General features: G+C 42.5%; 4 protein-coding genes and 3 long non-coding RNA genes across 16 annotated transcripts in view; 4 read left to right on the top strand and 3 right to left on the bottom strand.

Annotated features, from left to right (window-relative positions):
* The window catches only part of Alb (albumin), a 15,480-nt gene extending 4,352 nt beyond the window's left edge, over nucleotides 1-11,128 (top strand). Inside the window, exons 5-15 of one of the 2 annotated variants that reach the window (NM_134326.2) lie at nucleotides 293-425; nucleotides 1,329-1,426; nucleotides 2,946-3,075; nucleotides 4,062-4,276; nucleotides 5,023-5,155; nucleotides 6,226-6,323; nucleotides 7,469-7,607; nucleotides 7,935-8,158; nucleotides 9,159-9,291; nucleotides 9,866-9,927; nucleotides 10,990-11,128. In NM_134326.2, coding sequence (NP_599153.2) covers nucleotides 293-425; nucleotides 1,329-1,426; nucleotides 2,946-3,075; nucleotides 4,062-4,276; nucleotides 5,023-5,155; nucleotides 6,226-6,323; nucleotides 7,469-7,607; nucleotides 7,935-8,158; nucleotides 9,159-9,291; nucleotides 9,866-9,907 — 1,345 coding nt within the window. In that variant the 3' untranslated portion in view covers nucleotides 9,908-9,927; nucleotides 10,990-11,128. Of the gene's footprint in view, nucleotides 1-292; nucleotides 426-1,328; nucleotides 1,427-2,945; nucleotides 3,076-4,061; nucleotides 4,277-5,022; nucleotides 5,156-6,225; nucleotides 6,324-7,468; nucleotides 7,608-7,934; nucleotides 8,159-9,158; nucleotides 9,292-9,865; nucleotides 9,932-10,989 lie in introns of those variants that run through there. The other variant, XM_063272852.1, reaches the window with a different exon arrangement.
* A 15,918-nt stretch (nucleotides 11,129-27,046) lies between these two features.
* On the top strand, nucleotides 27,047-45,108 carry Afp (alpha-fetoprotein). 2 transcript variants are annotated; one of them, NM_012493.2, is made up of 15 exons: nucleotides 27,047-27,168; nucleotides 27,823-27,874; nucleotides 28,949-29,069; nucleotides 32,391-32,602; nucleotides 33,720-33,852; nucleotides 34,837-34,934; nucleotides 36,204-36,333; nucleotides 38,039-38,253; nucleotides 40,209-40,341; nucleotides 41,089-41,186; nucleotides 41,683-41,821; nucleotides 42,511-42,734; nucleotides 43,925-44,057; nucleotides 44,533-44,587; nucleotides 44,988-45,108. In NM_012493.2, exons 1-14 carry the CDS (start codon nucleotides 27,066-27,068, stop codon nucleotides 44,575-44,577), a joined length of 1,836 nt encoding a protein of 611 aa, NP_036625.2. In that variant the 5' UTR covers nucleotides 27,047-27,065; the 3' UTR covers nucleotides 44,578-44,587; nucleotides 44,988-45,108. The 2 variants fall into 2 exon arrangements, with proteins under 2 accessions (NP_036625.2, XP_038947542.1); XM_039091614.2 differs by lacking the exons at nucleotides 27,047-27,168; nucleotides 27,823-27,874; nucleotides 28,949-29,069; ... (2 more) ...; nucleotides 34,837-34,934; nucleotides 36,204-36,333 and adding an exon at nucleotides 37,625-37,873.
* Nucleotides 45,109-45,218: 110 nt separating this feature from the next.
* LOC134481728 (uncharacterized) lies at nucleotides 45,219-52,177 on the bottom strand. The gene is made up of 4 exons (XR_010057486.1): nucleotides 51,851-52,177; nucleotides 51,403-51,536; nucleotides 47,299-47,546; nucleotides 45,219-45,681 (listed from the first exon to the last, which is right to left on the bottom strand). It is a non-coding gene; the product is annotated as an uncharacterized LOC134481728 (long non-coding RNA).
* A 2,472-nt stretch (nucleotides 52,178-54,649) lies between these two features.
* Afm (afamin) lies at nucleotides 54,650-87,498 on the top strand. Of its 2 annotated transcripts, NM_172320.2 has the most exons (15): nucleotides 54,653-54,781; nucleotides 57,238-57,286; nucleotides 57,475-57,607; nucleotides 59,070-59,281; nucleotides 66,933-67,065; nucleotides 67,640-67,737; nucleotides 68,329-68,458; nucleotides 75,418-75,632; nucleotides 79,236-79,368; nucleotides 81,423-81,520; nucleotides 82,372-82,504; nucleotides 83,856-84,079; nucleotides 85,413-85,545; nucleotides 86,523-86,585; nucleotides 87,357-87,498. In NM_172320.2, exons 1-14 carry the CDS (start codon nucleotides 54,694-54,696, stop codon nucleotides 86,568-86,570), a joined length of 1,827 nt encoding a protein of 608 aa, NP_758823.2. In that variant the 5' UTR covers nucleotides 54,653-54,693; the 3' UTR covers nucleotides 86,571-86,585; nucleotides 87,357-87,498. The 2 variants fall into 2 exon arrangements, with proteins under 2 accessions (XP_038947572.1, NP_758823.2); XM_039091644.2 differs by lacking the exons at nucleotides 59,070-59,281; nucleotides 66,933-67,065; nucleotides 67,640-67,737; nucleotides 68,329-68,458 and having other exon boundaries at nucleotides 54,650-54,781; nucleotides 87,357-87,482.
* LOC134481727 (uncharacterized) lies at nucleotides 83,300-87,463 on the bottom strand. The gene is made up of 2 exons (XR_010057485.1): nucleotides 87,309-87,463; nucleotides 83,300-85,587 (listed from the first exon to the last, which is right to left on the bottom strand). It is a non-coding gene; the product is annotated as an uncharacterized LOC134481727 (long non-coding RNA).
* Nucleotides 87,499-88,616: 1,118 nt separating the features above from the next.
* Nucleotides 88,617-140,077, top strand: Albfm1 (albumin superfamily member 1). Of its 7 annotated transcripts, none has more exons than XM_006250759.5 (14): nucleotides 88,617-93,686; nucleotides 96,586-96,633; nucleotides 97,035-97,176; nucleotides 105,958-106,169; nucleotides 109,341-109,473; nucleotides 111,504-111,601; nucleotides 113,912-114,041; nucleotides 117,664-117,878; nucleotides 119,430-119,562; nucleotides 121,608-121,705; nucleotides 124,171-124,309; nucleotides 125,798-126,024; nucleotides 135,487-135,619; nucleotides 139,655-140,077. In XM_006250759.5, exons 1-14 carry the CDS (start codon nucleotides 93,652-93,654, stop codon nucleotides 139,721-139,723), a joined length of 1,812 nt encoding a protein of 603 aa, XP_006250821.1. In that variant the 5' UTR covers nucleotides 88,617-93,651; the 3' UTR covers nucleotides 139,724-140,077. The 7 variants fall into 7 exon arrangements, with proteins under 7 accessions (XP_006250821.1, XP_063129405.1, XP_063129406.1 ...); XM_063273335.1 differs by lacking the exon at nucleotides 139,655-140,077 and adding an exon at nucleotides 138,966-139,162 and having other exon boundaries at nucleotides 96,582-96,633; NM_001108356.2 differs by having other exon boundaries at nucleotides 93,471-93,686; nucleotides 96,582-96,633.
* LOC120096582 (uncharacterized) lies at nucleotides 93,356-135,492 on the bottom strand. Its single transcript, XR_005493191.2, has 3 exons — nucleotides 135,232-135,492; nucleotides 97,028-97,214; nucleotides 93,356-93,492 (listed from the first exon to the last, which is right to left on the bottom strand). It is a non-coding gene; the product is annotated as an uncharacterized LOC120096582 (long non-coding RNA).
* Nucleotides 140,078-143,572: the final 3,495 nt, after the last annotated feature.

The following is a 143,572-nucleotide window of genomic DNA, read 5'->3' as shown; positions in this document are numbered from 1 at the left end:
CACACACAGACACACACACAGACACACACAGACACACACAGATACAGACACACACAGACACAGATACACACACACACACACACACACACACACACAAACACACACCCCTCTCTTTTCTCACTTAACAAGAGACAAAGACCATCACTCCCGGGTAGCCACACTGAGTGAAACTGGCCAATTACAAATTCCACATATATGGGAAGGTATGGGTTGACTTTAATAATTTCCGTAGTGTTCTGTGCTGTGGGAAATGACTGCCTATGTTCTTCTTCTTCCTCTTCCCATAATTCAGCTATTTGCATGAAGTTGCCAGGAGACATCCTTATTTCTATGCCCCAGAACTCCTTTACTATGCTGAGAAATACAATGAGGTTCTGACCCAGTGCTGCACAGAGTCTGACAAAGCAGCCTGCCTGACACCGAAGGTAATCCCTGGAAAGACGCAAGAAATATCTGCCTCGTAGTCCAACCTCCAATCTTATGGCTAGATTCAGGAGACTCGACTTTCTGAATGAAACGTCTCTTCCCTCTTAAGTTACCAGTGGATTTTTGTTCTCATACCTTCCAAAATGTAGCAGTGGTCTGAGAGAGGGAATTCTTGTATATGTGTTCCTTGTCCTTTCATTCTTTATGGTAATGATGTGTGCAGTAGAATGTTCTTTGTCAAATTGTGCAGAGGTGTCTAGGGTTTTCTGTTTGCTTGTTTTGGCTTTTATCTTTTTGACTTTCTCTGAGACATTTTACTGGAGTTAAAATTCAAAGCAGAGAATTTTTACTGAGGCCAGAAGTTGAAATTCCTTCTTTCCTTCCATAAATATTTGTTACGCATCATTTGGTTTGTAGAGGCACTTACTGATTTTATGAAAGTTGATGGAGGAAGGACTGCAATGAATTAGTCACAAAATTAAAAAGTCAGTACAGGCATAGGTCCCAGGGCATCGCCTAGGACAGGGTAATCCTCCCTTGGCAATGTCTCCAAGGTGCTTTTCCTAGATGCTAAGAACAGATCGATTTTCTTTTCCTTTAGGTATCAAAATAATTATTTGCTAAAAGGGACTATTGTGAACTGAGATATAAATTACCTTTTTAAATTTTCACTTGAATGGAAGGTACAACTAATGGTAGAATTCTTACCTAGCATGCACACGATTTCAACTCCTCCCCACCCAAACCAATTGTTTTGGCACAGGGCTGTGGGGAACTTTGAAAGGGGCCTCTCTCTCTCTCTCTCTCTCTCTCTCTCTCTCTCTCTCTCTCTGTGTGTGTGTGTGTGTGTGTGTGTGTAAAAATAACCTTTCCAATTTTTTCAACTGGATTTCTTTTGGTAGCTTGATGCCGTGAAAGAGAAAGCACTGGTCGCAGCTGTCCGTCAGAGGATGAAGTGCTCCAGTATGCAGAGATTTGGAGAGAGAGCCTTCAAAGCCTGGTATATGAATTTTCTTTAATATCACAGTCCACATCTTTCTGATGATAGCTGTCCAATCCAAAAGGCTGTGCCTTTATAAGGCACTTTATGAAAAGACGATAGAGGTGAAATCGGATTAATAGTAGTAAGTTGACATTTTTGTCTCATGCTTTATTTTAAATTATCAAAGAATTTAGAAGACTTTTGTTTTTTTCCTAAAAGAAGACAGGTATTTAAAATCTCATTTGCTTATAAAGACTGGGACTCATTTTCAAAGCTTAAGGAATGTAGTCAAGGTGATTAATTTACTTAAGTTGTGTTCTCCCAGGCTAAAAGTGACTGTTTTATGTCCTGATAATTGAATTTAGCCATCAAAGAAGCTGGAGTTATTACTTTGAATTTTATTACAACTCCAACTGTGTTTTTTTTTTTTAACTTTTTTTTTTTTTTCTCTGAGCTAGGGACTGAACCCAGGGCCTTGCGCTTGCTGGGCAAGTGCTCTACCACTGAGCTAAATCCCCAACCCCCCAACTGTGTTCTTAATCTCATGTTTCTGTTTGATACTCTCTTTGCTTCTATATGCTGTAGCTGAGCCTGGGGTGTATTCTTTAATGTAGAAGGCAAGAAAGACATGCTTGCCTTTCTAGCGCCTCACCTGTTAGTCGTTAATGAATCAACGTAATAGAAAAGAACGAGGAGATGACGTCGTCGTGTGGGTTCTCTGGAAACCGTCAGCACAATTATCCTCACGAAGTCATTCCTACTATCCGAATTATCACAGCCAACCAAATCAACACACGAGGCAACTTCAGTATCAAACAATACACTGTTGTGCAGGCCGTGACTGGCTCTTGCAAAGGAGTCTCTTTATTGGAGTTAAGGAACTGAAAATGATCTTGGAATGAGAGTCTTGGCTTGTGCCATAGAACTTAGAGGCTGTCTGCCGGAACAGTTTCTTGGCGGGAGGATGCATGGTTAGAACTCTCTAAGCTCTCTGGAAGTTAAGAATTTTGTTTCCCCCATCAGGAACTTTAGAATTCAGAGAACTATGTCTTGTGAGGAAAGATGACGAATCTTCAGTTCCAGATGAGAAAATGCTTTCATGCCATTATGTAACTTAATCTCCCAGATCCTTTGATTCTGCCCGTTGTAACACTCTAAAAGCTAAGCAGGTTGCTGGTGGTCACAATGCTAAGACCGGGTCAAGCCAAAAAACGGAAGTCAGATAAGGCCTTAACACTTGGCTGATGCCCCTTTGGGGAAAATCTCTGTTTTTCATTTAATGAGGCCTTACCTTTCCATGGACCGTCCCCATTCTTTTAGTAGATAGATCCACTAAAGAAAACCATAACTATCATGCCAGGCTAGCATTGCAAGAACTAGTGGATTTTTATAATTTGATCACTTAAGTCGGGTTTTAACTTCAAAACCAGTTTATAACAAATTTCGAACTTGTTATAAGTGGCGCCTTTTTTACTGCTTTCCTCCAAATACACTATGATAATAATTCCTTGATGGGGTTTCTTTTTTCCTTTTTCAGGGCAGTAGCTCGTATGAGCCAGCGATTCCCCAATGCTGAGTTCGCAGAAATCACCAAATTGGCAACAGACCTCACCAAAATCAACAAGGAGTGCTGTCACGGCGACCTGTTGGAATGCGCGGATGACAGGGTAAAGAGGGGGATTGCAGGCTCAGTCAGTGAATGCAAGTGTTTGGCTTCACCCGAGATCACTGATGGCTGCTGGTGTGACCGTTAATCTGCCAAGCTCTCCTTGGTTGGTGCCACTTTCCAGAAAAAAACAAAAACAAAAACAAAAACAAAACAGAAAACAGAAACAACAGCAAAAGGTTTTCTGAATTATTAAATGATCCAAAACTCCTTTCTTCAGTCACACTTTGAGAAAGGTGTTAATGAACGGGAACTAGTCACAGATGTAGTTTTTTTTTCTTTTTTTTAAAGATGTTTAAGATTTTGGGAAGAGAAACGGGGCTAGGGATCTCACAGAGTGGAGAGGCTCTTAAAAATGTGTTTATCCTTCGGTAGTCTTTCCTCTAATTAACTGTGTACGTTAAGCACATAAAAAAATTCACTGTGATCTCATTTTCTCCCACCTCGTCCTGCTAGCTCCCTCCCCTCCCCTCTCCAAAGACTAAAAATATAACCAAACATCAGAATGCTTTTCTGCCATAGAACCTTCTGGAGAACTCAAGACAGATGTTTTGTGTGTTATGAGCAAGGCCTGTAATTGTGCTCATTACTGGTTGTTTAATTATACTTCATATTTTAATGAGTTATTTAGTTTCAAAATGACTACCCTTAACTTGGGAGGAATTTAAAAAAAAAAAAAAGCACTAACTTTTATAGAAAAAGTGACCTGATTTATCACAGTCTCTCTGACATAAACTTAATAAATAATTAAAACAAATTCATTTAACTAAATACATACCTTGTTTCTGAACAGTCATTCTCAAATCCCATTGGGATGTTCTGGTCATAGTACTGAAGCACTTCGTGGCTGAGAATGTGTTTCTAGAAGCCACTTTGGTTGCGAATGGCTCAGAGCAGGATGGATAGGCTATCCCCGCCCAACAGTGGTGCGGGGATAAAATGTAGCCAAGAGAATTTCTCTGAAACCTTTGCCTTCCGTTCTCACAGGCGGAACTTGCCAAGTACATGTGTGAGAACCAGGCCACTATCTCCAGCAAACTGCAGGCTTGCTGTGATAAGCCAGTGCTGCAGAAATCCCAGTGTCTCGCTGAGATAGAACATGACAACATTCCTGCCGATCTGCCCTCAATAGCTGCTGACTTTGTTGAGGATAAGGAAGTGTGTAAGAACTATGCTGAGGCCAAGGATGTCTTCCTGGGCACGTGAGTAGATGCCTTTCTCTTCGTGGCTTTGGCGAAGCTGTGCGGTGTAGGAGGCTACACCAGGCTCCTTGTCCAGGTGTTAGCAGGTGTTAGCCTTTAAAGTTTCCTTGAAAAGCATTTTAAGGAACTCAAAGCATTTTTTTTTAATGAAATCATAACGCATTCAGCATAAACTCAATGTTCTTTACTTCATAGGACTATTTCTGGAAATATTCTATGAGTATATAAATTGTATGTGCCACTTAATCATTCTTATGGGCATTTTTCTTGAAATTCTCATGTATAGGAATATATTACCTATGTATCTACTTACCTATCGAGCCATATCTATTCATTTCTGGGATGACAGCAAGGATATCTATCTATCCCTCTGTATGTATATATGCCCACATGACACTTAGTTCTTTCATACTTGGTTGAGAAGACCGGAATGTCACAGTGTGGCAAGGCACGATACAACGAATAACAAATGACAATATGTTTTCAGGAAGTGCAATCCTTATTTCCATCCTACTAACGGAGAGGTTGATGCACTCTGATAGTAAGTTGCCCAGGCAGAATACTAAAATAGCTTGCAGTGGTGGAGCTGAACCTGGGAAGGGTTCTCTCTGGGTCCCACGTCTTTGCTGCTTAGTCCTTGCTGCGAGCCAACACAGGGTGGCTGGGATGAGAATCTCTATTGAGATTGGTCAGGGACTCTATGACACGCCCCCTTATTCAGCTCAGCCTATGTTCGCCTCAATTAGGTTTTTGTATGAATATTCAAGAAGGCACCCCGATTACTCCGTGTCCCTGCTGCTGAGACTTGCTAAGAAATATGAAGCCACACTGGAGAAGTGCTGTGCTGAAGGCGATCCTCCTGCCTGCTACGGCACAGTGGTAGGTTTCCGCGAGCCAGGAACACTCACGGTGCTGGTGGGGCTTTCTGTCAGGAGAAAAGAAGAGATGAATTCATGATCATAGATACGTAGGTCAATCCTGATGTTTTCTTGAGATAGAGGCAAGTTCGAGCTCTTAAAGTTTCCTTCAACATTGCAGGATAAACTCTTTGGGTAAAATATAAGGAAACTAGAATGACCACTCTAGGGAAGGAAGGTTCAAAGAGAGGGAGGGATCTTTGCTTACATAAAACCTTTGTTGTAGCCTTCCCTTTTTCAGACGCCTGAGAATAAAATTAGAGAATAAGTTCAATTGCCAATTAAAAGTGATTGATTTAACTTAGGCTTGAAAAGACCATTAACCTGTCCCACCATACTGTCAACTATTAGAATTAATATCTCAAAGGAATTCGAGAACTCTACTTCTTTAAATGACATTTTGGAGAAGGTTTTGGAGTAGTATTATGAGAAGTTGTGTTTGCAGGTTTGTTGTGGGTGGGGATGTCGGGACTCCTGTCAGCACATATTGGTTTCTGAATCATCTGGGACCAGAAGGGAGTCAGACTTTACAAAGAAACTGCCCGAATACCAGACACCACTCTGTGATTTAGGCTGGGGTGGATGCTCATATCTCAGAGACCTCAAGATCCAACTGGAGAGATTGCTATAAGTGAAGGTCACCATCTAGGGGACTTCTGTGCACTAGGTGCTGTTTTGATTTCATCCACTTAGTGGGTTAAGAGACCAGTGCTGGTGCTGAGGACAGTTAGTGCTGTAGGGTTGTAGACAGGATCAGTCTGAAACTTGGATGTGGGAAGAAAAATCACACAACAAGAAAATACAGCAGGTGGCCTGCTTCAAACGCAGCCATTAAATCCCAGAGCCTGAGGATTCTCATTTGATTTGTGCCAAAAGACCTTGCAAATAAAAGGGACAATTTAAATGCAAGATGGGAAATGTGGCAAAAAGGTCTCCTGGCTTGTCTTTGTATAGAGGGACAGCAGTAGTACAAAGTGACCTACTTTGGGCTCTCAGGAAGGGGCCTGTAAACACAATTCTTTTATCTTGCAGCTTGCAGAATTTCAGCCTCTTGTAGAAGAACCTAAGAACTTGGTCAAAACTAACTGTGAGCTTTACGAGAAGCTTGGAGAGTATGGATTCCAAAACGCGTGAGTAGTTTTTTTCCTTGATCAACTTGTAATTATTTAAAACATTATATAGGCCATCCAGCATATGGATTTCACAATGAAAACACACTATATATAATCCATATCTATCAAAAAATTCTGGGAACTTCGTTGGAGGGATGAGGAGGACTGTATCCCTGTGTAATATAAACACTGGTCTCTTGGGAGTAGACGTTTTGAGGACTCAGCAAATCTTGATACATTGGAAGTGGAAGCGTCCTTCAAGGGTTAGGTGGAGTTTATGAGCAAACAGAACAATACTTAGTAGAAAAGGGAGAAGCATGCTTAGGCAGCAGAAACTCAAGAACTGATAGAAATGCTGAACACAAAAACATAACAAAAGATTTAGATAATATGGAAATATTACACGAATAAAGAGTTCATTTGGGAAAACATTGGAATTTGGGGGTTACATCTAAACCTATGTAGTTGTGTCCTTGTCTTCCTATGGAATTTCACTCCTAGAGATAGAGACTGAGTGGCCTTCCACAGTGGTATCCCAATTCCATAGGGCTTTATCTATGGAAGTAAAGTGAGCATGCTGGAAGAGACCCGTGATTCCTTGTTCATTTCATATACAGTATTAGCATTCTTTTAACTCTGGAGTTTGGAGAAGGCACTTCTATACCTGAATACGCTGACCTTTATTGCTGATGGTACACTGTTAAATGCAAGATGTTATCAATTGCTAGATAGCGTGTCAGGCAGAAATTATTTTCTTTCATTTAATTGGTGCATGCTTTCTATTAAATCATCTCTCTTTTCACCACTTCCTTTGAGCTTGTCACAATGCTGGTATGTGTACGTTTGTGACAGAGTCTATTTAAAGCAGCATGGAGTACATTAATACCATCGGGCTAGAGAAACAATACTTCCTTGTGATTCTAGTACAGATTTAAGACTAAGATCTTACGCTCCAAGTAGTTTTTGCATCTACTTGGTTTCTTAGGACAAGGTCTTCCTCCAGTACTATGCTATCACTCCAGAAGTAAAGATACTTTGATTAGTGGGGGAAAAAAATCTTAATTGGTTTGGGCGAATCTTCTTGAAATATATTACATCAGGCCAGTTTTCTGTCTGGATTAAACCATGTAAGTTATTGTAAGTAATAACTTTTTGTTACACAGCATTCTGGTTCGATACACCCAGAAAGCACCTCAGGTGTCGACCCCAACTCTCGTGGAGGCAGCAAGAAACCTGGGAAGAGTGGGCACCAAGTGTTGTACCCTTCCTGAAGCTCAGAGACTGCCCTGTGTGGAAGACTATGTGAGTCTTTTAAACAACATCAAAGTTAACAGGGGACAGGCTGTTGTCCTCAGACCTTGATAAATCTAACTTTCAGGAGCAAGGGGGTTCTAATATGTGCTTACGTGTGTATAGTATCCGGGTCATACCCTCTCTCCCATATCTAACTAAGATATTGAAACAGTTTTTAATAAGTCTCACATGTGCAGTTTCAAAGATATATAAATTACCAAACTGGGCAAGGCTCGCTTCATAGTGGCTAGTCCAACATGACAGTTTTTAGTGCACCGGAGAGCGGATGTTTGTGGAATGCTTGTGACCTTCCCTCTCCGCTTGTCTCTTCTTTAGCTGTCTGCCATCCTGAACCGTCTGTGTGTGCTGCATGAGAAGACCCCAGTGAGCGAGAAGGTCACCAAGTGCTGTAGTGGGTCCCTGGTGGAAAGACGGCCATGTTTCTCTGCTCTGACAGTTGACGAGACATATGTCCCCAAAGAGTTTAAAGCTGAGACCTTCACCTTCCACTCTGATATCTGCACACTCCCAGACAAGGAGAAGCAGATAAAGAAGCAAACGTGAGGATATATTCTTTCGCATCTCTCTGTTTTCATATTGCATATGTATTGACAGTGAGAACCGTCAACTGGACAATTTTTCTTTTTTGATGCCGTGGTTAGAGTCCTTCAAGAGAAGTGTTTAGATGCTGGCATCACTAAGTTGAAGAAGTGTCAAAGTTCTTTTGTCTACGTGAAAATTTTTTTGTATTAAAATCTTTCATTCAACTTATTTTTATCACCGTGGGTAGAAACCACAGTAGAATACAATTCTAGGGGAGGCACAATAGAAAAACCGAAACACTCGTTCATGGAAATAGGTAGAAATATGCTGGTCACGGAAACCATAGGAGTATTTATTTCAAGGTATGAGAAACTCACTGAAAATGTTCCACGAAGAAGCCACGCCAGAGGCTGGACAAGATCGTGGGTGTGACTTTTGAGAATAGAATAAGAAACAGCTGGAAATGCAATAGGGGGCTCGAACCCCACCAAAGGGAGAGGCTCCAATAGCACAGAATGTAGCAGGGTATTGTCATCACCTTTGGGGACGTGTCACCATGGTCCCCAGACAGAGTTACAGAACTCACCCCCTACACAGCTCTTTTTCCAGTAGTTTGTACCACAGATGTCAATCACGAGGAGCCAGCAATCTCCTTCTGCTTGCCTTGTCAGTTTCTACAGCCTCCCCATTACTACTTTCAAATGGGGCAAAAATTCATTTATTAAGTGCAAAGACGTAAGTTTACCTTGAGATTTCCTGAAACTACGTAAAACACAGCGTGACCGGCACTGATTATTCTATGTGATCTAGTCCTGGCAAAATGGCTAACAAAGCAGTAACTCGAATGCACCGTCAAGGAAGGTTCCTAAGGTTGGCACTGGCATCGCTCCTCAAAGCCAAAGTTACTTGGCTCCCAGATTTAGGACCTTAAACTGTGGCCTCGCCATCCTTCCCGTCTTATTTTCCTGCACCGGAGTGAATGTCTCCTTGCTGTCCTTGCTTTCTGTCCTGCTGCAGGGCTCTCGCTGAGCTGGTGAAACACAAGCCCAAGGCCACAGAAGATCAGCTGAAGACGGTGATGGGTGACTTCGCACAATTCGTGGACAAGTGTTGCAAGGCTGCCGACAAGGATAACTGCTTCGCCACTGAGGTAACAAATGTCTTCTCCATTTTGATTTGTGAGCCTTCCATTTTCTGTGCACTTGGTCAGGTTTAGAGCTCCGGAACTCACATACTGGTTAATGTGATCAATCCAGATTTTGTTTGCTACACAACTGTAGTAGAAACCGACTTACGTAGCTCTTAATTTTTATCTTCTACCACACTGCTGCATATTACATGGTTATTATCACTATTTGGTTTCAAATTTGTGACGCATACGAACATGGTTGGAAATACTTGTAAAGCCCAGAATCGCTAACTCATTTAAGCCTTGCCCTGAAATGCTACTTTTTGAACTGAGTTATTTTATACACTAATGGAGAACATTTACCATTCAATGTCTGAATCATTTCACATTCCCTCCGGTGCCCTAACAACAGTTTATCCTTTTATTTTGGACACAACAGATGTCAGAGAGCCTGTTTTAAGAATTCCAATGGAACTGTAATTAAGCAAGGCCAGGCACATGCATTTACCATGTATCATCACCGATGGCTATGGAAGTGCAAACCCTAATAGTCCTGCTAATATTTTTCTAACATCCACCATTTTTTCCTGGTCAGGGGCCAAACCTTGTTGCTAGAAGCAAAGAAGCCTTAGCCTAAACACATCACAACCATCTCAGGTAACTATACTCGGGAATTTTAAAACACAATCATAATCATTTTTCCTAAAACGATCAAGATCGATAAGCATTTGCCAAGAGCCACATGGATAAGCGCCAGCCGGCACTCTTAGGTCCTCTCGTATGGTCGTCAATTTGGGTTCCATTTGTAGATAAGAAACTGAACACATAAAGGTCTAGGTTAATGTACTTTACACAAGAGGCAACCAAACCAGGGAGAGAAGACACCAAAATTAAAAATTCAAAAGAGCCACAGAGTTGATCGTGGTTTTGCTCTGGCTTACAGCAACCACTATGTAGAGTCGCCCATGTTAGCCCAACCTAGAGTATCCTCTGAATGAAGCTGAAACCAGATGAATGAACATTTTTGGGTCAAAACATTTGTGTATCAATGATTCCATGTAGTTTGACCCAATAGTTCTGTGAACTCATTTCACCAGAAGATACAGTGGGTTCTGTTTCATAAGTGATCTGCTTTCAAATTTCTGATGTGCCACATGCTAAACTTTAACAGAATTTATCTTCTTATGACAAAGCAGCCTCCTTTGAACATATAGATGGCTACATGGCTATGTTGACCAATTCTGTTTGGAGTCTTTTGGAAGAGAATTTTAAGAATTGGGTGATAATGGAAGACTTTGGTAAAAAATTGTGTCTCCATATGAAAACAAAAACTTACTTTTTATTTAAGCAAAGAACCAATAGCTATAAGGCTATTTCAAAATCACTTCAGTTTTAGAAAGAATTGGGAGTTTTGCATCATTTTGAGAAGACAGCTTTCCTTTGTAATAAATTAAGTAATAAGCAGGTGCCCAGAAATGGTGAGACCTCTGACTTTGACACTTGAGGGGACCAGTGATGAAGAGGGGGGTGTCACAATAAATATCAGTGTGTCATCTGCCCACCAAGTCACGAATATCAGCTAAGACTAGGTCATGTGTAGTCTGTCTACGCCAGTAAACATTGCAAAAAGAACCTAAGACACTCAACATTCTAGAAACAGATTTGGAAAACATATTCCATTTTACCAAGAACACTTCCGTTTCTCTTTGTGTTTTCCAGGCTACCCTGAGAAAAAAAGACATGAAGACTCAGGACTCATCTCTTCTGTTGGTGTAAAACCAACACCCTAAGGAACACAAATTTCTTTGAACATTTGACTTCTTTTCTCTGTGCCGCAATTAATAAAAAATAGAAAGAATATACTCTGTGGTTCAGAAGTCTGTCTTCCAACAGCGCGTCTCACCCTAGCAGGCTCTAAGGCTGGGGGAAACCCTCAGTTTCCTCCCTTCATCTCAGCAGAGATACGAGCTCCATATGGGCAACACAATGGAAGTAAATGTTAATATTCTCCCAAGTTATGTGCAGTGAGCACAGAAACCAATGTTCCAACATCACGGGAATTCTGAACGAGAGCTTGCCTTTGTCGGTGGGAATGAGTTGGGGTTGGGGACAAAGGAGATAGGAATGGCTTTAAAGGTGACTAGTTGAACTGGTAAAGTAAGATGAGTTGAGGAAAAAAAATAATTCAAGATGAGAGGAGAAAGGCTTGAGAAGCCCTGCTGGAATCAGAAACTGGGTGATCTGGAGGGGTACTGAAGCACACTGGATTTGACGAACCCTAAGAGTCACACAGTCAAAGATTCGTGTTAAAATCTAGGTGCCACTTTCACTGCTAGGCTCTTTTGTTTGTTCCAGGCATCAGTTGCTCATATAGACTATGAATTTTATAGACTTATCCAACACTGGGTATGAGTTTACATACATAGTCATTTATAGCCATGTGAAATTTTTACTGTGTACGTGGCTTTAGCTTGTGCATATTATTCTACAACTGGCTCTTTTTTATTTATTTATTTATTTTTTTTATTATCTTGAGTATTTCTTATATACATTTCAAGTGTTATTCCCTTTCCTGGTTTCCGGACAGACATCACCCTCCCCCCTCCCCTTCCTTGTGGGTGTTCCCCTCCCAAACCTCCCCCCATTGCCACCCTCCCCGCATAGTCTAGTTCACTGGGGGTTCAGTCTTAGCAGGACCCAGGGCTTCCCCTTCCACTGGTGCTCTTACTAGGATATTCATTGCTACCTATGGGGACAGAGTCCAGGGTCAGTCCATGTATAGTCTTTAGGTAGTGGCTTAGTCCCTGGAAGCTCTGGTTGCTTGACATTGTTGTACTTTTGGGGTCTCGAGCACCTTCAAACTCTTCCAGTTCTTTCTCTGATTCCTTCAACAGGGGACCTATTCTCAGTTCAGTGGTTTGCTGCTGGCATTCGCCTCTGTATTTGCTGTATTCTGGCTGTGTCTCTCAGGAGCGATCTACATCCGGCTCCTGTCGGTCTGCACTTCTTTGCTTCATCCATCTTGTCTAATTGGGTGGCTGTATATGTATGGGCCACCTGTGGGGCAGGCTCTGAATGGGTGTTCCTTCAGTCTCTGTTTTAATCTTTGCCTCTCCCTTCCCTGCCAAGGGTATTCTTTTTCCTCATTTAAAGAAGGAGTGAAGCATTCACATTTTGATCATCCGTCTTGAGTTTCCTTTGTTCTAGGGATCTAGGGTAATTCAAGCATTTGGGCTAATAGCCACTTATCAATGAGTGCATACCATGTATGTCTTTCTGTGAGTGGGTTAGCTCACTCAGGATGATATTTTCCAGTTCCAACCATTTGCCTACGAATTTCATAAACTCGTTGTTTTTGATAGCTGAGTAATATTCCATTGTGTAGATGTACCACATTTTCTGTATCCATTCCTTTGTTGAAGGGCATCTGGGTTCTTTCCAGTTTCTGGCTATTATAAATAAGGCTGCGATGAACATAGTGGAGCACGTGTCTCTTTTATATGTTGAGGCATCTTTTGGGTATATGCCCAAGAGAGGTATGGCTGGATCCTCAGGCAGTTCAATGTCCAATTTTCTGAGGAACCTCCAGACTGATTTCCAGAATGGTTTTACCAGTCTGCAATCCCACCAACAATGGAGGAGTGTTCCTCTTTCTCCGCATCCTCGCCAGCATCTACTGTCACCTGAGTTTTTGATCTTAGCCATTCTCACTGGTGTGAGGTGAAATCTCAGGCTACAACTGGCTCTTAATCCTCCCTTACAGTTTCACTTTAAGCATAGTACTTGAAGCGGTCATGAGACCATGTGTAAAGAGAGGTCCTTTTCAATCCTCTTAAGCCTGCATCCTCCTTTCTCTCAACCTGAGCTTTGGCCTCCTGGTAAAAGTATCAAAGAGAGAAAAAGACTGGGAAAGGTGGAATGGAGATTGGGCCCTGACCTGATAGAAACCTGCTAATGGAGCTAATTTAGCCAGATAATTTGAATAAGGTGTTGCTATTCAACTGGTCCAATAATGGACCAGGCATGGAAGCACTATCTGGAGGGCACCGGCTCAGACCCACTCTGACATACCAAACGGGAACTTAAAACTTTGAGAGAATTATGCCTCCCAGTGCACTATTTCCTGAGCCAGTTCTGCTTTTTGTGGAGTCAACACACAGAACTAAAGAGCCCAGTGCACTCTGTTTTTGAGAGGGAATCCATGGGAAAATAATTTCTATCTGTCTGTCATCTGTCTGCTGGTCTCTGTATTTTCCCTCATGATCCAGAAGGCTGGGCTACTAGAACGCAGCAGGCTTACTGGGGTGTGTGTGTGTGTGTGTGTGTGTGTGTGTGTGTGTGTGTGTGTGTGTGTGTGTGTGCTAGAGCTGGTCTCATAGAACACTGGGAACATGGGGAACATGTTAAGCTGTCAGCATGATTTAATACAGGGTTTTAGGTTGATTTTTTATTTCGTTAAAGGCAGTGTTTGCCAAGTTTCTTCACCGTGAAGTTATTACTTTCCCCCTTGCATAGGCTTTCTGGGGGAAGCAAACCATTAAATACAGCTCTCCCCAATGTGAGACATGAAAAGCATTAAGCTTCTGGAAGGGGGAACGGTCCTGGTTCCTTTTATTAGAGAATGGTATTGCAAAGATCAGTGTACTGACTCTGCCCCTCTCTAGTGAGGACTCACTGTTTCTATAACTTTGCAGAATAGAACTAGGAAACCAAGTATGTAGACATACACACACATCCTCTATCTGCGTATATACCCATCTACTCATCTACCCATCTACCCATCTCCCCTTTTTCCCATTTACCCATCTATCCATCTACCCATCTAACCATCTACCTATTTACCCATCTACACATCTACCCTTCTACCCATCTACCCCTCTACCCCTCTACCCATCTACCCATCTACTCGTCTCCCCTTCTACCCGTCTCCCCTTCTACCCATCTACCCATCTCCCCTTCTACCCATCTCCCCTTCTACCCATCTCCCCTTCTACCCATCTCCCCTTCTACCCATCTACCCATCTACCCGTCTACCCTTCTACCCATCTACCCGTCTACCCTTCTACCCATCTACCCATCTATCCATTTCCCCTTCTACCCATTTCCTCTTCTACCCATCTACCCATCTCCCCTTCTACCTGTCTCCCCTTCTACCCATCTACCCATCTACCTGTCTACCCATCTACCCTTCTACCCGTCTCCCCTTCTACCCATCTACCCATCTATCTATCCATCCATCCACCTATCTATCTATCTATCTATCTATCTGTCTGTCTGTCTGTCTGTCTGTCTGTCTGTCTATCTGTCATCTATCTATCATCTATTTATCTATGCACATAAAAGTTTCAACTGATAATTCTGACTCTTTTCAGAGCCATGAGGCTCAGTCCAACTTTCTTCTTGCTGATCGATCTATAAGTCTCCTTTTGATAGTGAGGACTTGTCTCCCACTCTCTTCCCTCGACTTATGTATTTGTTTAAACCCTGGGCCCTTGCTAAGGAGCGTCAGGGTTATTGCTCGATACTTCCATAAGAACTATTAACAACTAGAATACAGATTTCTTACATGGGATTTCTTTTGTCTTTAACCTTATAGTTTTTAGGCAAAACATCGTTTTCCAAAGTTACTTGGGACAATTCTGTTATTTTCTCCATGTTCTTCAGTGAGGTTATGGGATGGTTTATTTTGAATCACATATGCATTGGATACAAGACAGATTTAGGCTCTGTCTTTTGACTGATTCTTTGGCTTGTATTGCACAGATAAGCCATTGTGTTTCCTATATTTCAGTAGAGAAGCCTCTGTTGATAGTATAGAAAGGTGGCAGAGACAATAGCAAGCATCCCTTTCCCAGTCCACTCTCTGCCAATGTTATCTAGGGCACTCGTTCCCATCTCTCCACAAATTCCACCTCAACTGTCTCTCAGTCACCAGGAGTGGCATGCCTACATCCTCCCAGGGCTTTGAAGACTATTTCTCTGTCACTCTTTTGGGCCTTTTTAGTGGGCCTTATCGGGCTTTCTTCAGTGTGTCTTGTTTCCTCAAGCTGGTGTTACACTTGCAGGAATATAACGACTTCCCTTACCTTATAGTTGGCCTTGTAACTTTTCTTTTGTGACTGTAAGACATAGGTGTAGTGACTAACAACACTGAACACAGAGAGAATGGACTAGGACTTTAGAAGTATAGAAGGTATAGAAGTCATATTACTAGATGTTTATGTTAAGGAAATTAAATAGAACACTCCCATGACCAGAGACTTGCACTGTGGTTTTCTTCGAAGCCATATAACAATAACATCTAAGTGAGTTAACAGAGGCCAGAATTCACAGTGACATCATCAGTGGCAGAGTATAAATAATGATGTTATGGACATTAAATTACATACTTAATAAAAAAGAAAATATAGTAACAAGAAGATTCATGTGAATCAATATTGATCCCTCAGAGCAAACGAATCATGAAACATAACATTCCTATATTTTTCATGAGGTTGAAGATAAAAAATTTAACAAGAATATGAAGCATTTGGAGGAAGACAGAACAGTCGTGTGCTACTTACCGTTTCTGGAGTTAAGGGAAGGGTGTGTATATAATGGTCTCACAAGATAAAAACAGCGTTGTAGCTGTCAGAGTGTTATGATATAATCACACAAGCTAAACATCACAGAATCCTGACTCACTCTGGACTCCCAAAATGGCCAATAGAGTAAACTGTGAATTTATATGAACTTGAGTCATGCAAACCTGCCCTTTATGAGAGTTAGAATTCATTTCATTTTAAAATGGGAAATAAGGATCATCCCCAAATTAGGTACATCACAAATGTCATATTCAGCAATGACAAACCTAGGCACTCCTTCATACGGTTGAGCCACTTGTGCCTCAATTTATTTGATCCAGGATTATCCGGCTTGCGTTTGTCATGTGACCAAATGATTATCAAATAGGTAAGTACTTATGTGATGCTAAAAGGGGGCATTAGTATTTTGAGAAATGTGGAAAAGGAAGAATTATTCTTTGATTGGTGGAAGACTTACCACAATATTACATTTCATGGTTGACGACTAGGTAGGGTAATAAATGTTTGATTTATTTTATTCACAGAAATCTTGTTTAATTTTATTCAATTCCGGACTGTAAACTTTAGGCTAGCCAGTAATTTAAAAGATCACATGCAAGTGATTATCATTTATTCACATTTGTTCTATACATTAACTCGGGTTACTTCTGTTTCCCTAAATATTTTTGACTGGTTCCTTATAAACCCAGTTTGAAGAATCTCTAGTGGAGACTCCTAGCAATGGGAGACCCAGAGTCTGAACCAACTGTCCTTTGTAACCAGGCAAGTGGAGAGATTGGGGCACCAAACCAGCCACAAAGCCTTTGACCTATTGTTTGTTCTGTCTGCAGAGTGTTCTGGTATAGAAGCCTAGCAGAATGGTCATCAGAGAGACCAGAGAGGCTTTGTCCATGGACTGACGGGAGTACATACAGAGTATCACAGCCAAACATTAGACATTAGGCAGAGCTTGGTGAGTCCTGTGGAGGGAGGGGAGGAAGGAGTGGAGGAACCAAAGGAGTCAGGGACACCATGAGAATGTGACCTACAGAATCATCAGCTTGTTATACCATGTTTGGTTGATGTCCCTGTGAGCTTTGCTGTCTTCTAAGGGGAGGCAGAGTGAAGGATCTGGGAAATGGGGGTAGGGTGAGGAAACTGCATTCAGGATATAATGCATGAGAGAATAAAGAAAAAGGAGACATTCAAGAGAGGCACTGAATTGAAGCAGTATCACTGGTGAATAAGGGCGTATGCCCTGGGTGTCATAAAGGATGGAGAAGAGTCCATTCTATTTGAGGAGGGCAAAATTCTCACTCATCTCTACTAGAGTAACTGGGCTTGTGGTTTATGAGAGTCACAAACCTTCAAGTGATTGAAGCAACGCCATGCAAAGAGTGGGTGAGTTTAGTCCACATCTTTGGAAAACTTTAAGAAATAAATCTCAGAGTTTTGCTGCAACAGCTGCCAAGAGTATTTCCTCAATGCTTCTGCACTGTGGCAAATATGATCGCTTCTTACGTTCTCCTCAAACACCACAGAGAACAAGCACCTGCTCAGAAGTCTCTTCTCATGACAGCCCATGTGTGTGTGTGTGTGGGGGGTCTGAATCACCAGCTTTGTTATGTGCTATGGGTATGCTTAAACATATATGTCCTTTCTAAATTCTTTTTTATGACATTTTTTATTGGATGTTTTTCTTTCTTTCTTTTTTTATTAAATTAAGTATTTCTTATTTACATTTCGAATGTTATTCCCTTTCCCGGTTTCTGGGCCAACATCCTCCTAACCCCCACCCCTCCCCTTCTTTATGGTTGTTCCCCTCCCCATCCTCCCCCCATTGCTGCCCTCCCCCCAACAATCGCGTTCACTGTGGGTTCAGTCTTAGCAGGACCCAGGGCTTCCCCTTCCACTGGTGATCTTACTAGGATATTCATTGCTACCTATGAGGTCAGAGTCCAGGGTCAGTCCATGTATAGTCTTTAGGTAGTGGCTTAGTCCCTGGAAGCTCTGGTTGCTTGGCATTGTTGTTCATGTGGGGTCTCAAGCCCCTTCAAGCTCTTCCAGTTCTTTCTCTGATTCCTTCAACTGGGGTCCCGTTCTCAATTCAGTGGTTTGCTGCTGGCATTCGCCTATGTATTTGCTGTATTCTGGCTGTGTCTCTCAGGACCTTTCTAAATTCTTATGTAGAGATCTAATTTCTGAGGTGACAATAATTGCTAAAGGCATTTGGTAAGTTATTAAGTCACTGGGACTCTGTTCTTTTTTTTAAATTAATTAATTAATTATGTTATTTATTTTCATTCCAAACATTGCCTCCCTTCCTGGTCCCCCCTTCCAGAGTTCTTCGCCCCATCTTCCCTCCTCTTTGCCTCTGAGAAGGTGACCCCCAGGCATTCCCTTTCCCTGTGGCATCGAGTCTCTACAGGATTAGGCATATCCTCTACCCCTGAGGCCAGACGAGACAGTGCTATGCATATGGTGTCTCTGGGAACTTCCAGGGGTCTGGGTTAGTTGACACTGTTGGTCTTCCTTTGGGGTTGGCATCCCCCTCAGTTCCTTCAATCCTGCCCCTAATGTTGGCTGTGAGTATCTGCATCTGGTTCAGTCAGCTGCTGGTAGAGCCTCTCAGAGGACAGCCATGCTAGTCTCTTGTCTGCAAGCACGACATTGCATCAATAATAGCGTTAGGGTTTGGTGCCTGCCCATGGGATGAATCCTAAGGAGGGCCAGTTACTTGTCAGCCATTCCTTTAGTCTCTGCTCCATTTTTGTCCCTACATTTTTTTTTTTAGACAGGAACAATTCCGGGTCAAAAATTTTGAAGCTGAGTTGATGACTCCATCACTGGGGGTGGTCTCTTCAGGTTCCATTTCCCCACTGTTGGGCATTTCTGGTAAGGCCACCTTCACTGAGTCCTGACAGCCTGTCATGTCCCAGTTCTCTGGAACTTTCTAGAGGTTCCCCCAACCCTTCACCCCCAGCTGCTGCACATTTCCATTCATTCTCCTGGCTCTCTGGGCTTCTCTCCTGTTTACCCACATACACGATCCTGTTTCCCTTTTCTCCTCCCCCTCCTCTCTCCTACCCTGGTCTCTTCCTCCTTCTGCCTCCCATGATTATTTTGTTTCTCCTTCTAAGTGGGCTTGAAGCATCCTCGCTTGGGCCTTCCTTCTTATTAAACTTCTTTATGGTCTGTGGGTTGTATCCCGGATATTCTGTAATTTTTGGCTAATATCCACTTATCAGTGAGTGTATACCATGCATGTCTTTTTTTGGGGGGAGGGGTCTTGGTAACCTCACTCAGGATGATATTTTCTAGTTCCATCCATTGGCCTGCAAAATTCATGATGTCCTTGTTTTTTTAACTGCTGAATAGTATTCCATTGTGTACATGAACCACATTTTCTATATTCATTCTTTGGCCGAGGAACATCAGGGTTCCTTCCAGTTTCTGGCTACTCTGAATAAGGCTGCTATGAACATAGTGGAGCATGTGTCCTTGTTGTATGTCGGAGCATCTTTTGAGTATATGCCCAGGAGTGGTATAGCTGGGTCTTCAGGTAGTACGATGTCCAATTTTCTGAGGAACCCCCAGACTGATTTCCAGAGTGGTTGTACCAGTCTGCAATCCCACCAACAATGGAGGAGTGTTCCTCTTTCTCCACATCCTCATCACCGTGTGCTGTTACCCGAGGTTTTGATTGTTACCTTAGTCCTTCTGATTGGTGTAAGGGGGAATCTCAGGGGGTCGTTGTGATTTGCATTTCCCTGATGGCTAAGGATGTTGAACATTTCTTCTTGTGTTTCTCGGTCATTGGAGATTCTGTTGAGAATTCTCTGTTTAGCTCCGTACCCCATTTTTTAAATTGGGTTATTTAGATTTTTGGAGACTAACTTCTTGAGTTCTTTATGTATTTCGGAACTAGCCCTTTGTCAGATATGGGGTTAGTGAAGCTCTAATCCTAATCTGTAGGTTGCTATTTTGTCCTATTGACAGTGTCCTTTGCCTTACTGAAACTTTTCAGTTTCATGAGGTCCCATTTTTATCAATAGTGGCTCTTTTCTTATAGATAGATTAGTACTTCTGTTTTGAGAACTGGTCTCAACATATAGCTCAGGTTGGCCTCAAACTTGTGGCAATCCTCCTGCCTCAGCCTACTGAGTTCTGGAGTCACAGGCATCTGCTGCTACAGCCAGGTGATTAGTATTCTCATGAAAGAGGTTAAGGGACTTTCCTATTATTGTTTGTGTTTCTATCCCTCCTGCCATTTATGACATCAGATTCGAGGAATAACCTAAGGCAGACATTGAGTCTATGGGGCCCTTGTGATCTGGACCTCCAAGTCTTCAGAATAGAAAAATAAATTTATATTAGCTGTAAAGTTTCCCATTCCTGGCATTTTTGTGAGAGCAGAGCAAAAATAAAAACATGTTGGAAAAGAAGTGTCCAGCAGGGAGTCTGGCAGAAGGCAGAGCATTTGTTTGATATTTCCTGCGTCTGGCCATTGCTATAGCAGCTGGGAGGAGGTGGGCTCCATTTGAAGAGGTCACTGCCAGACAAGTGTTTAGGAAGCATTTTTTCTGTACGTGTCATTGTTCTAGATGTAGTGTTTCCCCCAAGTGGTTTATAGTTTGACAGTGTGGACCAGCTTTCCATTTTAAGGACCCCTACCCCTACCCACCCTGTCCAAAGCAGCTAACCAAGAGAGGGAGAAATGCTGCAGGTAGAATGTACATTTCTGTGGAACTGGTTTTCTGTTGACCTCCCGCGGACACTGCTGTAACTCTCCTTGACCTATATCGATGTTCTAGTGTACCTTTATTGACTTTGACATATTTCTGTCCTTTTAAGTTCGGCGGGCAGCTCGGTTGCTCAATTCGTCTCTGGACTCTTTTACTTTGTTCCTGTGTGGGGGAAGAAAAAATATTTTCTCCTCTAAACACCAAAGATCCAAAGATAAAATTCCTTTGATGGAGGGAAAACAGCCCCCCTTCCCCCATTTTGATTTTCTTTTGAGCGAAACATGTTCACAGCCAACGGGGAGGGTAAAGGATTCCCCCCTGCCCAGATAGGCTCAAATTAAACAAAAGAGGGAGAGTTGACAGAAACCAACTAAGGGGAGGATTATGGTGACGTCTGGGGCTAGATGTGAAGAAATCAAGGAAGAAACCAGCAGAGAAGACATTGGTCAGGCTTGTCATGAGCAGTGTGATGGTGTTTATACATTTTCATGCTGGGCAGAAACATCTTTCCACATTTGACTTCTAGTTCCTTGATGTAATCATATGTTCGGGGTTCCCTGAGAAAGTGTGGGGAGAGTCTTCATATATTAGCTCAAGGAACATGTTTAGAATAGGTAGAGAGAATTTAGCAGCATTGGGGAACAGAAAAGAAATCGTCAAGGCAAACTGTGGGCTGCCCTCTCAATCCTTGAGTTCCCAGTAATTTAGAGACTACAACAGCCACGAGATTGTTCTCTGCTCACAGATAACAAGAGCATGGGGTAAGTGTAACAAAATCTTCAGAGTAAGGAGGGCCACAGTGGTCTGAAACACTCCTTATAGTTGGAGTGCGTCTGCTTTGCAGGGTTCATTTGAAAATCTGAAGATGACATCGGTTTCCTTGCAAGACGCTAGATTCCATACCATTCTCACATATGCTTTTGTGCCTGTGGAGTTCCAGCCCTAGATAAGAGAATGCTTGAATATTCCACTAACGTTCTGTTACCAGAAGAGCGTGAGAGGCGTGTGATTCATTTGTGGGCGTAAATTCTGACTACCATTTGATTCAATGACATTTGATTTCTGTTTGTAAAGATGATGCTGTGTTTCAGATGTTGTGCTAAGCACCATGGTAAATGCAAGAAGTTAATCATTTGGGAAGGGCCAGATGCCTCCCAGAAGACTGGGACTTAAGGGCACACATGAAGTTCCCTGAGAAGTCAATCTAGAGAGTGTTAGAAGTTGTCAGAGAGGGACCTTCTCTAGTGAGTGCTAAACACCCACAGACAATTATATGATCGATTCCTTGAGAACTGGTGGTAAGTTATTATAAGCATTGATGGGCAATGTAAGAACTATGCTTTCAGGAACACACACACAGACACACACACAGATACCCACATGCACACACACACACACATGCACGCACACAGACACACACACACACAGACACACGCACACACACAGACACATGCACACACACAGACACATGCACACATATGCACACATGCATGCACAGGGAGAGAGACATACACACAGAGACACATGCATGCACATGCACACATGCATGTACACACAGAGAGAGGCATACATACACACACGTGCACACACACAAACAGACACATGCACCCATAGGCACACATGCACACAGAGAAAGACATACACACACACACAAACACATACATGCACATGCACACATACATGCACACACACATACACACACATGTGTGCATACACAGACACATGTACCCACAGGCACACATGCACACACACAGACATACATACACACACAGACACATACACACATACATACATGCACACACAGAGAGACAAGCACACACAGAGAGAGTCATACACACACACACACAAACACACAAACACACAAACACACAAGCAGACACAAACAGACACAGCAAAAAGGATCCTGAAGGAGTGAAAGTCATTTTCTGCCAACTCACATGTGCAGTCTAACTGTGCATTCTAGAAGTGCCAGTCCTAAGAATGGTGATATTTACTCACACCTTTTTAGAAATATTTGTAGCTGTCCAGCATTTAGGACACACCACTCCGCCTCCACACATGAAAGTATACTTTCAGAGAAGTATTATTTTGTGAGATGAATCATAAGACTCAGAATCAGTCATGTTAAATTATTCACCGAATGTCATAGGACTGATAACTGGCACACACACGATTAGCATCTTTCTGATGGCGGGGTTCAGTTTACCGGGTCATGCTGCACCGGGGAAGATTCGAGGATTTATGGAAAAAGTCAACAGAGCAAGAATTGGAGCAGCCGGAAAGTATTTGCTGTGAACTCTGTACTTAGGACTCAGCTTTGAGCAATAGCCCCGAAAGGTTTTAGCACTGTTTGCGGTCAGCACACAAACCGTGGTTCAAAGCTCCTCCTTATCTCTTCCTGTGGCATTTGCCGTCTCTGGTTCTGCACACGGTTTCTCACCCGCTCCCACACCTACACTAAGCCCTGTAAGCTGGAGCTATTCCAGTATCCATCCCCTCTGTGTGGTTCTGGAGATAGGAAGCAATACACCAGTGCCTGTCAACTTCTTCGATCTGCAAATCAGGGTGTTTGGCCCACAACATTCCTGGGAGTAAAAAGCAAGCTTGGATTACATTAACTCACCACATACTAAACCAGAACCAGTAGGGTAAACCAGTCTCTGTCTCTCTGTCTCTCTGTCTCTCTCCCTCACTCCCTCTCGCTTTCTCTCTAGGAGTCAGTATGTGTGAACTTAGCTTTTAAAGCATTTTTTTTTCTTTAATTTTACTTCATCCACATTACGGAATTTTATGTGGATTTCTCACTTCCTGTCAGCGATGCCTTCACCCACGTGGCTTTGTTAGATTACACATTGCAGTAGTTTAATTGGTCTCATCTCTTTTTGACAGCAGCAGAGACATTTTCAAAGGACAGAGATGATTTTTTTTTTTTTACCAGCTCCTCTTTGAGGTCCTTCATGAAGCGGGAACACGAGGTCCTTAAGAGACAGCCTGTGCCAGCCTCATCAAAAACACTGCCCCCCATTAGGTTGCCAGTAGGTAAAGCCCTTAGCATCATAGGCTCAGCAACCTGAGTTCCATCTCTGGAGCTCTCAGAAGAGCAGAGAGAGAGATCAGAGTCTACAGGGTTGCCTCGGACTGCCACTGAGGGTCTGCCAACTTTTTGTGTCATGGGGAGTTGAACCCAGAGCCTCACACAAACTGGGCGAGCCACGATCCGCTGAGTCCTGCCATTTCTGAACACTGTGTCTCACATATTGCCTTTCTTCTCATTCCTGAACTATGCTGTTCTCTCCATTAATGGGTCTCTCGCTGCCTTTTACAATTCCTCGAGGTAAAAGGCAAGCCTTGCTATTCGGCCTACCTACCAACTTTTCTTTGGGTCTCTTGGAAATGTGACTTCCTCTAAAAATACCTCACCGGTAGAAAGACACTAGGAGCTGTTTTCCTTCCACATAGCAGGACATCCATCAGAGAACTTGGATACAGTGGATGCAGTCATTTTTCCACCCGATGAGATGTGGTCTCAGTCAGTAATGCTGACACTCATTGCTGACACTTCCCTTCAGTGAACAACATCTCATATGCAGACTTCACACTTTTTGTTGAATGAATCATAGAACCCCCAACTGTTGAGTTCTACTTGGTGGCAGGCCCTATTCTGAGTGACCCTCTTACTAGTTTATCTAACCCTCATTTATTAAAAAGGATATTAATTTTCATAACGTTATATGTTGGGAGTAAAACCGTTTTGAGTGTTTTGTCCAATGTCACCTGACCGACAGTTTGAATAGTCGGGGGTAGAGCCTTTCGTATACTAAAGTCCAGTTTGTTTAACCATATTGCTTCAGTGGGGTTTCATGGGCTCAGGAAGTAACGAATAGAACCAGACATAGAGCTATGAAAGGTATGTGGTGCGAGCTCAGCCCTTGCGACAAAGCTTTGAGCAACAGCCCGCGTGGGCTTAGGGTTGTTTGCAGTTGGTGTTAGAGACCTCACACAAAGTCATGTGGCAGATAACCCGGAGGGCAAAATTCAAACCCAGTCGCCATATGCTCATGTTTAACGGTGACCCTGTGCACCGTTCTGATCACATGCTTTGGAATTGCAAAGATCTCCCCACAAGGCAGAGTGCAGAGAGAATTAAGGATGACATAAACCCTGCAGGCCTGGGCTGATCTGGGCTGCTCCTCCTGGCTTAGGTGTAGAAGCATAGCAGTGAATTGGTGACTGATATAATGTGTACTTATTATCTATAGTTGTGTGTGTGTGTGTGTGTGTGTGTGTGTGTGTGTGTGTGTATGATCATATTTACACATGATTCATCTAGCCTTTATGAAAGGATGATGAAACCAGACATTTAGCCTTGCAGGTTACATGCATACTAGCAAGAAACTCGAAATAGGATCTTTAAAGGTAGGAAGATCTCAGAGTGGTCAAGGAGAGGTGTAGCACACCTGTAATCCAGGACCCAGGAGATAGGAAAATCAGGAACTCAAAGCCAACTGCTCACAAACCGACCATGCAAACGATTGACCAAACTAAAATGGAAACTCTTATTTCACTTTAAACCCTTGTCACTGGATAAATACATTCATTATCTACTCAGCAAGTATTGGGTCCCGTCTCAACACTTGACGTGCTATGCATAGTGTAAAACGTACTCAGTGTACTTAGATCATTTATTGTTATTTTATCCAATGAGTAGGGATGAGAGGAGAGGGAGAGAGAGACAGAGACAGAGACAGAGAGAGACATAGAGAGACAGAGAGAGGGAGAGAGAGAGAGGACAGAGAGAGACAGAGAGAAAGAGACAAATAGACAGACACAGAGAGAGAGAGAGAGAGAGAGAGAGAGAGACAGAGACAGAGACAGAGACAGAGGGGAGAGAGAGAGAGGGAGAGGGAGAGAGAGAGAGGACAGAGAGAGACAGAGAGAGAGACAGATAGACACACAGAGAGAGAAAGAGAGGGAGAGAGAGAGACAGAGAGAGAGAGGTAGACAGACAGACAGACACACACATACACACAGAGAGACAGACAGACAGACAGACACACACACACACAGAGAGAGAGACAGAGAGAGAGAGAGAGAGAGAGAGAGAGAGAGAGAGAGAGAGAGAGAGAGAGAGAGGGAGGTCTGATTTCCCTTGCAATCTAGAAAGCTAACGTTAAACTCTGGCCTGTCATTGCTTTGTTCTATTTTGAGGACAGGAAGAAGTGCAGGTATGGTCTGAAAATAAGGCCTTACTGTGTGTGTTTCCTGGTTTCTATTACTAATATGTTATGAAAATCTTTCCATTACATCAACTATTAATCTACAAATCTATTGGTTTGATAGTGGCTTTGCTCTCCATTTAATGAATACACTATATTTATTTCTGGCGTAAGTCATTTTGTTTTTATAATCACATCTTTAAAATAGCTGCTCACAGGCTATGCAGATGGCTCAGCTGTTAAGGGCCCTTTCTGCTCTTCTAGAGGCCCTGGGTTCAATTCCCAGTGCCCACAGCGCAGCTCATAACCACCTGTGACTCCAGTTCCAGGGGACCCAATGCCCTCTTCTGACCTCTGCAGGAAACAGGAATGCACATATGCAACCAAAACTCTGAAGCACATAAAAGAAAAGTCCGAGTTATAGTTTAGATGCGCACTGGGAATTTTTCTTTACAAGTTTTCCATTCTCTCTGATGTGTAGAGAACTTAAAGAAACTGTCACAGACTCCGGGACACCGAGGGTGAAGGTATGAGATGAAGCCTGCCCAGGGTCAGAGTATATCAGTGCTCGTTAGTTAGTGTTAGCATCATCATCCCAAGGGCCTGAGAGGGTGCTGTAGCTAACCCATGCATCTGTGACATACATGCAGAATAGCCTTTGGCACACGACATTAGAATGGGAACTCGTTCATCAGGCTTTGTGCTGTAAGTTTTCTATGTTAAACCAGACACGAAACACAAAATTAAATACACCCCCTTGACCAATGGTTTTGAGCTAAATAACAACTGGATAATTAAGAAATACACCCACTGATGAAGAGTCTGAATGACTCAGACATACGTTCAGCGCCTAGCATGCAACATGCATTTTACTATTTTTTTTAAAAAAAGAATTAATGCATTTGGAGCTACATAGTAAGCCTGCTATATTTTCTTTATGGCTGTATCAATGTTTTACATTGAAATAAATAAATCTTTCTTCAGCTTAGGAGATACTTTCTATTGGAAGAGTTTAGTTGGCAGAGAACATTTGCAGCATTTGCAAGGTTTTGTTTTTTTTTTTCCACTCTGAAGTGGTCTTTGTCCTTGAACATAAGATAGAAGTGACCCCTGTGCTGTTAATTATTGGCAAATTGCCTAACTTCAACATAAGGAAAAAAAGTAACATGTTTGCCCACTGAAGGTTACTAGTTAACAGACATCACTTAAAAAGGATATAAAAGAACTTCAGCGCTACTGCTCACAGTATCCGGCTTCTACCACTGTCTGGGATGAAGCAGCCAGCAACCATGAAGTGGAGCGCATCCATTTCCTTCCTTCTCCTGCTAAATTTTGCTGAACCCAGAGTACTGCACACAAATGAGTTTGGAATAGGTAAGATGCTTTGTGACTCGGGAACTGGCTTTCTCTAACAAAATTCTTAAAAATTCTCCTCTTTGCACCTCCAGGTATCTTGACTTAGGCGCGAGAGTTACTGTTGTGGACAAGGAGTATATTTAACTGGTAGATATGTTTAGATGAAGGATAAGTGTAATTTAATGTCAGAGGCTTAGAAAATAACAGCAGTGTTTAACACAATCAATTTTTGCATGCTTATTTCTTTTGGTATTATTTCTTTAGCGGGGCCACATGTCTGTTTCCTTCAGATTGACAAAAATAACATTTTTATTCTCAATTTTTTTTTAAAGCGCTAATTGTTTGACTCTCTGGAAAGCCTAAATATGAATGGGCCGACTGTAGCATAATTATGTCCAAAGGCTACTAAATTAAACCAGTTTGAATGTTATACTCTTAGGGAGCCAAGTAAGGGAACCTGAGATATGAGTATTAGTGCTAAGTCTGCAACTGACCATTCTGGTTAACTTGGTTCCTTAATGTTTTAGTTGTCCCAAGAGTAAAATTAAGATATCTGGTCAGGTGGTTCCTAACAACTTCGCAGTTCTGAAATCTATGGTTTGGGTTTGGAGTCAACAATGATTGCTTTCCCAGTTGGAATCATCACTTGTCAAAATCTGTTCTCTTTTCCAGAATCCACATTAGACTCTTCCCAGTGCCCGACAGAGAAAAATATGTTTAACGTGTAAGTTTTGCTTCCATAAACGTGCTACAGAAATGGCATGCAAAGATAAGTCTAGATAACTGAATATATGTTCTTAAATTATGGGGGCAAATTGGGCAATTTTCAGGCTTCGCTTATGCTGAATATCAAACGGATACGCAAAATGCTTAACTTTGGTCAGTGCTTTAGAGCTTAGTCAGCCTTTGCATTGCCGGGAATTCCACGAAGGGAGGCAAATGAGGTTGTCAAACCTGAAGATCAATGTCTCTGCAGTCAGGAACAGCTCTGTATGGGCCCAGGAGTGTGTCTTATGGGAACCAATGGGAAGACATTGCAGCATTCTCTATTTTGTGAACTCCTTAGTATCAAGTCATAGGACGTCAATGTTTTTGTTTTTGTTATTGGTGGAGAATGTTTTATTCCTTTAAATACTGTCCCGTTTCTACCTGTTTGGAATTGACAGTATGGAATTTAAACGTGTGCGTTACTGGTGATGTCTACGTGCAGAAAGCTGGACACATGTCACTTTGAGTCAATCTGGGACTAACCCAACCTAGGATTGGGGTTCAGTCACGCTGGGAGCAAATACAATTGAAGGTCCAATGACTTCATCTTTGCTTAGATTTAGTAAGAAAAACAGTGTGAAGAATATAGGCCTTCTCAGGTATACTCAGTGAGCAGCGGTCGAAAAAAGAGGAAGTACATTTTGGGGAAATCCTTTTATTTTGACTAAGAGTTGCATCTGTTTTTATGGGCGAAGAGGACAGAAAGAAGGCTGACACTTCCCTCGTTAGCCAAGGGCGCCTTCTAAACAGATCAGAACGGAAAGCCACCAATAGACATAGCTGTACTTGAAAGACACGTGTGACTGGGTCTAGTCCTTAAGATTATATATATACATATATACACACACATATATATAATATATATTATACATACATTAAATGTTACATACTATATTATATATTATCTATGGAGACATATTACATAATATATATCATATGATATATTGCACATTATATATTAACAATCCATTTTATTATATAGTTACAATTTTATATAATATTTATATAATATAATATGGTCTCCTTTCAGAGCTACCATTGTCGTTGCCCAGTTTGTTCAGGATGCCACAAAGGCCGAAGTAAACAAAATGAGTAGCGATGCGTTGGCTGCAATGAAGGAAAACACTGGCGATGGGTGTTTAGAAAACCAGGTAAGTGAATAGAGAGAAAGCCACATTGACACTTAACCAAAATTTAGGCTGCAGGAGAGAAGATGCCAGCAGGATGTGTGTTTAGTTATTTGAAAACTGTTTTCTGAAAGTGGGTTCAATTAGTTCTGGAGTCCTGACCAGCACAGTTGCAGAGCAAGTGGCTGCCAAAAGGAGCTGAGATCAGCAAGAGACTCACAGTTAAGGTTCCAGAGTAATTACCTGAGTGATCACGGACACATTCTCTTCTTTGAGCTTTCATACCTGCAATTACAGAGTGACATTAGATCCATTCAGAGCTGCCTTGGGAGTTTATGTTGATGACGAATGGTGGTATACTGTGTTACCTCTTAGGCAGACAGTGTGCCCGACAGCATTCTAGGGATCACTGAAAACACATTGATAATCCAAACGCTGTGTGGAAGGTGATGTCCACAGAATGTTTGTCCAGTCAACTAAGAGAACTTGGCTGCATCTTATCACCAGAATCCTTATTTCATTTATGAATGTTAATTTATCAAATTATATTATAATATCTATATATTATACATACATTACATGTTACATACTCTATTATATATTATCTATGGAGACACATTCCATAATATATGGCATAACTATATATTACATATTATATGTTATCAAGCCATATTTATAATATAGTTATAATTTTATATAATATTATATCATCATATTATACAATAATAATTTTATTAATTGATTAATTAAATCTCTATGGTAATCCTGCAAGGTTGAGGATAATTTTCCCATGGAGGAAACTTAGGCACAGGGAAATCACTCCTTTGGAGAACTACAGTTTGGTAGAAGTGAGGGTCAAATGAAGTCTTCTGGCTCCAGAAACTAGGTCCTTAGCCAGGTGGGCACAGCCCGGTGATTGTGAGGCTGGCAGCAGGTTATTGGGGTCGTTGGATAGAGTATATACACAGACAGAAGCATCGATGTCTGCTATCCAGGTAAGTCAGAACTTCAGAAAAACAATCAGGTTTAAGCACCCAGTTGTCCCAGTATAGAAACTCATTTCAAAATAGTTAATATTCTTTAGTTTACTCCTGTATAGAAATGAACTTTATACTTGTTGGAGTTACTTAAGTATGGAACAAATACACAGGAGCTGTGTCACAATGGAGTCAAAGTAGCCAAAATGTTATTTATGTGTCTGGTCACTGTGGGGAAGATCTTCTTTTAAGAGAATGGTAAAATGTATTCTTTGAGACTTTCATAAAAGTATTTTAATCTTGACCACCTCCCCAGCCCTTTCCAACTCCCCGAGACTGCCCCTACTGTTATTGCAGTCTCTGGATCTTTTTAAGCTTATGCTGTCTGGTTACTGCTTGCAATGTGTGCATGGGTACAGGGCCTTCCAGTGGTGCATGTGCCAAGGGCCGCACCCTAAAGAAATCCCACTCTTTCTCTTGCAACCGCCAGTCACTCCTCTGCAAGGGCTGGGGCTCAGTGAGCCCCTCGCTGTCCATGCTGGCGTTTTGACTATCTTGATTTTATGAAGGTCGTGTGCAGACAACCACCGCCATTGATATTTCGTGTGAGCGATTGCCCTGCAGTGTATGAAAACAGTTTTTGCTGCCGTCTTCCTGAAGTCTCTGGTTCTTAAACTCTTTTCTCCCTCCTCTCTGACGGACCCTGATTTTTGAGGGGAGAGAGCCTCTCCTCTCTGTAGATGTCCTGTTTGGGGCTGAGCACACCACAGGTGCTGATCTTCCGTATTTTGGCCAGTTGTGAATCACTGTATCCATCACCATCCTCTGCAAATAGAGGCTTCTGGGATGAAGACTGGGTTCTACACAAAGCTCTGCTCTCTGTGTTTAAAAGGCAACCTGGTACTATGTCCATTCAGTAAAATAAATAGAAATTGGTTTGCTCTTAGGGGCCTATATCATACTCAGCCATGGATTCTTGGCCCAGTTTACAGTGCCAAGGCCCGAGTGTCACCCTGTCAGCGGGCACTGTTCACCACTCCCATGAATTTATGCCACTGTTGTATCAGTGGATATATCTTAGCTAGATTAATTGTTATGGTAGCTCACAGGGTTTGCAGCTGGGGGAGCCTGCAGATTTTATGACTTTTCTCCCCCAGCAGCCTGCAAAGCTCCCCCTGGAATTATGAAATCTAGCCAGTAAGAAGGCATCTTCGGTTGCTTCCAACTCTAAAATTTGTGAGTTAATAAGGCTCTCTGGTTCCTATCTTAGTTTTTGTCATTCTCCGTCAGTCAGCTAAGAAAAAGGTGTGCATAAATTATTCCCAAAGCCCTTCTTATTCGGCTTTTGGTATTCAGTTAGTGTTCAGGGTAATGTTGCAAATGGGGTGATTTATCACTACTAATTCAATAGGTTTCTTTTAAAACGGTTGACTGAAACGAACACAGTGGCACACCTCGATGATCTCAGGGCTTGGGAGGCTGAGGCAAGTGGATCTGAATTTGGGGCCATTCTAGTTTCCCTAGTGAGTTTTAGGCTAGCTGTGACAGCATCAGGAAGAGAAACTACCTCAACCAACTGGAGAACGTCACAAGCCAAAAGTAAATATTGAGAACTAGAGTCTAAAGTAAGACTGTCAAGGCTTTTGAAAATATTAGCAGTTGTGGTAGTTATGAAGATTTTCCTAAGGTGGGTGACTTCCTTCAAAATTCTGGTCTTGTCCAATCTCAGTGAATTTATTTAGGTGCTAAGGAAGAAAGCATTTTAAAATGTTGCAGCTAAATCGGAAATTATGGTTAAAGAAGGGTGGTTCTAAATTAAGTCCATCCTGAAGTCCCTTTTATTTTTTTATTTTTTTATTTTTCTCGGAGCTGGGGACCGAACCCAGGGCCTTGTGCTTGCTAGGCAAGCGCTCTACCACTGAGCTAAATCCCCAACCCCCCTTTTATTTTTAACTAAGAATAGTATTCAGTTTTTGAGTATTGTCATGTCGTTAGAAGGACAAAAGGAATGAGTATCTATAAACAATGATTATGTAAAAAGAAGAAAGTTTGTATTATCTTGGGGCCAAACTTTTCATGAAATAAAAGAGTGAAATTCACTTAACTTAAAACAAGACAGGAATGACCCCTTTCACCTTCAAAATAATTACATCTTACCCACAGAATGTGTGCTACCCAAAGATATGCTTAAAGCCCTTCACCCTAAAAGAAAGTCCTCACCTCAGACTGAGGGAATGTGCTGACTGTGTGTATGGGGATTTTTCTTAATCTACTGGCCTCATTTTGGACATTGCAAAACTTGACACCCTTGTTCCAGTGGAGTTGGATGACCGCCTTTCACTAACACTAAAAGATTTTCTTTTCCCAGCTATCTGTGTTTCTGGATGAAATTTGCCACGAGACGGAACTCTCTAACAAGTATGGATTCTCAGGTTGCTGCAACCAAAGCGGGGTGGAAAGACACCAGTGTCTGCTGGCTCGCAAGAAGACCGCTCCAGACTCTGTCCCACCCTTCCACTTTCCAGAAACTGCCGAGAGTTGCCCAGCATATGAAGAAAACAGGGCGATGTCCATAAACACGTAAGGACCATCCAGTGGGCAGTCGGTGTTTCTGTAGTCTACACCGTGTGCTTTAAAGTGTATACAAGTAGGAAACAGAACCAGAGCATGTCTGCTGGAGTCTATGCACAGAATACCTCCGGGGCTCCTGTCAGGCACAGACTGTGTGCTGTAGGACAGACCACATGCAGATTCAGCCTCTGATCCTTCAACCTCCAGAAACATAGCTCTTTCTCACCTTTAACGTTTTGATTTTGCTTCTCACAAAAGTACGTCAGGATTGCAAAGAATGAGTCCCGAGAGCCAGGTGTTGCTGTACACTTATGAAACTGATAATTGAGACTGTGGAGTCAGGTGTGGTCGGCACAAATGGTTGGATAAATGCTCACGAGCTTTGACGTCACCCTCTAGCCTTCCTTTTTTCCTTTAAAGATATTTCATTTTACTTTTGAAACAGGGTCTCAGGAAAGTCAGGTTGGTCTTGAAGTCAGTGTGGAGTATAGGATAGGTTTGAGCTTTTTATCCTCTTTCTCTATCTTACAGGTGCTAGAGAGACAGGCATATACATACATAATACATAAATATATACATACACACATACAATACATACAACATATATTTAAATGTCTGTCTATACTGATCTACACATGCATATATATGTATATATATATATATATAGAGAGAGAGAGAGACAGAGACAGAGACAGACAGACAGACAGAGACAGAAAGAGACAGAGAGACGGAGACAGAAACAGAGACAGAGAGGACTCCCTAGACTGACCCCTCTGCTCTTCACTGATAAGAGATTTAAGCTGTCTTACTCAGAAGTTGGCCCAGCTGATTAGCAGACTCACTGGAAAGAGACATTTCAGTAAGAATCATAGCACCTTTGTTTTCATAAAAGACTCCAGAACAATGTATCGGATCTTCTCTTTTTCTCCTGAGATTGACCTGTAGGAACTTTTGGACAGCGTCTGAATAAAAGGATACACATTTCCCCATGACAGCCCCTAAAGAAGAAGTCCATTGGTTGCCTTTATCCGGATCTTTAAATAAATTCCAGAGCTCAGTTCAGGGCAGACACAGTCCATTCATCTTTGGTGTGTTTGCAAATCTCCAAGTGCTGTCCATTCCACAGGTTCATCTACGATGTGTCGAAGAGGAACCCCTTCCTGTATGCTCCCACCATTCTTTACTTAGCCGCTCAGTATGACAAGGCAGTTCCAGCATGCTGCAAAGCTGACAACATGGAGGAATGCTTCCAGACAAAGGTGCTATCTTTGTGAAGCCATCTGAAATGAAATGGTCTGGCTATGGCTCAGGGTGGGGACAGAACTAAAGGTGGAAATGTGCCTTGCATGGAGAATGTCATCTTCAGAAAAGAGTGCAATTCTTTCTTATCCTAAACGGAAGTTCTTTTTACTTAATCTTTCTAATTATCAGTGAAATTTCATTTTCTATTTATAGTTCGAAGCGATGCCCATAATAGTAAGGCACAACTTTAGGCTGAAGTAAAAATGTGCCTATTTTGTGTTGTCCTGAATCAGCATTTACTGGATCTTTAAAGAGAGCAGAGGTAACAGCAATGTATGGACCTGGAAGAGGTGATTTAGTAGCTATAAGCGGGTTAGGGCGATGGGATTGTGCCTCTCTTCTGTAGAGTAGAAAACAATGCTGATACAGAGTAACCAGCCCTACGGGTAATTGACCGTTGGAGAGTTCGCTACAAGTTCAACCAGAGCCAAGGAAGCTGGGAACTGGTGGGGTTGTTCATGTGTCGGCAAAATGGAGCACATTTCAGCTTCTGGCTTTTGTTTCCTCATTTTACTTTGCCTTTTGAGACAGAGCCTTGTTATAAACCCAACCGGGCCCAGGCTCCTAAGAATCACGACAATAGCGCACGTTTTCTTTTTCTTTCTTTTTGAACAGAGCAGCAGTCAAAAGGCTTTAGTTTGCCTGTAGGCTGGACAGGCCAAGTTGTCCACGTGGTCCCAGTATCAAAATGATGATGTATTGTTTGAAGAATTTTAAAGACATCACGGCATATATTAATTAATATAATATAATTAATTAATTAATTAACATAAGAATTCATCTAAAAGTCACAAACAGAATAATATGCTTAAGCGTCCTGAGTTCTAAGTTCAGTAACTGCTGTTTTATCCTCCTGTGTCCTCTGTGCTGAGCTTTCCGAGTTCTTAGACCTTAGAGAGAATGAATGGGTTTCCTTAACACTTCACTTCTTCTGTCCCTAGAGAGCATCAATGGCAAAGGAATTAAGAGAAGGAAGCATGCTCAATGAGCATGTGTGTGCAGTAATAAGAAAGTTTGGATCCCGGAACCTCCAGGCTGTGTGAGTACAAGCTCCTAAGAGGCAATCTGATAGGCTCACTTGCGGAAGTCACTCCGCCGGAGTAAAGTCCCCTTGGCGGAGGTAGATAGACCCTGATTAGTCGTGAGAGCTCAGGGGAGGCCATTCGGAGAGAGTTCTAAGGTTTGTCTGTCCTAGACGCTTCAGTTTCTGTCTGCACTCAGACCGTCCCCCTCCCCCCTCCCCCACCCTGCTCTTTTACAAGGTAGATCAACCTTCACGAAGAGGCATCTCAGACTTGTAGCCTAACAAACTCATCTTGCTAACCAAGCTTCCTAATCAACCCCGTTGTGTTAATTATTGCTTCTCAGTAAACTATCCCTTTGGGGCAACAACTTTAGAAGCCAGTGGCAGGAGAGCAGACAGTTCTAAGTACCGTGAGGCCCAGGCATTGTGCGTAGCCAAGACCCCAATACGTATATTCAGCCCTGCAGTCCTTCTAAAGACTGGCTGGGCGTTCCTCCTGGAGGAGGTCAGACTTACCCTACACTCAACTCCCCATTCTACTAGAAAGTTAGTCATCAATTCATAAAGCTTTAAAAACCTGTCTTAACAGTACAATAGAAATGAAGACACAATTAAAGCAAATGTTTCTATCAGCGAGTAAAGCCACACGCTCCACAGTTACCCCAAGCTTTTAGTAGCAAAGACTCAGCCATTTATTCAAGGAAGCAGGGTCTTTGCACAGACACCCCTTCCCATGAACTCTGGTAGCTCTGTTTTATACTTGCTCCTGCCTCGGTCTCTGATGCCAACTTGGTCTACTTTCACTCCGTTGATTCTGGCATTTGTACTTTCCCTGATTTCTCCCACGTATTTATTTCTATGAGATGAGAAGCAAGTACTACTCTCAAAGAATATCCCCGCTTCTTAATCCTTTATTTCTTAATAAAAAAAATACACGTTTTGTTCTCTTTGAGGCAGAATCTGGTAGTTCAGGCTGGACTTGAGCTCTTGATTCTCCCGCCTCCCTCCACTTCTGGTCTGCTGGAATTAGAGACAAGTACCTCAGAGTCTGCAACAGAGATCCCAAATGCTCAGAGTCAGGGATGAACAAGCAAGGACAGCATTTATCTTGAGTTCCTAGAAAGTCTTCAGGAAGCTACAAATCACTCCCAAATTATTTGAGTTCCCAGTCCCAAATCTATAGAGCTTGTGCCTTTTGGGGGCAGAAGCTGCCCAGATATTCTATAAATAATTCGATTTCATCCTGATAAACAAGTTGATTTTTTTTTAACCTTTCTCTCCCAGACTCATCATTAAACTAAGTCAAAAGTTTCCCAAAGCAAATATTACTGAGATTCGGAAGCTGGCCCTGGACGTGGCCCACATCCACGAGCAGTGCTGCCACGGCAACGCGATGGAGTGCCTACAGGATGGGGTAGGAGTCTCAGACCCTCTCTCCTTTCTCGCTTTGTCTCACTCTTACTATTTCACCGTGCCTGGCCTAGTGAACTTTTCTGAGGGTAAACTTTAAGCTACGCCATGTTTGCTTTTGGGTCTCACCTCACGCATTAGCAATACCTCCCCCTTTCCACGAGACCAAGGCTCATTTAGCTTTTCATCTGACTGAAATACAGTGAATCTCTCCCGCCCTCTACCTGGCCGCAGGTTTACAGCGAGTGCCGCTTGTCAGGAAAACTTATAAATTGACATCAAAGAATGTATAGTTTAACCAGAGAGATAAGACAACGGCCTTCTTGAAGTTATAGACTGTCTTTTGTTTACCATTGGCTCTAAAGGACAATGTCTGGCCCATTGAAGGATTCTGTCATAGTTTAATGACGGACTTACAAGTAAAAATAATGCAAGAAACTGTTGCATGAGGGGGGAAGTGTCTATTTATGGTAGGCAGAGATGTGAGGAAAGGGATCTAAAAGAATTAAACCCTCAAGCTTTTAGCAACAGATTATAAAAGAACTGGTAATATACACGACTTGGTGAATTTGGCCTTACCCTGGGCTTTCTAGACATTGACCCAGAGGTCTGTATATACCAAACTACTCCTTCCATCCCTGTGACACCAAGAACTACTAAACAAACAAAAACAAACAAACAAACAAAAAAACCCCTCTGTTGTTTGAGGTTTGAATGATTTTGGAAACAGGGGCAGGAAAGACTCACTTCATCAATACTCCAGGGACATTCTTTGTAGAGGTAGTCAGGGAAGTCAGCAAGTGGCAGGGGCTCCCAGGGAACAGAGTAGGACCAGCATTAGGACAACAGGCCCCACCCCTGCGGTGAGGAGTGGATGAATCCTGAAGCATTTGATTATTTATTTTGGATTCGATTATTCTTTTTCTCATGCACATTAGGGATTCATCAGCCCCTAAGGAATACTGGTAAAAATTATTTTGTTTTTCTTTGAGGTCAGCTTTCTTGGTTTGTTATTGACAATTTTATTGTTTTGTCTTTATCGTTAAAAAATTAGCTTTTATCTTTTGGAGTTCGTAGCTACGTTTTCATTAAGAGTGGAAAAATAATTTCAGTACTTTACAGGAAGGCTTTAACCTCACTGAATAATAGGTTTCAAGGGTCACTGTTAAGAATGCACGTTCCTGAGCAGGGACAAAGTTGTCTACAGGATTTTGCACAGCCAGTTCGTCTTCTAGATTGCCCTCTGGAGGGCAGAGCGGGTCACTGCAGATCCTTCTGATCAAGATGCAGGGGAAAGCTAGCAATGTTAGCACGCCAGCCGCGAATATTGCACATTGGAAAGTTTCAGTAACAATAAAAAGCTGCTGTCCGGTTTAAGGAACACATTTCCTTATTTTCTTGAAGACTTTTACTAAAATAGACGGTAGGTCTTTAGATGAAAACTGTGCAAAGCGGACTCGAACAAGTCGGAAAGCAATGAGGAAAAGCAAGGATGAGCAAAATAGAAAGAGAAAGATAGGTAAAAGCAGCAAAGGAGAGATGAGGTGAGACCTCTTCGACCCCGATCTTTTCATTTCTCCATTCGTTTCTTCCTCCGCTTCCTTTTTGGGCTCTAAGTTCCCACCTTAAAGGATAAAGCTTTGAGATTTATTTATTTATTTATTTATTTATTTATTTATTTATTTATTTATTTATTTTACTCATTACAGGAAAGCGTCATGACACATATATGTTCTCAACAAGAAATTCTGTCGAGCAAAACAGCAGAGTGCTGCAAACTACCCACCATCGAGCTCGGCTATTGCATAATTCATGCCGAAAATGGCGACAAACCGGAAGGTTTAACTCTGAACCCAAGCGAGTTTTTGGGAGACAGAAATTTTGCCCAGTTTTCTTCAGAGGAAAAACTCCTGTTTATGGCAAGGTAACAATTTCCTGCAAATGTACATTTACAGTGATAAAGACGATTATGTGATTGGGGGGGTAGTTTTTTTGTTATTTATTTATTTATTTTTTTATCGCAACTGAGGCTGTCTAGATGCTGTGACACCTAGGAGCTGTAAGCATAGAACTCATACCTGGAGAGTGAGATCTCTCGTAGTGTGATGGCGATCCCACAATTACCACTATTTAATTGGCTTGCTTATAAATCTATATTTTGTTTTATATTTTTTTCTCTGAAACGAGGCATGCCATTCTGTTTAAATATCTCATATGAAAACCACCATGAACTTTGAAAGATAATTTATATCTGTGAGTAATAAGGAGGCTGCCCAGTCAGCTCAGTCAGTGGGTAAACGCCACACAAGCGTTGATTGTGCTTGCCTGGGTTGGTTCAACTCAAGGAAACTGACATCGAGTGGTTGAACAGATTTCTAAAAGTGTTCCTTGACAACACATGCGTGCTGTGCCAAACATGTTCCCCCAAATAGTAATGGATAAATAAAATTAAATTTAAAAACAAGAAGTGCTCAAGATCGTGAATATAATGACTTGCAACACATGCTTAAAAACAAACATTCCCCTAAATAGAACTCCATAGACCCAGATAACAGTTTTCATTGAGACGGTTGGCTTGATATTTATAGAACTTTTAAGAAATGAAAGCCTCCATTTGTACAATGGTAGTTTTCTGCAGTGTAGTCAATAGTCATGTATTCATTCTACTTGCCTTTAAGGGAAGCCTACGGTCAAGTTAATACCTTTTCCTTTCCTGTATGTTTCTATGGGCTCTATTAGAAGAGGGATTTGTGCAGCATTTTGGACATCATGTTTAATGGTTTCCAAGGGCCTTCCCTAATCTAAAAGTCTGAGGCTAATGCAGCAATGAAAGTAATGGCCCGGGGTTGGGGATTTACCAGAGTGGGCCCTGGGTTCGGTCCCAGCTCTGAAAAAAAAAAAAGAAAAGAAAAGAAAAAAAAAAGAAAGAAAGAAAAGGAAAAAAAAAAGAAAGTAATGGCTCAATTTTCTCGCCAGTATTCCTGAAAGACCTGGCTCTTTTGCTGCATTAAAATCAGGTATTCACACATCGTTTGTACTGCTAAATAAAGTTCTGTGAGCTAAGACAAAGACCAGGGAAAGCAGGAGACACATCCAAGCGCTTTATTGCTGGTAGAAGTAAATATTACCGTATCTATAGCCCTAGAGCACAATTGATATTAAAGAACGATCTCTACGTTCGCAAATGCGAACACAGGTAAGGGGGCTAATAGTTTGCTTCGTAGAAACAGGCCTTCAGTGGAAAGAACGTTTGCAGTCGACATTTTTCCCAGCTGAGAATGGTCTTCCTCCAACCCATTTAAGCTTGCGTCTGCCTCCTTACAAAACGTGCCTTGGGATGGGGAGGTATTTTCTCTTCCATGGCATTAGGTCTTCACTGTTTAAGGTGATTTTTTTTTTAAGCATACCGTAGACTCTGAAAACATATTTGTTGGATCAATGGATGAAAGTCTTGCAACTGAAAAGCCAAAGGGAGACACAAAATAAAGTGGTCCCTTTGTATCATTTTTCTTTAATTAAAAATAATTTCACATACATGCTCATATAAATTTATACCTAGGTTCTGTATTTGAGAGAAAACACGCAGAGCTTGTCTGAGCCTGGCTTGCTCAATGATTTCCAGTTCCATCTATTTTCTAGCAAATATCATGATTTCACAAAAGGACATTTTACCCAATGTTTCCAGGGACTATATATATATAGCCTGCCTTAATAGTTTTGCTGCTCATAGAATTCAAATTATGTTTGTTTTTCTGCTTCATTTGCTCTTTGATTTTTTAATGTCCATATGCCCAGACTGTTATACAGGAATGGTTAGGGAGTTGATAGTGTAATTTTGTCTTAGTTCTAACAATGTGATATCTTTCTTACGTATTTAAGCTTTCTTCATGAATATTCAAGAAATCACCCCAACCTTCCTGTCTCAGTCATTCTAAAAACTGCTAAGTCATACCAGGAAATTTTGGAGAAGTGCTCCCAGTCTGAAACGCCATCGAAATGCCAGGACAATATGGTAGGTTGCACTAGAATTTGGGGACAATCCGTAAAGCAGCATTGAGAGGAGAAGCCTTTGACAATACTGTTTGTAGGCCAGAGAGTTTGAAGGTAAAGACACTGTTGTGTGGGCCTGGGGACCTATGCCCTTGGGTACCCTGTAAAGGTAGAGGAAAAAGAACTCCACTCCACAAAGTTGGAGTGGCACCCACACATGCCCTTTGGTCATGCTCTTTACCCAATAATGAAAAAAAATTAAAAAAAATACTAGTTGACTAGTAATTAGCTAGTTATACTTATGAACTAGTAATCTAGAAATTAATTAGCTATTCTAACCAGCAGCCAATGGCTTATGTAAGAAATAAAATGTTGGTTAAAAGCTCTATGGTGAATAGAATAGAAATAATATTCATCTTTGGCAGCTTCAGGAAGGCAAAACCTTCTGTCCAACGGTTATATCCTCAAGAGTTCCCATGTTGTAATTGTTAAAAGTCATGCTTTATCGTCTTCAGTATTTTTTTTTTCTTTTCTTTTTTTCGGAGCTGGGGACCGAACCCAGGGCCTTAGCGCTTGCTAGGCAAGCGCTCTACCACTGAGCTAAATCCCCAACCCCTTCTTCAGTGTTTCATAAAGACTTCTAAGATTGGCTTTATAATATAGTAAGATACTGGCATAAAGAAAACTGTGTGTCTGGGAAGAGAGAAAAATGCATGTAATAATGTCTGTTTTTTTTGTTTTTGGTTTTTTTTTTTTTGTTTTGTTTTAGGAAGAAGAATTGCAAAAACACATCCAGGAGAGCCAGGCACTGGCCAAACAAAGTTGTGATCTCTACCAGAAGTTAGGACCCTACTACTTACAAAATCTGTAAGCTTTTTGAAATGTTTTCAGTCACTTAAAATTCTCAATATGAAGGAAACATACATTTAAAGTCTCAGGTCGCTTCTACTCTTACTTCCATCCCCAATTGGATCAAAGTCAGTATAAATGTGATGATATGATTTCTCCCCAGTCATTCCCCGTTAAATATTATCAAGAACAGCCCATGAAGTCTGATCTTTTAAACTGACTTCGGGTTCTCCAAGCCCTGTAGATTTTTGCAAAAGAGATATCCATTCTGCTCTTGGTCTGTCAAGGTTCCGACACCCAAAGTTCACAGGTGAAATCAAGGAAGTGCTAAGGATGGGAGGAAACCAGTCACATGGGGAAGATGGGGGCGGGGGTATGTGGAGTGATTGACAGAATTAAAAACTTCTCAGGTGTGGGGACCACATGCCTCCTGTCTTCTGACACTAAAAGTAGGTCCTAGAGAGGGAGGAAGGGCTAAACCCTCATGATGACGTGGTAAAAATGCTTCTTCAAGGTTCCTCATTGGCTACACGCGGAAGGCTCCTCAGCTGACCTCAGCAGAGCTGATAGACCTGACAGGGAAGATGGTGAGCATTGCCTCAATGTGCTGCCAGCTCAGTGAGGAGAAACGGTCCGCCTGCGGTGAGGGACTGGTGAGTGTCATCCCTCATTCCTATTCTGTTTGACTTGAAGCTGTTTCATATCTCCACCTCGGAGAACTAGTGGAAACCCGTGTGGAGGTGGCGTTCTTGGTTTCCTTAGTAAGGTTGTTTAGACAGTTAAACACACGTGCCACTCTTGTTGAGGACCCAAGCTTGTTCCTTAGCGCCCAGTGAAAATGGCTCTCAAACACCTTTAACTCCAGTTCCATAAAGAGTTGATGTCTCTGGCTTCCACAGGTTCCACACTCGCCTGCCCACACTGCCCCCTAGTTACATGTAATTTAAAATAAAGTAAACATTAAACAAAGCGAAACTCAACCAGATACACACAGAAAACAAGCTACTCTACTGATTTCTACTCATAAAGATGGAGATACTTTTCCATTTTGAAAGTTTGCCTACAATTAGAAGTGTATTTCAAGTAGCTAAAGGTTCTTTCTCAACCCCAAGTGTGCTGACATCTGTCACTGCATGCTAAGTTTTATCCCAAGCCGATGGGTAAATGGCCAAGTCCAGAACATGTTGTCACCAAGGCGATAATACTGCCTAGAAACATTTTCTGTAGTATTAGTGACAAGTTCCTAGACTTTGGGGTCCCTGCATGAGAGTCCTGGAAATGTAAGCCAACTTGGTAGCTAATTTTGTCTCCCTGTTTTCTTCTTTTCCATTCTTTCAACCAGGCCGACATTTACATTGGACACTTGTGTTTAAGACATGAGGCAAACCCTGTGAACTCCGGTATCAACCACTGCTGCAGTTCCTCGTATTCCAACAGGAGGCTCTGCATCACCAGCTTTCTGAGGGACGAAACCTACGTCCCTCCACCATTCTCTGAAGACAAATTCATCTTCCACAAGGATCTGTGCCAAGCTCAGGGCCGAGCCCTACAGACCATGAAACAAGAGTAAGACACTGTTATTGTCTACCATGCAGAAGACCAACACAGAGGGAGGAGCTGAGAATCCTGCCTTACATGTCAAGGACTACTGGGTTCGCTAGAACATTGCTGCCCTTGAGAGACTTACAGCCTCTTTTAAAATAGCTCTGTTTCAGTTTTTATACAGCCTTATGGGGGAAGTTAGTTTGAAAAAAAAATCCACTGAGGCAGACAATTTTCTGGCTACGAAAAATTGTCTCTCTCATAGCAATTGCAGTATATTTGTGAGTAGAGGGAAAATGGGTGATATATTTTGAAAAATTAGGAGAGATCTCTGTCGTGAGTCTGGGCACTTTTTTTTTTTTTTTGGTTCTTTTTTTTCGGAGCTGGGGACCGAACCCAGGGCCTTGCACTTCTTAGGAAAGCGCTCTACCACTGAGCTAAATCCCCAACCCCGAGTCTGGGCACTTCTAACTAGGAAATTCGGGATCGAATCTATAAGCACTATAATTACATGTTGTTTTTTAAAAAGGAAATAAACATGCCACTCATGATGAGACATTCTGGAATGGTAATGGGGTGAAGCCAGGGAACTCATGTTCTTAAATACCCATGTATTTTAATATTCGCCGGCTTTGTACATGAGCTTCCTATGTTGGGAGACCCATTCTCCCATTTTTTCTCACCCCAGTCAGAGGCGTGTTTCAAGAGATAGTAAGAAAAGCGCTTCCTTTCCAGTTTTCTTATGGCCTTGCCAACTTCAACTCTGACACACAATGGACACTAAGAGTACTATAGGCAGCCGACGCTCTCCAAGTTACAATATGATGATGTCAGGTGTCAGCATCTGGACGTGTGGGCTTGTGTGCACAGATAGCCAACATTGTGGAAAGAGCAAAGAGGCAAGGATAACGTAGGAAACAAGTCAGAGACCTCAGTTCACTCTTTATTAAAAACTCATAGAATCCTGACATAGTGTCTCCTCGGTAACCTACACCAGGGCAGGCCAGCGGCCTCATCCCCAAGTCTTGGTGTGGCATGTGTCCAATCTTGTTCTTTCTCATGAAAAGTGTGAGGGCTAACGTTGGCAATGAGTGGAAGGAGAGATGGCTGAGGATAGCTGTTAGAGCTCTGAGAATCTTCTACTAAAAATGGTTTGGGAAAGTGCCGTTTGCGTGGCTGACTCGCCTGTATTTTCTTTTGTTTTTAAACCACAGGCTTCTCATTAACCTGGTGAAACAAAAGCCTGAAATGACAGAGGAGCAGCACGCGGCTGTCACTGCTGATTTCTCTGGCCTCTTGGAGAAGTGCTGCAAAGACCAGGATCAGGAAGCCTGTTTCGCAAAAGAGGTGCGTACAAGTCACTGCCCCCCCCCTCAAGTCTTGGTGTGGCATATACTGCAGTAAAGAACAGAAATACTATCCTACAATCCATAACTTAAAATAATGACAAAATTAAATATATTTTTTTTAAAATCTTATGGGGTTTAAAAATAATAACAATTTTTTCTAAGTATTAGGGAGAATTAAAAATTTATTCTGTATTAAGAGAACCAGCAATTTTGATTTCTCAATAGAGAGAATGATTAAATATATCAATAATTGATGATAACATAAAGTTAATCGATTTTCATGAAGTGGGCCAAAGGAATTCACTAGTTAGCATATACATTAAATGACCAAAATCTTGGGAGAACATTGTAGGAAGTACTCCTGATCTCACTGAGGAGCGAGCGCTCCCCTGCACGCCCACAGTGGAGATAAGGAACAGCTTGAGTTCCTCTGTCTCTTCAGCTCGGCATCTGTATTTGTTCTTGACTTCCAGGGTCCAAAGTTGATTTCCAAAACTCGTGAGGCTTTGGGGGTTTAAACATCTCCAGGTAAGGAAAAATGCAGACCAGGCTAAATAATGTTGATTCTCTCTCTCTCTCTCTCTCTCTCTCTCTCTCTCTCTCTCTCTCTCTCTTTCTCTCTCTCTCTCTATCAATCCATATAGTGACGATTCTAAGAGATATCATTAACTTTCTTTAAAATGAATATAATGTAATAAAAGAAGGTTTCTTTTTAAAACACTAAAAAGTTTGGAAGATTCCAAAGGCTTCAGAAAATGCCATCAGAAGGTTTTCCTATGTTCCTATTAACAAAAATAAATGAATGAATGAATGGATAAATAAGTAAATAAATGCCTCTCTTTCTACTTAATTAATAATATGAACTACTTTGTTTTTTTTTTGTTTTTTGTTTTTTTTTTTTTTGAACTACTTTGTTTTTATATTGCAGGAGGAAGAAAGGACAAAAAAATGTGTCGACGCTTTGGTGTGAGCTTTTCGGTTTGATGGTAACTGGTGGAGACTTCCATGTGGGATTTCTATGCCTTAGGAATAAAGACTTTTCAACTGTTTCTCTTCTCCTTATGTGGCTTATTTATAAAAAAAAAAATAAGTTTTTTCCACTTATTTTTATTCACCTTCCATCCAGATCACAGTCCCCACCAGTCCCTAACTTATACCGCTCCTCCCCCCGTCCCCCACACTCCCTTCCACTTCTCCTGTGAGAAGGAGGAGGCCCCCGTGGGTACCAACCACCCTAGTACGTCAAGTTACTGCAAGGACTTGGGCCTAGGCCAGACAAAGCAGCCCAGTTAAAGGAACAGGATCCACAGGCAGGCAACGGAGTCAGGGATGGGGCCTGCATGGAGACCAATCTGCACATCCACTACATATGTGCAGGGACCCTAGGTCCAGCCCATGTATGCTCTTTGGTTGGTGGTTCATTCTCTGGGAGCTCCCAAAGGTTAGTTGACTCTGTTGTCTTCCTGGGCAGTTCCTATCCACTCCAGGTCCCTCAATCCTTCACCCCAACTCTTCTACAAGACTCCCTGAGCTCCATCTAAAATTTGACTGTGGGTCTCTGCATCTGTTTTGATCAACTGCTTGGTGGAGTCTCTCAGAGGACAGTTCTGTTATGCTCCTGTCTGAAAAAAAAAAAACAAAAAGAAGTATCATTAATAGTGTCAGGGATTGGCGCTTGCCCAATGGAATGGGTCTCAAGTATGGCCAGTCATTGGTTGGAATGGAATGGTATGACCAGTCATTGGTTGGAATGAAATGGTATGGCCAGTCATTGGTTGGAATGAAATGGTATGGCCAGTCATTGGTTGGAATGGAATGGTATGGCCAGTCATTGGTTGGAATGGAATGGTATGGCCAGTCATTGGTTGGAATGGAATGGTATGGCCAGTCATTGGTTGGAATGGAATGGTATGACCAGTCATTGGTTGGAATGGAATGGTATGGCCAGTCATTGGTTGGAATGGAATGGTATGGCCAGTCATTGGTTGGCCATTCCCTCAGACTCTGTTCCTATCTTGGTCCCTGTGCTTCTTGTAGGCAGGGCAACTTTTGGGTTGAAGGTTTTGTGGGTGGGTTGGTGTCCTTATCTCTCCACTGGAAGTCCTGCCTGGCTGCAGGAGGTGTCCACTTCAGCTTCTATATCCCCACTGCTAGGAGTCTTGGCTAGAGTCACCCTTGTGGACTCCCTGGAGCCTCCCCCATCCCAGGTCTCTGGCACATTCTAGGGATCACGCCCCCATTCCACCCCTGCACCATGCAAGAGTTTTACACACTATTGCCTACACAGAATCTTTTAAAAATCAGGAGTAGCAGTCGGTGTAGAAGAGGAAAGCCTCCCATAATGGATCTACCACAGTGGAAGTGGGATGCCTCGGTGACCTGAGGAAACATTCTCAAGATAAGCCCTATTAGGTTCTGCCTGGTCCTCTTGCTCCTTGTATGCCTACTTTAAGTGACTATGAGAAATATAACATGAGGAGACATGAAGTGGCCATGTTTACACAGGATACACGAAAATCTCCATGAATTGCACTCTCTGGCTGGCAGGCCCTGTCCAGGGAATAGTCACTCTATGGTCACTGATTCCCAGTTGCCTTGGGAGAGAGTGAGAGAGAGAATCACCAGGCTGTGAACTTACAGAGGTGAGAATAAATTTCTGAGAGAACAAGAGAGCAGGTGAGATCAGTTTGGCGAAAGAAATTGCTACCATTGTTGAGGAAGACTCTCAGAGATGAGCTGGTGTCCCTCTGTTCCAATCCGGGGAGAGAGAAACCCAGCAAAGGGACTGGGACTTCCTGTGGGGCATGGACACTTCCTGAGCACCTCTGTTACACTTAGAAGCAGGTACTGTAAAATGTGTGAACAGGCCGTCTGCAAAAGCTACAAATAGTTTTGAGAATGATTAAAGGGGACATTTAAAGGCAGTGCGGTCTAAATTGCCTGGAGGCCGCGGAAGATGAAATATCAATCCTTTGAAGTTAGATTTAATGCAATCCCAGTCAAGATCCCAGGAATTTATTTTGAAATTGACAGGCTGATTGCACAAGTCAGACAGAGACAGGAGTGATGTATCATAACTCAAATAACCCCTCAAAGGGAAGAAAATATCAGGGCCAATATTACTTTGTATTTTAATGATGTTTTTAAAAATAAATCTACAGTAATAAAGACGGAATATTCGTCTAAATATAGATATATGGGTCAGTGTGACAGAATTAAGTGGTCAGAAATGAACTCACCCAAATTTGACAACTGATCTTCAGGCAATATGGCAGGGCAAACCTCCGGCAAGGGAAGAGCTTTTCTAACAAGCGGTTCTGAGGCAAGTGGAACCCTGAGTGTCTGGAGAGCTGGAGGCCATGCTTTGTCCCACACATGCTGAGCCAAAGCGGATCATAACGTGAGAGCCAAAGTTATAAAACTCACAGAGAAAATACTTTGGTTTGACAGGTAGGCGCATCCTTAAATACCATGTCCAAAGCATAATCTGTAAAGAAATAAATGCAAAATGTTATTCAACCCTAGAAGACACCATCAACAGAAGGACAAAGATGAATCCAAGATTGGGGGCAGTACTTTTACAAAGCATAGGCAGTCAGGGCATGTGTGACAAGAGCTTACTCATGTCCAGACGACATCAGCCAACCCTCGAGGCCCAACAATGGGAAAGTAAGCAACACAATAAAAAAAGAAAAAAGAACCAACCGACCTCCTCATCCAAGAGGGAATAATGGTAAGACCAACCAAATAAACGAACAAAACACAAAAATGCATCAGACACCACTAACTAAAAGCAAAATGAAACACTTATTAGAATGGTTGAAATTAAAACACCATCTACATCGATTGTCAAAAGGCTTAGAATTCACGCCATTGCTAAGGGGATGTGGAATGGCTCATCTGTCTGTGAGACAATTTGGTCCTCATGAACAAACACACAGACATTATATACAGACATTCTCTTCCTAGATATGCACCCCGAAGAAGATGTTCATGTTCATATGAAGAAACGCTTCATCTGAAACGACTTAAAACTGACAGCAACAGAATAGCACAATGGGCAAGCCGACCCGTAGGATATTGGCATTTGTCTAATGAGATGCTACTTAGTAAAGAAGGGTAACTGATTATCCGATAGCATGACTACAACTCCCTAGTACTACTAATAAAGAGTTAGGTGATGGAGTGCAATTTTATTATTCCATTCATAAAAAACATAGAGAATATAGATCATCGTATAGCCATAGGGTGCAGATGGCGGTTTGTTTGGGGGAGGAAGAAACGGTGAGGCTGGAGGGAGAGATTACAAAAGGCCCTGGGTGCTTTTGGAGATGTCGGCTACATTTCCCACCATCTTGATTGTGAGGATAGTTTTACATAAACCCTCATCACTTTAAATATGTGCGGCTTAACTACGTGTCAACTACATGTCGTTTCAGCCTCACTAAGTCCGCTTGAAATATTGCCGAGTTTAAAGGCATTTTTTATTATCTCTTATAGCCTGAACATTATATCACTAAAAGAGAGAATCCCAACCTGGCTGAAGCAGCTCTGGCACCTGGCCCTAGGTCACATCCCAGTGTCCCCTGTATGAATTGCTACAGAGCATGGGGTATTACCATACCCAACCTAGAAACAGAAAAACCAACTTTAACCCAGTTTCACAGGTCAGCCCAGGGCATGGAAGCGAGCTATAGATATGACTTCTACGGACAGCAGTTTCTGTTCGTCATAAGCAACAACTCTGACTGATATGGAGGACAGATTTCAACCCCCCCTAAAGGACAGAGTACAGACAACCATCCCACCTGGCTTGGCATAGGAGTTCCCGCTCTGGCAGAACACCCGGCAGAAGCAACGGGAGGGAGGGTTTGCTTTGGCTCACGGAACCAGGGCTCAGAGTTTATCCCGGTGGAGAAAGCATGGCCAAAGGTTCAGTCTCTGAGGCAGGAGTGATAACAGCTACATGTTGCATGACGTTGACCAGAAATCAAAACTAAAAACCTAGAAGATTGACCAAGCTACCACCTCTCTAGTGGCCTACTCTCTTTTTTTTTCTTTTCTTTTTTTTTTTTTTATTAACTTGAGTGTTTCTTATTCACATTTTGAATGTTATTCCCTTTTCCAGTTTCCGGGCCAACACCCCCTAGCCCCTTCCCCTCCCCCTCCCCTTCTATCTGGGTGTTCCCTTCCCCATCCTCTCCCCATTACTACCCTCCCCCCCAACAATCATGTTCACTGGGGGTTCAGTCTTAGCAGGACCAAGGGTTTCCCCTTCCACTGGTGACCTTACTAGGATATTCATTGCTACCTATGAGGTTAGAGTCCAGGGTCAGCCCATGTATAGTCTTTGGGTAGTGGCTTAGTCCCTGGAAGCTCTGGTTGGTTGGCATTGTTGTTCATATGGGGTCTCGAGCCCCTTCAAGCTCTTCCAGTCCTTTCTCTGATTCCTTCAACGGGGGTCCTGTTCTCAGTTCAGTGGTTTGCTGCTGGTATTTGCCTCTGTATTTGCTGTATTCTGGCTGTGTCTCTTAGGAGAGATCTACATCTGGCTCCTGTCTGCCTGCACTTCTTTGCTTCATCCATCTTGTCTAATTGGGTGGCTGTATATGTATGGGATACATGTGGGGTAGGCTCTGAATGGGTGTTCCTTCTGCCTCTGTTTTAATCTTTGCCTCCCTATTCCCTTCCAAGGGTATTCTTGTTCCCCTTTTGAAGAAGGAGTGAAGCATTCGCATTTTGATCATCCGTCTTGAGTTTCATGTGTTCTGTGCATCTAGGGTAATTCAAGCATTTGGGCTAATAGTCTAGTGGCCTATACTCTTAATGACCCATCTTCCAAAGGCTTCGCAGCACGCATACACCACACACACACACACACACACACACACACACACACACACACACACACACACACTGATGCTAAGAGCTAGAGACCAACTGCTCAAACCTGTGATCCTGTGGGGAATAGAGCCTGCGGTCTGCTAGAGTAGAGAGAATTGCAGTAGCCAGACAGCAGCAAATCTGCTTGACTTCAGAGTTCACCCAGGATCTCACTAAACAGTGGGGCTCAACCATCCGCCCTACCTGCTCCTACAACCAAGGTTACAGTAGCCTGACCTCACTAGAGAACCTGACAGCGAACACTGCTGGCTGAAGAAATTGCCAGATGTCTTATCCCCAGCCCTGATACACCCAGGCTATAACATCAGAGCTGAAGCTCTATTCCTGTCCAAGGGTACTCAAGAGTCTAGGATGGTGACTTCTTCCCTGAATGCACAGGAACGGTTTGGAAGAAGGAATGATTACATCACTGTAAAAGTAACCTTTATTCTCCTGAAATAATTGTTGTCTCTGAGGCCTACTGCCTCAGCCTGCTAACCTAGGTCTTGTCCCAGAAGCTTCTAGCCTCTCTGTATAATCTAATCTAGAATGGTCTAGAATTTTTTCGGCCTCTGGGACTTACTGCTGAAAAAGCTCACCCTTTCTAGTTCTTTCTGAGCTATGGCTGGTTGGTTCAACTCAGCCGTTCTGGCTCTAATCTGACTGACTCAATCTGACTTCTCTCTCTGAGCCTCTCCTGAACTGCTCTGCTTGACCTCATACTAACTCTGGCAATCTGTTCTGATCTTTTGGCTCCTTCTCATTCCCTGGCTCATTCTGTCTTCACCTGTGTCTAGCTTGTTCTCTCTTCAACCTCTCTCTATAAAACTATCCCGGTAAAACTTCTTCCTTCCTCTCCTCTCCCCTCTCCCCTCTCTTCTTCACTCTTCCTCTTCTCTGCCTCACCCCCTTCTCTATCTTTTCCGCAATGCTCTCTTTAATGGCTTCCCCCTCTCTCTTCTCACGAGAGTTGGGCATATCTTCAGTCAAGTCTTTCTCTGATTCGTCGCTTTCTGTGCCACTCAATTAGATATCACATCCAAACATGGGTGCTTCCTTCTCCACACTAACCTCACCTTCATTGTTGGGGATTAAACGTGTGTACTAAGAACACGTCTGCATTCCATCCAGAGGGATTAAAGGTATGTGCTGAGGGTTGAGCCAGGCCACAACTGGAAACAGGGTTTTTTTCCCCAGTAAATAACACAATCTCGGCATGCACAGTGTGAACGGATATCCCGAAACGCATCGCCAGAGAGATTCAATTACTATTGTATATCCTTAAAGAGAAGAAGATCACAAAACCAGAACCTTTCATGCAGTCACAAAAGCTAAAACAGATTTTTAAAAAACAGCATTTCAGAAAGCCATCCATCTGCAAACGAAGAAAAGCAAAGAAGGAAGAAAGCACTCACAATCCCACCAGCGAACTGAATGAAACCGCAGTAGCGTGTTCTTACCTTTGAATAATTACCTCGAATGTAAATGGATTAAATTCAATTAAAAAAAAACACAGACTGGCTGCCTGGATTTCAAGAGGAGCCGACGATGTGCTGTTTATGAGATTCGCTTCCCGTATGAGAGCACACACAGCCTGAGAACGAAGGGATGAGAACAGATAATCCACACAAATGGAACCATGAGAGCGCGGGGGCAGCAACGCGGGGACAAACAGGCTCTAAGTCAAAAGCAGAACAAGAGAGGGCAACCGGACAACGAGCAAAGAGCAAAGCGCCAAGTGTTGTGTTCATTCTTCGGGGGAGACAGGAACAAACGGCTCACCCCAGGGAGGGCACCGGTGACAAATCTAAGAGTCTAGGCTTACAAGGCATGGGAGAAAAGTTATCTACTGGAAATGGCAGACCCCAAACAGCTACCTCACTACACACCCCCGTTTTGGATGATGACCTGTGGAAGCCGCATCCCAGTGTCCTCTCTGAGAGTCCTCTCCGCAGTTATCGCTCCACTTCCTGTCTAGTGGAGCATCTCCAGAGAGTTCTTGCAACTGGGAGAAAGCGGAAAGGAGAGCTGGGCAGAGCATAGGTGAGAATCCTGCAATCCTTCCTTCCTCCTTCTGCTCAGGAATATTGATTGACAGTTCCACCACCATTACCCTAGGTCTACTATCTTTCTATTGTTCTCTTATTTCATTGCCATAGCTTCCCGACTAAGTGAATCTAGACTCCAAAATGACCCTGCAGTTCTTATGTATCCCTAGAGGAAAGGCCATATTACATGTAATTATGACGTTATGCAATTATAAACATATCATAGCAAATCAACTGGCCTGAGAGGAGAGGTGAACTTCAATTTCCCACCTCCAGACAGAAAGGAATCATTGAAATTTTAGATTTAAATTACATGTCAGACTAAACAAACTTAAGAGGAATAACAGGGTTAGGACAGCTGTTGGGCATCTACACAGCTGGATTCTACCCCAAAGAAGTGCCAATCATTCTCAGATTCCCACAAAATCCAACCAGGGTGAAGACATTTCTAAAGGGAAGCTCCCAGGAAAGAAATCACCCGAGTTAAGGAAACTACAAGGCTGATTTAGGATCAGAACCATGATTGTGAGCTGGAATGGTGCAGGTCCACAGCAAAATCACCCCGGGCTGTCTCTACATGCTGCACTAGGTTTTAAAATCCCCGTGCATCCTACCTAACACTGCTGGGATTGTCTGGTAACATTCTCTGGGGAGTAGGCAAGCAGAATCCTTACCTCTACTACGTCAAAAGCGAAGTATTTCATCAGATAACATCTGAGGCTCATCTAAGAGACTTCGACATTTTACGGTAACATGCCCACTCGCTGTTTCCACCATAAATTTCACAAAATAACCTTGATTTATGACTTTCTTTGTTCTGGTACAATGAAAACTTCATAAAGTCACTGTCACATTGGAATGTGGTGCTTAGGGTAACACAAATCTATGTCCTCTGCTCATTTTCACTCATATTAGGTCTGGAATCAATCATCTCTGATTCCCCTTGGGATGTAAGCTATTTTATTATCTATCTATTTATCTGCCTGCCTGCCTGCCTATCTCTATCTATCTATCTATCTATCTATCTATCTATCTATCTATCTACCTACCTACCTATGTCTATCTGCCTGTCTGCCTGCCTATCTATCTATCTATCCATCCATCTTTTTCTGTCTTTCATTAACTCGTGTGTGTGTGTGTGTGTGTGTGTGTGTGTGTGTGCACTTAGAAACTCATTTTATTTTGCTAATATAGGGTCTGTAGCTCTGGCTGGCCAGAACCCACAGAGAACCTATCTGCCTCCCAAGTTTGGCTATTTATCTTTTATTTTTTATAAGGCTCACATTAACCCTGTACCAAAGCCATTGAAGGACACTGAGAGAAAGAAAATTACGGTCTGGCAATCATGCGAGGAAGAATCCTCAGCAAGGTTCCCAAGGACATGGATTTCCACCGCATGTCAGAAGGATCAGTTGCCATGAGCAAGTGAGGTTTTCTTTAGCGGCAAAGACTGTCTGAACACATACACAGTGATAAAGATGACACGCTGCTTTACGAAATAAAGAACACAGCCCATGTGATCCTCTCAAAGGGTCCAGGAAAAGGCTTGACAAGTTTAGACATCCGTTCCTGATCAGACGTTCAGATCATATGTGAAAAGGATTCACCACATCACACGAAGGCCAGACATGACAAGACCACAGATAATACCATGCACTGGAAAAGATTTCAGCGTGCACAATCGAGATCTCAGTACAGTCCCAGAACTCAAGGGATTGCTTCAATTAGCATGGGTATTTAAGATTATCCACCCTTACTAAAAGCTTCTTTTCTAAATCTTTGGTTACATGGTCACTGATTTTTCTATATACTTCAGAAGTCCATGTTTCCACTGTTGTCTTTGTCCTATTCCTATACACTTGGAGAACTTATTTTCTTTGATTACAAGAAAAATTACTGTGCTTTGTGAGTTTGTGCAGGTGTGCCTGTTTGTGTGCATGTGCACATCTGTGCACCTGTACATAATGTGTATTCTTGTGGAAGCCAGAGGACAACTTCTAGTTCTGTTTCTCTGTTGTCCTCTCTCTCTGTCTCTCTCTCTGTCTCTCTGTCTCTGTCTCTCTGTCTCTCTGTCTCTCTGTCTCTCTGTCTCTCTCTCTCTTTCTGTGTGTGTGTGTGTGTGTGTGTGTGTGTGTGTGCGTGCGCGCGCGCCTTAGAGTCTCTTAGACTGGCTGGCCTGAGAGTCACAGGGAACTACCTAGCTACACTTCTCAGTACTGGGATGAGAGGTGTGCATTAGAATGCCTGCGTTTTACACGAGCTCTGGAGACTAAACTCAAGTCTTCCTACTTGCCAGGCAAGCAGTTAATGTCATTATACTGCATTTCCATTTTGATGTGTTAGCTAGTCATTTCTCTTTTAACATTTGGAGTATTTTTACAACTTTGGAGGTAGGGCTATTCTTACCCTGTGAACTGCTTTTCCTCTCTCTCTCTCTCTCTCTCTCTCTCTCTCTCTCTCTCTCTTTCTCTCTCTCTTTCAAGTCAAGAGATTCCCCCCTCCGCAGTGAAACACAGCATAATTTTCCCCTAGTTAATAATTACCAAGAAATTTGCACCAAGACCAAAAAAAGCCTATGTATTTCAGAAATAGATTAACTAGGTTACTTTTTAACAAAGCTTAGGTCAAAGAATACTATAAAACGTTGGTTTTTGCCCCAGTCACATTACTCTCTTGAATGTGGCCTCTTTTTTAAATTTAAACATGAGACACTTAAAACTTACAGGTTTTATTTTTTTCCTGTTGTCTTTGACTGAATCCCTAGCCCTACCCACAAAGCCTCAGGATGTAGGTAAGAAATTTACTTGTGTATTACCAGGGACAACTAAGTGAAGGAAATTACTTTCCTTTAGCCTTTTAAAACTTTGATTACTCCAGTGGTTTTATTTTTCTCTCTCTTCTCTTGGTATATGTATACTGGTCAGTAGTTTCAAAGGACCCACTACAGATTTTCATATTATCTATTCTGTAGGATGCTTGCCTTTAGAAACGGCCAACAATCTGGATCATGTTGACTTGAGATGTAATTTGGACTTCAAAATATTAGAATTTTGTGACAGATATAGATATATAAATATATGTATAGTCCAACAGAAGAGCATAGATACAGTATATACATATTCATACATATACATACATACACACATATGTACACACTCACACACAAACACATGTATAAACATTTATATACAATCTTTAAAAAATATTTTTTAAATATTTTTGGTTGTCCAATATGTCTTCCAGCTAGATGATAAATACCGTCAGGGTATATGAGATCCTGCTTTCTCCTTCAGCTGGCGTTACACACCTGCAACAGACTACGCCAAGAGCAAAGCGTGTCAACCGGGTGCAAAAGGCAATTTTTACATTTTACCAAATGAGGAAACTTTGAAATTTTCTTTGAAAGAAAAGAAAATTTTCTTTGAAAGTTCTTTTTAAATACCTCTGGCCAGAAAGGCACATTTTTTTTTTACAGGAATGTAGTTTCCTTAATATCATCCCAGAGAACATATACTCAAGTGATATTATACAGACTGATAAGGTTGTATCTATGTATCAGAGAATGTAAAAATTTATAATATATATAACATCAATCAATCAATTAATGAAAAAGAGGCCATGCATTTGAAAGAGAGCGAGGAGGGGTTAACAGGAGAACAGGCAGGGGGATGAAGAGTGATGTCATGATGCTATAATCATAAAAAATAAATTAGTAAATGATTATAATTTGCACAAGAGTATTCAGCATATCTCAGAGGTCCTGACCTGTGTTGTATCCTACACACAACCGGTTCGATATGGCTGTGCTTGAGGTTTTCCTCTGCTTTCCTCGTGTAAGAGCCCATTTCAGACCTGGACACTCTTTGTCTGTGTTATGTGCTTTGTGACTGCTTTCTTTCCTTTGTATTACTCCCTGCAAAACTCAGATCCCACCGAGTTTGCTTTTTCAATAGAACGATTGCTAGGGTCCCCTAATGACCTTCCAACTCTATCCCATCTGATTGTCCTTCTTTTTACCTGAGGAATAGTTCCTATGGCTTTCCATTTCTTAGGCACCGAGGGTGGGCTCAGCACATAGGATGCTTCATTGCCTGGCATTCCCTGTTGTGTAAACACGGCCATATTACCCCCCTATGCAGGTCCCAATGGCTTCCAACTGAAGCCCACACTTCTTGGTTTTATATGCAAGATCCTCATAATCCAAACTGAAAAGAGGCCTCATTCTTCTTATGAAACAGATTGCACCTCCCCAAATTTGTCTCAAGGTTTCTTGCCTTTGTGTTCTTTTATTTTACATATTTTCTCTACACATAAGACTGGGCATCTTACTCTCTTGCTAATTTTTGAAATATTTTTCTTTCTTTAGTATTTTTTTTTTTTTTGGTTCTTTTTTTCGGAGCTGGGGACCGAACCCAGGGCCTTGCGCTTCCTAGGTAAGCGCTCTACCACTGAGCTAAATCCCCAGCCCCTCTTTCTTTAGTATTAATTTATATGGTGCTTCCGCTAAATCTTTTCTGGTTCTTACCTAGCGGTTACGAAGCATTCATAATGAATATTTAACTTTATTCTAAATTGGATTATATTCCTACTATTCACGTGTACATAATCCATTCCTACTATGAGAGTGCTCAGGAAACCAAGGTTCATGGAAGGTGGCTCTGTCAATAATTGTCGATTATTCCATGGCACCCAGATCAATAGTTCATAAAAAAATAATAAAATGCAGTCTATGTGAACAAATAAATCTTCTATGACCTAAGAAAGGATCTGTGATTTTGGATGAATCTGGAGATCACATGACTAGCATTAAAGGCTATGCTGACTGCCACCTTGCATGGATGTACAGTATCAGTCAGAGGGCCTTGCCTTGAAGACATTACCTATCAGTTAATCTTCATGTGGCTTCTCCTGTCATAAATGACATACCTGTGACACAGAAATGGCACACTGTCACCAGAAAAGCTGCTTCATTTTAGATAAATTCACATAAATGAAATTATAACTTCTAACTACACACTCAACTCTGATTAGGACCCACATTTGGTGTGTGTGTGTGTGTGTGTGTGTGTGTGTGTGTGAGAGAGAGAGAGAGAGAGAGAGAGACTTTCACATTCTTTATTAAATGTGTTAAAATGTTTCCACCGTAAGCCTTTTATAGTTTCATACTTGAATGTCACGAAAAGTTACTTATTAGGAAAATGTATAAGTCTAAAGATACCTAATAACCCAAATATCCTTGATTTTCAGATCATTTCAATGCTACTCAGAAATTCATAAATGAGAACGTTGCATACCTGTGAGTTGTTCTGGATTCCCTCTGTTGATAACACTTATTGTATTGTTATCCGATATATGGTAGGAAGGCAAATGCTCCACGAAGATAATTTAATTAAACAGCAGCATTAACCGTTTCCATGGATTAATTTTAGACGTAAATAGAAATTCTGCATAAGATCACTGTGTCCCCTCCATGAACCCTTGCAGGACCATCATTGCATCTGCCCAGTATGTTCAGGAAGCATCCTTTGAGGAGGTGGAAATGCTGGTGAAGGTCATGCTGGATTACAAGGATAGGTGCTTGGCTGACAGCACACTTCCGGAGTGTTCAAAGATAGCTGTAAGTAAACTGCTTGTGGTTCTCATCTGAACAAGACCTAAGAATGGCACTCTAGACACATAGGGTTTGGTATTTAATTGTGTGTGTGTGTGTGTGTGTGTGTGTGTGTGTGTGTGTGTGTGTGTGTGAAGAGGCTGTCCATTCCCTGAAGCCTCAGTTACAGGCAGTTGTGAGCTGATAGCGTGGGTGCTGGGAAGCACATGTGGGTCCTCTACAAGAACACTATGCACCCCAAACAGCTGAGCCATCTCTCCAGCCTGGGCACATAATTATTTTGCTTAGTTTCAGTATTTAGGATAAGGTGCTTTTCTCAAGGGAAATACAGTTCTGTCTTATGACACATAGGAAGATGGAGTTATGCATGCTCGATCTCTATGTCTTTGACTTATTGACACTCAGTCATACCGGCACAGAAAGGGGTGACATTCCAAGATACACACACAGGGTTAGGGCTCTTAATTGCTTCTCTTACTGCCTCATGCTCTGCTCTCACATTTCCCTCTTCTGGGCTGATTCCAAATGCAATCCCAATTTAAAAAAAATGTTGAACACCATAGGCAAAGCCACAGAGAGTTTTCGACTTTGGGAGATAAGAAGAAAACCCACCGAGGAAGTTGTTTGGTACTTAGACTAATTGATAATGGCTACTTTCAGTTTCAAAGGAGAGGGTTTACTAAGAACGTAGTGAGCCAAAGTAAAAAGAAACAAACAAACAAAACAAGTAGCAAAGAGAAGCAGCATATAGATGGCAAAACATCAAACCAGGCATTTACAGCATCTAGGAAACATGACTGGAACCACCCAGTTGGAGAGAACAAAGTTAACACCAGACTGGACACTTAAACTACTCAACAGACGTGGCTGGAAAGGTGCTTCAAAAAAAATGCTTTGTTGGAGTTCCCAGCAGAAGTTTATCAGGACATCAGCATGTTCTCTCAGGGAAGGAGTATGTAGCTTTTCATCCCGTAACAGACGTTTTTATATCACAGGGCAAACAATTAGTAAGCTCTATTAGAAGGAGCATGGTGTTGTGAATACTTTTAGCTGTTTGCTGGTCTCTCTCCCTGTCATGGAATTAGATGACCAGCCTGCCCCAGACAGAGACTTTTTAGAAGACACTTAAAATAAATGCCCTGGAGTCTGAGACAAGGGAGAGCCTCCTCATTCCTAGAATCCATTTTCAACGAGCTTGAAGAGCATGTGACAATTTACTGACACAATGTCTATTACAGAACTGCAAAGTAGGCATTGCAGAAATAGTAACAGGTGAAGGAGGCTTGCTGTGAGATGATGTATCTCAATGTGGGGATGCTCTCCCAAGGCTTTAGGTAAAGGCACCTGTGTGGAAACTGTAACCTTTCCCCTAAAGGTGACACTATCCTTCATGTGTCCGTCAGACCTTCCCAGTGGATAGAAGAGACTTTGATCATGACAGAACATTGTCTTCTTCTCTGTTGTTCAGAATGATGCTATCCAGGACATGCTCTGTGATATGAAGGGGCTGCCACAGAAGCATAACTTCTCCCATTGCTGTAGGCAAGCCGGCTTTCAAAGAAGACTCTGCTTCTTCTACAACAAGAAAGCTAATGTAGGATTTCTGCCCCCTTTCCCTACTCTGGATCCAGAAGAGAAATGCCAAGCTTATAAAAATAACAGTGAATCTTTTCTCAACCTGTAAGTTTAATTTTGGTATCAAACGGATTTGAGGTATTGTTCTCATTGGGCTAAAAGAAATCTATTCTTCCTTTTTGAGCTTCAAAATTTTATTTCCAAACAGCTTCAGATTTTCTTTATCTTTGCTGGCTGGGGTTTATTGGTGAATCGGCTGATTCATAAATTCATTCCATGTTTATTGGGTCAGGACCTATGCTCAGCGAGGCTGTAGCTGTGGACCCTGCTTTTTTTTTTTTTTTTTTTTGGTTTATAAAAGTTATACTCTTTAAAATCTTAAAGTAAACATAGAAAATCTTGTAACACTTGATTAGACAAAATTTCCCAGATACAACAGCAGAATCAGTCTTCATAGGAGACTGGCCAAATAGACTCAAGTGACATTTCGTTTTGTATACAGGTGCTTTGTCTGCAGGGATATTTGTGCACAACTTGCATGTCAGGTACCAGAAGAGTTACAGAGAGTTGTGATGGTGCTTTGAATTGAACCTAGAAAGGAGCAAATGCTTTTTTTTTTCAGTGCAAATTCAAATTTAATTAGTTACCATATTGGATATTAACAAATATCCTTGATCCACTTATCTGGTGAGCTTTCAGGTATAAGTTTTTTTTTTTTTATTAACTTGAGTATTTCTTATATACATTTCGAGTGTTATTCCCTTTCCCGGTATCCGGGCAAACATCCCCCTCCCCCCTCCCCTTCCTTATGGGTGTTCCCCTCCCAACCCTCCCCCCATTGCCGCCCTCCCCCCACCAGACTAGTTCACTGGGGGTTCAGTCTTAGCAGGACCCAGGGCTTCCCCTTCCACTGGTGCTCTTACTAGGATATTCATTGCTACCTATGAGGTCAGAGTCCAGGGTCAGTCCATGTATAGTCTTTGGGTAGTGGCTTAGTCCCTGGAAGCTCTGGTTGCTTGGCATTGTTGTACATATGGGGTCTCGAGCCCCTTCAAGCTCTTCCAGTTCTTTCTTTGATTCCTTCAACGGGGGTCCTATTCTCAGTTCAGTGGTTTGCTGCTGGCATTCGCCTCTGTATTTGCTGTATTCTGGCTGTGTCTCTCAGGAGCGATCTACATCCGGCTCCTGTCGGTCTGCACTTCTTTGCTTCATCCATCTTGTCTAATTGGGTGGCTGTATATGTATGGGCCACATGTGGGGCAGACTCTGAATGGTAGTTCCTTCAGTCTCTGTTTTAATCTTTGCCTCTCTCTTCCCTGCCAAGGGTATTCTTGTTCCCCTTTTAAAGAAGGAGTGAAGCATTCACATTTTGATCATCCATCTTGAGTTTCATTTGTTCTAGGCATCTAGGGTAATTCAAGCATTTGGGCTAATACCACTTATCAATGAAAGCATACCATATATGTCTTTCTGTGATTGGGTTAGCTCACTCGGGATGATATTTTTCAGTTCCAACCATTTGCCCACGAATTTCATAAAGTCGTTGTTTTTGATAGCTGAGTAATATTCCATTGTGTAGATGTACCACATTTTCTGTATCCATTCCTCTGTTGAAGGGCATCTGGGTTCTTTCCAGCTTCTGGCTATTATAAATAAGGCTGCAATGAACATAGTGGAGCACGTGTCTTTTTTATATGTTGGGGCATCTTTTGGGTATATGCCCAAGAGAGGTATAGCTGGATCCTCAGGCAGTTCAATGTCCAATTTTCTGAGGATCCTCCAGACTGATTTCCAGAATGGTTGTACCAGTTTGCAATCCCACCAACAATGGAGGAGTGTTCCTCTTCCTCCACATCCTCGCCAGCATCTGTTGTCCCCTGAGTTTTTGATCTTAGCCATTCTCACTGGTGTGAGGTGAAATCTCAGGGTTGTTTTGATTTGCATTTCCCTTATGACTAAAGATGTTGAACATTTCTTTAGGTGTTTCTCAGCCATTCGGCATTCCTCAGCTGTGAATTCTTTGTTTAGCTCTGAACCCCATTTTTTAATAGGGTTATTTGTTTCCCTGCGGTCTAACTTCTTGAGTTCTTTGTATATTTTGGATATAAGGCCTCTATCTGTTGTAGGATTGGTAAAGATCTTTTCCCAATCTGTTGGTTGCCGTTTTGTCCTAACCACAGTGTCCTTTGCCTTACAGAAGCTTTGCAGTTTTATGAGATCCCATTTTTCGATTCTTGATCTTAGAGCGTAAGCCATTGGTGTTTTGTTTAGGAAATTTTTTCCAGTGCCCATGTGTTCCAGATGCTTCCCTAGTTTTTCTTCTATTAGTTTGAGTGTGTCTGGTTTGATGTGGAGGTCCTTGATCAACTTGGACTTAAGCTTTGTACAGGGTGATAAGCATGGATCGATCTGCATTCTTCTACATGTGGACCTCCAGTTGAACCAGCACCATTTGCTGAAAATGCTATCTTTTTTCCATTGGATGGTTTTGGCTCCTTTGTCAAAAATCAAGTGCCCATAGGTGTGTGGGTTCATTTCTGGGTCTTCAATTCTATTCCATTGGTCTATCTGTCTGTCTCTGTACCAATACCATGCAGTTTTTATCACTATTGCTCTGTAATACTGCTTGAGTTCAGGGATAGTGATTCCCCTGAAGTCCTTTTATTGTTGAGGATAGCTTTAGCTATCCTGGGTTTTTTGTTATTCCAGATGAATTTGCAAATTGTTCTGTCTAACTCTTTGAAGAATTGGATTGGTATTTTGATGGGGATTGCATTGAATCTGTAGATTGCTTTTGGTAAAATGGCCATTTTTACTATATTAATCCTGCCAATCCATGAGCATGGGAGATCTTTCCATCTTCTGAGGTCTTCTTCAATTTCCTTCTTCAGTGTCTTGAAGTTCTTATTGTACAGATCTTTTACTTGCTTGGTTAAAGTCACACCGAGGTACTTTATATTATTTGGGTCTATTATGAAGGGTGTCATAATAGACCCTAATTTCTTTCTCGGCTTGTTTCTCTTTTGTGTAGAGGAAGGCTACTGATTTATTTGAGTTAATTTTATACCCAGCCACTTTGCTGAAGTTGTTTATCAGCTTTAGTAGTTCTCTGGTGGAACTTTTGGGATCACTTAAATATACTATCATATCATCTGCAAATAGTGATATTTTGACTTCTTCTTTTCCGATCTGTATCCCCTTGATCTCCTTTTGTTGTCTGATTGCTCTGGCTAGAACATCAAGAACTATATTGAATAAGTAGGGAGAGAGTGGGCAGCCTTGTCTAGTCCCTGATTTTAGTGGGATTGCTTCAAGTTTCTCTCCATTTAGTTTAATGTTAGCAACTGGTTTGCTGTATATGGCTTTTACTATGTTCAGGTATGGGCCTTGAATTCCTATTCTTTCCAGGACTTTTATCATGAAGGGGTGTTGAATTTTGTCAAATGCTTTCTCAGCGTCTAATGAAATGATCATGTGGTTTTGTTCTTTCAGTTTGTTTATATAATGGATCACGTTGATGGTTTTCCGTATATTAAACCATCCCTGCATGCCTGGGATGAAGCCTACTTGGTCATGGTGGATGATTGTTTTGATGTGCTCTTGGATTCGGTTTGCCAGAATTTTGTTGAGTATTTTTGCGTCGATATTCATAAGGGAAATTGGTCTGAAGTTCTCTTTCTTTGTTGGGTCTTTGTGTGGTTTAGGTATAAGAGTAATTGTGGCTTCGTAGAAGGTATTCGGTAGTGATCCATCTGTTTCAATTTTGTGGAATAGTTTGTATAATATTGGTATGAGGTCTTCTATGAAGGTTTGATAGAATTCTGCACTAAACCCGTCTGGACCTGGGCTCTTTTTGGTTGGAAGACCTTTAATGACTGCTTCTATTTCCTTAGGAGTTATGGGGTTGTTTAACTGGTTTATCTGTTCCTGATTTAACTTCGATACCTGGTATCTGTCTAGGAAATTGTCCATTTCCTGAAGATTTTCAAATTTTGTTGAATATAGGTTTTTATAGTAAGATCTGATGATTTTTTGAATTTCCTCTGAATCTGTAGTTATGTCTCCCTTTTCATTTCTAATTTTGTTAATTTGGACGCACTCTCTGTGTCCTCTCGTTAGTCTGGCTAAGGGTTTATCTATCTTGTTGATTTTCTCAAAGAACCAACTTTTGGTTCTGTTGATTCTTTCTATGGTCCTTTTTGTTTCTACTTGGCTGATTTCAGCTCTGAGTTTGATTATTTCCTGCCTTCTACTCCTCCTGGGTGTATTTGCTTCTTTTTGTTCTAGAGCTTTTAGGTGTGCTGTCAAGCTGCTGACATATGCTCTTTCCTGTTTCTTTCTGCAGGCACTCAGCGCTATGAGTTTTCCTCTTAGCACAGCTTTCATTGTGTCCCATAAGTTTGGGTATGTTGTACCTTCATTTTCATTAAATTCTAAAAAGTTTTTAATTTCTTTCTTTATTTCTTCCTTGACCAGGCTATCATTGAGTAGAGCATTGTTCAATTTCCAAGTATATGTGAGCATTCTTCCTTGATTGTTATTGAAGACCAGTTTTAGGCCGTGGTGGTCCGATAGCACGCATGGGATTATTTCTATCTTTCTGTACCTGTTGAGGCCCGTTTTTTGACCAATTATATGGTCAATTTTGGAGAAAGTACCATGAGGAGCTGAGAAGAAGGTATATCCTTTTGCTTTAGGATAGAATGTTCTATAAATATCCGTTAAGTCCATTTGGCTCATGACTTCTCTTAGTCTGTCTACATCATTGTTTAATTTCTGTTTCCATGATCTGTCCATTGATGAGAGTGGGGTGTTGAAATCTCCCACTATTATTGTGTGAGGTGCAATGTGTGTTTTGAGCTTTAGTAAGGTTTCTTTTACATATGTAGGTGCCCTTGTATTTGGGGCATAGATATTTAGGATTGAGAGTTCATCTTGGTGGATTTTTCCTTTGATGAATATGAAGTGTCCTTCCTTATCTTTTTTGATGACTTTTAATTGAAAATTGATTTTATTTGATATTAGAATGGCTACTCCAGCTTGCTTCTTCTGACCATTTGCTTGGAAAATTGTTTTCCAGCCTTTCACTCTGAGGTAACGTCTGTCTTTGTCTCTGAGGTGTGTTTCCTGTAGGCAGCAGAATGCAGGGTCCTCGTTGCGTATCCAGTTTGTTAATCTATGTCTTTTTATTGGGGAGTTGAGGCCATTGATATTGAGAGATATTAAGGAATAGTGATTATTGCTTCCCGTTATATTCATATTTGGATGTGAGGTTATGTTTGTGTGCTTTCATTCTCTTTGTTTTGTTGCCAAGACGATTAGTTTCTTGCTTCTTCTAGGGTATAGCTTGCCTCCTTATGTTGGGCTTTACCATTTATAATCCTTTGTAGTGCTGGATTTGTAGAAAGATATTGTGTAAATTTGGTTTTGTCATGGAATATCTTGGTTTCTCCATCTATGTTGATTGAGAGTTTTGAAGGATACAGTAACCTGGGCTGGCATTTGTGTTCTCTTAGGGTCTGTATGACATCAGTCCAGGATCTTCTGGCCTTCATAGTTTCTGGCGAGAAGTCTGGTGTGATTCTGATAGGTCTGCCTTTATATGTTACTTGACCTTTTTCCCTTACTGCTTTTAATATTCTTTCTTTATTTTGTGCGTTTGGTGTTTTGACTACTATGTGACGGGAGGTGTTTCTTTTCTGGTCCAATCTATTTGGAGTTCTGTAGGCTTCTTGTATGCCTATGGGTATCTCTTTGTTTAGATTAGGGAAGTTTTCTTCTATGATTTTGTTGAAGATATTTACTGGTCCTTTGAGCTGGGAGTCTTCACTCTCTTCTATACCTATTATCCTTAGGTTTGATCTTCTCATTGAGTCCTGGATTTCCTGTATGTTTTGGACCAGTAGCTTTTTCTGCTTTACATTATCTTTGACAGTTGAGTCAATGATTTCTATGGAATCTTCTGCTCCTGAGATTCTCTCTTCCATCTCTTGTATTCTGTTCGTGAAGCTTGTATCTACAGCTCCTTGTCTCTTCTTTTGGTTTTCTATATCCAGGTTTGTTTCCATGTGTTCTTTCTTGATTGCTTCCATTTCCGTTTTTAATTCCTTCACCTGTTTGATTGTGTTTTCCTGGAATTCTTTCAGGGATTTTTGCGATTCCTCTCTGTAGGCTTCTACTTGTTTATTAATGTTTTCCTGTGTTTCCCTAAGGGAGTTCTTCACGTCTTTCTTGAAGTCCTCCAGCATCATGATCAAATATGATTTTGAAACTAGATCTTGCTTTTCTGGTGTGTTTGGATATTCCATGTTTGTTTTGGTGGGAGAATTGGGCTCCGATGATGCCATGTAGTCTTGGTTTCTGTTGCTTGGGTTCCTGCACTTGCCTCTCGCCATCAGATTATCTCTAGTGTTACTTTGTTCTGCTATTTCTGACAGTGGCTAGACTGTCCTATAAGCCTGTGTGTCAGGAGTGCTGTAGACCTGTTTTCCTCTCTTTCAGTCAGTTATGGGGACAGAGTGTTCTGCTTTCGGGCGTGTAGTTTTTCCTCTCTACAGGTCTTCAGCTGTTCCTGTGGGCCTGTGTCTTGAGTTCACCAGGCAGCTTTCTTGCAGCAGAAAATTTGGTCTTACCTGTGGTCCTGAGGCTCAGGTTTGCTCGTGGGGTGCTGCCCAGGGGCTCTCTGCAGTGGCAGCAACCAGGAAGACCTGTGCCGCCCCTTCCGGGAGCTTCAGTGCACCAGGGTTCCAGATGGTCTTTGGCTTTTTCCTCTGGCGTCCGAGATGTGTGTGCAGGGAGCAGTCTCTTCTGGTTTCCCAGGCTTGTCTGCCTCTCTGAAGGTTTAGCTCTCCCTCCCACGGGATTTGGGTGCAGAGAACTGTTTATCCGGTCTGTTTCCTTCAGGTTCCGGCGGTGTCTCAGGCAGGGGTCCTGCCGCTCCTGGGCCCTCCCCCACGGGAGCCCAGAGGCCTTATACAGTTTCCTCTTGGGCCAGGGATGTGGGCAGGGGTGGGCAGTGTTGGTGGTCTCTTCCGCTCTGCAGCCTCAGGAGTGCCCACCTGACCAGGCGGTGAGGTCTCTTTCCCACTGGGTCTGGGAGCAGAGAGCTCGACCGTGCTTTTAAGACTCCTACATTAGTGCTGTGTGTCTTCTCATGTGATAATCTGCAGGGCAGAGATGTGTGCCTGACATTGAATAGCTAGGCAGTAAAGGGATGGGAGTATTTTCTTCCCAAGGGAGGTTGCAAGTTTTATCTTGGGAAGACTTAAATTATTGAACATGTAGTCTCCAATTTCTTTGCAATGGTAGTGCATGCTGAAGGAAAGTTTTTTCCACTCACACCACCTCTGGAAGGCTATTGTACTTTGAAACAATCTCAAGTTTGCTTGGACTTAAGGATGTTCTTGAATCTTGGATATGATGTGCTTAGATGACTTTTCTTTGATATGATGGGGAGAGGGAGACAGGCTTCCTCTGTCACAGAAAGGGAAGGAAGAATACACACGGTGTTCAGGATGAGCACTGCCCACGTCATCCTCAATTTGGAGTTAGCAGCTCTAAATTGAACAGCTGGAAATGACTGGTTCGGCTTCTCAACGGAGGTTGCTGCAGTGGAAATCCTTTCTTTCCTTTTCCCTTCGTCTTTATAACTTCCTTTCCTTGCCATCTTCTCCCCCCTCCCCACCCCCTGTCAACCATCCTTCTCCCTCTCCCTTCCCCATCTCCTCTCTTTTGAAAAACACTTAATGTTTTACAGCTATATGTATGAGGTGGCCAGAAGGAACCCCTTTGCCTTCGCCCCAGTTCTTCTGAACGTTGCCGCTAGGTTTGAGGAGGCGGCGACCACGTGCTGTGAACAGCAACAGAAAGCCACCTGCTTTCAAGACAAGGTGGGTACCACGCTTACCTCATCAAGAGGACAAGGAATCGACCAATGCCAGGGCTCTGGAGCTTCACTTAAAATTAAACATCACACGAAGCCTGTCTGTCACACGCAGTATCATATCAGTGCGCTCCCTGACAGGAATGCACTGTGCACCAGAAATACCTTGAAAGAGATTCACTAACTACCAAGTTCTCTCTCTGGGGCAAGAAAGCCCAAGTGTGCAAATTATCCAGGGTAAATATTGAACTGATGTTTTCTGTCTGTGACGAACTCTCTTTTGGCATTCATAGAAAGCTGGAGCACACCAGTCGTGACAGCCGTGTTCAGGGGACATGCTGCCACAAGCCCTGTCCTGATAAACACAATGCTGTCATGAGGAATACTGGCTCAACCCTTGGAATGTGCCAAGGATACAGGTTTTTCTCAACATGCAAACTTACTAAGAGAAAGACCCCATGTATTTTCGGCAGCTAGAAAATTTCAGAGTAGTTGATATTACAGGTCGCTAAAAACTAAGGAAAGAGTGAGATGTTGGCCTTTTTTTTTTTTCCTCAACAGAATTGTTCCTTTTCTTTCAGGCAGCCCCCATCACACAGTATTTAAAAGCGTTATCTTCTTATCAAAGAAATGTTTGTGGAGCCCTTTTAAAATTTGGACCCAAGACCTTAAACTCTATGTGAGTTTTGTGTTGTGTTTCTTGTGTCTTTTCTTGCTCGTGACACACACATTTTTTTTCTTCTTGCTTTTTCTGTTCAATAGCTGGTGGCGTTATTTGTGGTTTTCCTGAGGCTTAAGGACATAGGGTGCCAAGGGAAAGGAGACTGTACACTCCAAAGTACATGTGATGCTTTTTTCTACAACTGAAATCAGCTCACATGGCATGCTGTAGTAATTATGGTGGACAGAGCCCCTATCAGGTCATTTCTACTTGGAAGCCAGAATTGGAGGTGGCGGCACAGTAAATATCTCTATTTATATCATGATTCGCAGCCATAGCAGATATGTACAGTTATGAAGTAGGAATGAAAATAATTTAGGGCTCATCGCCACCTGAAGAACTGTATTAGAGGGTTGCAGCATCAGGAAGGTTGAGCATCACTGATACAGATCACGTAACAACCCTGTCAGCTACTTGATAGGAACTCTGTGTAAAACTCATGATATCTGCTGCCCTTGATCCTTCTACAACGTGCGTAACGTAAGTAAAGACCCTCTTTGTCTGTTGCCTATTTAAATTATTTTAGTGGTCTATCAATGATCTTTCCAGAAACATCGCCGTGTTTAGTAAGAAGTTCCCCAAGATTGGATTTGAAGACCTTACGTCCCTCTTAGAAGATGTTTCTTCCATGTATGACGGGTGCTGTGAAGGGGACGTCGTGCAGTGCATCCGGAGCCAGGTGCCTCTTCTTTAAAGGATTTACCTTAAAAAAAAAAAAAGAAACGCGTGACAAAAGCAAAACCCAGTGATTTTTTTTTAATTTTATTTTATTTATTTTTTTTTTTTATTAACTTGAGTATTTCTTATATACATTTCGAGTGTTATTCCCTTTGCCGGTTTCCGGGCAAACATCCCCCTCCCCCCTCCCCTTCCTTATGGGTGTTCCCCTCCCAACCCTCCCCCCATTGCCGCCCTCCCCCCACAGTCTAGTTCACGGGGGGTTCAGTCTTAGCAGGACCCAGGGCTTCCCCTTTCACTGGTGCTCTTACTAGGATATTCATTGCTACCTATGAGGTCAGAGTCCAGGGTCAGTCCATGTATAGTCTTTAGGTAGTGGCTTAGTCCCTGGAAGCTCTGGTTGCTTGACATTGTTGTACTTTTGGGGTCTCGAGCCCCTTCAAGCTCTTCCAGTTCTTTCTCTGATTCCTTCAATGGGGGACCTATTCTCAGTTCAGTGGTTTGCTGCTGGCATTCGCCTCTGTATTTGCTGTATTCTGGCTGTGTCTCTCAGGAGCGATCTACATCCGGCTCCTGTCGGTCTGCACTTCTTTGCTTCATCCATCTTGTCTAATTGGGTGGCTGTATATGTATGGGCCACATGTGGGGCAGGCTCTGAATGGGTGTTCCTTCGGTCTCTGTTTTAATCTTTGCCTCTCCCTTCCCTGCCAAGGGTATTCTTTTTCCTCATTTAAAGAAGGAGTGAAGCATTCACATTTTGATCATCCGTCTTGAGTTTCCTTTGTTCTAGGGATCTAGGGTAATTCAAGCATTTGGGCTAATAGCCACTTATCAATGAGTGCATACCATGTATGTCTTTCTGTGAGTGGGTTAGCTCACTCAGGATGATATTTTCCAGTTCCAACCATTTGCCTACGAATTTCATAAACTCGTTGTTTTTGATAGCTGAGTAATATTCCATTGTGTAGATGTACCACATTTTCTGTATCCATTCCTCTGTTGAAGGGCATCTGGGTTCTTTCCAGTTTCTGGCTATTATAAATAAGGCTGCGATGAACATAGTGGAGCACGTGTCTCTTTTATATGTTGAGGCATCTTTTGAAAACCCAGTGATTTTTAATACTTGCTTTTAGCTTTCGCAATGATCACGTAGAGTCCTCGTAGTTAGGGGATTGGGTACAATATTGTGATGCGCTCATGTGCGCAGTGTATACTGATCAGCTTAGGTATGCTCAGTCTATCACTTTTTGTTTAGGAGCTTTAAGGCTCCTCTCTTCTGGCCTCTTCATAAAGCCATGGGTAACTGTGAACAGAGACCTTACTGGACGACAACTCCGTTATCTATCATCCCTGTCTCTTCCTGTCCGTTAGCAGTTATTTTCCCTTACATCAGAAGCCCTCGGGAAACCTCACAAAATGAAATTATTATTAAGTTTTTAAAAAGATGCTCTCTTTGATATTCAATTTTCTAAGGTCTTTTCAAATAATTTCAAGCTGTTATTTCTTTTCTCCTCTCTTCCATTCTCTCTCTCTCTCTCTCTCTCTCTCTCTCTCTCTCTCTCTCTCTCCCTATCTCTCTCTCTCTTCCTCCTTCCCTCCCTCCCTATCTCTCTTCCTCTTTTTTTCTAATTGTCTAATTCTATATAAATATTTATATATGTGTGTGTGTACATTGATGGCATGAAGCATGATATTTTAACATGTGTACATTGTAGTATGACTAAATCAAATGACTTAATGTGGATTTCTATATTATTCTCACATACGTTTTTGTGATAAGAGTACTTTCAATTTACTTCCCTAACAATTTTCAAATTATATGACATGCTCTTATTATCTGTAGTCACCATGATCCTGAAATTATTTCTCCTATAGATCTGATATTTTGTCTTGGACCAACATCTTCCCACTTCTTGCTCCTACCCCAGCATCTGATAACCCTAAAGGCATTTTTTAAAGCACTATACCAGTAAACATATTGTTTTTAAAGGAGTACGGCAGTAAACATATTGCTTTTAAAGGAATATACCAGCAAACATATTGTTTTTAAAGGAATACACCAGTAAACATATTGTTGCAAAGTCAAAATTGTTCGGGCACTTTAAAGTCAATACGATTTCATTAAAAAATACACAGATTTCTTCTTGGTTAAAATTAAGCTTTATGGTGATGGTTTTAAGTTTGTTTTACTTACAGTAAAGACAGTATATTACTTAAATGACTTGGATATTAAGTATTGGGAATATCTGCTTTAAAATAAGCAGTGGACAGAAGATGTCCTCCTAAATTATTTTATGCTCAAATGTAACCCAGTAAAAGGGATGCCACTCATAATTTTTTGTAGTATTTGGTTGTTTATGGGAATGTGGGTTTAATAAAGTTAAATTGAATTTACTAAACTAGTATAATTTAAATTTTCTATGGCTTGGAGCTGAAACTAAGGGGTCATATTATATTTCAAATTTCCTCCTTTTAATGTCTTCATGGAGAAATGCAAGAAATCCAATTGTCATTAACTGAAAATAGGAAAGAATTCTCAGGAAATTAAAAAGTGCTGGGCCTAGACCAATGCTGTTTTCAGATGAGCTATGAACGCTGGAAACGTGGTACCAATTCATATCGCCTGTCTCACCTTAGCCTTGGTCTCATCCCGTGTCTCACCCTCAGGATCCATCAGAGGATTACATAGTGGGAGTGCATTGGGTTAAGTTAGGGAGGCCTGCAGTACCCAGAGAGTGTGGGACAGGGTAGGGTGAAAAGGTGCAGAAGAAACTGGAGCGGAGACTGAGAGTTGGATCTGATTTCAAAATTCACACTGTGTGAATAAGATAACCCTTGTTCCCTTGTCCCCAAGCTTCGATAAACAGTGAGAAAGCAGGGCAGGGGTTTCTCTCTTATACACTGCATAAATGAATAAGAAAGCTTCTTCTATCTGGGAAGTCTTCACTAGCAACTTCTGTAGTGGTTAATTTCCTAATCAGTCGTTGGTTCTTTCTTTATTGACATTTTTTCCCCCTACAATATACTTTGATCACATTCTTTCCCCTCCCCTAACCACATCCTCCCCATCTCCCTACCCATTCAACTTTATGTCCTTTACTCCTCTCGGGAAAATAAAACTAAAAATAAACAAAACAAACCAATCCAAATGCAATAACAAAACAAAGCAGAAAGGACACACACAAGGACACACACACACACATACACACACACACAAGGACACATACACACATACACACACACGAACACACACACACAAGGACACACACACATACACACATACACACATATACACATATACACGAACACACACACACAAGGACACACACATACACACATACACACACACAAGGACACACACACATACACACATACACACACACGCACATACACACACAAGGACACACACACATACACACATACACACAGGGACACACACACACAAGGACACACACATACACACGCACACACACACACAAGGACACACACATACACACTTACACACACACGCACATACACACACAAGGGCACACACACATACACACATACACACAGGGACACACACACACACAAGGACACACACACATACACACATACACACACAGGGACACACACACATGCACACATACACATACACACAAGGACACACACACACATATATACACACACAGGGACACACACACATACACACACACAAGGACACACACACACATACACACATTCACACACAGGGACACACACACATGCACACATACACACACAAGGACACACACATACACACACACAGGGACACACACACATACACACACATACACACACAACGCACACACACACATACACACACACAGGGACACACACACTTGCACACATACACACACAAGGACACACACATACACAGGGACACACACACATACACACATATACACACACAACGCACACACACACATACACACACAGGGATACACATACTTGCACACATACACACACAAGGACACACACACATACACACACAGGGACACACACACATACACATACAACGCACACACACATACACACACAGGGACACACAATTGCACACATATACACAAACACACAAGGGCACACACACATACACACACACAAGGACACACACACATACACACATTCACACACAGGGACACACACACATACACACATACACACACAAGGACACACATACACACACAGGGACACACACTTGCACACACATACACACACAGGGACACACACACGTGCACACACATACACAAACACACAAGGACACACACACACACACACACACACACTAATAGAGTACATTTTGTGGTGGCTAACAACTGCTCCTGAGCATGGAGCATGGTTGATAGAGCCAGTATCGTCCCGCTGGAGAAAACCCATTTGCCCTCTCCCAACAGGTGTGGATTGTAAACAGCTTCTCGGTTAGGGCTGGAACTGTGTCCACTTTCCTCTGTTGTATCTGGAAGAAGCTGTTCTCTCAGAAACGTTTACCACCTCTGGCTCTTAGAGTCTTTCTGCTCCTCTTGCGGATAGATCCATGATCTTCAGGGGGAAGGGTTTAATAAAAATGCCCCATTCGGGAACCAGCGTGCTCCAAAGCCTCGCGCTCTCTGCACGTGGTCCAGTTGTGGGTCTCTGTTATTTACTGCAAGAAGAAGGTTCTCTGGTGAGGGGTGAGCACCACACTGATTTATGGGTAGTTGGAGGCTCCCCCTAGGCCCATGTCCTATCTAGTCCCCATCTCTAGGCCACTTTAGTAGTGTCAGGTATGGGTTCCGTCTCCTGGAGTGGGACTTAAATCCAGTCAAAATCAATAAATCAAGAGTGGCTGATTCTTCCCATAACATTGGTATATCTTACAGGCAGGTTGGTCCCACAGATCAGAGGGTCTGTAACTCGGTGATACTGATGGGTACTTTTCTCCCTGGATAACATGCACAGCATCTTCCTGCACTATAAATGCCAGTCAGTAGTGGGAAAGCTTCTAGTTGGGCACTATTTAGATTTCTCCATGTTCAGTGGCATAAATAACTGGTGTCTTCAGCAGTAGGGACCTTACAAACTGGCTGGGGAGGTGACTCATAGAACTGCAATAGGCTGTCTTTTGGGGGAGGTCGTTGGGACACCTTTGGCCAGCAACTCAACAAGATGTAACCCATTTACATAACCAGGGGTCTTGTTAGTTTAAGATTCCTAGTTGGGGCATTTTCTCCCTTGTTATACAGCAACTCCATTTAAATTCCTTTCATAGCTGTATATATATTTAGGGAGCTCCTGCAGAGGTAGAACTCACATGGCTTTTCAAGGGCCCTTATGTGAATCATCCTTCCCCACATTCCTTCCTTTCTCTGTTCTGCTCTCTCACCCTCCTCATTTAAGCCTCTGATTCTAGTTTCTCCTTTGTCCCTTTATTAACACTGTCTATTTCCCCTTCCTTGGAGGATTCCCCTCCTTTCTTTACAAAAGAGATTTTATACACACACACACACACACACACACACACACGTTTCTGCACCACATCTGTGTGCTTACAGAATATTCTGGAACAGGAATTACGGGCACCCATGATCCAGTATGTGGGTCCCTGGGTCCTCTGCAAGATCAGTCAGTGTTTATAACTTTGACCCATCCCTCTATCCCCCTAACCAATTTTTCATTCACTAATCAAATATTAGTTGTTTTTCCGTGTGCTCGGAAAGACAGTTCTAGTTCACAGGGGATCTGGATTAGCAGAGATGTGGTACTTCACTTTCAGTAGTCACCTCAGAAAGCAAAGCCAGCTCTCACATGTGTAATGACATTAGAAAATAAGGGGACAGTGACACCAGAGAGATGGCTCAGTGGGTAAGACATTTTCAAGGCCGAGGGCCTGGGTTTGGTTCTCAGGACCCTTATGGTGGAAAGAACCAACTCTTGCAAGTAATCCTCTGACTGCTGCATATGCGCTACGGCAGATGTGTGTGTCCACTTCCCTAAAACTCGAGGGATAAATACAGTAATTTTTTAAAATGTAAAGTTATCAATGTACTGGAGGAGTGGGGGGTGGGAGGGGTAATTTAAAATCTAATATTTAACAATGGATGTAAGGCTTATTTTCACAGTTATATGAGCTAAAATCCTGAGCGGGAGAAAACAGCTGCACTAATATGAAACTTCGTGAATATTAAGTCACTATGAAATTTAAATGAATATTTTTCTATCTAATGAGATGATGGGTGGGTGCTGACGTTACATTCACGATTCTTTTAGGACAGTGAGGCCACTCCTTGTAGGATGATGTCATTATGCAGGTGAAGGCAGGTACAAGATAGAATGAGGCCTGTCATTGGACGAGAAGGAAGGATGGGCGGGAGAAAAGTTTTACAGAGGGGAGGAGACTGGAACAGGGGACCGAGGGAGAAGCAGCAGAGAGGACGTGGAGGCGGATGTTAAGATTCCTCTCTGCACATTTACAGGTTGTTATGAATATTCTTAAGGGATGGGTGTGTACAGGGCTTCGTATGTCTAGATGAGCAAATTATGTCTTCTCAATTGGATCTGAGGTTATTGTGTTGTGTGTTCTTTCACGTGGCGATTTAAGTTTAAGAGAGTGTGTGGTGGCTGGAGACAGGCTAGCCCGCCATGAAATTGGGATGTGTATGTCTGACATGGTGGCAACCTGCCTTGAGAACTAGATGGGTAGAGAGATTGCTGCCAGGCTCAGAGAGAAGCCATCAGCAGTGTGATATGGGATAGAGCAGAGTGGGTGAGACGCTGTGCTGACTGAGATGAAGATGTCCACCGGATATCTTGGGGCACTACGGTGCTGGGCCTAGTGCGGGATAAAAGACAGTGTTTTTTTGGTTTTTTTTTTTTTGTTTGTTTGTTTTTTCTATTTAGTTTTACAGCAACAGCTCCTGACATATATCTAAAAGTCACAGCTTTTCTTGTTCTTGTTTGACGCAGAGCCAGGTTATGCACCATATTTGTTCAAAACAAGACTCCATCTCAAGTAAGATCAAAGCGTGCTGTGAGAAGAAACCGCCAGAGCGCGCAGACTGCATAATCAACGCAAACAAGGATGACAGACCAGAAGACTTATCTCTGAGAACACCCAAATTTACCGACAGTGAAAATGTGTGCCAAGAGCGAGATTCCGAGCAGGACAAGTTCTTTGCTGAGTACTATAACTCTTCATTACAAGTTTAGAAGGCCAATAGAAAATAAGACATTCCCATGCTGGCTAATTTGTGTGGAAGGATAAGGCATTGTAATTCTCCAGCTATAAAGATCGCGGCCTGTACACGAGCGATCTCGTACACTCGAAGTAAAAACAACCATGGGTTATAATGATGGCCATATTTGCTGAATACCTTACACGTGCCAGGAAATAGTCTGAATACATTATTCAGATTATCCATTTTAATTCTAAAACCAAATATTTTGAATGAGCAAATGACTTGTTCAGCATTCACAGGTAAAAATGGCAGAGGAAGGAACTGATGCAGGGGTTCTGCTCTTAAGAAGTCTTGACAATCCAGCTGTGCCCAAGGGAAAGATTAATGGACTGGAAGCCACAGGACGAAATCTGAATCCTAGTTGTCAGCTTTATTATTTTTAATGTCAGTGCAAAGCAATGGGATTCATTATGATATTTTCACATTTGTACACCTCTGGATTTTGTTCTTTCTCACCCCATTGTCCCATTGCCTTCCCCTATTCCGTCTGCCTTCCGTTTTTCACCCAGCTTCTTCCTCCACAATTTTTCTCCATCCGCTTTTAAGTCATGTGGAGTTCACTGCCCTTTATTTTCCCTCCTTTCTCTTAAGATCTTTTACATAACTGCATCTGGTTTTAACACACACACACACACACACACACACACACACATGCACGCACACATGCACATACATGTGCAGACATGCATATACACACACTTGCACACACACTTGCACACACAGGCATGCATGCATATACATACTTGCATACATACACATGCATGTACACACACACACACTTGCACACACAGGCATGCATGCATATACATACTTGCATACATACACATGCATGTACACACACACACACACACACACACACACACACACGAAAATACTTTGATTTAGATTTTTAATACAGTCAACCAGTCTGTGTGTCTTTAGAGGTGAGCTTACAGTTAGGATTATAGTTGATGTTTTTTATTCCCCAATTCTTGTAATTTTTGTAGGCTGTTTTTTTTTTTTTATAATTTGTCCTTGCCTTTCTCTCCTAATAGTTTGGAGGATTTGCTGATTCACAGAGTTGACCATGGCAGATTCTTTCCAGCTTTGTTCACCCAGTCTTGTGAATTTACTCCTTCCTTGTCCTTTTGTGCTTGAGGGTGACTTTCCTCTTCCTACATGGGTAGTGCTCCTTTAGATATGAACTGCATTTACCCTGAAATGTCCTTTCCCCCCATCAATTTTAAAAGATCAATTTTAAAACTTTCCCGTGTAAAGCTATCTCGTTTGTCAGTCACCTACTTTCATGATTCGGAGATCACCCCACGTTCTCCTGGCTTTTAAGATTTCTGATGAGTTTGTATTCATGAGTGGGACTTTTTCTTTGTATTTTTTGACATCTTGACTATACTGTGTCATCAAGGTTCTTCTCCCATCATGTCTATCTGGGGTTCTAACTGCCTCTTGTGCTTGAATGTCTATTTCTTTCTCTAGACTTGGGGGATCGGAAGGTTGCCTCCGCTCTTTCTTTTACCCTGTAGTTTCTTGATCATTTACCCATGTGCTTGGACATTGTGGTTATGGTTTTTGTTTGTCTTGTGTGATGTTGGAGTGTTATATTTTGTCACCCTTGTCCCCATCACAAGCATACTGTCGTCTACTTTGCTAACTCTATTGATGGTGCTTTCCAGTTTTTTTTCTTTTAATTTGATTGGCAGTTGTGTTTTTTTGTTTTGTTTTGTTTTTTCATTTCCAACACTCTTTTTACTCGTTTGCTTCCTCCTGAATGCATCTTCCATTCTGCCATCCTCCCACCCACCTCGCTAATGGTCTTATCTGTCTTGCTGGCTTTTGCATATCTTTTTCTAATTTCCCTTTCAGATCCTGGGCAAAAGTCATCTGTTTGTGCTTAACTTTTTCCTTTTCAGGCCATTGATTGATCGTACCAGAGAACTTTCGAAACCTGCAACTGACATTTTATGTCATCCGGCGTCTTTGGGTCATTAGTTGAGAGGTTATGATCTTTTGGAGGGTCACATTTCTCTGCCTCTCCTGTTCTTCTGTTTCTGGGTTGTGATTTGGGCATCTGTCTGTTTGGATTTGCCTACTCTTGACGTCCTGATCCCTAGCGGCACTCAGCAAGGAGAAACAAACTGCTTTTGGACCGCAGCTTCTCCTCAGCAGTGTTTTCAGGCAGCCGTGTGGCTGTGCTTACTTTTATTTTTAAGCCATGTGCATCCATGTGTGTCTGTGTGTGGGTATGTGCACACGGGAAGTCAGGTGTCCATAGAGGCCAGAGGTCATCGGATCCCTGATGACTGCAGGCATCTGTGAGCTAGCCAACATGGGTGCTGGGAATTTGACTAAGGCAAGAGAAGTGCATGCTCTTAATCACTGAGCCATCTTTCCAGCCCAGTTGCCTAAGTCTTATCAGTGGTTGGTCCATCGCTTTCTCTGGTCAGGTGACTTTTCATTTCCTTTGTAGGCTCCTGATGCTCTAGCTCACTTCCGGTCTTTGGAGTACCATGAGTTCTCTATCGTTTTGCTCCTGGCAACTCATATAAAGATGATGTCTACCCACCGTCTTCCTCAAACATCTCTTGAGTGTTTTTCTTTTTTTAATTTCAGATTTAAACAAAATCTGAGATATTTACATTTACGTAATGAGACATGTTAGGATGGGACCCTAGTTTAAACATCAAACTCATTTATCTTCCATATACTTCTTGTGTGTATAAATTGAATTAAATAAAAATGTATAGCTGATTTTTAGTACAGGTACATTTTGGCCGTAGCCTGTCACCTGAGTTTAGATGTAGACATTTTCACTTATAATATCATATTGGCATTCAAAAAGTTTTGAATTCTGAGGCATTTTGGCATTCAGATTCCAGAAATAGGGAAATTTAATCTGTATTACTGTGCATACCCAACTTAGGGCTTAGTGCCTCCAGATTCAAGGTAATGTTTATCTTAAAGACCAAGTGAATCTGACTGATGTTTGATCTGGTGTACAACACCTACTATGACTTCATTAATATCCCTCCGTTCCTCTCCCTTCCCCTCTGCCCATCATGTCCTGCACACCCGCACATCCTTGGAACTTTTCTCTGAGGCCATGGAAACCGCAGCCTATAATTTGGAATCAAGGAACTCCCATATTTGGCAAGTGACAGGAGGGAGCAATTGGCAAAGCCACCCCATGTCTCACCAGGCATGCTCTGGGAACAAGGGCCTGCGTTCTCACCACTGCAAGTCAGAAGTCTGGAGGCGTTTCCCAAGCACAGTCAGCATCATGTGGTGCCTACAGTGCTTCATATGTCACCCATTCTCAGGATTGTTCCTAAGTAATTCTAACAATTTGATGAGGAAAGTCTAGTAGTCTGAAGTATGACACAGGAAAGGTGTTTTAAAAAGTGTTGTAAAGTGTTCTATGAACAGACTGAATCCCACATTTAGCTTTGACAATAGACACAGCGTTAGGTCTCACTAGATTCAGTGAAAGTGGAGTTGGGTGTTTTCTCCTTTGTATGAATTCTAACAGCATACCTCTTTGGCACACCTCAGGTTTCTTTATGATTACTCCAGAAGACATACTGAACTGTCTACACCAGAGCTCCTAAGAATTACTAAAGTGTATAAGGATCTCCTGGAAGATTGCTGCAACAGAAAAAACCCGTTAAGCTGTTACCGCCATGCGGTAAGTCCCATCAACATAGATTCAGAAAACAATAATCAGTCTTTATTAAAGCTTTCTGATTATAACATGATATAATAATAAATATTATAACATATTATGTATATTTATTGTAATGTTATATTGACTCTTTTCTTTCATATTTCTTTATGTTTGCATATGTCTTAAAAATAAGACTGAAGAAGTGTGTTCCTTAGGAAATGTTTGGATCGTCTATTACTTAGCATAATGGGAAGCTAGGTTTTGTGTTGAATGGTGCTATATTTGTTTCCTTCACAACCACAAAGTTCCTGACGTAAAAAAACAGAGATTTATTCTCTCCATATTTCACATCAGTGTATGAAATGAACCGTACAGGGGCTCAACTTAAAGTGGTAAAAAGGCTGTGTTCCCCCCCACAGGCTCTAGGGAACATCTGACTCCTGGCTTCTAACATAGAAAGCTTTCACATTCGTGAGCTTGGTGCTCTCTCAGAATGTGAAGTAATTTACTTACGTGCTCTCCTACGACGTGTGGACACTGAGTGTGTTGGTTATGTGTTTATAATTTTGAGTGTGACTCATAGATGGGAATCTTATTCTACACATTTTTTTTTCTTTAGTATTTGTAGTGTTTTTCTCAGGACAGATAATTGGGGGGGACAGGTGACGGGGTCAGAATATACAGACTTTGAAAAACATTTGACACAAACTGCTAAGTTAACTTCTGGGGGAAAAATGCCAGGGCAAATGGGCACACTTGTCTCAAGGTCACCTTTGGCAACACTTCTCGTGCAAATTAGGCCTAATAGATGTAAGTGTAGGCTATAAAAATTCAGCTGTGTTTTAAGTATGGGCTTGATTTCTAAAATTACATTAAAAATTTCCTATACAAAAGGGTGGATATGAAATAAAATTGTATGAATTCGCTAAGAACTAATACAAAATTCTCACACAAGTTCTGATATATTGTTTTGCATTTTCTATAAAAATATGTTTGTTTTCATGTTCAAATTAACAGCTTTTTATATCTCTTTATATACTTAATAAAATATAACTTCATGCATTATGGGAGTATTTGACAATTTTTCACAATTCCTTTCTTATATACTGCTTTTGTTTTTACTTTTTTCTTTTAAATATTATAAAAATAGGTTTATAGTCATGCAAATTTAGACAATGCAATAAGAAACCTGATGTTTTCCATTTATACTCTGTCGCTGTCCTTAACAAGCCACTGTGTTCCTCAGTCTTGGATGAATGATGGTTCTAGGAAATTCTCTTTTATCATGGAGACACATTTGTGCTCCCATGTCTATGTGTTGCAGACTGGTTCTCTCTCATAACTTCAGGAAAATGTCCAATTTATGTTCTGGCAAAAAATTCCATCAAATAATTGAAGATAATTCTGGGAGGTTTTAAGTTGCAAACCTAAATGATGGGAAAAGATACAAATAAAGATAAACACACCTACACTATTGGACAGCAATATTTGTTAGCTGGGTCACCCTGAGAACATTGCTTAAATTCATGAGGCTATGTTTTTTTACTAGTTTCTCTGGCTACTTCTAAATAAGAATCAAGTACACATATTGTCAAGATAAAATTCAAATTATACCTTGCAAGGGCTAATGCTCTAAAAAATTATGAGATATTTGAATTGTTGATCTGTAATTAAATAATTCAAATTCTTGCACATACATATAAAGCCATGCTTAATTTGGAGAAAACTATGTAGTGATTAGCATTTGGACATAATCTGTAAAGAAAAACAGATACTCAGCAAGCTGAGTGTGGCCTCATTCAGTTTTAGATAAAATGCTTGTAGTCATGGGTTTCTTTCACTTATTATGAAAGTCAGCTTCTAATCATTCGAGTTTAGGTAATGCAATATGAAACCTGCTCTCCTGCCCCCATTCATGTCTTGTTACTGCCTTTAACAAGCCATTAAGTAAGTTTCTCATCTGTGGATCAATCAGAGTACTACAAAATTCTTGTTTTTCATGCCTATGTCCCGCCATGTCTATGCATTGCAGTGTGGTTCTCTCCCTTAGCCCCATGATTGGTTTTAATTTCCAGGAGGATAAGTTCAACGAGACAACAGAGCGAAGCCTTGCGATGGTCCAGCAAGAGTGCAAACAGTTCCAGGAATTGGGGAAGGACGCTCTACAACGCCAGTAGGTTGTCTGCATAGCTAAGGATCAAATAATTTCTCAAATATAGACTATTGTCATGTTATTGTAGGCCAGTCTTTCAGTTACACCAGTTCAACTCTGGGAAGCAACAAAGTCATAAGAGTCAAGAATTCACACTGAGTCTTTCCATGACTCTGTGACCAGAAAGGTGGCCACAAATGGAAAGAAATATGGGAATCTAGATGCCGTTCCTGTAAGGTTTTAGTGTCTGTGACGTTGAGCTCCTGGCCTCAACAATCAGGACTCTTGTGTTCTTTCCTGTGTAAGGAGAATGGAGAGAACTTCGGGTGTCGACTATTTCCTGAGAAACCGATGGGTAGCTCAGGAGTTAAGTCAGCAAAAATTACAGAATTACCAATGGACCTGCTTAACACTGTAGTATTTATTCTTTCGGTGCTCTTATGAGAATTTAAGAGTAGCGAGCAGCTAATTTAAATGTATAAATAGTGATCATTCTAGTGCTGGGTTTATTAAAGCTCAAACCGTCTTCCATTCAAACGGAACACAGTTTAAAACATGATTTCGTTATTCCTGCAATGTTGCTGTTAGCTGTAATGTCAACCTCAGGCAATGCATTCCCTCTAAGGATTTTAGTTTTCCTCATCGTATTCCTACCATGCCTGTCAAGTGTTCCTTTTGAACAATTCAGCATCAACACACAACGTTTCAAGAACGTTACTGACTGGACATTTCTGCCAAGGATGTTCTATCATGTCATGAGGGTCACCGTGGCCACATTAATATTCCTATGTCTCATGGGTTTGGTAGTCATTGTTTGCGGGACAATGGGTATCTGCCTTCATCCAGGGTCAAATAGATGTGTGTTCTCTCAGTTTCCTTGTCAAGTTCACCAAGGCAGCCCCTCAACTCCCCATGGAAGAACTGGTCTCCCTTAGTAAGGAAATGGTGGCGGCTTTGGCAACCTGCTGCACTCTCAGTGACGAGTTCGCCTGTGTGGACAACTTGGTGAGTATGGCCTATGGGCCTGCAAGCCTTTGTTTGCTTTAATTGGCAATCTTATTAAATTATAATGATATCATTACCCCTCACTCCCTCTCGAATTCATGACCTCTCTTTCTGTGTTTATTATTGTTAAACACAGACATATACAGATAAATATGTAAAGCCTCATGAGTCAGTTCAGTGTTTCTCGTATGTAGTACTTTTAGGCCCGGCCATTTGGTCTTGGTAGCTAAGTAGCGGGCTCATCCCTGGGGAAGACTAATGCATCCTTTCTCAGTAGTTGTCAGTAGCTGGAGAGGTGGGGCAGATGAGAGCTCCCTGGTCCACATTGTCTGTCAGAGTTCTGTCTGTCATCTGTTGCTGCTGTGTTTGAGACTATTTTTTTTTCTCGGAGCTAAGGATCGAACCCAGGGCCTTGCGCTTGCTAGGCAAGCACTCTACCGCTGAGCTAAATCCCCAAAGTCTGAGACTATCTTTTTGTACAGTCCTAGTTGGCCTAGAACTGACCATGTAGGTCAGACTAGTTCCAAGTTATGGTGATCCTCCTGTCTCCACCTCTGGGATTACAGACCTGGTATTTGCCTTTTAATTTATACTAATTATCTACTTTCCTCTGTTGTTTTCAACATTGTCCAAGCAAGAATTATTATTTTATTTTTGGCTCATCATATACATCCTTGAAAACCAGAAGAGAATGTGTCGAGTCATGTTCAAGGATTCTTCAAGTTTTAATCTTTTTAAATTACACCAGAGGTGATTGGTTAGGGCAAATGATTTAAGAATCAGTTTTGTTCCAGAATGGCCTCAGAAGACTTATTCATTTATTTTGTAGGTCTTACACATGGTGGGAAGGCTTCTACATCCCAGACTACAAAGCCGACCATTTTAAATAGTGTTACAAATTTTGCCTTTTGTCCCCAAAGGAAGAGTTTGGAAGAGAAATGCTACTTTCTGCCCAGTCTTTTAGGAATGGGATCGAGAGCATGGGGGAAGGGGTGTGCCCAGAGACCCATGTTCAATTGTTACTTTGAGGTCACAAGTCTCTGTATACGATAGAAACTTTGTGTATATAACATGAAAACTTAATCCATAGGCATCTACTGACGATTGAATTTTCGCAATATTGTTAGTTAGCCTTTATAATTCCTGCCACACAGCACAGTAGCATGGATACCTTGTGTTTTCCTAAGCAAGGTTGCTGGTGATCTCACAACTAGCTATTCATCTAATTACATCTATCTATCTATCTATCTATCTATCTATCTATCTATCTATCTATCTATCTAGATATAGATAGATATAATGTCCTTGGCATTTTAAAATCATACCAGCGTTCCACTTCTCGTTGGTATAGGCAGATTTAGTTCTTGGAGAATTATGTGGAATAAATAAGAATCGAACTATCAATCCCACTGTGGATCACTGCTGCAGAGCTGACTTTGCCTTCAGGAGACCCTGCTTTGAGCACCTGAAAGCCGACACCACCTATGCACTCCCATCAGTCTCTGCACTTGTATCTGCTTTGCGTGCAGACTGGTGTCAGCCTCTCAAGGAGGACCTTCAGAATAAGAGACACAGGTACGAAGCCCAAAGGCACATCTGTCTCTGAAAATTTACTGTATCGGCTGACACGATTTGGTTAGTTCAACAACATTGCTTACTTACTGCTGTTGTTTACGAGCAAACATCTAGGCCATGTCTTTCCCCTTATTTGCAGAGTCTGTTGTGAACAGACTGTGGTTTGGAAGGATGGGTCAGGCAGATAGCCAAAGTCCTGCTGGGCAGGTGCAAATCAGCCGGATTTTTTTGAGACAGAGACAGAGACAGAGACAGAGACAGGGACAGGGAGAGGGAGAGGGAGAGGGGGAGGGGGAGGGGGAGAGGGAGGTGGAGAGGGAGAGAGAGAGAGAGAATATAATATGGACATGTAAAATATTATTGTATTTATTTATTTGTGTGTATAAGTGTATGTATGTGTAAGTGTATGTATGTGTGTATAAGTGTATGTGTGTGTGTATAAGTGTATGTATGTGTGTGTAAGTGTATGTATGTGTGTGTATAAGTGTATGTATGTGTGTAAGTGTATATATGTGTGTGTAAGTGTATGTATGTGTGTAAGTGTATGTATGTGTGTGTAAGTGTATGTATGTGTGTAAGTGTATGTATGTGTGTGTAAGTGTATGTATGTGTGTATAAGTGTATGTGTGTGTGTAAGTGTATCTATGTGTGTGCACATGCCATGACACCCATCATGTATGTGATTTGAGAGGTTGGATGATAACATTTGACAGTTGTTTTTTGTTTTTTTTGTTTTTTTTTCCTGCCGTCCTGTGAGTCCTGGGAATGGAGCTCTGGTCACCAAGCTTGGTGGCAAGCACCTTCATCCACTGAGCCGTCTCACCATCTCCAAAGATACAGATTTTTGCCTTGAGACTTCAGTGTTTTAAAGCAGGAAAGATCCAAAGTGGCAGGGATTTTACTTGTATTTTCTAGTGTAGCGTTTCAAATGTCAAGCATAAGACCCATGATTTTGGATTTAGACCCTTGTCTGTACCAAGTGTAATGGAAACAGCTTTTAGCCACTGAGGGAAGAGAGCTGATCTGGGAAACAAGTCTTTTAAAAGACCTACTATGTTCAATAGGGTACATTTTTGTCTGTGGCTATATAGTCCTCAAAAAGTCCACCTAGTGAATTAGAAAGTTTTGTAAGACCCTTGCAGAAGAGGAACATTTAAACGTTTTGCACTCACCAAATCTGAAACCTAGGATGTGTTTGTGTAACAAACATGTGAAAGAAGAGGGGCTGTAGGGGGGAGGGCTGCAGGGGGGAGGGCTTCAGGGGGGAGGGCTGCAGGGGGGAGGGCTGCAGGGGTAGTCATTCACCGATTCTGTTGGGTGTCTACGAGCACAGGTTTCTGGTCAACTTAGTGAAGTGGATGCCAGAGATCACAGATGAGGAACGTCTGTGTTTGTTCACAAAGTTCACGGCTGCTGGGGAGGAGTGTGGCAACATACAGAAGCCTGAGGCCTGTTTCAGTCCAGAGGTAGTTATTTCTTGTTTTTCCACGGAAATTCTACTGTTGTCTCTGGAAATAAGAACACAATAGAGTTTGCTATGAGATCTTCCTCTTCTCTCCATGTCCAGTAGTCCTGTGTCTGAGAGCTCAAAGCTAATAGACTTTAGACATCCACAATAGAAACTTTTCTGGGTAAGAAAATCCGTCTAGCAAATGCTGTTCTAACCTTGGTGTCTTGTCAGTGTAGTTTTAACAAGATTTCATCCGTCGTCTGTAAATGAATGATGGGAATAACTATGGAATTTCATCATTGCTCCTAAGTCCTTGACTCTGACTCTCTTGTCATATTAATGAAAGGGGGTTGAGGTCACTTTCCAAGGAGATCACAGTCAGCTGACAGGGGAGAAGGGTGGGAAGGAGGCTAGGAAGGAAGACTTTTAAGATGGCCGTTTCATCCTCCGGGGTCTTCCCAAGGTCACTCAGAGGACATAACATGAGGGGGATGAGGGTAAGGGAGAAGGTAGGGGTAGAGCTGTCATTGTTTCCCTTACTCCTGTGGCATCTGTAGTAAACTGTCCTGTGTGACCCTGGACCCTGTGAGGGTCAGCCCCCGTGGATGGCTGTGACAGAGGGCATGATGAAGTCACACTCATGCATATCCGCGGACACACAACAACTCACACAATTTCCCCCTGCTGGAGAATTCTCTATTTTGCTGAGTGATTTAGTCTTTGGAAATACTGTGATGAAATTCTTAGTTTGCTAAAATATACTTACTTTAATTAGAAGACATCAACCCCCATCTACCCTTTGTTCGAGTGTGTTCATAAAAAGACTTCAGTGTCTTTTCTCAAGGCTGTTCTCTCTCTCTCTCTCTCTCTCTCTCTCTCTCTCTCTCTCTCTCTCGATTTATATCTTCATCCAATATTCAGATGAGCATGTTTCCCTAAACTTAAACATGGGCATCTCAACCATTTCTTCCTCTGATTTTTTTTTTCTTCCAGAGTTCAAAAACCGGTGATGTGAGTCAAGATGCAGAGAAACAAAGGTGAACGGAATGACCAGAGGTGAATAAACATTTCTCTCAATCAAATGTCCAAACTTCATGTGGATGTCTGGCCTCCGTGGCTTTTTCCTTCTCATGTGTCAGATGTCTGTTTCTGATTTAGCCATTCACCTAGGAGCTCCCTCCGAGTTCCCAGCTCAGACCCCAATGTGCTCTTCTGGATGTGAGTCATTATAAGCAGGGCAGGAAGGCTACATTTGTGCCACAAAGGGACCCATGTCCCTCTGCCTTTCTTTGTTCTTTTGTCTGAATCAGAAAAGAGAGATAATTTCATCTCTGGAGAGGTAAACATGGTGTGTAGTTCATTTCTGAAACCACAGCCTTTGGGGTACTGGAACAGGAAGAAGGTGCAATTCAAGGCCAGTCTGGGCTACATATTGAGTTCCAGGGCAGCCAGGACTATGGAGTACCTCAGAGAGCTAAGGTGGCGGAGGGGGAAAGAGGTGCTGAGTTCTCAGGGAGGACCAGACAGACAGACTACCTCAGGAGTGTTCTTCTAAAAGTCTCTTTTGAGAGTGTCATTGAAAAATCACTGTACTGAGCTATAGTTGACATATGAATAAAGAACCTGGTACACAAAAGTATAATTGTAATTTCAAAAATATTCATAGAGGATGCCCAGGGTCAGGAGAGAGAGACGTGGACCCAGGAGAGGGCTCATCTGCAACTCCATGTACAACTCACAGTAAAGCTAGTAATGCCTTATTAAATATATGATTACTACCTGACTTCAGATTCTTTCAGTGCAGGAAATATTTTTTTTTCTTTTCAGCCAGTACCAGCTCACAGGATCGTCCTGTGGAGAAGTTCAGCTCTTAAGAAGACTGGAATAGAAGGTCCTTCTGTAACCCTTTCTTGAATCATGTTCCTACAAAAGGCAATAAAAAGGGAGGATAAAGTTTCTCGCCGACTAACGCCGTCTACCAACATGATCACAAAATTGACCAATCGAGGTGCAGTTGGCAAAGTGTTTGCTGTGTGCCCTCGTTTGGTTTCCATTGCCGTGGCAGATGCCGTGGTCAAAAGTGACTTGGGAAAGAAAAGGCTTGTTTTACCTGATGGGTTCTAGTCCTTCACTGAGGGAAGCCAAGCAAGAACTAAAGACAGGAACCTGGAGGCAGGAAGGAAAGAGACCATGCAGGGCACTCCTTATTGTCTTGCTCCTGGGCTCACATTCAGCTGCCGGGTTGTGGTAGCACCTGCAACGTACCAGGTCCTCCTATGTTAGTTATCCATCGAGAAATTGCCTAACACACGTGTCCAGAAGCCAATTTGATGGGGGACAATTTCTCAACTGAGTGCTCCTCTTCCCAGGTGTGTCAACTTGACAACCAACATAAGCCATCAAACTGGGTATCACGGGAACCTGAGTTTAATTCCCAGGACCCACATAAAAAGTCAGGCAAGTTGGCATACACTTTTAATCCCAATCCTGGGAGGCAACAGAAATAGGCAGCTTCCTTGAGCTCCCTGGTTAGTCAACCTTCCTTGAAGAATAATGTGGACAGAGCCTGAGGAATGGTACCCAATGGAATTGACATCTGGCCTCCACATGCTTAAGCACACAGGTGGAGCTATGCTTTCATATGTATGTACACATGCACACACACACACACACACACACACACACACACCACAGAGACACAACACACACACACATACACACCACACAGACACAACACACACACATACACACACACACCACAGACACAACACCCACACCCACACACCACATAGACACAACACACACACACACATATACACACCACACAGACACAACACACACACCACAGACACAACACATACACACACAAACACCACACAGACACAACACACACACATACAGACACACCACACAGACACAACACACACACATACACACACACCACAAGACACAACACACACACATACACACACACCACAAGACACAACACACACATACACACACATACACACACACCACAAGACACAACACACACACATACACACACACCACAAGACACAACACACACATACACACACATACACACACACACCATACACATACACACACCACAAGACACAACACACACACATACACACACATACACACACACACACCATACACACACACAACACAAGGCACAACACACACACCCACACACCACATAGACACAATACACACACACATATACACACCACACAGACACAACACACACACCACAGACACAACACATACACACACAAACACCACACAGACACAACACACACACATACAGACACACCACACAGACACAACACACACACATACACACACACCACAAGACACAACACACACATACACACATACACACACACCATACACACACACACACACACACACACACACACACACACACACACACATGACTAAACAGTCATGATTCAGTTATCTCCTCAGAATCTTTTTTTTTTTTTTTTGGTTCTTTTTTTTTTTCCGGAGCTGGGGACTGAACCCAGGGCCTTGCGCTTCCTAGGCAAGCGCTCTACCACTGAGCTAAATCCCCAACCCCAGAATCTTTTTCGTACTGTTGAACCTGCCTTACTCTCAGGAGGTCAGAACTCTGAATATTCCTGTGTGGGAAGAATGTTTCTGGGTCCCCTTGTTGTCACTGAGAGAAGGAACCAGGGAATCGAGTGCTTGAACCTATGTTTGCACACCATGGGTTACACTCACAGCCAACTTCTATGGGTTGTTTCAAACCGTGTTTCCAGTGCTTTATACAAATCTCCCCATTTGGTTCTAACAATTCCCTGAGTATATACTTTTAATCTCACTTTACAGAGACTCAAGGTTTGAGGAAGGAAACTAGTTCTGGGCAGTGGTACACTACTAGTCATTGGAAAAAAAATGGAGACTTTTGTAAGGCAGGAATACCATTTCTTAGGTTCATCCATGTGGTGTACATTAAAAATCTTCTATTCAGGGAATGAAAGATGACTCAGTGGATAAAAATATAATGAGTTCAACACTGGGACCCAGATGCTGGAAGGAGAGAACACCCGCAAGTTGTCCTCTGACCTCCACACTTGTGCCTATGCATACAGACACACACACAAAATAAAATGCACTTTGAACATTTTTTTTAGTAATCTTTTATGCAGAGGTCTGAAGAACGTTTGTGTCAGCAGTAGCAGGAGGGTTTGCTCTGTGTTCTACACCAAAACTCCTGCTCTGCCAGAGCTGTAAATGCTTAGCGGAAACGTCAGGAAATGAAGACAGGTTCTGAGCCTAGCGGTCCTGACTTTACTGACTTGAAAGCTTCATGTCTGCACTCAGAGGTGATGACCATCTCGTGAGGAAGCCAGGGTGATGTTTGCAAAGTTATTCTGGTATAGTGCGTCAGAAATAGACTTTCTGAATCTCACTCCTTTGTTCAAAAGTAGCTGTTAGATTCTTGATGTGAGTCAGACATAGTAGATGTGAATGTCGGTCAGATGTGTGCAGCTCCTGTGTCTTTCTGAAGTGTGTATGGGGGAGAGCAGGCCAGTAGGAGGTGGGGCCATAATAGAGGAAGGGGATGAGAAAAGACCCTCACCATCTTCCATAGCACTGCGATGGTCCAGAATGTGTGTGTGGTCCTTCAGAGTTCTACTGATGAATTTGATGTAGGGCCTCAGACTCTTTAGCTCGCTCTCTCTCTCTCTCTCTCTCTCTCTCTCTCTCTCTGTGTATTTTTGTATATTTTGAGGTTTTTTCTGGTGTGGTTTTTTGCCATACAAAAAATATTTAATTGTGTGCTAACATTAAAAATTAATTTTTAAAAATGGGAAAAAGGATGTTTATTGTGAGTAATAGTACAAGTGTTCTGAGTGACAGTGGAAGAACAGTATTTGGTTCTTACAGGAATCAAAACATTACAAGTGGCTTCCTTAGCCCCACAAGATTGGTAAACCTGAGTTAGGTGACAATTTAATTCATGTAAGTCCCATAGCAGTGTTTATAGTGCCATACAATAGAATATACATGTTATCTGGTGTGGTTTTTGTATGATGTACTACTACCATATTAAAATAAATCTACATTACTATATTAACTTGCCAAGTACAAGGGCCACCGGATATAGCACTGAATTTATAAATGCATTCATAAAGCTTTTTTGTTCTTTGATTATTTACCAATGGCATAATAAAATGGTTTATTTAACAATAGGTTGTAGATTGTAAACAGGAAGGAAACAGACACAATTGGCTAGTTCAACTCTATTCCTAATATTGGAGCTGCTTTGAACTCGAGACTGCCGTGGTCAGCACATATAAAACTCGAGTTCTGGAAGCTGCTGCCACCGTGAAGACTTTTGTCACAAAGAATGTTGCCACACCAATGGAGAGCACAGAGAACACACCAAGAAAAACATGTGACCAGTGGGATGTTAGCAGAGGAGGGAGGCGAGTATTAGAGAGTAGTAGTTTCCCTTTGCACAGAGGAGACTTGGAGTGAGGGAGCTTCAAACTTCCTGTGTGTGTCGCACAGGACTTGCATCAATGAGTAGGGCACACTGGGGCTTGATGCAGAAAGATCTGTACAGCTTGTAAATACCTCATGGTAAATCATACTCCCTAGGAATGAATGGGCAGTGATGGCTGGGGGTGGCATGACCTCCAGCCCCAGTCTTTGTCCTTTTGAACTCTGTTTCTACAATGTGAACAAGAATCAGGTTATCCTGTTGGCTGGGGAAACAGTATTTATGGAGAAGTTGTGAGTGGGGGGCACTGTAGAGACATCTGTACTACCGGCACTCACTCAGAAATCTGAGGCCAGAAGACTGAGTCTCAAGACAGACTGTTGGACAGGACACCCTGTCTCCAGCAAGCATGCAAACAAAATCCCAAGTCAGCATTTAGCTTCACATTCGGATGCCTTTCTTTTCCTTAATCTCGGAGGCCAGCATAGAAACATTGTTTAAATGTTTTGTTTCATAAAAAATTATATAGAATGAATGACATTATAAATCCCATTCCATGGCCACTGTTTAGATAATCCTCACCACTTGTGCTTCCTGTGGTCTGGATTCTTTTTGCATTTACAAACATCTCTTACTAATATTCAAATATCTATGAGAGGAGGACTCCTCTGGAGACTAAAATGTGGGTGTTTTTTTAAAAGGCAGATGTAGTTTAGCACTGGTTCCCAACCCAGTCCACCCCCAATCTATTGATGTGGCTGCACTATGAGTAATTCTAAGGCTGAGCTGCGGGTGGGGTGGGGCACAGGATTAGTGACATCTGCCTGGGGTGCTGCTCAGGATGCAGGACAGGAGAGGTATTAGCTTGGAGATGGCACAGACCTCTAATCCAGTAGTACTTGAGAGGCTGTGGTGGATACATTGTCAATTTACCACATTTCAAAAAGTTACTGTTTCAAAAGCCAAAATTGAAACCAACCGAGCAGTCAAATAAATAAATAGGGGACAATGAACATTAACAGCATTCAGAAGGCCCTGAAAGATGGTGACAACTGGTCAAAGGTCAAAGGTAGCTTTCCCTTGTTAACCATGGCTTTCTATTTCACAGGTCATTCTTAGTCTTGAGCTGGTGTAGTCCAGATCTAAGTGACAACCAGTTAGGTTTTTTTTTTCTCTCCCCGGGACAAGTGTGAGCACATACACATGGGCAGGTTCCTCTTCAGGAAGCCAGAAAAGGGAACCTATAGACTCTAAGCCTTTGAAATTCTTTTTCTTTTCCTTTAATTGAACATAGATTTTTTTTTTAATCTCTCAGGATATATCCTGGTTATGGTTTTCCCTCCATTGACTCCTCCCAGTCTCTCCCCACCCCCTTCCTGTCTGGGGCCATCTCGTTCCAGTCTCTCATTGGGGGGAAAAAGGCTTCTAAAGGATAATAATAAAATAAAATAAAATAAAAACTAACATATGATAATAGAACAAAACAAACAAAAGAAAGAGAGCCCCCCCAACTAGTTCACACACCTAGAAATTCCATGAAAACACTAAACTGGAAGTCACAATATATACCCAAAAGAGAAAAATACACACAAAAAACAAGAATAATGTAAATTTTAAAAAGTTTAAATATGATATTATGAAATAAAAACCTTCCAAAGATGTCGCTGAGTTCATTTTACGTTCTCCATGTACTGCTGGGCTTACTTTGTTTTCCTAGAGAGACTCTCTTAGAGAAAACTACATTTTCATTTACAAGTGGTTTAACCAAAGCCACCCTCCTTGTAAAAGAGGAAAGTGGGGGTAGGGAAGGCTAAAGCAGTAACCAGCAACCTCCCTTTTCCTATGTTCTGGTTGCCACATGTACCCATCGCTTTCTCTTCTCTCGTGGGCTCCCTGTTCGCTTGCCCAAGAACTGGATGAACAGCCAAGTAGGCAGCCATGGGAGGACATTAGTGCAGCTCTTGGGCGTGTGGGCTCTAAAAGTAAGTAGACCTGATGTGTTATCTGTGAGACCATGAGCTCATGGTAAGAATTGGTCTTAATTTCCCACTCAGGCGATGATGTGTGAGTGAAGGGCATGTGATGACCCTGGTTGACAACCAGCACCCAGAGATAGGTGCCTTTCCTCTGAGTTTGCCGGCCCCACTGTGCCCTCTACCTCTCCTCTCTCCAGGGTCTTGGCAATGCCGATCTTTGGCATTGACACCTGAGTCCAGACCATTTGCTCAGCCAAGGGTATTGCATGTTTGCTTCTGATTTCCTCTCTAGAACTTCGCACATGTCAACAAGCGTTTCTGTGAAATGAGATGCTGTACACCGGCATTCACCCACATGCGGATCGGTTGTTTTCACAAGGCCTGTGTGTTGTAATCTTGAACAAATCGTAGGTGGACATTACCTGCTTTAAAATCCTGTATTCATTAACGAACGCGAACATTTCTTCACTGTCCTGAGTTTGTCTGGTTTTCTGAGAGTCCACGGGAGCTTTAAGAAGAAATAATATTCACTAGAAAAGCTAATGGTTAACCTTGATTGCTCGAAAAGAATGTAGAAGTCTTTGTTTCTGTCAAACGGCGAAACTTCGTCTGAAACAATGGAGATTGCTAAAGCTCTATTTTTAATTGCTTTCTTCAGCTATGATAAATGCGAGTCTCTCCAAACAAGTTTACTACAAGCAGGTAGGAAATCTCTCCTCATCCTTGAGTTTTTGAGATAGGCTCTCTTACTAAACTGGACCTTACTGATTGGCTAAAATCTGTGTGGCCTCTGTGTAAGGATTAGAAGAGTAACCATGACAACCATTAACATGTGTGTGGAGAGCCTTATTTTTCTTAGACGTCATCGCTGTGGAAAGAATTATTAAAACTTGCTGGACACCGTGAGTGGGATGAACACAGGAATGGGCCTGTAAGTTGAGGTCACTCATCTGGGGCTGTCTCTGTTGAGCTTCCCTTCTCTGGCCCCATGCTAGGTGAGAGAAAGATACATTTAAGCCAATGTTTGAAACTGGCCGAGTGAGTTCAAGCAGAGCAAAAATGGGAGTCACTCAGGAATAGAAGCTGTATTTTAGAAGCTACATCAGGACCTATTATCACAAGGCAATGTGCTTACAACTTTACACGTGTTTTCCTTTAATAATCTTTTACATGTGTGCATGTGTATCTTTCTGTGCATATGTATTTGTGTACATGAGCACAAGTGTGTGGGCACATTCGCATGTGCATGATAGGCTGGAGGTTGGCATAGGGTGTCTACCTCAATTGCTCCTCATCCTTGAGTTTTTGAGATAGGCTCTCTTACTAAACTGGACCTTACTGATTGGCTAAAATCTCTGGCCGTGAGCTCCAGGGATCCTCCTACCCCAACACCAGGATAATAGATGCAAGCCATTGTGCTGGGTTTATACAGTAGGTTCCCGGAATCCGAACCCACATTCTTATGATTTACAGCCAGCACTCTACTGACTGAGTCATTCCCCAGCCCCTCATTCGATCTTAGTACCCACCCAAAGCACTAAAACTTACATGAGTGGTTTTTTTCTCTTTCTACTTTTTATTAATAGAAGTCGAAATCTAAAGAGCTGGCTTTAAAACCTACACTTTTGTGTGGCAATGGCAATTGGTAATGACTGCTTGCTTAACGGAAAGCTGCTTGGATCTTTAGAAACCGTTAGTGTGAGAGGAAAGACACAGTTTCATCAAGGGTTCTCTGTGTGTATGTGTGTGTGTGTGTGTGTGTGTCCTTGTGTGTGTGTGAGAGTGTGTGTCTGTGTCTGTGTGTGTGAGTGTGTGTATGTGTGTGTCAGTCTGTCTGTCTCTGTATGAGAGTGTGTATACGTGTGTGTCTGTCTCTCTCTCTCTGTGACTCTCTCTCTCTGAGTGTGTCTCTGTGTGTGTGTCTATGTGTCTGACTGTCTCTCTCTCTGTGTGTGAGTCTCTCTGTCTCTGTCTCTCTCTCTGTCTCTCTCTGTGTGTGTTTATGTGTGAGTCTCTCTGTCTTGCTCTGTCTCTCTCTCTTTCTCTCTCTCATTGTGTGTGTGTGTGTGTGTGTGTGTGTGTGTGTGTGTGTGTGTGTGTGTAATGAGTGGCTAATGGAGATGGGCCACACAGAATGGGGGAGACTCCTTGGCCAAATCAAGAGTCACAGACCATTAATGTCTGGGATTCTGTTCCCAGGTGCTGACATTTACTTTTGAATGTGCTAATAGCTTTTAATGAAATAATCAAAGAGTTTAACCAAGTCATTAAGTTTCATTAAGAATTCAGAGCACTGTGTCTGTGTGTCGTATTGAGCAGAGAGCAATCTTGTATGTGCTTCAGGCGCCATCCATCTTGATTTAAAAAAAAAAAACATTGCCCTTTATTTTTTGAGGTTATAATACAATTACATCATTTCCTTCTTGCCTTTCTTCCCTTCAGAGTCTCCCATGCAATCCCATTCACCCGCCTTCAAATTCATGGCCTCTTTTTCATTAATTGGTGTATGGTTGTGGTTGTGTGTGTGTGTGTGTGTGTGTGTGTGTGTGTGTGTGTGTGTGAATTTACTTCTCAGTCACCATAATGTTATTTGTATGTATATGTTACCAGGGCTGACCATTTGCTACTGGATAACCAGTTGATGTGCTCTTCCCTTGGGAAGATCATTTCCCCTGCTCCCGGCATTCCCTAACTGCCTAGGTCTTTATCTAGGCCTCATGAGCTGCCCCTTCTTGTGTTAAAAATGTCTATTGATACCCTCTTGTTTCATTTGGGTTTTGATTGGCTTGGAGCGTCCAAGTAGGGTGGACCAGCTAGCTTGTGAGGCCCAGTGACCGCTTACCTCTGCCTCATTCACATCTGGATTACAAACTTGCACCACCATGCCCAGCTCCTTTTAAAGTCTTGATGTTTGAACTCTATCTTTGGGCTTAAAAGGCAAGAGCTTTACTGACTGAGCCATTTCCCCAGGGTCTCATTCAGAACTCTGAATTCAACCATGTGTAATTTACTTGTAACCAGTGATCGAGTTCAGCTCTATTCAAATATTAAAGACATCATTCACAGGAAAGAGTTTAAACTCAAAAGAAGATATATACCATTACATTGTTCTTATCACTACATCTAATGAAAAGTCCTGATTGAGTTAGCGTAGATTATAGAATTTAAGGCGGTTTTCAAGCTGGAAAATTTCCCATTATACAAATGTCTTAGTCCATCTGAGCTGCTGTACCAAAAATTCTGCAAGGTGGGAGGACCATAACCATCAGAGGTTTAGCTCTCTCAGTACCTGAGGCTGGGAAGTCCAAAAACAAGATGCCAGCAGACTCCGTATCTGGTAAGGGTTCTTGAACTGGGTGCCTTTGCATGAACCTGCTTTCAGGCCCAATAAGTGGTGTCTTTTCACTAAGCTTGCATATGGTAGAAAGGATGAATGAGTTCCCATCAGCCTCTTTCATAAGGACACTAATCCCGAGGATGAGGGCCCCACCCTTATGACTATTACAAGTATCTACCTTAGGTTAGGATTTCAACATGTGAAAATCAGGGGCATATAAGCATTGAAATCATAGAGACAAAAAAAAATCTTTTTCCCAGCCAGGCAGCATGTTAATGGGCAGGATCACCTGGAGGAGAACCTACAAGCCAGGTGAGTTTGGTTATCCCTATTCTTTTTCTTTTTTAAAAATTTGAAGGGAAGTCATTTGGGGGAAGAATAGGATGATGGTGGTGATGGTGGTGGTGGTGGTGATGGTGGTGGTGGTGGTGGTGGTGGTGGTGGTGGTGATGGTGGTGGTGGTGATGGTGGTGATGGTGGTGATGGTGGTGGTGGTGGTGGTAATGATGGTGGTGGTGGTGATGGTGGTGGTGGTGATGATGGTGGTGGTGGTGATGGTGGTGGTAATGATGGTGGTGGTGGTGATGGTGGTGGTGGTGGTGGTGATGATGATGGTGGTGGTAGCGGTGATGGTGGTGGTGATGACGATGATGATACAATAAAGGAAGAAGGGACATTTGCTGCTTGCTCAACATACAGATTTTACCTTTCAGTGTCAGCATGATGGTGGCTCAGTTCCTTCAGGATGCAGCTTATGACAAAGTCCAAGCCATAGCGCAAGAGCTGCTGGATCTCACTGGAAAGTGTAAGCTTCTCAAACCACACGAGTCCCCCTCAGAGTGTGCTCAGCGACTGGTAGGTGGATCAAGTGTTGCTTTCTTCTCCTGTCTGAGCTAGATGGTAAACAAAAGATGTTGCTGTAAACAGGACTGGTTGAATAATTAGACAGGACATGGCAAATCGAGAGTATGTGTAGGAATCACACGCCAGATACAATCTTTGTAGACTTCTAAATCTACATTTAACCAAATTCCGTCTGGGAGCCCAGGTTCTGAGGGCCAAGCACTTGAGAGAATGAATCAGTGACTCACAGCTCTGAAGATCAGCAGCTGTGTTGATCTCTCTGCCCGAGTCACCAAAACGCTGGTGTCTGACATCTTCCTACAAAGAGATTGAACTGAAATGAACATAAATTAAAAATGTCTTTAAGAATATGAAAAAGAAACAAATATTTTTACAGATTCCTTTCTCAGTCACTAGAAAATTAGGGGTATTGTTATGGCTTCATTATAAACCTCTATATGCCTATACATGCCCAGCAATTTCAGTGAAATAGGAATTCCTTGAGGAGATATGTTTAGTTTTTCAAATGTGTGTGTGTGTGTGTGTGTGTGAGAGAGAGAGAGAGAGGGGGGGGGGACAACTTGTGGAGAGAGAGGACAACTTATGGAAATTAATTCTCTCCTTTGACAGTGTGGGTCCCAGGGTTTGAACTCAGGTCATCAAACTTGGCCGCAAGTGCCTTCAGCCATTGGGCCATCTCATACCCCCTCCATGGCAATTCTTGATGAACACTAACATTCTCTTAGAACACAGAGGTTCAGGATCCGTTATTTTCATGCTAAATAATGTAGCATACACATGAGGAGAAACTTTTCTTCTTTGTAGAGTTTTCTGCTCCATCTCTTGGGCTAATGCCTGGGTGTGGATCACGTGCTAGACTCTGTCATGGGTCTACATTTTTTTTTATTAACTTGAGTATTTCTTTTTTTTTTTTTATTAACTTGAGTATTTCTTATATACATTTCGAGTGTTATTCCCTTTCCCGGTTTCCGGGCAAACATCCCCCTCCCCCCTCCCCTTCCTTATGGGTGTTCCCCTCCCAACCCTCCCCCCATTGCCGCCCTCCCCCCATAGACTAGTTCACTGTGGGTTCAGTCTTAGCAGGACCCAGGGCTTCCCCTTCCACTGGTGCTCTTACTAGGATATTCATTGCTACCTATGGGGTCAGAGTCCAGGGTCAGTCCATGTATAGTCTTTAGGTAGTGGCTTAGTCCCTGGAAGCTCTGGTTGCTTGGCATTGTTGTACTTTTGGGGTCTCGAGCCCCTTCAAGCTCTTCCAGTTCTTTCTCTGATTCCTTCAATAGGGGACCTATTCTCAGTTCAGTGGTTTGCTGCTGGCATTCGCCTCTATATTTGCTGTATTCTGGCTGTGTCTCTCAGGAGCGATCTACATCCGGCTCCTGTCGGTCTGCACTTCTTTGCTTCATCCATCTTGTCTAATTGGGTGGCTGTATATGTATGGGCCACATGTGGGGCAGGCTCTGAATGGGTGTTCCTTCAGTCTCTGTTTTAATCTTTGCCTCTCCCTTCCCTGCCAAGGGTATTCTTTTTCCTCATTTAAAGAAGGAGTGAAGCATTCACATTTTGATCATCCGTCTTGAGTTTCCTTTGTTCTAGGGATCTAGGGTAATTCAAGCATTTGGGCTAATAGCCACTTATCAATGAGTGCATACCATGTATGTCTTTCTGTGATTGGGTTAGCTCACTCAGGATGATATTTTCCAGTTCCAACCATTTGCCTACGAATTTCATAAACTCGTTTTTGATAGCTGAGTAATATTCCATTGTGTAGATGTACCACATTTTCTGTATCCATTCCTCTGTTGAAGGGCATCTGGGTTCTTTCCAGCTTCTGGCTATTATAAATAAGGCTGCGATGAACATAGTGGAGCACGTGTCTCTTTTATATGTTGAGGCATCTTTTGGGTATATGCCCAAGAGAGGTATAGCTGGATCATCAGGCAGTTCAATGTCCAATTTTCTGAGGAACCTCCAGACTGATTTCCAGAATGGTTTTACCAGTCTGCAATCCCACCAACAATGGAGGAGTGTTCCTCTTTCTCCACATCCTCGCCAGCATCTGCTGTCACCTGAGTTTTTGATCTTAGCCAATCGCACTGGTGTGAGGTGAAATCTCAGGGTTGTTTTGATTTGCATTTCCCTTATGACTAAAGATGTTGAACATTTCTTTAGGTGTTTCTCAGCCATTCGGCATTCCTCAGCTGTGAATTCTTTGTTTAGCTCTGAACCCCATTTTTTAATAGGGTTATTTGTTTCCCTGCGGTCTAACTTCTTGAGTTCTTTGTATATTTTGGAAATAAGGCCTCTATCTGTTGTAGGATTGGTAAAGATCTTTTCCCAATCTGTTGGTTGCCGTTTTGTCCTAACCACAGTGTCCTTTGCCTTACAGAAGCTTTGCAGTTTTATGAGATCCCATTTGTCGATTCTTGATCTTAGAGCATAAGCCATTGGTGTTTTGTTCAGGAAATTTTTTCCAGTGCCCATGTGTTCCAGATGCTTCCCTAGTTTTTCTTCTATTAGTTTGAGTGTGTCTGGTTTGATGTGGAGGTCCTTGATCCACTTGGACTTAAGCTTTGTACAGGGTGATAAGGATGGATCGATCTGCATTCTTCTACATGTTGCCCTCCAGTTGAACCAGCACCATTTGCTGAAAATACTATCTTTTTTCCATTGGATGGTTTTGGCTCCTTTGTCAAAAATCAAGTGACCATAGGTGTGTGGGTTCATTTCTGGGTCTTCAATTCTATTCCATTGGTCTATCTGTCTGTCTCTGTATCAATACCATGCAGTTTTTATCACTATTGCTCTGTAATACTGCTTGAGTTCAGGGATAGTGATTCCCCCTGAAGTCCTTTTATTGTTGAGGATAGCTTTAGCTATCCTGGGTTTTTTGTTATTCCAGATGAATTTGCAAATTGTTCTGTCTAACTCTTTGAAGAATTGGATTGGTATTTTGAAGGGGATTGCATTGAATCTGTAGATTGCTTTTGGTAAAATGGCCATTTTTACCATATTAATCCTGCCAATCCATGAGCATGGGAGATCTTTCCATCTTCTGAGGTCTTCTTCAATTTCTTTCCTCAGTGTCTTGAAGTTCTTATTGTACAGATCTTTTACTTGCTTGGTTAAAGTCACACCGAGGTACTTTATATTATTTGGGTCTATTATGAAGGGTGTCGTTTCCCTAATTTCTTTCTCGGCTTGTTTCTCTTTTGTATAGAGGAAGGCAACTGATTTATTTGAGTTAATTTTATACCCAGCCACTTTGCTGAAGTTGTTTATCAGCTTTAGTAGTTCTCTGGTGGAACTTTTGGGATCACTTAAATATACTATCATGTCATCTGCAAATAGTGATATTTTGACCTCTTCTTTTCCGATCTGTATCCCTTTGATCTCCTTTTGTTGTCTGATTGCTCTGGCTAGAACTTCAAGAACTATATTGAATAAGTAGGGAGAGAGTGGGCAGCCTTGTCTAGTCCCTGATTTTAGTGGGATTGCTTCAAGTTTCTCTCCATTTAGTTTAATGTTAGCAACTGGTTTGCTGTATATGGCTTTTACTATGTTTAGGTATGGGCCTTGAATTCCTATTCTTTCCAGGACTTTTATCATGAAGGGGTGTTGAATTTTGTCAAATGCTTTCTCAGCATCTAATGAAATGATCATGTGGTTCTGTTCTTTCAGTTTGTTTATATAATGGATCACGTTGATGGTTTTCCGTATATTAAACCATCCCTGCATGCCTGGGATGAAGCCTACTTGATCATGGTGGATGATTGTTTTGATGTGCTCTTGAATTCGGTTTGCCAGAATTTTATTGAGTATTTTTGCGTCGATATTCATAAGGGAAATTGGTCTGAAGTTCTCTTTCTTTGTTGTGTCTTTGTGTGGTTTAGGTATAAGAGTAATTGTGGCTTCATAGAAGGAATTCGGTAGGGCTCCATCTGTTTCAATTTTGTGGAATAGTTTGGATAATATTGGTATGAGGTCTTCTATGAAGGTTTGATAGAATTCTGCACTAAACCCGTCTGGACCTGGGCTCTTTTTGGTTGGGAGACCTTTAATGACTGCTTCTATTTCCTTAGGAGTTATGGGGTTGTTTAACTGGTTTATCTGTTCCTGATTTAACTTCGATACCTGGTATCTGTCTAGGAAATTGTCCATTTCCTGAAGATTTTCAAATTTTGTTGAATATAGGTTTTTATAGTAAGATCTGATGATTTTTTGAATTTCCTCCGAATCTGTAGTTATGTCTCCCTTTTCATTTCTGATTTTGTTAATTTGGACACACTCTCTGTGTCCTCTCGTTAGTCTGGCTAAGGGTTTATCTATCTTGTTGATTTTCTCAAAGAACCAACTTTTGGTTCTGTTGATTCTTTCTATGGTCCTTTTTGTTTCTACTTGGTTGATTTCAGCTCTGAGTTTGATTATTTCCTGCCTTCTACTCCTCCTGGGTGTATTTGCTTCTTTTTGTTCTAGAGCTTTTAGGTGTGCTGTCAAGCTGCTGACATATGCTCTTTCCTGTTTCTTTCTGCAGGCACTCAGCGCTATGAGTTTTCCTCTTAGCACAGCTTTCATTGTGTCCCATAAGTTTGAGTATGTTGTATCTTCATTTTCATTAAATTCTAAAAAGTTTTTAATTTCTTTCTTTATTTCTTCCTTGACCAGGTTATCATTGAGTAGAGCATTGTTCAATTTCCACGTATATGTGGGCATTCTTCCCTTATTGTTATTGAAGACCAGTTTTAGGCCGTGGTGGTCTGATAGCACGCATGGGATTATTTCTATCTTTCTGTACCTGTTGAGGCCCGTTTTTTGACCAATTATATGGTCAATTTTGGAGAAAGTACCATGAGGAGCTGAGAAGAAGGTATATCCTTTTGCTTTAGGATAGAATGTTCTATAAATATCCGTTAAGTCCATTTGGCTCATGACTTCTCTTAGTCTGTCTACATCACTGTTTAATTTCTGTTTCCATGATCTGTCCATTGATGAGAGTGGGGTGTTGAAATCTCCCACTATTATTGTGTGAGGTGCAATGTGTGTTTTGAGCTTTAGTAAGGTTTCTTTTACATATGTAGGTGCCCTTGTATTTGGGGCATAGATATTTAGGATTGAGAGTTCATCTTGGTTGATTTTTCCTTTGACGAATATGAAGTGTCCTTCCTTATCTTTTTTGATGACTTTTAGTTGGAAATTGATTTTATTTGATATTAGAATGGCTACTCCAGCTTGCTTCTTCTGACCATTTGCTTGGAAAGTTGTTTTCCAGCCTTTCACTCTGAGGTAGTGTCTGTCTTTGTCTCTGAGGTGTGTTTCCTGTAGGCAGCAGAATGCAGGGTCCTCGTTGCGTATCCAGTTTGTTAATCTATGTCTTTTTATTGGGGAGTTGAGGCCATTGATATTGAGAGATATTAAGGAATAGTGATTATTGCTTCCCGTTATATTCATATTTGATGTGAGGTTATGTTTGTGTGCTTTCATTCTCTTTGTTTTGTTGCCAAGACGATTAGTTTCTTGCTTCTTCTAGGGTATAGCTTGCCTCCTTATGTTGGGCTTTACCATTTATTATCCTTTGTAGTGCTGGATTTGTAGAAAGATATTGTGTAAATTTGGTTTTGTCATGGAATATCTTGGTTTCTCCATCAATGTTAATTGAGAGTTTTGCTGGATACAGTAATCTGGGCTGGCATTTGTGTTCTCTTAGGGTCTGTATAACATCAGTCCAGGATCTTCTGGCCTTCATAGTTTCTGGCGAGAAGTCTGGTGTGATTCTGATAGGTCTCCCTTTATATGTTACTTGACCTTTTTCCCTTACTGCTTTTAATATTCTTTCTTTATTTTGTGCGTTTGGTGTTTTGACAATTATGTGACGGGAGGTGTTTCTTTTCTGGTCCAATCTATTTGGAGTTCTGTAGGCTTCCTGTATGTCTATGGGTATCTCTTTTTTTAGGTTAGGGAAGTTTTCTTCTATGATTTTGTTGAAGATATTTACTGGTCCTTTGAGCTGGGAGTCTTCACTCTCTTCTATACCTATTATCCTTAGGTTTGATCTTCTCATTGAGTCCTGGATTTCCTTTATGTTTTGGACCAGTAGCTTTTTCTGCTTTACATTATCTTTGACAGTTGAGTCAATGATTTCTATGGAATCTTCTGCTCCTGAGATTCTCTCTTCCATCTCTTGTATTCTGTTGGTGAAGCTTGTATCTACAGCTCCTTGTCTCTTCTTTTGGTTTTCTATATCCAGGGTTGTTTCCATGTGTTCTTTCTTGATTGCTTCTATTTCCATTTTTAATTCCTTCAACTGTTTGATTGTGTTTTCCTGGAATTCTTTCAGGGATTTTTGCGATTCCTCTCTGTAGGCTTTTACTTGTTTATTAATGTTTTCCTGTGCTTCCCTAAGTGTGTTCAGGTCTTTCCTGAAGTCCTCCAGCATCATGATCAAATATGATTTTGAAACTAGATCTTGCTTTTCTGGTGTGTTTGGATATTCCATGTTTGTTTTGGTGGGAGAATTGGGCTCCGATGATGGCATGTAGTCTTGGTTTCTGTTGCTTGGGTTCCTGCGCTTGCCTCTCGCCATCAGATTATCTCTAGTGTTACTTTGTTCTGCTATTTCTGACAGTGGCTAGACTGTCCTATAAGCCTGTGTGTCAGGAGTGCTGTAGACCTGTTTTCCTCTCTTTCAGTCAGTTATGGGGACAGAGTGTTCTGCTTTCGGGCGTGTAGTTTTTCCTCTCTACAGGTCTTCAGCTGTTCCTGTGGGCCTGTGTCTTGAGTTCACCAGGCAGCTTTCTTGCAGCAGAAAATTTGGTCTTACCTGTGGTCCCGAGGATCAGGTTTGCTCGTGGGGTGCTGTCCAGGGGCTCTCTGCAGCGGCAGCAACCAGGAAGACCTGTGCCACCCCTTCCGGGAGCTTCAGTGCACCAGGGTTCCAGATGGTCTTTGGCTTTTTCCTCTGGCGTCTGAGATGTGTGTGCAGGGAGCAGTCTCTTCTGGTTTCCCAGGCCTGTCTGCCTCTCTGAAGGTTTAGCTCTCCCTCCCACGGGATTTGGGTGCAGAGAACTGTTTATCAGGTCTGTTTCCTTCAGGGTCCGGCGGTGTCTCTGGCAGGGGTCCTGCCGCTCCTGGGCCCTCCCCCACGGGAGCCCAGAGGCCTTATACAGTTTCCTCTTGGGCCAGGGATGTGGGCAGGGGTGAGCAGTGTTGGTGGTCTCTTCCGCTCTGCAGCCTCAGGAGTGCCCACCTGACCAGGCGGTTGGGTCTCTCTCTCACCGGGTCTGGGAGCAGAGAGCTGCTGCGGGCCCAACTTGAGTATTTCTTATATACATTTCAAGTGTTATTCCCTTTCCCGGTTTCTGGGCAAACATCCCCCTCCCCCCCTCCCCTTCCTTATGGGTGTTCCCCTCCCAACCCTCCCCCCATTGCCGCCCTCCCCCCATAGTCTAGTTATGGGTCTACATTTTTAAATGAAGGTTCTGCCAGCGGCTGTATGAGTTTTTAGAGCAACCCCTTCTTTTAAAATTTCCATTTCCAAAGATGACTTTTTTCTGTATTTATTTCTCAAATGTGAAACACTTGCCAGCTGAGGTTTACCAAGCGCCGTACGTTTACGGCCAATTAAAACCATTTGAAAACACTGAAATCAATACAATTCCAGCTGTAAAGCTGACAACACACGCACACTGATAAAAAGTTCAATTCTTAAAATACGTTCCCATGGAAACAAACCTAAAACTGACTAGGAAATAAACCAAATTAGCAGTGCTTTTTTGTTTTTGTTTTGTTTTTTGGTGGATAGTTCTCGTTAGAAATACCCTGCCCTGGGTATTCTGAATCACATCTAGTTAATTTTTCAAAAGCCGTTCGATCGCTTGGGAACGAAGCAATGCTATAGGAAAGGGAAACTGGTAGATTCTCTGTGATCAACAGCTAGCAGGTGTGAATTTAGATTTTAAAGCCCAAGAGGGGCTAGAAAGATGGCTCAGTAAACACTTGCTGCTAACCCTGACAGCCTGAGTTTGATGCCAGAAGGGAACCCATACAGTGGAAGGAGAAAATCGTCTTCCCCAAGTGGTCCTCTCCCCTCTATACCTGCTCATAGGCACACACACTTACCGCATGTAATAGGCAAATGCATGTTTTTGGTTTTTTTTTTTAAAGTAAAAGATTTGTACTTAAAAGTTATGGCTGGGGACTGACATGTAGTTCAGTCTGTGAAATACTTGTACATGTATGAAGACTAAGTGGAGGTCCTAGTAGCTATGTCAGGTCAGATAGAGCAGTGGATTTCCTTAACGCCAGCTGTAGGGACCAGAGACTGGTAGACCCCAGAGCTTATTGATCGGTCATTACAGCTGTGGTTGTAGGTTATCGATCGGTCGTTACAGTTATAGTTGAAGGTTATTGATCGGTCGTTACAGCTGTAGTTGTAGATTGAATGAAGGACTTCCTCTTAGAACTAAGATGAACAGTGATGGAGAAAGACTCAGCATTGACCTCTGCCCGTGCACATGCATGTGCATGCACTCTATGTACGCACTTACACGTATGCGCAAAGATGTGCACACGTGCACACAGAATAGATAAAAAAAATTAAAAATTAATTAAAAATACACGTGTACGCATGGAATAAGTCATCAAGCGAAATTGAAGTCTCTGTGTCCATGGATTTTTGGATCCAAAGCTCAGCATAGTGTGCCCAGTTTAAGTTTCTCATGGTGAGGACTGCCGGTCTCCTACACTTCCCCTGTACGTCCCCCTTTCCTCCAATAGATGGCTACCTTCCTTACACATGTTTGCGGCAACCAAGGGCTGGTGGATAATCAGGTGTTCACTGACTGTTGTAAGAGGGAAAATGCAGCAAGACTCAGGTGTTTCCTGTCGTACAAGAAAGACGATGCAGACAGCCGTGACACACCCCTGATGCCAAGGCCTGAACTGATCTGTGCGATGGCAGAGGAGGGTAATGTGTCCCTGAAATTGAGGTAAGCCACTTCTCTTTGACATCGTCTTTTAAAAAGAATATTTTTATTTTACAAAGTATAGTTTCCAATTTTTAAAGACAGATCCTTTCGCATACAAAGTTCTCTGGAAGCAGTGCTTTATTATGTAGAATTAAAATGGAAGCTTGAGCTATGGTTCTTTTCTTTCTCCTTCTAAAAGGGATGCCAATTGATATCCTAGTGGATACATAAGGACTGGAAGTGTCTGAGGTGGATGATTAGAAATGACGAGGCCCTGTACAGGGCTTGCTTCTTTGATTAGAAGAGCAGTAGAAAACAATACTCAGTGTTGTCCTGAGAAACGATCTTAGTGCTAAACAAACGCTGAGGTTAAAACGGCGTAACACCTAGGGAAGTAAAAAAGGAGGGCTGGTGGCTGTGTGCTCAACAGACAACCTGACCAAGGACAGACAAGGCTCTGGGAAGTTGGCAAAGCCACTCTAGGCAGCCTCCTGCTGGCTCCCACAAAGCCCACCTGTCCCCTGTGAGGAACACAAAGAATGCCCCTGACCTTATCCCTCGTGAACATCCCAGCACCGTGGATAGATGCACTTTGTACATGTTTGCATCTAAAGCATCAGAATGTAAAGGGTTTAAACTGGAAGTAAGAATGGCTTCTAAGCCGGCTGCTACCCATTCCAGGAAGGAGGCCATCCCACACCACCCCAGGGATGACCCAGGGGAGGAGAAATGGTGGACTAAGATGTCAATCCAGATTCCAGGGCTGTCCTTTGCCTGTGCTGCTTGGCTTGGTCCTCCTGTCCTGTGGAGGGAGACTTGTGCCTCTGTATCCTTACCGGCTGACATAGCCATGTCTAATGAATTATTGTTCGAGTGCCACCATGTGAGTTCATCTTCTTTGGAAGCATTAGAATCAAGGTTGCTTCAGAGCTCGGGTTATAAGGGGATTCAGAGGGTGCCATATCTCTCTCTCCATGTACAACAAAGGGTCCAGTTGACTAGGCTAACCTAGGAAAACCATAAAAAGCAGAGAGCACTGGGGACAGTAACAGGCCCCCGTCCTAGTGAGATGCATCGATGGATAGCAGAGCCCCTGAGAGCTATAGCATGAAGTATGTCATTTGAGCCAGGAAGCAGCAACAACTGCAGATTAAACAGAGGGGACTTTTCTAGAATAAAACACGGACTGTGTGATTCTGGGATGAGTGACGATACTATGGTATTATTAAGATCACAGTCTGGAACCCTAATTAGCATGGAGTTGCATCTGTCGAGAGCCAAGTGCTAACAAGTAGTTAGGGTTTAGAGCCAAGAAAGAACAAGAGAAACTGTAGCTCTCACGGAATGGGGCTGGGTCCATATTGCTTGACTCAGGCACCAACATGAGGACTAAGGCAGAGATCCGGTTGCTGGATCTGGGGTCTGGGAGCCTGGCGGTGATCTGACAGTGGCTTGTACACGTGTTAGTCTAGACCAGGGATAATTGAGGAGACTCGATGACATGGAGCTGAGCAACCCAGACCTGTTCACGCTTACAGAGATAGAACGGACCTCGGAGGTTTCTGGAGTTTCATGAGAGAATCGTATGGCCTTAGACAGTGTCACACAAGTTCCCAAGTGCCTGGCAGTAAGGGTAAAATATGAGGATAGCTACTCATGTACTAAAGTGCTACCTATGCATGCTGTTGTTTACCTCAGGCTTCAGGCAAGCCCAAAGCATCCCCACAGCAGATGAGGTGTACAACCACTGAATTGAACTGTCAGGGACATGGGTGGACGTCACGCTCCCCAGCTGAGCTATACTCCTTGATGAAGTGTCTGCTCTTGGAGGTCTGCTGGTCAGGACTTTAGCAGAGAGAGGCCTTCTCATTCCTGGTCTCATTGGCTGCTTCACCCATGTGCCAGGGTCCACGAAACAGGAGCTTCTCCCTAGGGCTCCCTCAGGAATGGGAAGATTCAATATCTACGATAATTCCTTTTTGAATAAAAAGTTACTATGTGCAAATGTGTGTGTGTGTGTGTGTGTGTGTGTGTGTGAAAGGATAACTTTGTGGGACCATTTCTTTCCTCTTCCCTTGACCGGTGATTCGGCTGTCAAACTGGTCACCAGCTAGCATGACAAGAAGCTTTACCACTGAGCCATCTTGTTAACCCCTAGGTTGATTCCTGTGACGCTCAACTGGCTTGACTAGAAGACCTGGCATTCTTCTGTTAGCTCTTCCCTTCGTGACTCTGCTACATAGTTAACTACAGTGCAACTGTGATTTCCATTTTGGCTTCCAGCCATACTTGGCTGCTTTGACATCGGCTACCTCAGGTTTTTTGGTTTTGTTTTTTTTTTGTTGTTGTTTTGTTTTGTTTTTGTTTTTCCAGCTCAGCTCAAATCCTGACAACTCTTATTTCATGACTAACTGGATCTCAGATGCCTGTGCTTTGGGTTACGGCACCAGGAACATGTGTTTATAAAAGAAAGAGGATTGAGAGCTTTGCAAAGAAATAAACGGTCAAGCCTAGCAGCTGGGCATACCTGTCCAGTCATCTTTTATTGATCAAGGCTGCCAACTTCACTACAGGGGCTGGGAAAGTAGCGTTCCCAAGTACACAGGAAAAGGACGTGGGTTTGTGCGAGCATACAAGTTTGGTCTATAATGCCTACTTGTGCTGGGTGCATATACGTCTTATATATGAGTCTGTTTTTTTTAACGTGTTCCACAGGCAAGAATGAGGAGACATGATTTCAGAGAATTCAGTAACGAGCAAAAATACTGAATGGTAGGTCTTAGAGGACAATGGCATTAGAAAGAACTTCTGGATGACCTTGAGAGACTTCTGACCAAACTCAATACTTGTAAAGTCAATTCCTAACCCAGATGGAGAATCCTACACATCAGTGCAGCTTAGACTATTGAATTTCCCACCTGAATGTCTCTCTAAGGAAGTGGAGAGATCTAATTTCTCATCATGGTTAGCCCGCCTGACACAGTCACTTCATGCGCACCTGGAGAATGATCCTGGTGCCTTGTTCATAGTGAACATTTGGTGGTTCTAGGCAAAGTTCTACCAAATCTCGATCCCTGGAATTTCCAGAAGTTTCAGACAGACGCAAAATGAACAAATGCTGTGTGTTTGAAATGCCATTGGCAAATGGGCCTCAGCGGCAAAGCTCACAACTTTCCAATTGTCAAATTACAGGTATATCTATGAAATGTCTCGGAGACATCCATTCTTATACGGACCCACTCTCTTGACCATGTCGGCTTGCTATGAAATAGCCGTTCAGTCATGTTGTCAAAAAGAAAATGCAATGGAGTGCCTGCGGACCAAGGTATTGTATACGCATAGCTCGGTTGTTTAGGAAATTGTGGATTGTAGAGAAGCAGCATCACATTACCCCACAGTGTGCCAGAGGTGCACAATCTGACGCTCTTCTCTGGACCTAGTATATAGAGTTCATTTCATAAAAGACAGGTAAGTAATCTTGCAATGTGAGAAGCGTGACAGTTTCAGAAAATAAACATTTAAGCATTCCAGGCACGGTTGCTAAGTAACCAAACAACCCAAAATTCAGAGATGCAAAACAATGATTATTTTATTACTATTAGTGTCTGTGAATCAGGATCTCCAGAAGTAACTCACTTGGGGCTTTCTGGTTCATAAACTTTCGTGTAATTATAATCAGATAACATCTGGATCTGGGATTCAGGAGGAGCTGGGGTCCCCAGGTGTTGGTACACCTTCTCTTCTCTTAGTGTACAATTTCAGGTATGTGCATGTAGTATTCTTGCCTAAGCTACCTTGGGTTGTTTCACGGCATGATGGCCAGAGGGAAACTGGATTGTTTACTTTTAGCCAAAGCTTCAGGAAGGAATCTTCTAGTAGACAAAGATGAGGCTCCATAGCCATCTGTAATCTAGCCTCTGAAGTCGTTTCTACCACATTCTCCTGTTTGAAAGACCGTAAGACCTCCCTGTTGGGAGAGGGCCTGTATGTAGACTTTACTTCTTGCTGGGAAAACAATGATCAGTTCCTTCTCAGAAAAACACAGGACAGGAGATGTTTTAGTCTTTTGACCGTCATTGGATAGATGCAAACCAGCGGTTCATTTTAAGATAAAAATGCAAGCGTGTGTGTGTGTGTGTGTGTGTGTGTGTGTGTGTGTGTGTGTTGGTGTTGGTGTGCTCATTAAAAGTTCTAAATACTAACAGAGCCATGTTTGAGAGGCCACCAGGCAGATTTATACATGCCACGCTGAAAACTAATGATAATTTGATAATGATTATGGTGAATAGTTCAAGGCTACGTATGACTGATTTTTGTCTTGATGTCTTTATTGTTCTAAGAAACCATCCCATATCCTCTAAAATTCATAGAACTTTATCTCTTTCTCCTACCTAGTTCTTTCCTGTATATTCAAGAAAAATGAGGTATCCTGAAAGATTCTGCTAAGAACTTCGCAATTGCGATATTCTCTGTGAAAGCTCTGTGTTTAAATTCCGGACCTCCCATTATTCTCCTGGTGGATGCTGGTTCCTTCAGAAGGCAAAGCTCAGCTCCTAAGCAGGCAGCCATTTCTCTTCCCTCTTGGTTTCACTTTAGTTAAAGCCCGAAAGCCCATGGTTATACACTGATGTCTGTCTCCTTGTCTAGCATGTCAAAATAAAATACAAATAAGTTTGCCCGTTTTCACGAGGGTCTCTGAGGCCTCATGATGTTCTGATCACAGGCTCAGTTAACATGCAATATAATTGATTACGTAATTTCCTCCAAGGACAGAACAAGAGCCACTTAGAACAGACATCGTCGCCAGCAACACTGTGAGCATCCCAGTGGGAAGACGTCTTGTCTAGCTCCTGGTATCTGCTTATGTTAACACTGCGGGGCATGTTGTACACTTAGAGAAATTTCCCAGTGAAGAAAACATTGTGCCTTGTACGCCATCCTTTTAGGTAGAAATCTAGGGTTAAAGAAAACAAACGTTTGAAGTTAACATGCACTGCAGAATTGAAGCACCTATTAGAGTGCTTTGAGGCTCGCTCAGGATAAAAATGGGTTAATGACTTGGATAAAAGAAAGCACAGCTGTAGGGGGATTTCTGAGTCTCTTCTGGTAGGTCTCCAGACCTTACTTTGTTTATGAAGCTTTAAGCCAAACGATCTTTGGGGAGAGTGAGGTGTTATTTTTGCAAAAGCCTTGTCATGTTATTTCTTTGCAGTTAGCCCCTCTTAAGTCACTAGGTTGAAGACTTTCGAATGTCGAGGACATCAGTGATTTCTAATTTTCTTTCTTTTTCCAATGGTGTTGTTAGCATTTTCCGTCGCTAACACATTTCTTTAATGAGTTGTTTTCTGTTTGCAGTTAGAGCCCATCAGAAAATATATTAGAGGAATATCTGCAAGGCATCGTCATTTATGTGAAATTGGTACCAAGTTCAGTGAGGAAGTAGCAAGCGCGGTGTAAGTTTCCTGCGTGGATCTGTGTGCTCTGCTGCTACGTCATCTGTTTTGACTAAACTACGTTGAAAAGTCATTTACTGTAGGACTCTGGCATCGACTCTTCACGGCAATCTCCGGTTAAGTGTACGGGTTCAGGCAAGGTGGAGAGAGCTCCGGCAGGGACGGGGAACAGCTTTTGCCACCCTCAGCTGCTGGTCTTTCTCCTTCTCGCCGCCGCTGCCGCTAAGCTAAGGTTTCCTGGCCAGATTGAGCCAGCAGGAGACTGACTAGCCGGCGAGGGGTGCAGGAGAGCTTCTGGCTGCGATTTTGGGGAGAGCAGATCTCTTCCCAAGCATATGTAGCAGAGGATGGCATTGTCGAGCATCAATAGGAGGGAAAGTCCTTGATCCTGTGAAGGCTCATTTCCTCAATGTAGGGCTCTTATGACAGAAGCTCTCAGACGAAGGAATAATTCCTACACACTTTTAATTCTGAACATGACAGTTTTTTGGATGGGTCAGACCTCATTTACATATTCGGGGGCCTGGTCCTGTTTTTATGACTGATCTGTCTGGAGCCTACGTGACCTGACCTGTGGTCACGTCCTCACCTGTGGAGGAGGGGCTTAGGGCATTGCTCTACTGAGTGGTCTGTCTTAAACCTCTCTACAGGGGTTTGTGGTGGGCACAGCTACGTGACACCCTGATATTCTGGGAGAATGGGAATGCACCTGCCGTCTTTTTTAGGGTCCCCTGGGGATTCAACCTGTCTCATCCAGGAATCAGAGTACCTTTCACTGCCCGAAACCCCACAATTTACCTGTTTGTCAATATAAGCCTGGAATCTTTCTGTGTTTGTTTGGGTTGCCATTGCTATAAAGAGACACCATGACCTAGGCAACTCTTATAAAAACCATTTAATTAGGGCTATCGGACAGGTTTGGCAGCAGGCAGGCATGCAGGCTAGAGGAGCTGAGAGTTCTACATCTTCATCCAAAAGAAGCCAGGAACAGACTGGCTCCTACACGTCAAAGAGGAAGGTCTCATAGCCCACCCCACAGTGACATGCCTACTCCAACAAGGCCACACCCACTCCAACAAGGCCACACCTCCTGATAGTGCCACTCCCTGGGCCAAACACATACAAACCATCACACTTTTCTACATTTGTGCTTCGCATCTGTTCAAACGTGGCACAAGAGCTGTGTATGAAACCACATAGTCCTCAACTGGTCCCAGTATCTCCTCCGTTAATTTATCACAATTATCTCTGTGCATGATAGACTTTGGGAATTAAGGTTCAGAGAGTTAGGCCTGGAGAGAGAAAATACACACTGCTCTTACAGAGGACCCAACTTAGGTTTCCAGGAACAAAACCGAATGGCTCACAGTTCCCTGTAACTCAGCTCTGGGGGGGACCCGCTGCCCTCTTCTGGACTTCTCGGTCCACATATGTGCCTTTTTTATACATTGGCACACACATCCATATCATTATAAATAAAAGTAAAATTTAAAGAGAAGATGTGGGAGTTTGGCTGGGCATGGCGGTATATTGTCTATAATTTCATCATTTGAGAAGTAGATACAGAAGGATCAGGAGTTCAAGGTCATCCTGGGCTACATAGTGTGTTCAAGGCCAGCTTGGGTTATAGGGGGGTGGTGGTGGTGGTGGTGGTGATGGTGGTGATGGTGGTGGTGATGATGATGATGATGATGCAGAGACTAGCTGAATCTCCCTTCCCAGTAAAGAACAGAGAAATAAATATCTTCTTTTCTCTTGGAACTAAGGGATGGAGGAGGCCTTAAAGCATCCTCTTCACCTTGAATTCATGTTTGTTTGTTTGTTTGTTTGTTTTTCCTTATCACATCTTCCCCAGTGAGTGACAGCACTGGAGTTCCTGAAGGGCAGGGATATTTTGTTTCCAGAGAAACCCCAGAGTCTTGACAATGGGCACAAAAGAGCCCTGTGCCTCATTCAGTTTTCTTTGTGATGGGGCTGGCCATCTTTCTAAGATTATCAACATGTACGTTTCAGTGTCTCAGCAACTCAGCTTCTTTAAATGCTGAAAATTGCCGAATTTCACATTATTGAGATTTAATATTTGTGTGGGTCCGCACATCGGCACCAGGTCGGAGAAAACACCCCAATTCTTGCTAATTTATTTAGACACTTTTGGTTCTTTGAAGTGGAAATTCAAAATATGGAAGAAAGGGAGGGAGGAAATGTTTTCATTAAATTATAATCTCAAAAATAAAATAATTACTAAAACCAGAATGTTATGCTCATTCTAAGAAAAAAATAATGTTTCGATATACTTAATTTTCTTTACAGAGAATTGATTCTAGTCACTAAAAAGCAACCTAAAGCGAATTTTTCCGAAATCGCCAAATTGACCAGGGATGTTAAAAATCTGCATGCGACCTGTTGTGAAGGGAACACATTAGCCTGTGCCCTGGGCAGGGTAAGATATCTCTTCTTTATAGTTAGTTTTTTTTAATGAATTAAGTTTTTTCTTTGACAATTTCATACACATACAACACACACTGATTGCTAATGAAAGACCCCCATATCGGGGAGACCCTCACTCAAGTCTTGGGATGACGCAACCTCCCAAGAACTCACATAAGACCGTCCTTGCTGTAATTCACATGAGGTTTATTGATAGGAACCAGTGCACTGGGGTCGAGACTCGTATCCCACACAGGGGCAGTGGAGTTCGACCACCAGTAGCCAAGAGAAGGGGAATTTAAAGGAAGAAACCACAACCCAATGGGGCAGGGAGGGCGTCATTGGAAAATGTCGAGAATACCAGTGAAAAATCACAAGGAGGAGCTTCCTGTTTCTCAAGATTGTTCTCTAAGATTTTAATCTAACTTTATGGTCAGCTAGTTCCTGGGAGAGAGTTGTCAAGCCAGCTGGTATAATTGCAGTTCCAGGGCCCGATCAGTTTCTGTCTTCTGCTCTAAACTTTTGACTGGGGGGGGGGCAACCTTAAACTTCTACCTTTCACTACCATCCTCTCCCATATTAATCCTTAAAAGGATTAAAATTCCTAAGCAATGATACACTTGTAAATAATGAAACTAGAATAGTAATGATCGCTTCTTTCTGTCAGTAGACAGACAAAACAAAATCGCAGAAAGCCCTTCACACATAAACAGCACCTATGCCCAGGCAGTGACACAGGATTGCTGGGGGCCGGACTGCAGCAGGCGCTCCAGAACAACCTGCCCTTGGCAAATTTAATTGTTTTGTTGCCACAAACAAGCTTAAAGTAACTGTAAATTGTTCTGGATTTCCAGATTGTGGACCTGAGGTTAGAGACTTGCCAAAGCCAGTGTTTAGGTATCCAAGGGGCTTCCGTTATGCTTTAGGGAGATTTTGCTCACTTCCGATGAACTTCGAACCTTGATACACACAGTACAATATGGAATGCACTGTCTTCTTTGCATGATCACTTGATTTCTATCTTTTGCCTTGGTCTAACGGATCTCTCTCTCTCTCTCTCTCTCTCTCTCTCTCTCTCTATATATATATATATATATATATATATATATATGATTTATTTATTTCATGTATGTGAGTACACTGTCGCTCTCTTCAGACATATCAGAAGAGGACATCGGACCCCATTACAGATGGTTATGAGCCACCATGTGGTTGCTGGGAATTGAACTCCGGAAGTGCAGTTAGTACTCTTCACCGCCGAACCGTCTCTCCAGCCCCTCACCGACGGGTCTTATAAATGAAAGCACTGGTCACACAAGTATGAGGACTGGTATTCTGATCGGCAGAACTCATAAGACGCTGGATGTGGTGGTTCATACACATCCAGTGTGCCCACAGTGGAAAGGGGACCCCAGAGGTAGGAGACTTCCCAGAAGCTCTCAGGTCAGTTAGTCCTACTATGGCGGTGAGCAACCAGAGAACGAGATCCAAACAAGAAGGAAGGCTTAGGACGGACAGTCGAGGTTGACCTCTGACCTCCACCATACACCTGTACTCAGACAGTCACACTCCACACACCCAACTCACATGTGTGCATGCACATGCATACACACACACACACACACACACACACACACACACACACACACACACCACATCCATCGAAAAAGGCATAGTGAAAAGTATTTTTTACATTTTAAACACTTGTGAATCTCGTTATGGTATATTTCAGTACTTGTGATGTGATATTTATGTGTTTGTACTGCAATTTTCTCATTTAAGCTATAACTGCTATGTATAAATATAAATACATATAAAATTTGGGTATTTGTTTATGCTAATTTCTAAAAATGAACTCTTTTTTCCTTTTAAAATTTCTAACATTTAAAAAATAGATTCACTTTTATTTGATGTGCGTATGGGTGTTTTCCCTGTGTCTATGTACTGTGTATGTGCAGCACCCAAGAGGGTCAGAGGAGGGTCGGATCCTCTGGGAGTGCAGTTACAGACGATTGTTAGCTGCCAAGCAGGTGCTGGGAATCGAATCCTGGGCCTCTAGAGGAGAAGCCAGTGCTCTTAACCCTTTCTCCAGCCCCCTGGACAGTTTCCAAATACGGCCAGGCTATGTGCTATTTGAAGTGTTCATTCAGCCTCAGATTGATATGGAGACGGAAAATACAGGACGCGTTGCCATTTCCCCTGATGTCTGCCCATCTTAGTGTTTTTCCAGCAAATCCTAATTGCTCGTGGATCCTGTAATCCTAAACTCATCTGCCTTTCCAGATGCAAAACCAATATTCACAGCACTTCCAATGTTGTTCCCAGGCTAACGCATGCTCAGAGCAGCCAAAAATTTGAGCTGCCCGATACATGTATCACAGCCCTGGGAGGTCCAGCAAGGCTCTGTTCTGGATTCGTTTCGGCGCTCACGCTGTAAACTTATGTTCTTTTTCTTACTTGATGGAAATCTTTACGTTGGCGATTCTGAGGCTCCAGATACAGCAACACAGTGCTGCCCTCAGTACAAGATGGCACCCGTGTTGTCCAGGAAACAGGCAGATTAGATCGATGAGATTCTGCCCTACACAGTGTGGTCTTGCGATTGGCTATGACTTCAACATTGAGAAGCAACAGCCCCTATTCTGAGCAAGGTTATGTCCCGGTTGGTGAGTCGATTGGTTAACGGTGTGGCCAGAGGCTCAGGGGAGCCCTGCAGTTTTCCCGGAGTGGCACTGATTCAGTACATACCAATTTAGTGTTTAGACTTGGAATCGACTGTTTACCTTGTCGAGTATTTAATGGGATTCTTCAAAACATCTCGCTTGTTAGCATCTTCTCATTAAGGGAAATAGAGCCGTAGATGACACTACCACTTGAAATGAGAACACCATCAATTACGTAACTGTACGCTCCTTTTCTTATGTGTTTGATCTTCTTTTTAATTAATTGGCTCTGAAGAAAGTGATGGTTTAATTTATTGGTCTTTTCCAAAACAAATTCTTGGACTTATTCGCTAGGTTTATGCTTTTAATTATTTTTAATTATACTGGTTTTCTTCATAGCTTTGTCTGCTGCTTCTATCTCAGATGCTTTGGTTGTCTGCTTACTGGTCTTCCCATTCTGTTGAAAATAACTGTGCTGACCCTTTCCCAGCCATGTCGTGCTTTCTTACCTACTTGCTTCCAATTAACTTCCTTTTAAAAAAAGATTTACTTATTTATTATATATAAGTACACTGTAGCTGTCTTCAGACACACCAGAAGAGGGCATCAGATCTCTTTACAGACGGTTGTGAGCCACCATGTGGTTTCTGGGATTTGAACTCAGGACCTCGAGAAGAGCAGTCGGTGCTCTTAACCACTGAGCCATCTCTCCAGCCCCTCCTCCTCTATTCTTAATAGGTAGATAAGAGTTTGAGACACTACGGAAGGTCAAATAGACATGCATTTCTTTCCAAAAAGAGTTAATGATGAATGTTTCTGGGATTTTCAGTTTGCTTCTGGTAAAGCGGGGTGTGTGTATGTGTGTGTGTGTGTGTGTGTGCATTCATATCAAGTGTTCCTCTGCTAGACTCATGACAGCAAACTAAGTCACGGATCAAGTAATCAAAGAACGACTTCCCTTCCTATCCACAGCGCCAGCTCATGAACTATACCTGCTCTAACCAGGACATCTTATCCAGCAAGTTTGCTGAGTGCTGTGAACAGCCAGAACCATTCCGTGGGGAATGCATCATCAATTCGGAAAATGATGAGGAACCCAACCTCTCACCCCTGCCACTCACAAGGTTTACCGAAGACCAGTCGGTGTGCGAGAAATTCAGTGGCAACCAGAACGACTTTCTACAAGAGTAATGAAGTTTTTCTTCTAGTGACTTACGGATTCATTTTGGGAGATGTTGCAAACTTGAACGTAAATGGTGCCAGTGATGGCCAGTATGGCCAAGAGGAGTTGGACGTTGTTCCGGTCCACTCATGATGCTGCGTGAGACTAGGGCTTTAGATGCTTGGGAACAGTATGTGAAAGAGAAGCTAGAAGGCCCTTTATTCTCAAATATTGACAACTAGTATAAAGGCTTTTTTAAAATAGGAGCATGGTGATAGTTAAGTGTTACAGGCATTGGGATGAGAGGCTTAGAGATAAAGAAAAGGATCAGTTTCATATTCCTCACTAGCACTTCTAATTAATTTAATATACACTATCAAGTAGACATAACATTGAAGCATTAAGGAGTTGGGACATCAGCATCATTGGCAGCCATTCAGAAGTGGACGTTAGTTTGTGCATCACAGCAAGGTGATTTCAATACATAATATTAAGACAGTGACACTGTGCAATTAAATCGCTCCCGAGTCAGCTGTGCAGCCATGAGAATTGAGTTTTCCTCAAAGTTAAGTGACCTCACTCACATTTTACCAATTATGTCTGATCCTGGCTAATAAAACCGAATACTATTATCTGAACCCCACTCATATAAATTCCTAAACTTGCATTTGGTCCAGAAAAGTCAACAGACTTGTGCTGACTAGATCCAGTGGTAAAGGCTTATGAAGCTGAGCATTGTGGGTGCCTATCCAATCTCGCGGTATAGCGGCCTCATCTCTCAGGCAGTGTGTTTCAACGGTAAACTGAGGTAGTTTATGAGGACGCATCAAAGGATTCATCTTCGCCCTGGTTTTAAAAACATTCTAGAATCCATTTTTATTTTCCTTCTAAAAATTTTATTATTATTATTATTTATTATTATTATTAATTGTGTGTATGTGTATTTCTGCGCATACTAAAACTAGCAGTGCCAGATTCCCTGGACCTGAAGTTATAAGAAGTTGTGTGTTCCTGCATGTGGGGACTAAACTCTGGTCTTCAAGAAGAGCAGTGTGTGCTTTTAACCATTGGGCCATCTCTGCAGCCCCCATTGTATTTCTTTTGGTGAGCCAAATGTGTGTGTAGATTATGACTGGACTACTCACACTTAGTGGCTTATTTGAAAGGGGGTGGGGGAGATGGTGATTTAATGCCTCAAAAGTACATTCATAGGAGGTCTCTTTTTTTAGAAAAAAATTTAGCCCCAAAGGTAATTGGAAAATACACCATTCCATGTAAATACTTGAAACTGATCTCACACAGAAGTTTCTAGAACCTTCTAGTCAGCCAGTGTGTTTCAGGTTCAAGTTCTAAATCTGCCATCTGGTACCACATGGCTTTAGAAAATCATGTGACCTTATTGACTTGGTTTTCCTATTTCAACGCCTCTCTGGCAGCTTCCCAAAGTTTCTAAACAGGGGCCACTTCAACTTCATGGTCTCCATAGCTTTTTGAAAACAACAAACAAAAAATAAAACACAAACTCATGGCCTCTGAGTTCTAGTTCTTGTCTTCTCACGTGTCTTGTATGATACAGGTTTCTTTATGAATACTCAAGAAGACACCTGGAGTTGGCGGTCCCCGTGATCTTAAGAGTCTTTGAAACATATAAACGTTTACTGGAGAAATGCTGCAAATTAGAAAACCCTTTGGAATGCCACCACTCTGGGGTAAATTCCTTTTTTACGTAAATGTTCCTTACAAGTGGTTCTAGTGCTGTTAGAAGCACTTCCTTTTGTAAACTGAGTTTTTCATGTTTTGGTTAATTATGATCACTGGTGAGAAGCGGGATCCCTCCCTATCCCAGGGCTGGACCATCACAGCATAGCGACTTGTCGGTCTTACAGACTGTTTCTGGAGACCCTTGTAGTATCCTATTGGAAGGGAATGCAGATGTTGCTTGGCCCAGTAGCAGAATGGTACAGCCTGGTTGGGTGCCATGTTGTGTAGAAGATTCTTCCCTTTCAGGTTAGCAATCTGCCTGACCACAGGTAGCAGTTCTTGGTGTGCATTTTTATGGAGAAGCTAGAGTCCACACGAACTTCATCTTTGGCAGTTATCCGTGCATTACCATGGCCTAGGCATTTCTGACTTTTGTTGCTATAATTGATGGCTTATACACGGAAGACCATGGAAAGAGCGGGGAGCAAAGCAGAGATGAAGAGAAAAATCTCCATGTCTGGGGTTCAAGCAGGCACAGCTGGTATTTCTGTTTCTAAAGCAAAGGCTATGCAACCATGCCACTTCTCAAAATATCACTGTGAGGCTTCTGTGTTAGACAGTTTTATGTTATCTTTTTTTGACACAAGCTAGAGCCATCAGGAAGAAGGGAACCTCAATTGAGGAAATGTTTCCATGAGATAAGGCAGTTAGTGATTGATGTAGAAGGCCAGGTGCATTGTGGGTTGGACCACCTCAGGGCTGTTGGTCCAGAGTTCTATAAGAAGCAGGCTGAGCAAGACAAGGGGAGCAAGCGAGTAAGCAGCACCCCTCTGTGGCCTCTGCATCAGCTCCTGCCTCCCCCGATGATGAATACTGGAAGCAGAGACCAAATAAACCTTTTCTTCCCCTAGTTGCTTTGGTCATGGTGTTTCATCACAGAAATAGCAACTCTGACCAAGACTACAGTGATCTATGACTATGGCACCATGAAGCATGGGTGGGCAGAGGTTGCAGGGCAGCCTTACCACAGCACCCAGTTGACTCTCTCAGTAGCCTGGTCAAACAGCTAGTCAATACTTCGACTCCTGAGTGTGTCCTGTGGGTAAGATGATAGCAGTTCAGACGGGTAGGCAATTTGCCTAATGTTACACTGGCAGTAAAGACGGGGCTAAAAATCCAGTCAAAAGCTTGCAAATCTGAGGGAATTTTCTCCGTGCCAAATACTGCTTATTAGGATAAGATACACTGTGCTGGCTTCCTAAGGGGGCTGTGCTCCTGTCTAAGAGCTGAGCCTGCAAGGTTACTAATGCCCTCCTCCTGGAGACCATTTCATGGTTGGAGAGCACTTTGATTTACCTTTAGCTCTGACAATCCTATTTGGTTCCTCTCAGTGTACTTTGTGGCATGTTTTATAACCATGACTGATATATATATTTATATTAAATCGTGACTTCTTAGCACACTAAATATCTCTATACCTGTATATTTGTGCTTCTGTATATGTGTGCATGCTGCTAATATAAAAAGCCTAATTATTAAATAAACCAATGAGTGGGCACACACACACACACACACACACACACACACACACAAACCCCAGCTAGATAGGTCCAGACCCTTTCTCTTTCTGTCTTGATGAATGATTTGCCCAGTGGTTGTAGAATTTGGCATTTAGGCACAAAAATGAGTTTACATCCTGATGAAATGAATTCTTAATCTTGCTGGTCCACTTGTTTCCCACAAAGCATGTGATGATTTCTCCTTCAGAAAAGCATGAATTTTTTTCTTTGTGTTTTCCAAATCCACTAAGAAAACAAACAAACAAACAAAAAACAAAACAAAAAAAACCCCAAAAAAACCCCAAACAACCAAACAAAAAGCCAAGTCAAACCAAACCAAGCCAACAACAGGAAATAAATGTAGTTATTTTTATTGACTACTTTATTAAACCTTAGCAAATATTTTGACCAAAGGATTAGGGAAAATGCTACTGTAATCCTTCCTCAAGGCACATTGCTCTGATTAAACACTAACAACAGCATCTGTTTTTTAGAAAGAGATGCTCCAAAGAGTGGTACTTGAGAGCCGTGACCGCGTTAAGACTTACTGTGACTTACACAAGCAGCTGGGCGCTAGCAACTTCCAGGACAGGTATGCTCCTCAGACAGCTCCTCCGAGACTATTGGTTAATCCCTGGCGCTAAGATTTGCTCAGAGTCTCATCCACTCTTTAGTTGTGTATTAACCGGCTCTCTGTGCTGATTCAGCAAATATTTATGTAAACTTTGGGAGCCTCCACACTGCTCCCAAGGCCAGTCTCCCAGATGTCCCTGAGGTAAGGGACCAAAGCAGGCTGGCCCTGCAGGGCCACCATGACCTGCATATCTGACTGTTTACCTTGGGGCTGGGACTTGGAATCAAAGCTGTGGTTGACATTAGAATCCAGGGTCCACTTACCAGTGTGGACCAGCAAGAGCTGGGTGGATGCCTTAGTTATTCCTCAAGTGAATGTGAGCACCCTGGTGACAGAGAGCGTGGTGAACCCTATTCATCAAGGATTGCATAATCAAAAAGTAAAGGGCACTTTAGGAATCCCAGGGGTCTTCTAGAATGGTCTATTTATAAGCACGGTATTAAAGTCCAGTATGACATAGCATCTCATAATATTAAGTCTAAATTACATGTCCAAAGTAATGGATCCCAGAGTACCCTGGTTCCTTCAGGCAGGCCTTTCAGCTTAGCGCTTTCTTTCCTTTTATGTTGGGAGCAGTTGCTGATGACTGTTGTAAGGATTAGATTTGTGGTTCTCAGACTTTAGAGTGTGATAGAACCTTCCAGAAGACATTAGAACCCAGGCCCCCAACTCAGAGATTCCGATTCAGGAAGTCTGAGGAAAGTCCTGGATTTCCAACACATACCTAGGGAGGCTGACATTGTTGTAGCTGGTTAATCCCTTTAAGGTTGTCTGTCTGCCCAGCTGCTGTAGAAACTGCGTCTTCCTTCTTCCACAGGCATTTCTCCTAGCAATGCAATAATTAATTCTAGTCGTCTGTGGTCCTCAACATGTGGTCCTAAGGTCTTTCTCTTTAAACCCCGTTCTCTCTTTCCACCTTCATTATGACCTTCCAATTCAGACCGTTTCCTTTACTTGTGTTGCTGGAAAGGTCTTAAAATAGTTTGATGCTTTCTGACTCTTGAGAATCCCCCCCCCACATGAATTCTTCTCAAAGAAGCCATCACCTTAAAATAATGTAAAATTGGTTTCATATCTAATCCCCCTCTAAAACAAGCAACAACAACAATACCCAGAATCCATGACTTCCCCAATCCTCCCGTCCTCCCAAAGCCCTTCCTTCACCTGGCTTATTCAAAGGCAGTGTCATTTCTCAACTCTGAAGACTTTTCCTCCGGATGCCTTGCCAGGCCTCCTGAAATGGACACTACCATCATCTTTTATACTCTGTTAGGGGAAATACCATTACGAACAAAATTCCCTAAAGAAGTATTGAAATAGGTCCTTTTTTTAAAAAAAATTGAATAAACGTTAAACCAGATGTGCACCACTGGCTGTCCACTAACAGCTTACAAAAGCAGAAAGAGGTCACTGGCCCTGATCACAGATAAGCAGACACAACACGTAATGCACAGTAATTAGTGAACTCAGTGTGAACGATTACTAGTCCTCAAGGTGATCTGACAGTCTCACTTGCCAAATGCAGTTCACCCTAGCTTTACCCAATTTGTTAACTGAGTCTCTAGAGATCAACAGCTCCCACCCCCAGCCCCACACCGCCCCCAAAGCCCTTCTTTTTTTTTTTTTTTTTTTTGTTCTTTTTTTCGGAGCTGGGGACCGAACCCAGGGCCTTGTGCTTCCTAGGTAAGCGCTCTACCACTGAGCTAAATCCCCAGCCCCCCAAAGCCCTTCTTTAAGCAAGGAGGTAGTTTTGCAGCTGGCAGCAGCTAAGCTTCCCCCAAATTTCCCAAGCTGAGAGAAATTGGAAGCGTTTATGTTCCTAGATCCTTGGGTCCCGGGAAAAGGACATTGCTGGCTCATAAAGTGAGTGAAAAGCTAGATGTTTTTCAATACATACTGTATGCACTTCAAAGAGTTGAAACCATTACAGGAGTTTCTGAAGTGAACCCACTAAGGAAGATGGGGACAGAGTCAATTCCTTCGCTTACTTTCAGAGAGAGACTTGACCCCTTTAAAGGTTCTGACTTAGCTCACAGCACCCGCAGCACTCTGTCCACACACTGTTCCTGCCTGCCCCTGCTCACTGGGGTGTGAGTACCTGGAGAACAGGGGCGGTTCCTCGTGGCCACTGTGCTCCTGCTCCACACCTGGCAAATGGTCCCCGGGAGCTTTATCGAGGCTCCGCCCAGAGGAGCTGTCTGATTTTAGCTCTGACAGTGTCTCTGATATCTCAGCAGGGCGTGAGTGGGATCCAATGGAACGCTGTCCAATTACCTACCCACTGAGCCACCAGGACAGGGCAGAAGAGTTCTGCCTGACGCCTGGCTCCTCCTACATGGGAGATAATGTTGGATATCGTGGGAAACTTACGATGGGTGTCTGCGTGTGTACCCACTACCAGGAATAAGAACTTACTCTTTTAGGCTTACCGTGCTTTATACTAAGAAAGCCCCACAGCTGTCTGCCCAGGAGCTGGTGATGCTCGGGAAGAAGATGGCAGCGTCTGCCAACAGATGCTGCCCACTAAGGGATGAGCTGCAGTCGGCCTGTCTGGAGGACCAGGTAAGCACGCTCCTAACACATCTGCCATCTCTCTCCGGTCCTCGGGAACCAACCTCATTTCTTGGACAGATCTATGACTTTCCAGTGAAATTAAAAATTCTCAGAGAATACTTTTAGGCAGCTTACACCAACTGTCTTTACTTAAAAACAAACGAGGGCTGTCCACTCTTAAACTTGTCTCCTTAGTTTCTCAAAACTGTCCCCGGAGTCATTATAAGGGTCTACTACTTGGTTTTTAACGTTGACAAAACTGATGTTGGTAAGCAGTGGCAAAGATACTGTAGATGTTTGACCAACTCTGGTGGACCTCACAAGGGAACGTGTTAGTACCTACTGGTGAGCGTTCACGAGGGCAATGGCTTCCCATAGCTACAGGCGACTGGCTTTAGTAACAGGCTATCCCTTTCTTAGATCAAAATATTTTAGAGGTTGAAATAGAATAGGGGAGTTAGTTGACATGAGGTGAGAGGAGGGCTGGGATGGCCTTGAGTATGTTTTCTCCAGCCTCTCTTGGAGTCTGTTCATCCTTCCTTCCTCACCAAAAAGGCTGTCCCTGGGCAGCACGGTGCTCAAACCTCTGAGATTTTCCTTCTAGGTCTCTCAAGCTGCATGGCTTCCACATTTCTGATTTCTTGCTTGGTGATAATGCCCTATATTCCTAGTAGATTGTATCTTTTATGCTAACTTGTCGCGGAGGCAGGCTTTCTTCTAATAAATTATAGTTGTTTGAATTAAAAATCAAAAGTTATTATCCACCCCATCTTCATCTTAACTTTAATTTTTTTTGTTTTTGCTGTTATGGAATCATGTCTTCTTCAGGGAATTCATTCGATTAGATTTATATGTTCCTAGAGCCTTGCTTTGGGGAAATTGTCTTGGTTACTTCTAAAGTGGATGAATTCACAATGAAATGTTTAGGTCGACTAGTTCCAATAACTTCATCAAAGTTATTGACGTGGGGACCAAAGTGGGAGCAAAGTGAGGAGACATTTCCAAAAGGGGTGAAGAAAATGGGGGAGACAACCCAAACATGACCAAGACCATGATCGTGCATTCCAACACCCAAGGAGCACCTACTGTGTGCCAGCTCTGCAGCTGGTCTGTGTGTCTGTCACACCATGCTGGAGACACGCTGGGTTCGAACTTGTTGAGAAGCGCCAGCAGCTTCTTCACACTCGAGTCACACTGTTTGGAGGGCAGGGCTTGGGACTTGATATTGAATTAGTGCTGTTGGGAGGGGGTAAGACGCCCGTGCTGAAGCTGGTCTGTCTAATGACGCGATTCTCCTGCACCTTAGCCTGACAGACACGAAGAAGGAGCACAAGCTGCTCCGTCCACATCGACGACTTTGTTTCCTCTAAAAATGAAATCTTGGTGGCGCTAGAACAAAATCGAACTTGAGGACGCTCAGATACAATCCCTCGTCTAGGGATAAGAAGACAGCAGACGTAACCTCACTCCCCTTCCTCTCATTCTCTTCCTGAAAAGGCGAAGCTGTTTCTTGGAGACCTGTGCAGAAGGCATGGTGGGAAACCTGTCAATGCTGGAGTGGGCCGCTGCTGCGACGACTCCTATGCCTTCAGAAAGCCGTGCTTCGATGACCTGCAAGCTGACGGGACTTACATTTCTCCACCTTTAGCTTGTGACCAAGTCATCAGCCTTAAAGAGGACCTGTGCCAAGCTCAGGACGAGGAACTCCAAACTGAAAAGCAAAAGTAAGCCTGGGTTCACTTCGGTCTTTGCTAGCAACAAAGTGACTCCTAGGGAGAAATTTAAGCCAGCTACTGACATAATTCTTTGCTTAAAGAACACAGCATTAAATGTTCTGTTGGAAATCAGGTGGAATTAATTTTATCAAATAAATTATCCAGTATAGTTACTGTGTTGTGACCCCTGCTTGGTCAGTTAGTGAGAATGAAGCAAGTGCACGAGAAAATGTTGGCAAATGTATAAAAATATTGAAAATATTTTTGGAAACATTAATATAATGTTTCCAAAATGTTTCCAAAATGTTGCAGTCCAGGCATATAATGTTTCCAAAATGTTGCAGTCCAGGCATATAATGTTTCCAAAATGTTGCAGTCTAGGCATTAATCTAATAAGTTGTTCTACATGAAAAAAAAGAAAAGAAAAGAAAAGAAAGGAAAATCTGTTAAAGAAGTTTGGAGATGTTACTTTTCTAGAAGAGAAAATAACAACACTAAGAATGGAAGTCAGAGAAATCTTGCAATTAAGTAATCCAGTTGTGTCTGTTAAGAATAAGTTATGTCCTTGAGAGGTGGCTCAGTGGTTAGCAGTATACACTGGACTTGCAGAAGACCTGGGCCTTGCTTGCAGCATTCCCATCAGATGGATGTCGGTCACAGACACCTGCAATAGCCACAAGGGATCTGATGCCCTCTTCTGTACTCATGTGTGCTTAATTTTACACACACACACACACACACACACACACACACACACACACACACACACACACAGACACACTCAATTTAAAAGTAAAAGTTAAAGTACTTTCTGTAGAATCCTGTAGGGCTGGTGAGCTGACTCAGAGGGTAGAAGTGCTTGTGTACAAGTTTTATCCCTGGATCCCACAAGGGACAGAGAGAAATGACTCCAAAGAGTTGTTCTCTGACTTCCACATGCACACTGTGGTCCACATGCTCCTGCACAACACACACATACACACACACACACACACACACACACACACACATACACACTCACATGAATTAGTTAAAAGTTTAAAATAAATAATTTAGACCTCAGAACTTAATAGGAGTTTGCAAGACTTGTATGTTAAGGAAGTCCTTTGAGCTGTTCCATGGAAACTGGGGATATTACCTCATAATATGTTATATTACCAAGTAGCATCTTCAGCCATGATGAGAAGCATTCTTCAAAACTGTTTTTATTTGTCTGTTTGTTTGTATGATCGTAGAGGGTGACTGCTGTATTGTAATGCATTACTGATGAACATAAGTCTTCAAATCCATGATTTCTATTCTTTTATGAGGCAGGGTCTATGCTCCAGGCTGCTCTCAATTCATTGCCTAGCGAAGGATGACCTTGAACTACCCATCCTTCCCTACCTCTGGAGGGTGGGTTTCAGGCACATGCTCCTTTTGTGCGGCAACGGTGATCTAATCACGCTTGCCAGGACAGCACGAACCAACCGAGCTACAGCCGCAGTCCTTCCTTTTTCTCTTGAGGCGCGATTCTTTGTGCCAGATGAGGCTTTGCAGTGACTTACTACAATACAAGAAAATAAGATATCCCTAGATACTAATGATACAGGAAATAGCATTTAAAAGTTGTTTTCTATGAGGACATAAAATCAAAGCGCCATGAAAACGAAAGAACTTTTAAGTCCTCCCAACACCAAATTTAGGAAACTAGTCCAAAACACTGCAAAATTTCTTCATAAATATTTCCAGTTACCACCACGGATAGCACAGGTAGAAATGTTTGATTATTAAGAAGTTAATCCTTTTGTTGAATAGAAGTCTGTTTTCTTGTTACTGCTCCACTTCTCCTCATGGTTCTTTCTACTTCTGGAACTACAGTGAAAAATACTTAAGGACATATTCATATGTGTGTATGTGTGCGTGTGTGTGTGTGTATGCACACACATATACACACACACATATAAATGGACTTTAATAAACTAGTCATTATTGATATGATTCTGCCAGCCCCCCAATAATTGAGGCAGAGTCCTATGAATTTTTAAAAATCAGCTCTAGCACAATTACTGGACAATTTACCCCTAATCTTGCTGTGGTTTGGTCTTGAGTTTGCATGTAGACCCAAATGAAGCTATGTGACCCCGCCCCCAAGTTATTTCTGATTGGTAGATAAAGATGCCAACCTCCAACAGCTGGGAAGAAGAGACAGAGGTGGGACTTAGGCTTTGTGGGTTTGGGGTCGAGAGGAGCCACAGGGAGAAGTGTACAGGAGGAGGAAGGAGAAGCTGACATGGGTTAGGAGTAAGGAGAAATGGCCCCGTGGGCTGCCCAAGTGGAGTTAAGAGCAGACAAAGTGAAACGCAGTAATAACTGGGGTTATCGATAGGAACGTAGATTCCAACAGCATAGAGGGTTGATGTCTGCCCAGCTCTCATGCTGTTTTACGCTTATTATAAATATAAAGGTTGTGTATGTGTGTTTCATCCGGGAACTTAAATGATAAAGGCGGAGTAGAAACCTTGGGCTGGGATTTAAATAATTACTAAAACATCCTGGTTCTCCTCCGACCCCAAGTCAGCAATACCTAAGGCAGGGTAGAAACCTCGGGCTGGGATTAAACAATTTTTACAACATAACCTAATAATTTTGTCCCTCAGAAATCTTTATTTAAAGTATCTTTTCCTTTGGCTACTAATACCACAGTCCTATTTGTAGAATTTATGACATTGTCGTCAATAAAAACCAACAGTGTATTTCAAATCACTGCACGTACTTAAAAATAAAATAATATTTCTGTGCATCGATACCTTGTGGTTGGCCCAGTTTTCCCAGGTTTTAACTGAAAAGTCCATAGATCACTATATTGTGTATTAAATATTTTTAAAAACATTTTTATTGTTTTTTAAATATATTTCAAATGTTATCCCCTTTCCTGGTTTCCCGTCCATAACCATCTATCCCACCCCCTCCCCCTTCTTCTGTGAGGGCGTATAATCTAATTTTTCTAACGCAGGATTGTTAGTTCCCAGCTGTTCTTCCCGAGCGCTTCAAGGCAATTTTTGCTCCATTAGCCTGTTCAGGACCCACTTTTCGATCACATGCCGTGCTCATGATCCACTCAGCCTCCTGGAAGGCTCCTCCTCCCTTTCTCCTTCCTCCTTCTCTCCTTGTGGTCCCTACCTGTGACCCCAAGACCAGCCCCATAACTAAAGCCCCGCCTACCTCTGCTCTCACTAGTAATTGGCAGTAGCCACTTTTATTTAACCAATAGCTTTAAATTGGAGACGAAGTTTTATACATCAAAGGCTGGTGTATGTGGAAATCCACTCATCTGGGGGCAACTTGATCTTGGGAGCCAGTATTTAGCATTTGTACATTTGTATACATAGTACCAGGCCAACCTCCAACATATGAGTGTGTATGTATATAATATATAATATGCAATGTATAATACATAATGTATAATATATACTGCATAATATATAATATACAGTATACTATATAGTATATAACATATAACACATAACATATAATATATAATATAATATACATTGTATAATACATAATACATAACATATAACACATAACATAAATATAAATATATTTAATGTAATACAATATATAACATTATATATAATATACATACATAATATCTAAAATAATATGATATATAATATAATACACAATGCATATATATACATATTTTTATATATAATTACAGCATTCCTCCTCCCTTTCCTTCCTCCAATAATAAGAATGGACCCATCCTTTCTACCTGAGGGTTAAGTGAGGATGAGGTAAAGTTTAACCTCCAGGGAAAGATAGAGCAGTGATGAGCAGTGCCTTGCAGACTTGCATAGGACCACAGAAACATATCTATGCCGATAGCATTTACACCAAACATCAGAACTAAATATTGTATCCTTCTGCTAAAGGCGCCTGTAACTTAGTGACAATCAGCCCAGGCTTGATGTGAGAATATGAGAGAGAAGTTAATTTCCCCTCTAGGAAACAAGGTTTGCTGCTCTTCGAAGAAGCTCTTGGGACACTTTGTTATTTCTTCATCAAATGCTCGCTGCAAATTTACGAGGTAGGTAACGTCATTGCAGCATTTTAATTACGAAGAAACTTGAGGATGGGAAAGGAGGTCTCACTCTGAGACCACACAACACGGACAGGAAGCAGGAGCTGAGGTCATAGAAAAACTGAAGAGGAACAGATGAACAGGAAATAGGAGCTGGGCTTGCTGGAAGGAGCCTGTAGTCGGAACTATTCAGAGGGACTGCTGCAAGAGGGAGTTCTGGGCAAGCCTGGGCTACACAGTGAGTGTGAGGCCAGTGAGACTGTCACTAAATCTGAAAAAAAAGGTCTGGGAGGGATTTAGCTTGATGTATATGTATACTATTAGTATATACTCACCCTAAGCATGAGTAAGTCTTTGTCTTTATTCCATAGTATTGAGTAAAAGAAAAAGAAAATAGATAATAGACCTTGAAAGAAAATATTTGAAAGCAAGTATGAAAACTAATGTGAAGATTAATTTTAAATAGTATATAAACAGGAGGATTTGCTTTAAACGAAATAGTAGATAATTTAGTGAACACTGAATACTGTGGAAACAAAAATCTGGAAACAAGCTGGTAGTAATTAGGGTCAAAATCGGATATAAAAATTTAAACTAAAAACTGAAGTATTGAGAATACTTGAGGCTGCCAGGGTGAGACTGGGACTGGGGATGAGAAGGGGACAGGAGAGGTAAACAGCCTCAAAAGGACCCTCTGGATACGACCATGGTGGGGGTGAGCCCTGCTATGAGGCAGCAGAGCCCTCCCACGCCCGTCGCCCTTATAGAAACGGCAGCTTTTGTGCTCGGAGTGGTCAGAGGTAACGACTTCCCGAACTTCCCCGTGCCGAACCTCATTTCCAGATGTCCTGAATTCAGGCGACAGGAGACCCATTCTTGCCGGTCATGCCTTGTTTCAGGGTGAACTTCCATACTCAGCTCTTGTGCTCTTCCTCCCTCTACTGGCCATTCTGAGAACTGCACCCGTGAACTAGCTGAAGGGCTGGCAGAAAGCCAGCCTGGAGAGGGGAAAAAAAGCTATTCCCAGACATCAGACTAGAGCATTTGAGAGGTGTAAAGTCACGGAGGTGTTTGGGAACTCGCAGTTGTGAGTCAGAAGAGAGAGGGGGATGCATGTGAGGAAGTTTCCGTATAATTGAAGACTTCATTAGGATAGTCAAGACCGTCCTAATTATTTGCTAGTAAGTGAATATGTAGGGGAACTGGGAGGAGGTGCCCCCCCACACTTTTGGTGGGTGTCAGGAGGGAAGGAGACCCTAACTGAAAAATATAGTTAAAATGTGTGCAAGTGGATCTACCATCACCACCACTATCACCACCACCACCAACATCACCATTACTACCGTCACCACCACCACCACCACCATCACCACCACCACCAACAACACCACCACCATCACCACCAACACCAACACCAACACCATCACTACCACCACCATCATCATCACCACCACCAATAACAACAACACCACCATCACCACCACCACCACCACCACCACCAATATCACCATCACCATCACCACCACCACCATCATCATCACCACCACCACCAACAACAACAACACCATCATCACCAACAACAACACCATCATCTTCACCATCACCATCACCACCACCACCATCATCACCACCATCACTATCAACACCATCACCACCACCAACATCACCATCACCTTCACCATCATGCTTAGAAACAGAGAAGTCCAGTGTTGTAGGTTGCCAGGGTTCATGATTTTGTATTTTCCAAGGAACATTAGAGCAAGAGAAATGAGGTGCTTGTCAAGATGCACACATTTCCATTTATAGAACGAATCAGTCCTAGGTCTGGAGAGATGGCTCGGGTGCTAAGGTGCTTGTGGAAGCCTGAGACCCAAGTTTCTCCTCCAGCACCTACAGAACCTACGTGAAACTTTAATGTCCCTGCAACAACAGAGGCAGAGACAGGAGGATCTCTGGGCCGGCCTGACCAGCCAGTCCAGCGGTTCGCATGAGCTTCACACACACACACACACACACACACACACTCACCTAACTGTAATGGGAAGAAGTCTGTGTTCCTCACTCTGAGTAGTAAATCTGTTAGCATCTGGTAGTTACCATTCAAAGGTAGTATAAACTGGTTGGATTTTATACCCACACCATGTAGATCAAACGGCACGGAGACACAAACGCGCTGTCTTCATTCGAGACAGACTCAGGTTAGGTCTAGTTAAGAATGAAGACTGAATATGAATTGAACAGTTGGCAAGAAAGATGTTATATTGTGTTCTGATTTTTTTTTAAAAGCATTGATTCTTTTTATAATAAAGGTAACTGTGATCATTTGTAAAGTAAGACAAATCAAGACGAGAATTATCATTTAAGCCCAACAGTGCAGAGATATACATTATAAAGGCACATGTGACACACGGGTCTATGATGTCATATTTGTCTGGTGGTGGGTGCACACTTCCTAAACGCCTCCTGCTCCCCAGTCTTTGGGTTCTCTATGATTAATAACGCAGGTCCTGTTGGCTCTTGCTACAGCCTGCTTACGTAGCATTTCTACGGCTCTTGGGAGGGAGTGTGAGACACTCCTCTGCTTTCACAGTCCCCAGAAGCTCTCCAGGCATGCGACCCTGGTACTACTCCAGACTCACAGGGAGGAGTCCTGGACTGCAGCCATTGCCATCACCCACAAAGCCCGCGTCCCTCTCCCCTCCCAGGATGACATGCTTTCGAGGGGCCGCCATGGCACAGCTGATGTGCCTTAATGATTTGCAGGACTTTCGAGAAAACACTTTCTTAGTACTTTTTCAAAGAGTTAGACCTCCCGCCCCCGTATGGTCCTGAACTGAGTCTTATGGAGAGAGACCTGGCTGGCAACGCCACCCAGTGCCCTCTCCCCTGGCCCACCCCCGCCATGTGTGATTTGGAACTGAGTCTGAGAAAGACCTAGCAGGCAACAAGAGCTCTCCCTGCTTCCCGGACCAGCCTCTCTCATTAGGTAGACTTCTCACTCAGCTTTTGTGATGGAAACTTACCCCACAGATTTGTGAGTTATGCCCAAAGATACTGAAGCCCCTGTTACAAAAGCAAAATGCAGGGCGCTTTCAGAGAAGACAGAAATCATAACACTGAAATCATAAATAAAATTATGGGCACATTGGCTGAGATACAGCAAAGTTTAGCATACGCCAAAAGCTGACAGCAACCCACATTGTTTCATATTTTTCTTTAAAATATTATATTGCATATTTTATATACATTCTGTCACTAGTTATTCTTCATTTTAATGGCCCGGTAATGTTATATGACTATATGATTATTGTTGGACTGGAATATTATCTTCACTTTCTATTATAAATTAATACAGAGAAATTTTCATTTAGACTCTCTGTCACCATATCTGTTTTTGCCTAAATTCCTAGGACCTAGAACTAGGGAAACGCCAGCTTAGATGAAATGGCCTGAATTCCCTTGGCTGTGCCTTTTAACTTTTAACTTCTCAGAAGTAGGCAACATCATGCCTCCCAAATGCTGGGATTCATGGTATGCACCATCATGTCCGACAGAAACAGGAATTTTAAGGAAGCATGCCAACTGGGCACCTCACCAAGATGGGCATCTGCTTTTAACGTTTCATGTTGAATCCGTAGTCCATACCCTCCCAGAGTTTGTAGGACCTGTGGGCACCATTTGAGTTGATGAACCATAGCCCAATTTGCTCAGCAGGTGACCACGCTGACAGTTGCCCAGGACCTGTTGTGAATCATGCACGAGTGGTTGTAGCCAAGAGACAGAAGAGAGCAGGAAGCATTTCAGTCTTGGAAACAGAGCGCCCCGTGACCTGTCTTGTCTCAGGCCGGCTCCCTGGCAACAGCAAAGAGACCCATGCTTGGCTTGGACCTGAGTGTCACAGGGACAGAGAAATAGACAATAGCATGATCTCATTGCGGTTCCTGTACACATCTGATGATAACTGTCACAGCCAGTTCTGCCACTAGGGACAGCCCGGATCAACCTAGTGAGCCAGGGTGGGTGGGGCTCACCCATCTCTTAATATAATGTGTCCAATTTTTGTCTTTGAATCAGAAAAGCCTGGACTATTTACTGGCTGAGCCCAGATGTCAAAGAAGTATGGCTTAAAACTTTGAAGTATTTGCTTGTATACCCATTTATGGCACGTCATTAGAGCCCTGGGAACTACCAAGGTGTGTTTGTAAAAGGCAAAGAGTGGTTTTTGAGATAAGCAGTATAGTACTGATTAATGCATATGCCCCCTATTGTGTGTGTGTGTGTGTGTGTGTGTGTGTGCACGCGTACACGTGTGTGCATACATGGTATAGGCACATGTGTGCAAGTGTGTGCAGAGGCTAGGGGCAGGCATTGGTCATCTCTCTATCATGCTCTGTGTAATTCCTCTGAAACAGGATCTCTCAAGACTATCCCTAGTGATCCCCTGTCTCCACCAATCCCACAGAGCTGGTGTCATCGGCAAGGGAGGGGCCAAACTGGCTTTCTAGGCGGAAGCCGAGATCCAAACTTAGATTCTAATGTTTGCACGGCAGACTCTTTTACTGGCTGAGCCCTAGCCCTAGCCTCCTGTTTCTTATTCTTCATTCTTATTTTTCTTGTGGTTAATTTTCTCTTGTTCTAAGCAGGAAGAAAGAGAGAGAGAGGGAGAGAGCGAGAGAGAGGGAGAGAGAGAGAGAGAGAGGAAGAGAGAGAGAGAGAGAGAGAGAGAGAGAGAGAAAGGAAGGAAAGAAGGAAGGAAGAAAGGAAGGAAGGAAGGAAGAGAAAGGAAAACAGGAAGGGAAAGATTGGTAATGTAGTCAGTGTTGCTTAGGAGGCTTAGATGTGAGTGAGTAGGGGCACTTTAACCAGAACGACATTCTGATTACTCCTGGTGGCTCAAATGCTCTGGCTTGACATGGCCGAGTCATCTGTGAGAGAAATCTGAGGTGTAGGCCAGCCACTGCCTCTTCAAATTCATCTATAGGTCTTGTCCTTAACAACAAGCAGGAGGCTCTCAGTTTCCACTGCGTCAGACTAGCGGGGTTCACGAGGAAGTCAGCTGGTCGCTCGAAAAGTGAAATAAAAGGGGGAGGGGATTAGGGTACTGCATTTCATCCGTATGTACGAAAATGGCAGGAAAAGGAGTTGCTTACCTTAGCAGGAGTTAAACAGTGATAACTAAAGTGATGGGCTCCTCAGGCTAAGAAGGAAGAATCGTCGAGGAAGTTCGCGTGAGATGAAGGCAGAGCTGCGTGCGCATGCGCTGTGAGGCCACAGGCTGCATCTCCGTATCCTTAACCTGAAGAGCGTCTCGGTGTGGGGAAGTCAAGGATGCTCTGAGAATCTAAAGCAGTAAGACAGCCCTGCAAACTCAGGAGCTAATGCCTGTCCCCCCGCTTCTGCCTTAGGCTCCTCAGTAACCTCGTGAAGCAGAAGCCACAAACGGCAGAGGAGGCGTTCCATTCCATTGGCGAGGGTTTCCTGCTCCTACTGGGCAAGTGCTGCCACGCACAGAGGAGAGAAGCGTGCTTTCAACAAGAGGTATGCACGTTATTCAAGCAAACATGCAAAGGAGTGTCGCGGTGTTACTGCAAGGAAAACCCTCCGCCCATTGCAACTGTGATGTTAGAAGAAAGATCACAGACTGGATGGATGGGAGTGGCTGGCCATACAGTTCCCGGGCTCTGGGCATCTTAACACTTATGGATGCTTGGAAAGACTAGGAGAATCAGACACAATATCTCTGGTGCCAGACGGGAGGGGATAGTAAGAAGGAAGCGTGGGAGGTTGAATTAAGAGTAGAGAAACAGAGTCATTTAAAAATTAAAAATTAAAAAAAAATGACAGCTTAAACCTGTGCTGGAGAAAATTTTGAGCTTATTTTCCTCTCAGGACAATCATGAATTGCTGCTCTCTGAGAGCGTAATCTGGGATCAGATAAAAAGAATTTTATTTCCTCAATGGGCAGAACTTCATGAACACAGGCTCAGGAACACAGAAAGGGAAGGACAGGACCAGACTGCACACTTGGTGTGCGCGTACACGCGCGCGCGCGCACACACACACACACACACATTACACATTACACACTACACACAAATGCACGTGTGCGTACACACACGTACGCACATTCATGCACACACACAACTAACCGTCAGGAAGCCAATTTTCTATAATTAATGATATCGTATGCAGTTAACGAGTGAATACTTATCCACAGGATTGTAAAGTTGTTGGCGATGTCATAGGATGTGTCTCAGCAAAACCGAGTGCCGTCTCTGAGGGAGGGGTGCTGGGGAGAGACGGCTTGTCTGAGGGCTTGGCTGCAGTAGCTACAGGGGCCTGTGACTGTGGCTGAGACACAAGTTCCTCTACATTTGGTCAAGCAGGCAGGGGCTGGTCAGAGCTCTGCTTAGCACTGGCTCTCAGGAATAATTTTTAAAGATAATAACCCTCATCGCTGCTGAAGTTTGTGTTTGTCAAACGCCTGACGGAGCTCTCTCAAGCAACGGTGTTACATCCCGACAGATCCACTATAAGTTGGAATAAGGGCAAATTAAATATTCATTTAAAACAAGCGCCAGGCAGCACAACCTCGCAGCACTCCGCACATCTGAGCGTGGTCGTTCATGCTTTTTGTGTGTCTGCGTGGGACCTGGGGCTCACTGCCTCTGTCCAGCACCTTAAGGGGCTAGCATATTTGTTTCAAGCTTGGGAAAATATGTAAATTCAAATTTAACTGTGGCTTTCACATAAAGTAAAAAAAAAAAATCCTGAGTCGGACCATCATAAATAGGGGTCTATCCAGACAGTCTGTGTAAGGGCTGGCAGTCGTAGCATATTTTTATTTATTAGTTATAAAGGCCTTTTCCTTCCCATATTCCTTCTGAGATTTTTCCTCATTCAAGAAGGCTATAGAAGTTATCTGAATGGGGTGCTAGACTAGTCAAAAGTTGCCAGGATTTATGAATGTTAACTCATCGTTCTACTGCATTCTTTCTCCATTAGTCGTGTTTACTTTTCTGTGCTGATTTCAGACCAGGCCTGACGGATTTTAGGACGTATAATCTGATTGGCAGCTAAAACACACTGAGCATGCTCTGCCTATGGGGCTGTTGAGTCAGTAGGTCTGTGTGGAGTCTGGTGACTTCATGTTTCTAGAACGTTCCCAGGCCCTGCTGCTGCTGCTGGTGTGGTGTTTGTGCTGAGGACAGCGTCCCAGGAAGCCCTTTTCATTGTGAAGGGAGACAGATGACCCTCTAACTCTCTGGTATTTCCTTAGGTCTGGCTTGGGGTGAGAAGCCAGGAGAAAGGGTGGTAGTAGAAATAAAGAAACCACTGGAAAGCAACATCATTATGGAAAAAAAAATGGGAGAGTTGGGGGGGGATATTAAATATCAGTACTTAAGGCTAGACTATGTTTTAAAACAAACTATGTTTAAAATGCATAAAGAGGTTAGCCTAGAAGGCAGGGATCGATGAAGGAAATATTCCGGAGTCTTTAGACGTTTGTGCCTCTGGTTTCTGTGTTGGCCGACAGATTCCGGGCCTGACTGGCAATGGAGAATCTGTTGCAATGTCCTAAGGATCTTCCTGGAGCTGAGATTCCAGGACAGGGCTCGGCCTGCTGGCCACCCGTGGAGGCTGCAAGAGCACTGAAGGCCAACCGCAGGCAGTGGCTGGAAGGCTTTTCCTTTGTTTGTTTCCCGAGACTGTAACTGTCAGAAAACCTGTTCTACCTGCTAAAGAAGAACCTGGGTGAGCTTGAAACCTGCAGGATCTCCCGAAGGCCAGTGAGAGGAGAAAGCCCTTGAGATGGAAGATATCATGTAACTCCATAACAAAGGAAAAGCTATAAGAAGGAAAAGGAGACAAAGCAAAGTCAGGGTCAGGATGCGGGCCAGAATAAAACCAAAACATGGAGATGAAATAACGGGCACCCAGTTTGTTTGTTTTTTTTTCCTGATGAAGAGAGGTGCTAATGTGTAGCACCAGGCTGAATCTGGTTAGTCCAAGGAAGGAGACTCCACAGTTCAGGAACAATGGGTGTGTAGGAACAAGCCTCAGCAGGCACAGGGAAAGCATTCTAGTCACAGAAGCTCTGTAGTCTGATCTTTCGGAATCCTCTGTGAGGCAGGATAACCACGCCAGACCTATTCATCACCTCACAGGATGTGAGAACTGAGCAAGGTTACCGTGAGTCAGCAGAAGTCGGTGTGATGATCAACGTGAAAGGTTCATTTTTCTCTGAGATGCGGCTCCACACAGGTTAACACAGAATGACACTCCCTCTGGTTTTAAAGGTCCAGACTCCACACACGCTGAGTCTGCCCAGCTTAATGAGTCTACTGTCAAAGCTACTGCAACCAGTATGATACAGTTAAGAAGAAAAAAATGATGATCTGGTTAAGTAGGATGACTGGCTAAGTATATCTAAATATATATTGATCAGGTCACAGTGAGCTACCGATCTCAGGGTGGTTTTTTTTTTTGTTTGTTTTTTTGTTTTGTTTTTATAAATTCCGTAAGTTGAAAATTAAGTACTACACAATTTGGCTTGTAACATTACTGATCGTTGTACCAATTACTGTTTACCAAGGAGCTATGGGGTATATAACGTCAGAAAAGACAGATGCAGAACAGACTTCTGTTACCATTAACTTTGGAGAAATGAAGAACAAATTAGGTCTCTGGTTAAGCTTCTACAGCGACTTCCCATGAAAATTTACTTAGAAGGGGGTTGGAGAGATGGCTCAATGGCTAAGGGCACTGACTGCTCTTCTAGAGGACCCCAGCAACCACACGGCAGCTTACAATTGTGTGTAACTCCAAGGTCAAAACACCAGTGCACATAAACAAAGGTAACTACCTTTTTTTTTTTTTATAGAAGGAACATTGAGTTTAAAACTTACAGGCTATCGAAGGAGGAGGGATTTCTTAAAGCCCAGAAGCATATGTCAAAGAAAGCCCGAAAAGACTGCTCTGACTAAATGATGATGGACTATGATGACGTCAGAGACCAGGGGGAGGGGCTAAACGAGTACACTCAGCCTTCTCCCAGGAATGCTATGGGTGCTTAGGAAGGCAAGTCAGTTCATATGTGCGCACGTATGCATGTATGCACGCACGCATGCATGTGTATGTATGTATGGTATATATGCATGCATGTATGCATGTATGATGTATGCATGTATGTATGTATGTGTGTATGTATGATGTATTTGTGTGTATATATGTGTGTGTGCCATGTGTATTTGTGCATGTATGTGTGTGGATGTATATGAGTGCATCTGTTTCTATGTGTGTACATTTACATGTATGTTATCCTGCAGCAAAAGCCTGGCCATCTTGTGAAGAGATAAAAATATTTTACTTCCAATAGCCTGAAAAAAGACTTGCAATGAATTGAGTCTTTAAGTCACCAGGCCCTGAGGGGACGTCTGACACCCAGAGGAAGGGCATCAGGGAGCCACCTCAGGATCCATCATGGAAGCTCCATGTCATTTCTGCTTAGGGCCAGGACCATGGCAGTTTTGACTTCTTCCCTCTAACAGGTATGCCTGTTTTTTTCCCTAGGGACCTCAGCTGATCATGAGGTGCCAGTCCCTCTTAGAGGCTGACTCATCCCAGAGCGTGTTGTTGTAGGATCATCGCTGTGGAAGGTGACAGTTGACAGAGAGCCTTCTCATTGGCTCAGTGCTGTAGAAGAACACTGGCTGGTCCACACCATCTTTCCTTTCCCTCAGCAGATGATACATGGACACCCAGATCAGTCTCTCAGAGCTCTCCCAGCTCAAGGCCTGTCTCTCAAGTGCAGTGGCAGAAACACGAACCCAAAGAACACTCACGGCCTCCAGACAATTTAATGTGCAGCCACACCTCCCTGGGAACTGCTGTTGGCCCCTACAGTAGACTTCAAGGTCAGCATGGAGCTGTCTGTGCCACTTCTGAGAATACTGACGACTGGGGGAAATGCAGGAATAAAGTTACCTTCCTGAATGGGTTCTGGCTCCTGTCTCTCCTGGACGTATGCAAGGGTGACATTGTCAGCAACGACTCCCAATACATTTGAATCAATTTGAATAGTAAGTTGCACTGAAAATGGCACAAAGAACTTATAATTGGGACTTAAAATTATTCTGATTCTTCCCCATATTAATTTAATTATGTGAATTAACAATAATTAATTAATATTAATAACAAACACCGATAGATTAGTACTTACTGAATAAGTGAATTATTTTGATTGGAGAAACAGAAAACTTATACTGATGCTCTTCATTTGATCTCGTTTCTTTTTCTACTCCAGAGTTATTAATATGTTTATATACATTAGTAACAATCACATGACCATCCCATGTATCCAACATAGAGTGCAAAATACTGTAGTGGAGACCAGAGAGGTAGTTTAGCTGTTAAGAGTACATGCAGCTCTTTTAGAGGGCCCAGATTGGTTCCTCACACCTGCATCTAGCAGCATGCATGCGTGTGCTCATGTGTATACACACACACACACACACACACACACACACACACACACACACACGAAAGCACATAAGGGATAAAATAAGGATAAATACAGGGAGCCTAAGCCACGGATGAGCTGAGAGAAGATACAATGTTAGGCATTATAATAAGAACAAAGTTCACATGTCCAGAGTTCCGAAAGGAGAGCAAAGGATCCTGGTGCACAGGGGTTTGAGATCACCCCCTGTAACCAAGGCCTAGAGAGGTCACTGAAGGACGGAGCTCGGAACTAGACAGCAAGAATAACTTCCACAGCTGGACAAGCGGTGAAGGTGATTCAGAGAGTGTGAGTGATCCATTTGCCTGTGGTTTTTGTATTGTGTGTCTCTGTGTTTTGAGTGTGGGCACATGCGTGCCATGGTGTATGGCAGTAACAGGACAAACTCAGTGTTGACCATCACCTCCTGCCTCGTTTGCCACTGGGCTTGCTGGACAACGAGCTTCTCAGGACTCTCTGGACTCCATTTCCTATCCTTGCCACAGGAGCCCTGGGATTACAGATGTGCATGATCACATCTGGCCTCACACGGATTCTGGGAATTTGAACTCAGATCCTGGCGCTTCCACAGCAAGCACTTTACCCTCTGCTCTAAGACAAAAATAAAGTGATTTGGTGGGCAATGAGGCTTAGTGGAAGAGAAGGCTGCAATGGGAGAGGGGCGAGTGTATAACAGATACCTTCCCACATGCTTCTTATATGCAAAGCACCAGCATTTACATGTGTTATTCACACCACTCTCACAACTGTTCAGTGAAACAGTTACAGTTACCACTCCCTGCTCTGCAGAAGAGGCTCCTGTGGAGAAAAGATACTTAACTGTTACTACGCCAAATAGAGTTTTCCTTGTCATTGGTCCCTAATCGATACAGTGTAACAGTATTGACGCATCACTTACATTGTCCGAGTTATAAGTAAGCTAGCGATGGCAGAGTTTCTGGGAGGCTACATGCAGATTGTCCATTTTAAAGAAGTGCTTTAGCATCCTTACATGGGAATGTCTGAGCAGAGTCCTGGAACCAGTCTCCTAACACTCAACTCTTAACATCCCTCATGCTAGCCATGGGTTTGAATCCTACCCGTTCCTTCTAATCAATATCTCCATCAATCTCCTAGCCTTTCAAGGAGTACTTTCCTCACATATAAAATGGAATTCGAAGAATAATTTCGTCATGAGATTGTATGATCGGTACACGAGTATCCATAAAAAGCCGGGCAAGGTAGAAGGCGGATGGTACAACAATGATATGAAATCCCAGGTTGTGTTGCTTGAGGACCGATGTCAGTGAATCAACCCTAATGTATTAAATACCATTGAGAGTACAAACGCATGGTGCTGAAGGTTTCCTTTCTAACTACATCCTATCATGTGTTCCCCGTGTATACTCCTGGTAGTTAAACCTGTGGTCTCTCCCCTTCATCAGCTGCCTCCCACGGGGCATGCCTCCCCCTTCAGGGTCTCTCACCAATCACAGCCTGCAACTACTTTCCACAGTGATGGAGGATGGAGTAATGAAGTACTGGTTAACCGAGTACTTCAGAGTCCTGAGCTAATAAAATATATTTTGGGTGGTTTTTGTTTTTGTTTTTTTTTTTTTGGTGGGGGAGGGCAGTTGATGTTAAGTAAAAGACATAACAAAGTTCCTAGCTAGAGGATCAGACTTGTGAATAAGGAGAGGTATGCGCAGTAGCGTCTATAAGGGTGTTTTGGATAGTTCATGAATCATTTATTCATTTTATTGAGCATATCCTATGTACAAGACATACTATGAAAGACAAAAAGTACAACTATAAAATGCAACAGATTCTATGATTAATAACCATGGTATGATATCTGGGGTTTAATTTTAATCCATATGTGACTGACAATGACATATTTGGATCACCTAAAACAAGGAGAAGCCTTTTTGGACAAAAAGTCTGCCGTCTTGCACCACGCAAAACCAGTTCAAATAGATTTGGCTTTAGAACCCACGTTAGTCATCTAGGCCTGTCTTAGGGTTTTATTGCTGTGGACAGACACCATGATCAATGCCTAAAGAAGCGATCCAGCAGAGCGGTCAAGGAGCCGTAGCAGCTCTGTGAGGCACTCGCTTTCCCTTCTGCTTTGCTCCGTCCCTTAACGTTTCTAGACGCTGAAAGCGTGTGAGAAGCACGTGATGTGATTAACCTGCCAGATCCATCATTCCACATCCTAACCGACATCATGGCATCAAATGCCATACCTTTATACTTGTCTCTCAATTAAAAGGAAAAGGCAAGCATCACATTCAGCAGATTTGCGGAAGGATTATGGGGGGTGGGATGGGGTGGGTGGTGGGGATAGATAAGAAAGGTTTGCTAAATCTCACAAAGGTAAGGTCAATGTGTCATTTGAATAATTAACTAAAAACATTTTGTATCTAGAGGGAATCTATTCTTGAATGTGCTTCTTACTCTTTGTGGATGATTCTCATGCAACCCAGAGTTCTCTTTCCTGATTGAAAAACCAGTGCATCATTGTATAATATTCAATAAATATAAAAAGTTGGAGAAACACGAATCACACATAATTCTATAATCTATACATAACTTGTTTTGGGTTTGTGAGTGGATACATAGTATGAGTGTAACAAATACACAAGTAAATAATATCCTAGTGCATGGGTATTTTAAAATATGATTATATATTCTTATATTTATAAGGAAAATTTAGCTGTAGTATTAAAATATAATTTTAGTGTCTGTAGCATCAGTTTAGTAAACAACTTTGAAGAAAGCCTTTGTATCTCTGGTGTCCATATAATATCTTACAAATAGAATTTTTTTCTTTTTTTTCAGAGCTGGGGACCGAACCCAGGGCCTTGCGCTTGCTAGGCAAGAGCTCTACCACTGAGCTAAATCCCCAACCCCTTACAAATAGAATTATAGGATAAATTTAACATCTAAGGTGTGTTGAAGGGGAAAAATCCGTTTGCTGCAGCAAACGT

Source organism: Rattus norvegicus, chromosome 14 (assembly GCF_036323735.1).
Source record: "Rattus norvegicus strain BN/NHsdMcwi chromosome 14, GRCr8, whole genome shotgun sequence".
Taxonomy (NCBI): Eukaryota; Metazoa; Chordata; class Mammalia; order Rodentia; family Muridae; genus Rattus; species Rattus norvegicus.
The sequence above is the reverse complement of the archived record's forward strand: the minus strand, read 5'-3'. Positions and strand labels throughout refer to the sequence as shown.

Coding starts and splice junctions, on each gene's coding strand:
- Afp (NM_012493.2), top strand. CDS start 27,066: ATGAAGCAGCCAGCAACCATGAAGTGGAGCGCATCCATTTCCTTCCTT. Junction 34,935..36,203: donor TCCCGGAACCTCCAGGCTGT/GTGAGTACAAGC, acceptor TTTCTCTCCCAG/ACTCATCATTAAACTAAGTC. Junction 42,735..43,924: donor CTACAGACCATGAAACAAGA/GTAAGACACTGT, acceptor TTTAAACCACAG/GCTTCTCATTAACCTGGTGA.
- Afm (NM_172320.2), top strand. CDS start 54,694: ATGAGACACTTAAAACTTACAGGTTTTATTTTTTTCCTGTTGTCTTTG. Junction 75,633..79,235: donor CAGGACAAGTTCTTTGCTGA/GTACTATAACTC, acceptor GGCACACCTCAG/GTTTCTTTATGATTACTCCA. Junction 84,080..85,412: donor CTTCAGAATAAGAGACACAG/GTACGAAGCCCA, acceptor CTACGAGCACAG/GTTTCTGGTCAACTTAGTGA.
- Albfm1 (NM_001108356.2), top strand. CDS start 93,602: ATGGAGATTGCTAAAGCTCTATTTTTAATTGCTTTCTTCAGCTATGAT. Junction 114,042..117,663: donor TAGCCTGTGCCCTGGGCAGG/GTAAGATATCTC, acceptor TCCTATCCACAG/CGCCAGCTCATGAACTATAC. Junction 117,879..119,429: donor CAGAACGACTTTCTACAAGA/GTAATGAAGTTT, acceptor TGTATGATACAG/GTTTCTTTATGAATACTCAA.